Source organism: Pipistrellus kuhlii, unplaced genomic scaffold, assembly GCF_014108245.1.
Source record: "Pipistrellus kuhlii isolate mPipKuh1 unplaced genomic scaffold, mPipKuh1.p scaffold_m20_p_4, whole genome shotgun sequence".
Lineage (NCBI taxonomy): Eukaryota > Metazoa > Chordata > Mammalia > Chiroptera > Vespertilionidae > Pipistrellus > Pipistrellus kuhlii.
In genome coordinates, this window is record NW_023425540.1 from 2,962,309 (window position 1) to 3,105,807 (window position 143,499).

At 49.4% G+C, this 143,499-nt stretch overlaps 1 protein-coding gene across 2 annotated transcripts; it reads left to right on the top strand.

Moving 5' to 3' along the window:
- The first annotated feature begins 8,247 nt into the window (after positions 1-8,247).
- On the top strand, positions 8,248-66,633 carry NPR3 (natriuretic peptide receptor 3). 2 transcript variants are annotated; one of them, XM_036410548.2, is made up of 8 exons: positions 8,248-9,490; positions 18,522-18,644; positions 25,866-26,032; positions 50,370-50,505; positions 56,371-56,465; positions 58,261-58,396; positions 60,411-60,495; positions 61,461-66,633. In XM_036410548.2, exons 1-8 carry the CDS (start codon positions 8,743-8,745, stop codon positions 61,570-61,572), a joined length of 1,602 nt encoding a protein of 533 aa, XP_036266441.1. In that variant the 5' UTR covers positions 8,248-8,742; the 3' UTR covers positions 61,573-66,633. The 2 variants fall into 2 exon arrangements, with proteins under 2 accessions (XP_036266441.1, XP_036266440.1); XM_036410547.2 differs by having other exon boundaries at positions 8,249-9,490; positions 60,408-60,495.
- The last annotated feature ends 76,866 nt before the right edge of the window (positions 66,634-143,499 follow it).

Below are 143,499 nucleotides of genomic sequence, written 5' to 3' on the forward strand. Positions count from 1 at the left end.
AAAAACTAGGACGAGCATATGACCCAGCATCCCGGCCCTGGGTGTCTACCCAAAGGAAATGAAGTCAGAATCTCAGAAGAGATACCCGCGCTCCCGTGTGCACGACCACACCATTCACAACGGCAAGGACACGGAGCAGCCCCCGCGCCCTCCTGGCGAGTGGATCATGGAAACGGGGCACACACACACACACACACACACACACACACACACAATCGGGTATTGCAACGAATATACAACGGGACATTATTAAGCCACAGAAAGAAGGACATGCTGACATTTGGGACAACATGAGAGAAAATAAAGGGTATTGTGCAAAGTGAAAGAAGCCAGGCAGCGAAAGGCCAATATTGTACGGTATCACATGTGGGATTAAAAAGTAGCTGATTCCATATAAAATGGTGGTTGGCAGGCACTGGGCCGGGGGGGGGGGGGAGTGTGGGGAAGTAGGGAGATGTAAGTCAATAGTGTAAATTTTCACTTATAAGGAGTTCTGAGGGTCAATAATGCAGCACGGTGACTACAGTTAGTCATGTGGTATTGGCCGCTTGAAAAGTTGCTGAGAGTAGACTTTAGGCATGCTCACCACACACACACACACACACACACACACACACACACACACAGCTAACTATATGAGGTGATGTATGTGCTAATTGTCTTGGTCTTTGTAAATATCCCACAATGTGTATCACATAAGTTGTTCAATTATATTTGTCAATTATTCTACAAACAAGTTTGAAAAAAATATCACTAGTTCTAAAAACTAAACAAAACCAAAGTAATAATTTTTCACCTAATAGTTAAGATCTATCCATGTCACTCTCGGTAAAAATAGGAAATAGCATAATACTATTTCTATATTGAAATAGTGCATGCATGCACAAGAAATACTCTTTCAATAATATAGACCCCTCTGCAGCATATGTTAACAACAAAGGAGTCATATGGAGTAAAAGGAATGAAGACAGCAACCAAGAGAAGAAATTGAAATTGAAATAAGACAAGAACCTTGCAGGTTGATACAAAAAATTTTGTGCCTGAGGTTAAAAACAACACCACCAAAGTGATTCAGTAGCACAGGAATGATTTACAACTTGAGATGCTTTATACACGTACATACACTTGAATATAAGAAACTGCCCAAGTGGAAAGTCATTTCCATGTCGTACCTCAAGACTTCCAAGAGCCTATAAAATGACACATTTGAGTTAAAATAATATTTGTTACCCCCTCCCGCTGCTCCCCGCCACCCTAGCAGTGAGCACACGGAAAAAGAAATAAAGGCTGAAAAGAATATTTTTGTAGGAAGGATGAAGAGCGAAGAACATCTAAGGCCAAAGGAGTGACCAACAACTGGAAAATAACAATGTGGGGGACTGGGTGAAAAAGATGAGGGGATTAAGCAAAGAAAAAACCACTCACAGACTCACAGCAGTGTGGTGATTTCCTGAGGGAAATAGGGGTTGTGGAGAGGTACAAGGGGGATACAGGGTGATGAAAGAAGACTTGATTTGGGGTGATAAACACACAATATGGTATACATATGTATTATAGAATTGTACACCTGAAACCCATATAATTTTGTTAACAATGCCATTTTAAACATTAAAAAAAAGAGTAATGTTCATGGGTCTTCTTTAAGAATAGTAGTGAGAGGCTGGCCAGTGTTTCTCAGTGGTTGAGCATGGATCCATGCACCAAGAACTTGCCGGTCTCATTCTGGTCAAGGGGCGTGCAGTAGGCAGCAGATTGATGTTTTTGTTTCTCTCTCATCAATATTTCTCTCTCTCTCGCTTTCCCTTCCTCTCTCTCTAAAATCAACATATTTTAAAAAGAAGAAAAGACAAAATATATAAATAACAAAATGGCAGTAAACACATAGCTATTAAAAAAAGAAAAAAGAAAAGGAACAATGTTAGTCTGATGAAACTATTTTCTCCACTAATGTCAGAGTGAATTTAATGTCAACAACATGATCACCCCAAATGGAAGAAGACAAATGTTAAGAATTTTCCTGATCTTTTCCTCGTGGCATTCTATTCTATTTTAGTCTCAGGCATCAGCTAGCCAAGATCTAAGGCCTAGTGGAAAGTGCTTGCTGGAAAGAAAGAAAAAACGATATCTCCCAACATTGTACATGGTGGTAACAAAAATTTCCCTCATCACCTTTAATTTCTGTTCACAGCATTACAAAAAATAATGTTCTTATCTATTAATTTTTTTGGGGATCCGGCATTTTCTTTATTAGCAAAGAAACAATCAAGAATTAAGTGATGAGGTGTTGGTATAGCAATGTGTCAAGACCTCAAAGTTGGTATTTAAGATCTTTGGCTTCTTATATTCTTTGCATAATCAGAAATCCAACAGGATACTTGAATATTCTGAAAATTATTTAAAAAGTTTATCTGTATATGAATTTACATACACATGTAAATTTTCTCCTATATGTTAATCTATATGCTAATTTTTATTTTGGACTTATCATTGGTGAAATAAAATTTTAATTGCCTACTTCATATATCATTCTTGAAGGAGGGAATGCAGGATTAAAGGAAAAAAAAAAATCCTAGCCCTCATGGAGTTCATATTCTCATGGATTAATGATGGTTAATGTAGGGCATGCATTGTTCAATATGTTGATGTCATGACACCAGGAAATTATTTTTGTAAGATGTTTTTGAAATGGAATATATTTTTGTCCTGCTCAAGTTTCTATTAGACGTAGCCCATTTGGCTGTCATAGCACGATTGACTATCACAAAGAGTTAAGTCACGTCTCCAGGCAAAACGAATGTCCCATACAACTGGCTTCAGCTGGAACCCACAGCTCCTGACACACTGGGAATGTCTGAAAGGTTGGAATGAAACAAGGACGTTGAACCCCGGGCCTGACATCTTTGTAGCCTGTGTACTTAGGACACTATCACTATTAATAATACACGAGACCTAGAAATTAAATACATTCCTTCTAGTACAATCCTCTTTTGTGTCCATATATTCTGCTTATTCCTCCCCTCATCCTCCATGGCCTCACTCTTTGCACGCCACTTCTATATTTTCCTGTTTGTTTGTTTATTTATTTATTTATTTTTCCCGTAATCACTCTGATGTACCTCTGTCTCGTTGAGGGAGCTGAGCGCCTGCTGTCCTTGTGAACTATGGAGAGAGAGGAAAGAATATAGAACCAGCTCTTGTCTCAGGCTTACCAGCAAACATCTGAGTGTGGGAACCCAGGGCTAATCTCAAAGTAATTGCCAAGTGGTCCCCCCCAGTAGCCACCTTCAGCAAACCAGCATGATTAAATAAGATCTGTTGTGATTGGACAACGGCCGCTTCCAAACAAGTCACACGTAGCCAATCATTTTGGGTTTTGAGATTATTCCTTTATTTCATGGCGTTTACTGAACACCGACTTGGTGTAATACTCTTTACTGCCATTTAAGGGACTACAGGTCTGCCATGTGCTCATGTCCCTCTGTACTTGAAGGACTTGGCGTCCATCCCTTCTCCTCCTTCCTCCTGCCAGGCCGGGGCGATGACACGCCCTCCGGGTCAGACGGAAGAAGACTGAAGACAAGGAGGAAACTGAGGGTCAGAGAGCCTCGCTGATGGCCTCGGGATGTGTTTGCGAGGCTTCTGAACGCCTCCCGTCTCCATGGAGTACCGCTCCGAGCCTGGTCCACGAGACCCCTCCCAGAAAACGGAAAGAAAACAGGGTGTGACTGGGAACTCTGGAACTGGGATGGGGAGAAAACACTGCTGAGGCTCTGGAGTCTCAGTAAGGGCCCGAGGAACAGCGTGCATTTGGCCTGAGGGGAATTGTCTAGCATTTCTTTTTGTGTGTGTCTCCAAACCCTTTCTGGAATAACGCAGGGTACGACTGAATAAACCAACTACATGTTGTCAATATTGGTGTGCGTGAAGTTGAGGCCCCTCCCCTGCTTTTGTGGCTGTAATAACCTGCGTTAAATAATGTGCCCATCAGCCAGTGACGGGGGAATTCTTCATGCGGCTTGCAAATCCGAGAAAGCTCCCGGCGATGCTCAGGTTAAACCACAGCCCGGCTCTGTGAGTCCTTCTCATGTCACCTGGTCTCGGAACACCTCCAAGGAAGTGACAGCAAGACTGGCTGATGGAAAGTTACGAGGGTAGTGATACCCAAACAAATGGGACCCATCAGGGCCGTGTTTTCAAAAGCATCCTTCAAGGTTGCATTTGACTGCAGTTCCAGAGAAAACTGAATCATAAATTTAAGTAGAAAAAAAAACATGTGATCACTATTATTTTTAGTGCTGGCAAAAAAAAAAAAAAAAAAAAAAAAAAATCTGAGATTTGTATTAAAACCAAACCAAATGATGGGGTAATGACATAGTCCCTGCTGAGGAATGCTGAGACCTAGAGCCGAAGTTTTAATTTTTTTCATCCTGTTTCCTCCCACATCTTGAATGTTCCCTCAAAACCACCCACTGCCTGGGAAAAAGACGCCCTCAGCCCTCCCTACAGCACATGCAGGTTCTGGAATTCTGTGCAATATTGTTTCACCCGTTCCGCCTCTAGGGGGGAGTGTGTTTTCAACAATTGCGCTGCGGAAGGGCTTTCTGTGCGGGCTGCGGTGTGCCCGCAGGGGTGGCTGGCAGGAGGGAGAGCTCTGGGACCATCTGGAAGGGCTCCTGCCCACTTTGGAGGGTGCCTCCAGGATTTGGGGGACAAGGTCAGACGGACGACAATTGGTGAAGAAGACGCTCCGATGGCAATTCTAACAAAGACCCACCTGCTAAGGTCTCCCCTGGAACGCTGTCTGGCCGGCCAGCGGAGGAGTACAGACAGCGGTTATCCCAGAGTGAGAAACAAGCAGTGGGATATTGTACAGAAAACGTGCCACTGCGTTTTAGCAACGTAAAAGCTAAAAAACATGGTGTGTGGATATTGATGAAAACACCTCCAAAGCCTATAAAAAAGTGTTAGTGTCTGTCACATCAGGTGTAGGGCTAACATTGTTTTTAAGGGTTCCTTTTCTTTCTTTTTCTTTTTTAAAGAAGGAGTAATGTGTTTACTCACACGGTCCACAAACTAAATTTTATCAAACGTTAAAAATAATTTCTCTATCTGTAACTAAAATTAGCCCCTTTCAATACTGTGGGTTACAAATATTTCCCCAGGTGGTTGTTTTTTAAAATTTTTTTTTGGGGTGGGTAATTTTATTTTATTTTGCAGTGTTCCCCTGTAACTTTCTTTAGTTTTTATTCAACAATTGTAGCCTGAAAGAATTCATTCAGGGAACAGGTGAACAATTCTTAGAGAGTTAAAAAAGTGGTCTCCCCCCGCCTCCCATTTCAGTATTTTACAGATTGGAAAGGAACAATATTTAAAAATTGAGCCTAAGGGACAAGTTATTTAAGTATTTCCCCCTTCTTTCTGAGTTTGATTCATCTTCACGCTTACAATGTTGCAAAAAGCCCATTATAAAAATATTAGTAATCTTACTGTGCTGTATATTCTCAAAACGTCACTCAAAGTAAGTTTTTGATATAAAGGATGTTATCACTTAAAGTGGAAGTCAGCTCTGTTCCTCTGACCCGGTGCCTGAGGTGGGACACGCTTTATTTCTGACCCAGTTCCACATGGAACTGTTCTCGGGGGTGAGAGTTACTAAACAGGCCGTGGATATCCTTCAGGCCCCAGTTCTTCAGTGCGGGGAGTTCCAAAGGCTTTTCCAGCCTTAGGAGGGGAGGACTCCGGGACACTGTTCACACAGACGGTCCGCTGCGTGGGAAATGTCTAGTTTGGTGGGAAGTGAACAAGCTCATGAAATGAAACTGTGTACTTATACCACTTGGTGGGTATTCCTATGGCCTGTTTTCATTGGAACCCCCTCTCCCCCCTTTTTGGGGGAAAATCATCATTTCTGCTCTTTGGGTGCTTTGAGCACCCGGGAGAGCAGTGGCCCTGGCTCTGCTGGTTCTGCTGTCCAGGTGGGGGCTCTCCCCGGGCCTGGTGCCCTGGAGGGGCCAGCTGGAAGCTGAGGGCTCCAATCCCGAGGCCAGCAGGACGGCACTCACCCTGCCCACACTCCGTGCCCACACCCCCTGCCCTGCGCGTGACCTTGGGCGCAGGCAGCGCCTGGAAGAGGGGGGGAGAGGTTATGGGGGTGGAGGTAATGGGAGGGAGAGGCATGCACCCTCCCGGTGTCACTGAAACCCCAGGCTCCCAGCCTGCAGAGCCCTGTGGCCACTGGCCGCCTTCCCCAGACCCAGGGCACAGCGGGCGGTAACAGGACACCCTGGTTCCTGGCAACCAATTTGGGAATCCATAAAACCCCTTGGATGTAGCCATTGTTCTCCCTTCCTTCCTTCTTTCCTTCTCCATTTCCTTCCTCCCCCCCTCTCCTCCTGCCGGCCTCCCTGCCTCTCTCCCGGGAGCTCAGGGGGTTTGATCACCGCGGAGCTGTCTCCACGGCCATCCTGTGGGCATGACCGCGCTGTGGGCTTCAGTTTTGTGCAGACAGACGCCTCTTTTGCTCCCTCTTACCCGCCCTGCTGGAGTGAATGAGAGGTCGCTCAGGGGTCAGAGCCCCTCCGCCAGGGGTCACAGTGCAGACTCTGACGTGCACGTGGCCCAGAGGGGGAAAGTCACCCGCCCTTAGGTGTTCGGCCCGGGGAGGACCTGGAGGGAGGGGAGGGTGCTGCCAGCGGTGGCGCGCGCCGGTGCCCGAAGATGCCACATCTCTGGAAGCCCGGACTGGCCTTTCCAGGGCCCCAAGGGGGAGGGGGGCGATGGCTCTCTGGGGCCTGGATCTTTGCACAAAGGAACGCAAGCAAACCCACCCGCGATGCCGGATCCGGGCGGCGGAGCGCTAGCCGGCTCCCAGCTCCTGCCGGCAGGGGGCGCGCGCCGCGGGCGAATGCAGTCAGTGCAGCGGGACGCCGGCCGGCACCCCAAAGGCCGTTTTAAACGTTTCCCTTTGATTTTAATTCGCGGGGCTCGGGTGCCGGAATCCTCCCGCCTCAGGCCGCACGTCCACACGGCACGCACCTCAGCGTGTCCCCGCGCGGAGGGTCCGGGTCCCTCCGGAGCTGCCTGCGGCGCGCCGGCCTCCGGGCCACGGGCCGCTCCGCGCCGCTCCCAGCCCCGTCTCCGCGGCGAGACCCGCGGCGGACCGGGTCCGAGGCGGGCCGTGCCCGGAGCGGCAGGACCCGGAGCACAGAGTCTCAGAGTCCGGCGCGCTCGGGAGGCGATGCCGTTGGACCGCCCAGCGCTCGGGGCGGAGCGGAGCGGCGCGGGCGCCTGCACCGGGGACCGGCCGGGTAACGGTCCGGGTAACGGTCCGGGTAACGGTCGGGGACGGGCTCTGGGCGGTCACCTGGTCACACCCGCCCGGAGTTCGCCGTGCGGTCACCTGGCTAGCTCACCAGCCCGGAGGACGCCGCGAGGATGCTTCCCGGGCTCCTGGCCGCCCGAGAAGCCGGACCCTTCGCTCGCCGTTGGGAGCCACAAGTTTCGCTTTCCTGCTCGCGGGTGACGGCTGGCTGTCCTGCTCCACGCGAGGGTCTGTGCGCGGGGACGGGCATCCCGCCACGCGGCCACCCGGGGGACCGGCGCTGCCGGGGGAGGGGGCCGGGGTGCCGGGGGAGGGGGCAGGGATGCCGGGGGAGGGGGCCGGGGTGCCCGGGGAGGGGTCCTGGGCCCGGGGAGGGGGCGCGCTGAGCGCTCAGCCTAGCGGGGCGCCCGGGGATCCGCGGTCCAGCCGCCTGCTCAGGGTCCCAGGCCCCTGCTCCCCCGCCTTGGGCCCGGGGACAGGGAAGGGAGGGTGTCAGGGGGCGGGGGAGGGGGGAAAAGAGGCGAGAGCGAGTCCGACCCACGGCGTTTTGCACGGAAACTACCATTTTCGGGACGGCTCCTTCTCCAGCCTGTGTTTTTGCACGTGGAGGGCGTGCGGTGCCTGCGCGCATGCTGCACTTGGGAAGCGTTTCCCTTTGGAAAGCCGGGCGCTGGGGGGAGGGGGGGGGCGTGCGGGCCGGGGAGGCGGTGCGGGGTGGGCGCTGCGGTGCGGGCTCCCAGGGCGCGGACGTGGGCGGCTTCTAGGGAATGAGGGGAGGCCCCGGGCTCGCGGGGGAGCGGGGTGAGCGACGGCAGAGGTGGGAGAGGAGGGGTGCGGGGAGGAGCCCTGATGTCAGAATGCTAATGAGCGCTCCCCGGCCCGGCCCCCGCCCCCGCCCCCGCCCGCCGGCCGCACAGGCCCGGCCCCGCGCCCCGCGCCCGCCGCGGCCAGGCCGTTCGCTACTTAAACGCCGGCCATGGACCCGGGCGCCGGCGCGAATCAATGAGATCAAACGCGGGGGACATGCACCGTCCATTCCAAGCACTCGGACAAGTCGAACTTTCTTCTTCTTTTACAAATACGCTCTCAACAGCCACCTTAGCAACGCCCAAGTAGAAGCCACCTCTAAGCAACATAGTGTATATACAGGGAGGGCGACTATGGATATATGTTTATAATGAGTCTAATGTGTGAATAGTGACAGGCGTGCAGGTTTACACCCGGTGAACTTCTTCTTCTTTTTTTTTTTTAAACGAGTGACACTGCAAGAAGGACTGTTGTTCCTCTCTGTCTGTTGGCGAGGCAGCGAAGGGGCATCTTACCTGCGGACAGCGCCCGCCCGAGGGGCGCGGGGCCTGGGCGCGCGGAGAGGGGCGGGCCGCGGAGGGGCGCGGCGGCGGGCGGGCGCGGTCCGGGGCACCATGCCGTCCCTGCGGGCGCTGGCCCTCTCCGCGTGCGCCCTGCTCGGCTGGGCGGCGCTGGGCGGCGGCGCGGGCGGCGCGGGCGGCGGAGCGAGGCGCCGGGGGAGAGAGCCGCCGCCGCCGGCGCCGCAGACGATCGAGGTGCTGGTGCTGCTGCCGCGGGACGACTCGTACCCGTTCTCGCTGGCCCGCGTGCGGCCGGCCATCGAGTACGCGCTGCGCGGCCTGGAGGCCAACGGCACGGGCGCGCGGCTGCTGCCGCCGGGCTCGCGCTTCCAGGTGGCCTACGAGGACTCGGGCTGCGGCAACCGCGCGCTCTTCAGCCTCGTGGACCGCGTGGCGGCGGCGCGCGGCGCCCGGCCCGACCTGCTGCTGGGCCCGGTGTGCGAGTACGCGGCGGCGCCCGTGGCGCGGCTGGCGGCGCACTGGGACCTGCCCATGCTGTCCGCGGGCGCGCTGGCCGCCGGCTTCCAGCGCAAGGACGCCGAGTACTCGCACCTGACGCGCGTGGCGCCCGCCTACGCCAAGATGGGCGAGATGCTGCTCGCGCTGTTCCGCCACCACCAGTGGCGCCGCGCCGCGCTGCTCTACAGCGACGACCGGCTGGAGCGCAACTGCTTCTTCACCCTGGAGGGCGTCCACGAGGTGTTCCAGGAGCAGGGCCTGCACACGGCGGCCTACAGCTTCGACGAGGCCCACGACCTGGACCTGGAGGACATCGTGCGCTTCCTCCAGGCCAGCGAGCGAGGTGAGCGGGCACAGGGTGAGCGGAGGGCGCGAGGTGAGCGGGGCGCGGGGTGAGCGGAGGGTGTGGGGCGCGGGGTGAGCGGGGGGGCGCGAGGTGAGCGGGCGCGGGGCGCGGGGTAAGCGGGCCGCGGGGGCTCGGGGGCGCGGGGTGAGCGGAGGGTGTGGGGCGCGGGGTGAGCGGGGGGCGCGGGGGCCTCGGGGCGCGGGGTGCGGGGTGAGCGGGGGGCGCGGGGGCCGCGGGGCGGGGGGTGAGCCGCCCGCCCGGGCTCCCCCTGCGCATCCGTCCGCGCGCGTCTCGGCGGACCCCGCGCCCTCTCCCCCCGGCGGCGCCGAGGACCCGGTGGCGGGGGGCGCGTGCCGCGGGGTGCGGGGAGAGAGCCCCGCGGACGCGGTGGGGCTGGGGGAGGGGCGTCTGAGCCCGCAGCTCCGGCAGGTGTAAAACTCTGGGTTTTTCTCTTCTGCTCTCCCCTGGCCCGCACCTGGTTGGCGGTGAGGGGCGCACTCCGGGCGCCAGGCTCCGGTCGGGACACGAAAGCTTGTGAGGCCCCAGGACCTGCCCAGCACGTCCCCGATGCCGCCCCTCCCGCGGCGGGAGCCCCTCCTGGGGAGCGCGCGCCCCTCTCGGTTCCCAGCGTGGGTCTCGGGGGTCCCCAGGCGGCTCCCTCCGCAGACCCCCCCTTTCTCTTAGAGGCTCCTTTATCGCCCTTCTCGGTCCTCCCGCCGCCCCTCCAGCCTCTTATAAACGAGCGTCTGGGTTTCCACCAAAAATGCCCGCGGTGTCCGGCCCGGCGGCCGCTCCAGGCGCGCCGGCACCCGGTCTCCAGCGCCGGGAGGGCCGCTGGGAGGAGCGCGCGGAGGAGCGGGCTGGGGTGCCTCCCCATCTGCTCCCCACGTTCCCCGCGGTCTGGGGGCCGGGAGCGGGGGCTGAGGCACGGCCGCAGGGGCGGGAGGAGAAGCCGGTGGTCGCGGATCCGTAATCGCGACGGCGCCCGTGTGGCCCGTTAACCGCAGAGCGGGCGGCGGGGAACGGCGGGTCCAGAGGCAGCCGCGCGCAGTGCCCTCCCGCCGGTGGCAGGTTTGGGGTGCACAGAGCTGGAGGGATCCCGCCTCTGCCCCCCCCCCCCCTCGCGACCTGGATTGTAAGGGGGGTGCAACCCCAGCCCGGCTCCCCAGGACCTCCCGCCCAGAGGCCGGGGGACAGGCTGAGCCAGGTGCAGGGCGGCCTGGGCGCGGGCTGCGGAGCCCGAGGAACCGGCGGCCGGTGAGAGCGGGCGGGGCGCCTGGGAGGAGGCAGCGGCCCCGCCCTGCCCGAGGGGCCCGCTCCGCCCCGGGGGCGCCCGCTGCGGCGCGGGGAGCTGGGGGGGGGGGGCGCTGACGGTGACGGTGGGGGCGCTGACGGTGACGGTGGGGGCGCTGACGGTGGGGGCGCTGACGCTGACGGTGGGGGCGCTGACGGTGACGGTGGGGGCGCTGACGGTGGGGGTGCTGACGGTGACGGTGGGGGCGCTGACGGTGGGGGTGCTGACAGCCGCCAAGTCCTGAGCTTTGGAACTCCGGGCGGGTCTGTGCAGAATCCCTGCCAGGCGGGCGGGTGCCGGCTCCTCCGTGGTGAACAAGGTGCTTGTCTGCGGGCCGCATCTGCCCTCACCTCCAGGCTCAGGTGCTGCGGGCTCCTGAAGACCGGGCTGCTCTGGCCCCGGAGCCCGCGTCTCAGCCCGGGTGCTAGGACTTGGAGACGTCCCAGGGCCAGCTGGGGTGGGGGTGTGTGTCCCCCAACCCTCAAGATCTGCTCTGAAGGTCCCCAGCAAGTGGCCTGGAATTCGCGGCCCAGGGGACCTGTCATTTCAGATTAGGGCAGATCTTGGCCAGCCGCCCCCCCTCCCCCCCAGCCTCCCAAGGGGTGGTTGATTGAGCCCAGGGAGCAGGGAGGGCAACAGTGCTCTGGGGGGCGGGGGGCTTCAGACGGTTGGACGTCAGCCTTTTGCTGCTGATCAGCTTTTCAGTCCAGAAGCCTCGCCCACGCACCCAGTCCCTGCTCCTCTCCGTCTAGATCTGATGCGCGGTGGAAGTTGCGTGGCTGCCCTGTGCATTGCACAGGTGGCAGAGGGCACCGTTCCTGTCTAAAGTGTGTTTCCAACAGTGACCAGGCAGATGTCAGAACTATCGTTTCTCCCCCTCTCCCCGAAATTCCCCGCCCTCAGGAGGGAAAGGATCCTGATGGCAAAGCTCTCTCTGGGGACCTTTCCCCTCTGGCCATTACCTCCGGGCAAGCAGTTAATGGGTTAACTGGGCTCAGTGGGGTCTGATTGCCAGAGCCTTGTCCAGGCTCAGCATTCACTGGAAAGGAAGTTTGGGGTTGCTACTAAAGCTCAGGTTCCTCAGGCGCCCCCACCTTAGGGCTGCTGGGAGGATTAAACGAGCTAACCCAGGCGCCTTGCACAGTAAACGTGGAGTTTTATTCCAGCCGTTATTCGTTTGCGCACACAATGATAGTCACTTCCACTGGAAGACGAGCCTGGGGCGGAGCCCGGGGTGAGAAGCAGGTGCTCCGCTCCGCAGCGGCTGGGCCTGGGCGGTCACCTTCCTCTGTGAACCGGGGAGCTGGCCGGGAATCAGGCCCTCACAGGGCGGTGGGTGGTTCTGAGGCGTGCTCCCTCTGTGTAAAGATGTGGTGGGCTGTGTTTCTGTCTTTGGAAATTCTGCATTAAACATCACAGAGCTAGAGAGTCCCCCCTCCACCACCTTTGGAGATCACATTTTAGCACTTTTTTTGGACCTGAGTTCATCTTCAAAATCTGATACGAATATTTGAATCTTTTAAAAGGTAAAAATTGACAATGCCACTATCTCAAATACTAATACGACTAAAGTTTCATTTAGCTATATGCTGTACTGTAGAAAGTTTTTCTTTATATTTATCTAGTTTTTAAAAAATATTTATTTGGTTATTTTTTTATTATTATCTACAATGATAAAAGCATAATATGCTAATTAGACTGGACAGCTGAAGGACCTTCTGGATGTCATTCTGGATGAAGCCACCACAGTGGGGGTCAAGACAGAGGCAGTTAGGGGCAATCAGGCAGGCAGGCAAGTGGTTAGGAGCGATCAGGCAGGCGGGCAACAGGAGCTAGCAGTCCTGGACTTCGAGAGCGATGTCCGACTGCCACATGGGGATTGGGCCTAAACTGGCAGTCGGACATCCCCTGGGGGGTCTCGGATTTCGAGAGGGTGCAGGTTGGGCTGAGGGACCCCTCTCCCCCTGCCCCCCGTATAAATTTCATGCATCGAGCCTTTGATTAATAATGTGTCATTATGCTGGGACTGCAAGACCACTGTAGAGATAGCGTTTAATCAGTAGAGAGTCATTTATTTTTAGAATTAGGCTGGGGGAAATGACCAAGTGGTTGATCAGCAGAATTTTTAAGCAAAGAACCCATGATAAGGGAGATAACTGATCCACAGCAGGGGACAGAAGCACTGTAGGCTGCCCTGTGCAAATGCTGAAAGCCTTTGAGTAGAGGGAGCTTCGTGAACGACAAAAATAAAGGTGCAGCCTCTGTTTTGCAAATAGAACCCATTGCTGTGTAGTGTAGGCTCAGCCAGGGAGAAATCACTTTTCTTAAAAACACATGCTATTTTTATGAGAGTTATAGAGCTATTTGGTTAAAAAGTCAGAAAACTCCAGGTGTCATTAGCACCAGACTTCCCTGTCCCCTTCTCCCCATTTCTCACTGCCCAGAGGCCATCTTAGCACTTCTTTTGGACTTAAGTTCGTCTTCAAAATCAGATACAAATATCTGAATCTTTTGAAAGGTGAAAACTGACAATTCCACCATCTCAAGTACGAATATGACTAAGATTTCATTTGGCTATATGCTGTACTGCAGAAAGAAAAACTAAGATATATATCTATAATAAAATAGATATATATCTATATGTAAAGCATAATATGCTACTTAGAGCGGACAGCCATAAGCAGTTAATGGGTTGCCTGGGCTCAGTGGGGTTTGATTTGCAGGGCCTTTGTCCAGGCTTAGCATTCACTGGAGAGGGGGCTTGGGGTAGCTGTTTCTGTAGGTATTGGACCTCCTACCTCTGAATCCCCTATTACTTTTGATTTTTTCAGTTCTAGGCTTTAATCTCTTACCATCCCACTGCAAGATGCTGGCTTAGTTCTCTTCTGCTCCCTATTAACCACACACTCAGGTTTCCCTCCCAGTCTCCCTTCCAAGATGATTGCATTATAATTTTCGGTTAGCTCAGTAGTATTTTGTGTCGACATTATTATTATCACCTTCCGAAAGTTATTTATAGCCAAGCCATACAGGCTACCACGATGACATTTCCTTTCTTGCCCTGCTTGTTTTCCTCGGGGTTAGAAAAAAGTCTGTTTTCGTTTGTCTGCTTAGTTTCCTATGGAATTACTAAATCATCTACGGATTTTATACTTTTAGTCTCCTGAGCTGCTCCAGTTTAGTCATTTTCTAAACATGCTACACAGTTGTAACTCTGGGTTCTTTCTTCAACATCCTCCTGAAACTCCCCCCCCCCCCCCCGAGTTACCCCCCCTCTGCTTAGGTCCCTCTGTGTTCTTTTTTGGTTCATATTCTTGTTTTAGTGGAACACATCCTCAAGGAGCTTTCTCAGAAAGGATGAATGAGAGCTAGAGTTTGAGACATTTCATGACAGAAAATTTCTTCATCTTACCATCATATGTATTTACAGAATTCTAGATATGAAATTATTTCCCCTCAAAATTTGATGGATTGTCTTATAGATCCCAGCATTGCTATTAGGAAGCTGGGATTGATTCTGCTTCTTTATCAATAGAATGTTGTGTGTTTTTTGTTTTGTTTTTTGTCCAGGAATTTTTTTGGACTATTTTTGTTGCTCCCAATGTTTTTACATCCCATCATGGTAGGTTTTTACGCCAGTATTTTGCCTTATGCACTTGAGGGTATTGAAGGGTAGGCCTCTTCAATCCAGAAACTCATGTCTTTTAGTTCTGGGAAGATTTCTTCTTTAAAAAAAAAGTAAATATATTTTTATTGATTTCAGAGAGGAAGGGAGAGGGAGAGAGAGAGAGAAACACCAATGATGAGAACCATCCATCGGCTGCCTCTTGCACACCCCCTACTGGGGGTTGAGCCCACAACCCAGGCAGGTGTCCTGACTGGGAATCGAACCAGAACCTCCTGGGTTGTGGGTGGATGTTTAACTACTGAGCCACATGGCTGGGCAGAAACGGTTTTACCTGATCTCTACGCTGGCAGCTTACAGGATCGGCTGCTGCCTTTTCTCTGTAAACCTCATTGCCTGCTGCCGGTGAGCGCCGGCAGGGAGCCTGCGGGCCTCGAACGCTTGTCCGGAGACTTCCCGGGAGCTGTCCCCCCATCTGCTCGTGCCCGCTGTGCTTAGTAACTGGAGCATGTAGTTGGGTGAGTTATGCAAACTGATGAAACATGAGCAGGAGGAGAACGCCATTTTAATGAGAACTATTTTAATCTTCTGATAGACTCTATAAAGGCAGGCTACTAAAAATACCTGCTGTTGAACGAGGCTGGAATGAAACAACCCTACGGGATTAGGGCTCATCCTTCAAACCTAGACGGGTTCTCCGCTCTGCCAGCGTCTCAAAGTCCTTGCTCCAACGTAAACCGAGTCATCGTTTCTATGCAGGAAGAGTAATACCCTGCCCTGAACGTGGCAGCTCAGGCTCCCCGCTGAGAGCTAAGCCGCAGGGTCAACACACACGGGGGGGCCTAAAATAAAGGGTGCCCCTGAGGCCACTCCTGCTCCGTCCCCGGAGGCGCTGACATTTAAAGAAGGAACGTCTGCCCGAAGGAATGGGTCTGGATGACGATGGGGACGGAGAGCCGGATGGGCCAGGACCGTAAAAATAGACGAAGAAGCCGCGGGGAGGCCAGGGCCCGGCAGGTCCCAGGCAGGGCTTAGGGAGCTTCTGCGCTGGCCCGAGGACCCCGCCTTCGGTCCTGGGCCGGCAGATGTCTCTTAGACAGACACGTTCGGTCATCACGCCCCGATGCTGAATCATCCAGCGGAGTGACTGCTTCTGAGCTCATCCTCATGCACTCCCCAGTCAGCATGCCTGGGTGCCTGTCGACACACGCATGTTCATGTGCTTTGGTCCTCATGGAGCTTCAGCCGTCTGCCTGTCAGAGCATCTGAGAACGTCTGGGTTAGGTGACCAGGGCTCCCTCCGTCCTCCGCTATGTGCTTGCAGGAGGAGGTGCGTCCGGGAGGGAGAGGCGGACCGGGGGCTCAGTAATTACCGGAAAGCGATGCGGGCTGGGGCAGACCGCTGGCCGGAGCCCCCTGGGCCCTCCCGGGGTGCCCCCTCTGGGAGGCCGAGCTCCTCACACGTGTCCGCCTTCAGCCCCTTCCTGGCTGTTTTGTGGGGCGCCTTCGCTCTCCTTTAATTTCGGGGGCTAGAAGGAATCGGTGCTGAGACAAAGCTCTGAAGCATACTGAGCGACGAGGTGTTTCCTCAAACACCCCCGTCGGAGGCCCCCGGAAATCTGTATGTTCCCTGAGCGTGTCAGTGTGTTCCCCTGGAAATCTGTATGTTCCCTAAGCGTGTCAGCGTGTTCCCCCGGGAATCTGTATGTTCCCTGAGCGTGTCAGCGTGTTCCCCCGGGAATCTGTATGTTCCCTGAGCGTGTCAGCGTGTTCCCCCGGGAATCTGTATGTTCCCTGAGCGTGTCAGCGTGTTCCCCTGGGAATCTGTATGTTCCCTGAGCGTGTCAGCGTGTTCCCCCGGGAATCTGTATGTTCCCTGAGCGTGTCAGCGTGTTCCCCTGGGAATCTGTATGTTCCCTGAGCGTGTCAGCGTGTTCCCCCGGGAATCTGTATGTTCCCTGAGCGTGTCAGTGTGTTCCCCTGGAAATCTATATGTTCCCTAAGCGTGTCAGCGTGTTCCCCCGGGAATCTGTATGTTCCCTAAGCGTGTCAGCGTGTTCCCCCGGGAATCTGTATGTTCCCTGAGCGTGTCAGCGTGTTCCCCTGGGAATCTGTATGTTCCCTGAGCGTGTCAGCGTGTTCCCCCGGGAATCTGTATGTTCCCTGAGCGTGTCAGTGTGTTCCCCTGGAAATCTATATGTTCCCTAAGCGTGTCAGCGTGTTCCCCCGGGAATCTGTATGTTCCCTAAGCGTGTCAGCGTGTTCCTGGCACAGACAGCTCCTCCACGCACAGAGGCAGCACTCTCCGAGCTCCGTGTTGTCCAGAGACACGGTCCCCGGAGCTGGCAGGCGCACACGGAATGTCAGAGTCATGGCCTCCCACGCAGTGAAGGTCACAGGACACGGAACACCCACAGGCCCGCCTCGCGGGGGCCAAGGCCGGCCGGCTGGGCCTGGACGTGTGTGAGGTCTCCCCGCTCCCAGGCCTTCGCAAAGAGCGCCCCCTGCTGGGAGCTGGAGCGCGGGGGGGGGGGGGGGGGGGCCTCTCCCAGCCTCTCCCCTCCTCCAGGTGCGCCCCACACAGCGGTCCGGTCATGGGGACAAGGGCCAGCGATAAGGACTGTTTGCTGGGTAATGGCCATGGGTGCTCTTATGAGCAGGCAGCGGTGTCCCGGAGCTGCCTGAGGCCCCTCCGTCTGACCGTCTGACCGTCTGACCATGTGGCTCTGAATGAGGGAGCGGGGCGGGACCTGGGCTCTGGCACCTGCCCCTCCGGGTGCGGGCACAGCCGGGCGGGCGGTTTCAGAGTCCAGGCGGCAGGAAGCCGGCCCCTCGCTCGCCCTCTGATTTGCCACATGAAGAGGCCCCCCAAACCATGAAGTTTGCTTTTCCGGGAAAAGCTGTTTACCAGGCGGTTAAGTGGAGAAAGCAGTTGGCACTCCTCGCCGTCTTCTGTTGGGCAAATCTGGCGGCTCATTGGAAACATTTTGTAAAACTTTATTTTGAAATAACTACGCGTTGGGAGAAGATGTGAGAAATGAATAAAAAACCATCTCTGCTATAGACCTCACCCAGGTTTTTGGCAATTGTTAACATTCTGCCGCTTTCACTTCGTCATTCTAAACCTCCTCCTCCTCCCCTCCCCCACCTTTCCCCCTCATACATGTACACATGTACCCCACATGGAGACATTACTTGTGAGGAACTAGTTGGGAGTAAGTACAAACCATCATGCTTGCTGACGCCTAAATACTCAGTGTGTCTCCTCGGGAAAAGGACCTTCCCTGCGAGTCCACAGCGGCTGCGAGCAGACAAGCCCTCCCGCACAGCGGCAGTGCTGTTAGCTGGCTTTCCTGCCTTCCTCAGCTTTCTCCCCTTGTCCCAGCAAAGCCCTTTATAGCAAAGTTTATTATTACCTCTTAAAGGGCCAGAATCCACTCCAGGGGCTCACATGGCCCTGAGCATTCTGCTCCTCTGGGTCTTTTCGACTAGGCCTGTGGTCGGCAAACTGCGGCTCGTGAGCCACAGGCGGCTCTTTGGCCCCTTGAGTGTGGCTCTTCCACAAAACACCGCGGCCTGGGCGAGTCTATGTTGAAGAAGTGGCGTTAGAAGAAGTTTAGGTTTAAAAAATGTGGCTCTCCAGAGACATGTCCATCGTTGTGCTGTTGGTATTTGGCTCTGTGGACCGATGAGTTTGCCGACCACGGGACTAGGCATCCCCCGAGCCTGTCTTTGTTTGTCACGAACTTGACCATTTCAAAGTGCACAGGCCAGCTCTTCTACAGCCGGTCCCCACTCTGGCTGCTCCCCCATTGGGTTCAGGTCCCCCACTTTGTCGGTGTTGGTCCGGGGTGGGCTCTATCGGAGGCTCAGGGGTCTCTTCCTGGGGTTGGGACGTTGGCTTCCATCCTGTTACGGTGACATCCTCTGCATGTCTCCACAGTCATGTCACTGCTATTCCCCTCGGTTCCCCTCGGTAACCTATATGTGTTTGTGAGGACACCGGAGGGCATGTGCCTGCCCCGCTGCTTGCCGGCCGCCCCCGTGGGTCTCGGGTCCTCGCTGTGTCCGGACAGGGGTCTCATGCGTGTTGTTGTTCCTCCTCCCAGTGGTGATCATGTGTGCGAGCAGCGACACCATCCGGGGCATCATGCTGGCGGCGCACAGGCACGGGATGACCAGCGGGGACTACGCCTTCTTCAACATCGAGCTCTTCAACAGCTCCTCCTACGGTAACGGTCCCCTCGCCGGCTGGGGGCGGGGCCGGGAGGGCCAATAACGGAGTTCCACCAGCAGGTTTCACAGCTGGGGGTTTAGGAGTTGGGGATCCTGAGCAGGTTATGACTTCTCAGTTCTTAAGCTGTGCTGCTCTGGGAACTCAGCAAAGACGATCCCGCACGCCCTGATGCCAAGGCACTGCCTCCAGGTGGTCTCACCCAGGGCACCTGTCCAAGTGGTCTTACCCAGGGCACCCATCTCCAGGTGGTCTCACCCAGGGCACCTGTCCAAGTGGTCTTACCCAGGGCACCCGCCTCCAGGTGGTCTCACCCAGGGCACCTGTCCAAGTGGTCTTACCCAGGGCACCTCTCCATGTGGTCTTACCCAGGGCACCCATCTCCAGGTGGTCTCACCCAGGGCACCCATCTCCAGGTGGTCTCACCCAGGGCACCCATCTCCAGGTGCTCTCAGCCAGGGCACCCATCTCCAGGTGGTCTCAGCCAGGGCACCCATCTCCAGGTGGTCTCACCCAGGGCACCCGCCCAGGTGGTCTCACCCAGGGCACCCTCCCAGGTGGTCTCACCCAGGGCACCCGCCTCCAGGTGGTCTCACCCAGGGCACCCGCCTCCAGATGGTCTTATCCAGGCCCTGCACACCCTCCCTCGTGCACTTCCACTGCAGGCTGCCTCCGGGATGGGCTGTGGGGATAATTTTTAGTGGGATGAAATAAACTAGAAATATCCATGTACTGGAATAGGACACGTCAAAGTGGGTCACATGTAGCTATATTGTTTCATAAAACTTTTATATAAGTGCTATGTTCATGTGTATACACTGAGTGGCCAGGATATTATGATCTCTGAACGCATACTAATCTGGCCACTCAGTGTGTGTGTGTGTGTGTGTGTGTGTGTGTGTGTGTATGCAAATTGCACAAATTCATGCACAAACTCACGTGCATGAATTCGTGCATGGGTGGGGTGCGGCCAGCCTGGCCAGGGGGAGGGGACATGGGTGGTTGGTCAGGCTGCCTGCTGGTCGAACTCCTGGTCGAGGGAACAATTTGTATATTAGCCTTTTATTATATAGGGTATACACTGAGTGGCCAGATTATTATGCATCCAGAGATCATAATAATCTGGCCACTCAGTGTATGTTTATGCATGTTCACGGCATGTTTGTAATGGGCCACAGTGTGAAAAAAGAAGACAACCATTACTGTAATCTGAGGTGCAACATTCTGACAGGCTCTGCTCCCAGCTCCCCTTCATTTCAGATTCCTTATTACTCTTTAGGTAAACTCTCATGTAGAAGCTCAGGAGCCATCAATAAAAGTGATGGAAAGCGTTTACTTTCTTTCTTTAAAATTTTTTTTATTGATTTCAGAGAGGAAGAGAGAGATAGAGACATCAATGTTGAGAGAGAATCAATAATTGGCTGCCTCCTGCAAGCCCCTCCCCCCTGGGGACTGAACCCGCAACCTGGGCATGTGCCATTGGCAAGAATCGAACTCAGGACCTTTCAGTCCACAGGCAACGCTCTATCCACTGAGCCAAACCAGTCAGGGCTTTACAAAAATGTTTCTAATAAAATGATCACTCTAGTAGGGGTACACGGTATTATTCATTGTTTCTATTTCTTTCTTAAAGATTAAGAATGCATTGAAAATATAAAACAAATATATAAAATTTAATGCATTATTTACCCAGTATTTTATAATGCCAACCTGTCATCTTTACTTTTTCTGTTTTTAAATATCTGTGTTGCTCGCAGAATGAGGCTAATCGAGTGTGCATGCCTGTACATCTGCACACAGGCACACATTTATTCTGTAAGATAAATTTCTAGAAGAATTTCTGGGTCAAAGGTAATATGCATTTAAGTTTTGATAGAAATTGCCAAGTTATCCTCTGGAGAGTTTACCAGTTTACACTTTGCAACAGTGTATGAGAGTGTCTATTCCTACATCTTTGTCATCTCCCTGTTAAATTATTTTACTTATTTTAACTTCTTTTCATGTCCATAAGCAAAGACGTGCATTTTTTCTCCATTTGAATTCTGCCACATCCAGTGCCCCTCGCTCCACCCGCCTGCCCCCTGATGCGTCGGTCTGGTCCACTCTTTAAGTCTCTGGATCTGTTTTGCTCATCGGGTTATTCTGTTCATTGGATGCCACAAGCTCCTCTGACTTTCCGCTTCCTCGGTCTTGGTGAATTGCCTCCAGCCTCAGTGACCCAGCGGACAGCGCGGGCTCCAGGGGTCGTGTCTAAATCCCAGGCAGGACACAGAGGGGACGATGGAGGCCACTGACTCATTCTGCTGGAAGAGCTCTCTGAAGCCCCGCGCTAACCCCTGCTCACACATCACTGTCCACCCTGCTTGTGAGCGGCGTCACAAAATGTGCTTTTAGCTGAACTCACCGCGACCCCAAATCAGCGCGGGGATCAGTGAGGAAGAAGGGACCGTGGCTGTAGCTAGAGAGGCCGCTGTCCCTGTTTGTCCCGGACCCCGGAGCTCCTTTCCCCCGGAGAGCAGAGTCTGTGAACAGAGCCTGTGGCAGGCAGAGGGGCCAGAGCAGGGCCTGGTGCCATGGCCAGGGAGGGCCTTCTCCTAAGGCCCAGCGGCACGTTTCTGCAGAGCTCCAGCAGGAGTCCTCCCCCCGTGCTCCCTCCCCCGGACCCCTCACACCCATTCCACAGAAAGGTCCGATTTCAGTTAGTCCTCGATACTGGATTTGCTCTTTCTTTTTTTTAAATTTAAATTTTTATTGTTGCAAGTATTACACGTCTCCTTTTCCCCCAGTGACCTCTCCCTGTCCGCCCCCGCCCCCCAACACATGCCCTCACCCCCTGCTGCTGCCTGTGTCCACTGGTTGATCTCTTACCTCCCCCGCTCTCCTCTCCCTTGCCTTGATATTGGATTTTTAAAAACGTTTGACGGTGTGTTCATATGGACTGATTACAGGCTGTTTGGGCCTGATGAGCTCTCACATCGGCCTGAGTTCTGTGATGACAGGAGCACAGCACATACTGTGGGGGAATTGAAATGACAAAACATTGCCTGAAAGGGTGGATTTACAAAGTCTCGAGAGAAGAGGACAGCCGTGGTCCCCTGGGTTTTGTTAGTGCCAGGGCGGCGTCTCTGCCGTCGGGCGGGAGGGAGGCTGTTGGGGCAACCCCGCCGGGACTGTGTGGGACGTCCCGTCTTCTGAGGACCCGGAGGGCACTGGCTGTGGCCAGTGCGATGGAAAAACAAAGTTTCAAATTTCATTTAATTTTAATTAATTTCCGCTGGGTTAGTCACCCGCGTGGCTGGTGACAGCTGAGCGCAGTCAGCATCGTTCCCCCGTTTCTTCCCAGACTTTCCGCTTTCTGCGTGCTGATGGCACAGCCCCTTCTGGTTCTCTGTGAGCTCCCGTCTCCTCCTCCTCCTTCTGCCCCCAAAACAGCCTCCCCCAGTGCTGGTGCCAGCCCCCTCCCCGCTCCCTGCACTCTCTCAGCCAGCCCAGCCAGCCTGCCCCCCCAGCCTGTGGAGTGACACCCACATTCCTCCAGCCTTTGCCCCTCTTTCTGTCCAGGCTGCCGGTCCCTCCCGGCCGGGAGCCCTCCCCGGGCATTCTGCAGTCAGTCACCTGAGGGTGACGGTGACCCTGACTGACACCCCACGATGTCCACATCCGCCTCCTCCCTCTGGCCCGGCTCTTCCCTCTGACGGCAGCTCCTTCTCCTCCCCTCTTCGCATCGCTGGTGCCGCGCCTGTCCTGTTGTCCCTCACTCCCTCTCTAGCTGTTGTCCTTCCTTCCCTCCCTCAGTGGAGTCTTGAGATTCCTCTTGCGTCCTCTGCTGCATTCCCAGGACCCTCCCTGTCTTCATGATTAAAAAAAGCAGTACATAATTATGACTGAACATTTCCGAGATCCAGATAAAGAGACGCCAGAAGAAAGAAAGGGAGAGACAAGGGAAGAAAGAGACAAACTGGCCATGATTCTCGCCGCCCGGACACGCGGTTAATTGGTGGTATGGCTTCCCACCTGGGACCCCTCACCTGGTGGCTGGGGCTGTGAGCCCCCCTTGTCCCCCACCCTAACCCATCGCTATTTCCCAGGCATGGTTCTGATCACGCCATCTCCCGTGCCACCCATAAACCCCCAGAGGCACCCGCTGTCCGTGGGATCATGTCCCACCCGCCAGGCCACCTCTGCTCCCTGGGGCCCAGCAGCCCCGTGGGAGGTGTCCCTGGCACATCCAGTGAGAACCCCACAGCGGGGCGTCCTGGTGTCAGCATGTTTGCCACTAGACGCCTATTGGTTTGGCTTAAACTTATTAAGCACCATTGTCTCCATTCTTTATTTTTAGAAAACAAAACTTCAAAATCATTGTCTTTTATTTTTAAATATATTTTTTATTGATGTCAGAGATGAAGGGGGAGAGAGAGAGAGAGAGAGAGAGAGAGAGAGAGAGAGAGAGAGAGAGAGAGAGAGAAATCAATGAGGAGAGAAAATCACGGATCGGCTGCTTCCTGCACACCCTCTACAACCGAAATGTGAGAGGCCACAGAGCTTTGCTCTCTCTCACATTTCGTGAGAGAAATCTTGACAGATTGAGCTCACAACCCAGGCCTGTGCCCTGACCAGGAATCAAACCGTGACCTCCTGGTTCCTAGGTTGATGCTCAACTACTGAGCCACCGGCAGGGTTTATTTTTAGACGATGGCAGACACATTTATCGTACTGGATTTCATGTCTTTCAGAATAAAAGCTGTTTTCTCCATTGTAGGAGCTGAGAGGGTTACTGTCTCCAGGGCCCTGTCCTTTTCTAGCTGCACAGCTCAGCACAGCTCAGCGCCAGGGGGTTATCCCGGGAGAGGGCTCTTCCCCCAGCTGAGCAATCCTCACCCTCTCTGCCTAAGACTCACCACTCTTGCTGAGTCTTGACACTGCAAATCAATGGACAGTGGATCAATAAGTATTGATCGCATGCCCCTGAGAAACAGCTTCCCTCATGGCCAGGCTCTGGGGCCGACCCGCAGCTCCCTCTGAGCAGGGCCATCACCGCTGCTCCTCGCCGAGGCCTCCCGGTGTGCGGGAGACTCCCGGGGGAGGAGGAGGATGGGGGAGAGGAGGATGTGGTCAGGTCCTGCTGGGTGGCCTGACATTTAACCTCGTGCTCACTGAGCACAGATCTGGCCCTTAATGAATTTCGTCCTTGGCTCTGTCTTATTTACCTTCGAGCAGCTGCCACCCGCCACCTCTGCCCCTGAGCCTGGGCCTTCTGCTCAGCCAGCCAGCCTTCCTCCTCCTCGCCGCCTGTCCTTGGAGCTGGCTGCCTCTCCCTCTGCACGCTGCTCTGTCCCCCCTCCTGCTCCCCAGGGAGCTGCCACCCATAATACCTTCAGCTGTGACCCCCCCGTCTCTGAATCCTTCTCTTTGGGGTGGGGGAGACTGTTTAAGACACTTATGACGTCCACAGTGGTGGCTCCCTCAGACTCTGACCAGGATCAGGGAACCCACGTTTGTCTGGCTCCCGCTGCGATGGACATCCCCAGGCCACAGCTCCTTTTCCGTGAGCGTGGAGAGGGGCCACAGAGCCCGGCCTCACACTCGGGAACCACCCTCACGCTCGGCTGCTGGGCCGCCGGCGTCACCAGGGGCCCGGGACTCAGCGCGAACAAATGGCTTAGGAGTTGGAGTCCAGGGGTTGAGTTCCCGTTGTGTTCCCGGATCTCAGGGGATCACAGGGATGGTTCTCAGAAACACCAGCTTATCTGCCCACCCTAGAGGGCCACCTTTTCTTTGGGGCCCTGCAGGCCATGTATTTTCTAAAGAAATGAGATTGTAGAGAGTGCTGGTTTTTACCCGCGTCATTTGCCTTGGCTTTTGTGAAGGGAGAGCTGGGAGGCAGTGGGGCACCCAGCTTCCTGTGCCTCGGTTTCCTCATCTGTGAAATCGAGATGATCATTGTACCCACACCCTGGGTCTTGTGAGGATGCAGTGAGTTTCTAACTATAAAGTGCTCAATAATGAGAGATTATTATTATAAATGAGAGGCCCAGTGCACGAAATTCGTGCACTTGGGGGGTGGTTCCCCAGCCTGGCCTGTGCCCTCTAACAGTGTGGGAGCCCCAAGATCGATCTCCTCAAAGAGGTAGGTCCCGCCCACCCATCTGGGGCTCCTCAACAGATTGCCCCAAAGAGGTAGGCCGGAGCCAGGGCCCCCACCCCTGGCATCGCTGCACAAAGCCGCCAGTCCTCGGCGAGCACACAGCTACAGGTCCCCGCCCACCCTCGTGTGCCCGCTGAGCACACAGCTTCCTGGTGGTGGGTTGTGAGGGCGTGAGGGCATCACAGTGTGAGGGCCTGACGACCACATAGGCTTGTAATAGTACAGATCTGTACATGTTAGCAGCTTTCATTTCCCGGCGAACACTGTCCCAGAAATAATGTGATGATGTTGCCAGTGCTAGAGATGCAAGCTCTCACACTCACCTAAACGACCTCTCACTCTGAAGAGGTTCCAAAAATACTTCGAGAACGATTGGTGATCTGAAACTTTTCCGTCGTAGCAGTGCCACCGCTCCCACCCTTTGCACCCGTCGTCACATGGAGCCATTCCTGCCACCCCCTCTGCCTCACGCCAGGCTGACTGCACCCAAGCAGCAGCTTGGCTGACCTCCCCAGTTGATTGTAGCGATTAAAAGCTGAGTGGGAATGAGGAGTGAAACTTACTGCTCTTAAAAAAATGTGTTTTTTATTGATGTCAGAGAGGAAGGGAGAGGGCGTGTGAGAGAAAGAGAAACGTCAATGATGAGAGAGAATCACCTATGGGCTGCCTCCTGCACACCCCACACTGGGGATGGAGCCGGCAACCTGGGCCTGTGGTCTGACCGGGAGTCGAACCCTGACCTCCTGGTTCATAGGTGGATGCTCAATCCCTGAGCCACGCCGGCCGGGTGAATCTTCCTTCTTACACCTCCCGTCTTGCAATTCTTGGAGACTAAAATATACGATTTCCTGGTGACGATAAAGTAGTTGAGGCCACAGAGCTTTGCTCTCTCTCACGTTTCAAAGGAGCACACGTTCTTCCGAAGGGCCTCCTTCTCTGAGGATCCTGACGCTCCTTGTCAGGTGCTGCCCAAGAGCAACACCAGGACCGTGCCTCCTGCGCCTGCAGCCAGAAAGGGAGAGGGCCTCGATGGCGACCGGCTGGGGAGGATAAACATTTCCGTTCCCCCCGCAGGAGACGGCTCGTGGAAGAGAGGGGACAAGCACGACTTTGAAGCTAAGCAGGCGTACTCGTCCCTCCAGACGGTCACTCTGCTGAGGACGGTGAAGCCCGAGTTTGAGAAGTTCTCCATGGAGGTGAAGAGCTCTGTGGAGAAACAAGGCCTCAACGAGGAGGATTACGTAAGTGCCCCACGGCGAGCTGAGCCGCTCGGCATTCTGGGGACAGGCCCCTGCTCACAGCAGAGGTGGCACAGGGTCCCGTCGGAGCTGCTCAGAGACGCCCAGGTCCATGTCTGCATGCCACTGTGCTTTCTCTGTGTGTGTTTCTTTTCTGGCCAGCTCTCCCAGCACCCCGAGCCTCCTGAGCACCCCGCCCTGCACTTACATTCCAGCTGCTGCAGAAAGGCAGTTGCTTTTCGTGGGCACTCGTGGCGGGCGAGCAGATGTGTGTAGACTCCCATCAGTTGGTCGGGAGGAGCGTGCTGGGGAGGAGGGGGACGAAGGTGCCGGAGCTTGCATGCCTGATTCTTCCCAAGCTCGGTGGCAGGGGGTATTTCGGGGTTGCGAGACTGCCTGTTGGCAGTGGGTCTTGGCTCTCTGGCGAGCCTCTTCTCTCTGTGGCCCCTTTGGCTGTAGGCTGCGTCCTCCCCAGGGTCCCAGAGCTTCCCACCCATTAGTGCTGTTGTGACTGAGGCATTTCCCAAGAGTGGACAGGGTCAGGAGGTGAGGCTGGGCTAGGGGTACACAGGAGGCTTGTCTCCTGGGTGGTGCCCCCTCACCTGGCGCCATTGCCCTGCTGTCTCGGGTGGGCTTTGCTGGGCACCCCTCCTGTCCCAGAGCCACTCCTGGGCGGAGCAGGGTGAGCAGCTGGCCCCAGGCAGATTCGGGAGGCGTGCTGTGTTTCAAACTGTCCACTCCACGAGTCCAGAGCAGAATAGAGCACCTTCTTAATTGTTAAAAAATTGGTCTAAATTTTCAATTACAGGCTGCAAAGTAATATTACAGAATTACTTTGTATTGGTCTCCAGTGTACAGCAGAGTGGTTAGATAATCGTATACTTTACAAACTGGCCCCCTGATATTTTCAGTATGCACCCAGTACCATACAGAGTTACCACAATATCATTGGCTGTATTCCCTATGGTGTACGTTACACCCTGATTATTCTGTGTCTATGAGTCTGCTTCTATTTTGTTTGTTTGTTTATTATGTTCATTAGATTTCATACGTAAGTGAAATCATACGGTATTGGTCTTTCTCTGACTGGCTTCTCTCACTTAGCATCATAATCCCTGTGACTATTTTGTAACCAATTTGTACTTCTCAATTTCTTCCCCTCTTTCACCGAGTCCCCTGGCCCCCTTCCCTCCAGTGATCACCAGCCTGGTCTCAGGAGCACCTCCTTAATGACCGATGTATGGCTTGGGTGGTCCCTGCCCAGGTGGATAGCAACCACTTCACAAGGGAAGGTCACTTCCAAGCAGGCCTCTCCCCGTTTCTCTCCTTGAGTACCACGGGGCTCAGGCCTTGGCCTTAGATAGACCTCCATCAGAGCCTGGCTCTAGCACTTCCTGTGTGAGCTGGGACAAACTACTTAGTCTCTCTGGTCCGAATTATTCCTCCCTGTTGGGAGGATTATAGATAATCTACTGGAAGCACTTAGCAGTATCCCTGCCAAAAGTTGGAGCTCAGTAAAAGATGCCTCTTTTATATTATTATTATAGTATTAGACCTGCCTCCCTAGGACTTGACCATCCAACAACACACAAAGGGTCTTATGACCATATTGACAAATGTTTTTCAAGCATGTCAAACTCATGGCCGGCGGGCCTCATGCCTCGTTCATTTAAACGACATCCTTGTGTAAGATGTTGCATATTATACATTCACTAGAGGCCTGGTGCATGGATTCATGCACATTGAATGGAAATTAATTAGAAGGAGCCAGTGGGGTGGGACTGGGTGAGTTGGGCGGACACACCCTGGAGCTAATCTCCCACAGTCCCACCCTGGCCGGCCACACCTGTGGTAGTGCTGGGGCTTGAAGGGCATCTTGGGGAGTGAGTGGGATCCCTCTGGCAGGTGAGGTCCCTTGGCCTGGCCTGTGGGATTTAGACCAAAACTGGGAGTCTGACATCCCCTGAGGGGTCCCAGAGTGTTAGAGGAAACTGAAAAGTTGCTATCACTCGGAAGTTCCTGCATTGAGCATCTGCCCCCTGGTGGTCATTGCACATCATAGCTAACGGCTGGTAGGCCAGTCACTTAGGCATACACACACACACACACACACACACACACACACACAATTTAAAATACCGTTTGTCTCTAAATCAGCACTGTCCAGGGAATATGCAACGTGAGCTGCCAGTGAGCCACATACGTAATTTAAAAGTTCCTAGTAGCCACGGTTAAAAGAATGAAAATAACCAGGTGAAATTAAATTTTTTAAAGTATTTTATTGATTTTTCACAGAGAGGAAAAGAGAGGGATAGAGTTAGAAACATTGATAAGAGAGACACATCAATCAGCTGCCTCCTGCACAGTAGTGTAGGTGCCTGCATCCAAGACATACCCTGGACTGGAATCGAATCTGGGACCCTTAAGTTCGCAGGCCCATACTCTAGCCACTGAACCAAACCGGTCAGGGCTGAAATTAATTTTAATAAGACATTTTACTTGGCTCATAAAAAAGATTATGTCAACAGTAATCAATGTAAAAATTATGAAGGAGATTGTATATATTTTTTTTAAAGGTTTTTTTTGTTTGTTTGTTTTTAAAATATATTTTATTGATATTTTACAGAGAGGAGGAAGGGAGAAAGATAGAGAGTTAGAAAACATCAATGAGAGAGAAACATCGACCAGCTGCCTCTTGCACACCCCCTATTGGGGATGTGCCCACAACCAATGTACATGCCCTTGACTGGAATCGAACCTGGGACCTTTCAGTCCCCAGACCGACGCTCTACCACTGAGCCAAACCAGTTTCGGCCGATTGTATATTGTTTTTAGCGTACAAAGTCTTTGAAGTCTGGTGTGTATCTCGCCCTTACGGCATACCTGCAGGTCAAGGGCTCGGGAAACACGAGGCTGGTGGCTGCCACACTGGACAGTGCTTTGGGAATTATGATGGAAACAGACCGGGAGGACTAGAGCTCACGTGTAAGGAACCCTATGGCAGTGTCATCACCCAGTCATTTGCCCCAAGAATGAGAGGGAACAGAGAGGGCTCCGAGCTTCCTTCAGCAGGCTGTCTACAGGGGCTGGGCATCTTTCACACCTGCCACTGGGTTACTTTCCTTTACCAGGTTTATATTAACCTTATAAATGGTGTCCTTTTTTTTTTTTTTTTTAATATATAGTTTATTGATTTTTTACAGAGAGAAAGAGAGAGGGATAGAGAGTTAGAAACATCGATGAGAGAATCATCGATCAGCTGCCTCTTGCACACCCCCTACTGGGGATGTGCCTGCAACCAAGGTACATGCCCCTGACGGGAATTGAACCCAGGACCTTTCAGTCCACAGGCCGAGGCTCTATCCACTGAGCCAAACCGGTTTCGGCAAATGGTGTTCTTTTTGCCTTCCTGAGGTTGTTGAAGTTCAAGTATTTCAGTATAGACTGACCGACATACTGATACTCATTGGGCAAAAAGTGGCCTTCCATCACATTACTGGGTCATCCTTTTTTGTTATTAATCTATATTCAGACAACTAAGTCTTATTTTAAGGGCAGTGCAAGAAAACTTTTCATTGGGAAGGTATTCCCACTACGAAGATCCATGATACATTCCAAACCAAGGGCATGAGGGATTGTTGGTAGTTGTAGATGACAGTACTGCTTCTCTCTCATGGTGGGATCATCTAAAATTGACTTTATAGATACAGAGAATGGTCATGTTAGGTGGGAATTGGAGCTCACTGCAATTACGTATTGCAGTGCCGACGGTGGGTGCGTCTGTCTGTCAGATCCATGCCTGATTCCTCAGGCTCCTGACATGCCAGCTGCAGACGTATGTCAGGTGAGTGTCCATGGTGATTGTGGTGTCCACAGTGGGAGCGGGAGACCAGGGCGCCCAAAAACTGGGACCCACGGGCCACACCTGGTCACGCACGCAGATGCCAAACAAGAGCAGCGAGACGTGGTGGTCTTCATTCCAAGGCTCAGCTCCTTTCTGGGCCTGTCTGCCTCTGATTTGTGCTCCTCTGCTTCTTAGAACTTTGGTTTGGGACACTCACCATGGGCTCCTCAGCTCCTGCTCTGGATCCTACACCCAGAAACGTCCATAGACTCTCCAGTTAGTTTCCCAATTTACCACACAGTTTCTAAACCATCAGTTGGCCTGTGAGGAAGGACACATTTGTGTGTGTGTATGTGTTTTAATATATTTTATTGATTTTTTACAGAGAGGAAGAGAGAGGGATAGAGAGTTAGAAACATCGAGGAGAGAGAATCATTGATCAGCTGCCTCTTGCACACCCCACGCTGGGGATGTGCCCGCAATCAAGGTACATGCCCTTGACTGGAATCGAACCTGGGACCTTTCAGTCTGCAGGCTGACGCTCTATCCACTGAGCCAAACCGGTTTCGGCGTGTGTGTGTGTGTGTGTGTGTGTGTGTGTGTGTGTGTGCGCGCGTGCGCGCGCGTATTAAATTCTTCTAAGTATGCTTAATTAAGAGGTTACATAAGTATATTACATGAACTGAAGTATTATAATAACAGCTTACTTTTATTGGCTGCTTCCCACGAGCTGTGCAGGCAGGCCGGGAACACAGAATAAACTCGGACGGGCCTGGCGGGGATCCCGAGGTAGCACTGACTGTTAGCAGTGAGGTGGGCATCCTCGCACCGTTCTCAGATTTCCCTTGAAGGGCTTCACAGATCTCACACCTGTTCGTCTCTCCACGGAAGCTCGATGCTTCCTGAGGGGTTTGGGGAGAACCTTTATAAGGTTAGGGAAGTTCCCTTTGATTCCTTGTTGGTGAGATTCTGTTTAGTCAGAATGACACCATTTTTTAGGATAAATAAAAGCAAAACACAACAAACACCACAATTTTTATAAAGTAGGTTGAGGGAAGACGTTGAACACAGGACTTTATTGCAGGTTATACATTAAATTCTAACCCTGACTCTGTCATACATGTTAGTATCACAGTCGTCATATTAGCATGTTGGTGGCGTGTGATCTCCTCAAAATGCAAAAATTTAACATTTTTTATAAGGCTCTATTGAAACATTGGAAAGATGGAGTGGCTATGATTTTTAAAATGAATTATTATTCTATGTTTTAAACTTACTAAATTTTGATGCTTAACAAAATATTGTTTCCAGAAAGTTGATTTCCTCTCCTATCCCTTGCTTCCTCTCTCCTCATTCTATATCCACCTCTTGCCCTTTTCAGTATCGACTTTTTATTTGAGCCAATTGGATATTTACATGCAGTTTTAAGATGCAATACAGCGATCACTTGTATACATGCCCAGTTTCCCCCGATGGTAACGTTTTGGAAAATTACACATAAAATCACAGATGGATATTGACACTGATACAATGCACTGATTTTAGATTTCCTCAGTTTCATTTGTACGTGTGTGTGTGTGTGTGTGTGTGTCCGTGTGTTAAGGTCTATGCAATTTTATCATCTGTGTAGGATGGGGTATTTGAATTTTATCAAATACCTTTTCTATATCTATTGAGATAATCAAATGCTTTTTTCTTTATTCTGTTAGAGCATAACTGGTTGTATTACTAGGTTCCCCCTACCCCAGTTTTATTGAGGTATAATTGACATATAACATTGTGTAAGTTTAAGGTGTATAACATAATACTTTATGTGAAGTGATTGCTACAATTACTTCAGTGAACATCCATCACCTCATTTGGCCACAAACATTTTTTTCTTGTGACGGAACATCTAAGATCTTTCCTCTCAGCAGCTTTCCAGTGTCTGCTTCCGTGCTCTCCGTGGCCACATGCTGTAGATTTTGCCCCCAGAACTTGTTCATCTCCTAGATGTAAGTCTGTGCCTTCTGGTCACCGGCATTGCTAGGTATTTCTAGTTTTAACACTCGCTGCACTCCTGGAATGACTCTGGTCTCGCTGTGCCTCAGGGCAGCGAATGTCTCTGTTTCCCGGGCCGCCCGTTGGAGGACACAGTCATGGCTGAACCTACCCACGCTGGCCTGGGCGGCGTCTCGCAGGCCGGGCTGTCTCAGAGGCTGGTGCTGCCACTTCAGCGTCTCTGGGCCAGACATTCACACCGGGGTCACTCACCTCTGGGGCTGTGGGCGTTGGTACCCCGTCATGGTCTAGGTTTGGGACTTGTGTCTCCTGACCATTGCTCCCCCATTTCCCTGGGGATTTGATAACATTTCAGAAGCACCTCTGTCCTCCCGCCAGCAAACTGGGGGTGAGGGTGGGGGGAGGGCACCGGTTCCGTTCTGACACGTTGTGTTTTAGCAGGCCCCGTGGGCACCTCTGGAGGCAGCAGAGCCCAGTGGTTAAGCATGCAGGCCTGGGCTTCATCCCCGGCTCTGCCTCTTTCTATCCTTATCTGGGGCACATTTCCGAAATTTCGTGCCCTGACCATAAAATGGGTGATAGTGGTTACACTGAGAAGGCTGTTGAGAACACGAGAACTGTGTACACAGATAGTATCTAACACAACGCCAGGCTCCCAGGAAGCATCCCACAGAGGGTAGTGAGGATCCTTTACTTTTGTTGCTTACGTTCAGATCAGGGGACTAGTAGCTGGTGCATGAAGATCCTCTGGGCCAGTGTCAGCAAACTCATTGGTCAGCAGAGCCAAATACCAACAGCACAACGATTGACATTTCTTTGGAGAGTCACATTTTTTAAACTTAAACTTCTTCTAACGCCACTTCTTCAACATAGACTCACCCAGGCTGTGGTATTTTGTGGAAGAGCCACACTCCAGGGGCCAAAGAGCCGCAGTTTGCCGACTACGGCTCTGGGGCACCGTCAGAAAGCTGAAGTTGGAATCCAAGATCCCCCGGCGCCCTGGGTTGCTCAGGGTGTCTCTGACGGTGTTTGCTGAGCGCCTGGCCGGCGTCTCTGTGTTGGGTGGCCCGCGGGTGCAGTGGCTGTCCCTCAGGGTGTCTCCGGGGAGGCGACTGGCCCTGCCCAGCTGGCGGCTCCAGTGCTAGGCACGCTGTTTGGTTTTAGAATGCACAGCGGGGCGGCCAAGCTGGGATTAGGTGCACCCCCGACTCCTGGCTCGGAGACACTTTTTCCACTCCATCAGCCTGGCCCTCTAAGAATGGTGTGCCCGACGTGGGGGTGCACCCATGACCCGGAGATCGAGTGTCTCGGGCCCCGCAGTGAGCCTGGCGGCGCCAGGGCTGAGGGATGTCCTCCCTCTCTCTGTGCCCCGCCTGCCAGAGGGCACACGCGGGACCAGGGCTGCGAGGACGCTGTCTCCTCTGCGTCCCCTCCTGACGGTCACCTCTCGTGTCCTCGCCCGGCAGAGGCTGCCACGGAGTGCTCCCGGGAGCGCGGCTGTGTGCTTGACCCTGGACCCCACGGTGGCTGGGAGCCTCATGGGCTGGGAGCCTCATGACCTTAGATACGTAAGCAGGCGCGTGAATGCCCACGGCCGGGAGCTCCAGGCCCGTGGATCCCTCCAGCAGAGACACAGCCGTCACGCTGGCACTCCCAGAGGTCTGGGCCGGGGCCCTCGTGGCCGACCAGCTGTGGCGTGTGCGTGGAAATATCCCCGACCCCAGAGCAATGACAGTAAACACGGGGAGTGGCTCACTGCAGTAGGAAGCCACTTCCAAATTCACCCAGGTTTCCATGACCTCTTTCAGCGGATGAGGCTTCTTTAAAAAAAAAAAATATTTTTTATTGTTGATGTCACTACAGATGTCTCCCATTTCCCCTCGTTTACCTCCCTCCTCCCGCCCCTGCCCGCCTCTCCTGGGTCTTCACCACCCTCTCGCCCGTGTCCGTGGGCTCTGCATACGAGTTCTTTGGTTTCTCTCCTCTCGTCCCCCAAACCCCACATCAGGGTACGTCAGTACGTCCCATCCTCCCTGCGTTGGGTCTTACTGTGCTGGTCAGGAGGGTTTCTTGGCTAGGTGCAGGAATTCTTCGGAACAGTGCCCACCGTGCTGTGCGTGAGGGCTCCTGTGTCTGTCTCTGGAGAGAGGAGCCACAGCCTCTTCTGATTCCGTGTCCGGAGAGGAATGAATCCACGTGCCGTCTGCTCAGACGTGCTCTCCAGCCCGGTTTGTTCACATGGATAGGCTACACCCGTGATCGGCAAACTCATCAGTCCACAGAGCCAAACATCAACAGCCGCATGTGGTTCGATAGCCGCAGTTTGCCGATCACAGGATTTGTGCATGCAAGTCTGCACCTGAAGATCAGGTTTATATTTTGTTGATGGCGTAGCTGGGTATAAAAGTTTTAGTGTGACGGTGATGCTCCCTCAGGATTGCGATGTTACTGCTGCATTGTTTGCAGCGGTTGGTGTTGCCATCCTGACTAGTCATGTCTCCTGTGCTGCTTTCTTTTTGTCTGTCTCTATAAGCCTTCGGTGTTTCCTCTGCATTGCCGAAGGTAGCGGGCAGGAACGAAGAGTGTACACCAGGCAATTCAGCAGAAGGAATTTACAAGGAGAGACTAACTTTAAGGTGTAGGAAGAGTTGAAATGCCAAATAGGAGAGGAGGGCGAGCCAGAGATTAGCACAAAGCGACGACCCCCTCCCTCCCCCCCGAAGCTAGAAGGACCAGGGAAGAGAGCGTTTCCCCAGCATCCGAGAGGGAGAGCTCTCACGGCAGCTGAAGCACCGAGGAAAGAGCCTCAGCCAACAGCATCGCTGCAGAGGCAAAGGCAGTCCGGGAGGCGCTGTGGGGAGAGGCGAGGAAGGCAGAGCTCCCGGCGCTGGGCCTGGCCATCACAGGGGACATGGGCTGAGAATGCTGGGCTGGGTCCCTCTGCTCGTAGCGCTTCCTCTGTTGTAAAACCCAAGATCTGGGCCGCCACCTCCAGCGGCTTTCACATCCCCAGGTTTCTGTTACTGGCTGAAAGGATCTTTCTAACTTTCTTTAGTCTTTTTTCTTTCTAAATATATCTTTATTGATGTCAGAGAGAAAGGGAGAGGGAGAGAGAGAAACATCGGTGATGAGAGAATTGTTGATCGGCTGCTTCTTGCATAACCCCACTGGGATCCAGCCCACAACCCAGGCCCGTGCCCTGACCAGGAATCCAACTGTGACCTCCTGGTTCCTAGGTTGACGCTCAGCCACTGAGCCGCACTGGCCGGGCTCTAACTTCAGTCTTCACTTAGAGGCTGCGTTTCCTGGTCACTGTCTGGGTAAGGGTTTTGCTTCTCACAAGGAAACAATCATCACCTCCTCCCTCCTCTCCGCCCTCTTCATTTTAGGGCAGTTTTATTCCAGAAAGGCAGTCTGCTGCTGGTGACATTTCACCAGAACACTCGCTTGGACATTTTCATGACTCCAGCACCCTAAAAGACAAAGGACGGCCTTTGCTTCAGCCCCGAACCGCCGCCCCCCATGGCGTGCGGCTGTCTGCGGGTGCGAGCTCCCCTCGGGGCGGCCCAGTCAGGAGTCCCGTGTTTCCTGTCCCGTGTGCATGGCGAGGTTACAGCTGCAGACACAGAGTTAGAGCCAGTTCTTGGGAGTGGGTCCCAAGTGTTTTCCGTTTCTATTTAGTATTTTTCCCATTAACCCCAGAGGCGGCCTTTTGTTGTTCTTGTTGTCCGAGGAAGGTGTTTTCATCACAAAGAGTGTGCAGAGCCCGTTTTTTAAAACGAAATAATGCGCATCCTGAAAGCTCTCGCTTCCCCATGGGGCTTCGTGCTTCTTAATGCGACCTCTGTTCCGGGCGGGGCAGGACCTGCCAGGCTGTTTTCGTTTCTGACCAGGTATTCTGAGCCGGCGGCGATTTTATAGCCTTGGCTGTTTGCTCGCCTGAGGTTAGCCGGCCACCCATAGCTTGTTTGTTCTCCTTATTTAAAAGCTGAGAATTGAACCAATTAAACACATATCCCAGCGGCGTTGGAGCACAGGAGCATTGTTGGGGAGGCGGGATGTCCGAGGGGGCCGCCCTCCTGCCCAGGTCTCAGTCTGTCTGCCCTGGGTGCGAGCCGGGAGCCCCGGGGCCAGCGCTGCCGGAGGCCAAGGCCAAGGTGTTTGCACAGAGCCGGGGCTTAATAAATCATTGTTTAGATAGGCCAGACATTACACTCTGGAAAGTCCGAGGCCTTGCAAAACAACGCTCTCATTTCCTGCGACGAGGGGCGGCTGTCTGCACCGGCCGGCCGTGTTTGCCGCCGCGGCCTCACAGAAGCCGGGCGGGAGGTGCCATCGGATCATCAATAACATCTGGGCCAGACGCGTCACGCCCCTCTTGTCTTACCTAATATCATGTCACCGGAGCTGTGTGCTCTTTCCGAACTTTTGAAACGTTAGCCATTCACCAAAGCCAAGGAAAGGGGAGGATTGCAGTCCACAAAGGCCCGGTCTGCCCCGCCCCTGTGAGGCCGTGCACAGGCGGGCTTTGTGTCCGCGCAGCGCCCTCTGAATAGGAGACCCCCTCCTCGGCCACCCCCCTCCTCTGCGCTCACCCCCTTTCTTTAAGCCAGCCAGAGGGTAATTTGTCCAAATGAAAAGGCCCTTTCAGGCACGGGAGGGCTTTGCTAATTGTATCTGAAAGAATAAAAGCAAACCGCACGTTGGCGCTGAACACCAGGAGAATGGCGCGTTCCCATGCCAACGGATTAATCCGATTAGCTTTATGAGGAGCAGGCCGTCCGGTAGCCGTCGGGTAGTCCGCACTGCCCGAGGGTGACTCATTAGGAGCCAGGCCTTTGGCCTCGCCGAGGAGCCGTCCCGGGGCTTTCAGGAGGCACGGATATGAGGATGTGCTGAAACCTGAGCAAAGCACACCCCTTCCTCTTCCCGAAGCGAAAGAGAAAGCTGCTCTCAGGCTGCTCGCTCCCGTGACGCTGGAACGCGGAGCGGACCGGGCATCCCCGAGGAGAGCTTCTCCGTTGGGATGTACCGTATTTTTCGGACCATAAGACGCACTTTTTTCCCCCCAGAAGTGGGGGGAAAAAGTCCCTGCGTCTTATGGTCCAAATATAGCCTACACATATACTTTAAAAAAAAAGTTTTTTTACTTGCCCGGCTCTGTGTGGTCTCTGTGTGCTTGCCCGGCTCTAAAATGGTTCTAAATGCTGCTGTTTACTTTACAGGGTTGATTACATGTGTTTATGACTGTGATGTTGGGTTTTAATGCACATAAAATATTTTAGGACACTATTTGTTTCAGAATCTTTTTTTTCTTCATTTCCCTTCTCAAAAAACTGGTGCGTCTTATGGTCCGGAGCGTCTTATGGTCTGAAAAATACGGTACATCTGCTTCCATTTGCACGTGACCGTGACCTCCACCCCACGGCCGGCGTGGATGGATTCGCTGCAGGAACACGTGGGCCTGGCCGTGACCTGGAAGTGCTCCAGGGAGAGCCAGGAGCCTGGGAACAAGGACCCTTCCCAACCATAGGCTCCGCTCTGCCCCTTTGACAGACAGTCCTGTGCTTCCCCCCCCCCCCCCCCCCCCCGTGTTTGGGGACGTGATCGCAGCCAGTGGTACTGTACTCAGATGAGCAGCGGGGGAATGCACTTCACCGTGGAAAGGCTAAGTGCACCCCCCGCAGCACCCCCGCCCCCCGAGTGGAAGGGCATTTCAGCACCCTCAGCCATGGAAACACAGGCGAACTCCTTAGGACAGACGGGTCACCGCACACACGGGCTGCAGGCCCATCGGCAGGTGCGGCTGCGGAAGGAGCACGCGTGTACTCACAGGCGTGAGTGGAGAAGCTGGAGGCACGGCTCTGGAGGGCGAGCTCCCAGATTCCTCTTGTGTTTCCTGCCTTTCCCCCTCGCCCAGGCCTCTGTGCTCCTGGGCCGCGGGGGCCCAGCACCCCCCTTCTCCTCGGGGAGGCATTCGTGCACACAGAGCTGTGGGCTCCGCAGGCTGGCTTCGCCTCACAGTGCGTTTCCAGGAGGAGCCTGGACCAGAAAGGCTGAAGGTAAACAGATCTAAAGGAGCCGTTCTTCTGTTGGGGGAGGAGACAGAGTGTCTCAAACGCCAGGATTTACCTTCTTTTAATATTTTAACATTTTCCTTGGTTTCAGAGTGGAAGGGAGAGGGGGAGAGAGAGAGAGAGAGAAACATTGACGACCAGAGAGAATCATTGATCGGCTGCCTCCCGCATGCCCCACTCTGGGGATCAAGCCCGCCACCCGGGTCTGGGCCCGGACCGGGAATCGAACCTCAGGCTGATGCTCCACCGCTGAGCCAGGCCTGCGGGCAGGGTGTGTGCTTCCCCAGGCGGGCTCTGCCCGGAACGGTTCCGGTTCCGTAGGCCGCCCCCGGGCTGGAGCAGCGTGGCGCTCCCAGAACAGAGCTCCCTGACGTGAAGGCCTGCATTTCACCACCAGAAGGACGCTGCCTTGCACAGAATTCAACAGGCCCCAGCGGGGGCGCCCGTGTGTGCGCGGCCTTCCAGCTGGGAAGAGGGGAGGCCAGCCGGCCCTTGCCAGCTCGCCAGCCACCGCACTCACAGAGGGCCCCGGTGTGTGATGATGACAGCAGCCAGAGGGTTAAAAAAAAAAAAAAAAAAAAAAAAAAAAAAAAAATATATATATATATATATATATATATATATATATATATAAATAATTGATTTTTTACAGAGAGGAAGAGAGAGGGATAGAGAGTTAGAAACATTAATGAGAGAGAAACATCGACCAGCTGCCTCCTGCACAACCCCCCCCCCCCCCCCCCCCACACACACAACCAAGGTACATGCCCTTGACCAGAATTGAACCCGGGGCCCTTGAGACGCTCTATCCACCAAACCTGTTTTGGCAGCCACAGGAGTTTCGCGTCCCAGGGCAGAGTGCTGGTTCCTGAGGCCTGGCCGCGAAGGCTGCTGTCCGTGTGGGTGGACGTGGTGAGGTGCCCGAGGCAGCCGTTCAATAAATAGTAACGGATGGGCATTAAGACGGTCGGCGACCCCGGGGCTTGCCAGCGTCTGTGAAACGGAGAAAACCGCACCGCGCTGCTCTCGGAGGCCATGAGAAAGGACTGTAACGGGGTTTATAAGCGCGCGCTGGGAGCGGCCGTGTCCAAGGAAAACAGTGGCCCCCAGCGGAGCGGAGCGCCCCGGGCTGCCCCAGGCACAGCAGCGGCGCTCAGCGGCGTCCCTGCCGGGCTCCGGGCGGTGGGCACAGGAGAGAGCGGGCACAGTGTGCTGCTGGGGACTCGGCCCCCGTCCCAGGAAGCAAATCTGAAAGTAGCTCAGGCCGTGGGGAGTTATTTTGGGTTAGTCTTTGTCTTCTGCTCTTTCCCCACTCCTCGAGTGAAATTGGCTTCATTTTGCAAAGTTCTAAAAAGCTCCCGCCCACAGGCTATGATACAAAGGCAGGGAGGAGGTGAGCAGAGGATTTTTTAAAAAATTCATTATAAACCTAAAATTTCCTTTGCCCAGTTACCTTATGTGGGATGACGACCAGGTCCCCGGAATCAGCCGTGTTTCTACCCTATCCTGTGGATCGTGAAGAGCTTGAATCCATTAGGAAGCAAACAGCCTTGCATGGGATTGCACCCAAATTTGCCCACGGCTGCCCTACAAATTGCATCCATTTTGATTTCAGGCCATTTTTTCTTTTCTGCGCTCAGCAGCGACGTATTGTATATTTACGGTAACCACATGTCCAGGGATTTCTTGGGTGGAAAGACAGCAGACAAGTCCCGTACCCACTAAGTGCATGCGGGTCTGTGTTGACTCCTTGACCCCGAGGGTTGCCATGCAGATGGCAAAGCCCGCAGATGGCTGTGGGTCAGAGCTGTACCATGCCTCCCTGCATCCACCGGGTCCCTCCTCTGGGCCAGGCGTGGTGCCAGGCCCTGCGAGGAGCATTCACACCCGGCGGGTGTCTCTAGAAGGCTGGGTAAGAAGAGACGGGTACAGAAGAGCCTCCTACATAAGAGGGAAGGCAAGCTTGGCTGAAGGGCTGCATGAGGCCCGTTCAGGACTAGTGGAACTGCCTAGCTTGAAGGCGGTGTGTGTGTGTGTGTATAAATAGTTGGGTGTGTGTGTGTAGATGAATAGTTGGGTGTGTGTGTGTAGATGAATAGTTGGGGGTATGTGAGTGTTTGTGTGTGTGTGTGTAGATGAGTAATTGGGTGTGTGTGTGTGTGTGTGTGTGTATGAATAGTTGGGTGTGTGTGTGTGTGTGTGTAGATGAATAGTTGGGTGTGTGTGTGTGTGTGTGTGTGTGTGTGTGTAGATGAGTAATTGGGTGTGTGTGTGTGTGTGTAGATGAATAGTTGGGGGTGTGTGTGTGTGTAGATGAATAGTTGGATTGTGTGTGTGTGTGTGTGTGTGTGTGTAGATGAGTAGTTGGGAAAGGTCCCCCTCTTTTTGGCAATCTGCGTCTCCAAGCTCTCTGCCTACACTGCTCGTCTTCCCGTGCGACTCCTCTCCTCCACGTGCTTGGCAAACATTAGTGTTTCCCAAGCTTCTTCCCTTGGCCCTCTTCTCTCCAAACATGTTTCTGGGCAGCATGTCCACCGGCCTGGGTGGGATTTTCATCCCTGTGCGGGTTACACTTACACCTGTATCTCTGACTCCAAGCTCTCTGAGGGGCAGGCCCCCGCTCCCAAGTCCTGCTGGCCTCTCTGCCAGAATAATGCCGTGCCTACCCCGTCTCACCTGCCCGCTGACCTGCTCCGTTCTGAGCTCTCGGGAGCAGAGAGAGGAATCAGGAGGATGGAAGTCTGAGCTCAGAGGACTTGCTCTGCACACGGACGTGGGAAGTAGGAGATGGGCGTCCAACGGTTTTCAAGGGATGTGACAGGAGAGCAGCTTCCGTGCTGATAAGGTCAAGGGTCTCATTGCTCAGAGGTTGGTCTGCGGACCAGAGGAACCTTGGTGCTCCACACCTACTGAGGCAGACTCTGCATTTGAATGAGTTTCCAGGTGAGTGTATGGTCCAGGGCAGTGGAGCGCGGACCACTGGTGGTCCTTGAGGTCTGAAAGATTGGTGACCGCTGGTCTAGGGCAGTGGTCGGCAAACTCATTAGTCCACAGAGCCAAATACCAACAGTACAACGATTGAAATTTCTTTTGGGAGCCAAAATTTTTAAACTTCTTCTAATACTACTTCTTCAAAATAGACTTGCCTAGGCCGTGATATTTTGTAGAAGAGCCACATTTGAGGGGCCAAAGAGCCGCATGTGGCTCTCGAGCTGCAGTTTGCTGACCATGGGTCTAGAGAATGTGTAGGAGAGGGTGAGTTGATGAAACGGAGTGGAGATGAAGTTTATCAAACAGCGGTGGTCAGAGAACTAGAGGCTGTGGTGCCGAATGAACGGACGGGGACATTGGACGGACAGGGACGTGGGAATGGCCCGGTGTGGATGCAATAATGAGGCTGGAGGGGAAAAATGTGAGTGACTGCCAACCTCCTTAATGCCTTCTCTGTGCCCTGGGGGCGAGGGAGGGCCGGTGCAGGAGACGACAGTGATATTTGACAGGATTTTTGACGTCTTAGCTCCGTGAGAACAGAGTTTCTGACTAGGATTTTTCCATATTTCAGCTTTTAAAAAAATATAGCAGGTTTTCAAATAGTGACACTATGAGAGGTAGGCTCCAGGAGATTAACCTGCCCCTTCCTTTTCCCTCCTCCGTCCTCCCTTCCCCCGATTTTACGTCAATTTACAATGAAAAATAAACAACATCCCTGGAGCTGACTTGAACAACCTGGTATCCAATACCCTCTTTTTCTTTCCTCCGATCCTATTTTCCTGACAGTCAGTTAGCACTGTGTTTGCCAGGGCAGGCTCTCTCATCCTTTCCTTCCTCCTGATAGGCAGATAGCATCTTGGCCGTCAGGCATGGCAGAGATGTCTTATTAAGTCTGGAAATAGGAGGCTGTTCATCTCCGTTCACTAACCCTGGGTGAGTTTGGTCTTCAGGGAGTTGCCGGGCTTGAGGATCACAGGAACGCTGTGGGCGCGTCCGCTGGCAGCTCTGTCTTCGCTCTCAGTGCGCTGAATGGGCCAGATGAGTGTGTGGCTCCGCTCTCCCGCTCACACAACACGCTGGCCGGCCTGTATGAGCTCCAGATTCCCTTCACATCGTAAATTGTTGCGTTTCTGCCATTCTTCGGGGCTATTTCGAAATGCTTAGGAGGTTAAAAGAATGCATCTCCCTAAGACATGTACCCCTGGTCTCTCTTGTGCTGTGGCAAGTACATTTATTAAGCTCAGTGTTATTCAACCTTTAAAATATTGGGACTAAGCCAAAACCCGTGTGGCTCAGTGGATAGAGCGCCGGCCTGCGGACTGAAGGGTCCCAGGTTCGATTCCGGTCAAGGGCATGTGCCTTGATTGTGGGCACATCCCCAGTGGGGGGTGTGCAGTAGGCAGCTGATGAATGTTTCTCTCTCATCGATGTTTCTAACTCTCTATCCCTCTCTCTTCCTCTCTGTAAAAAATCAATAAAATATATTAAAAAAATAAAATATTGGGACCAACTCCACTATAGTCCTGCTACATCTGCATCTAGAACACTCTGCCTGGTTTTGGTAATGTTCTTAAGAGAAACCAGTCTCCTCACATTAGTAGAGGACGTTAGCCCTAAACATTAAAGAAAGAAAGAAAAAAAAGAGAAAGAAATGTAGTTCCTTTCAATTGCCCAAGGGGATGAAACAATTTTCTTGTGAAATAGACTTAAAAAGATCAGTCTCTTCAAAAATGTCTAAGATGTGGCATGATCCAACCTGTGAAGACCAGGGGGCTTTTCTTGCGATGTGAAGACTTAACTGAATGCTCAGGCCGTCGAACTGAGGGGACACCGTCAGGATAATTACAAGGAATGCCCGTATTCCCGGCAGTTAGCGGGCATGTGAAACTCATTACTTGCACATACGTGGGCTCCAGGATGATTGAGATCAGCTCATCGCGACGGGGCCCACATGGGATGAGGATTGTGTTGATCACTTGTTGTGTTGCCTTATTCTTTGAGGTTGATATCTTTTAATGTCTTTTTCTAAAAAGTCTTTTTAAAGAATAATTATTGGTTTGAAAAGAAAAAAATGATAGAAAACACAAAACTGGACAAAACATGAATGCTGAGCCTATGTATTTTCATATCTTCCAATAGCACCAACTGTGGAAAGGTTCCCAGAATTTTTCCAGGTTTTGCTTATTCATGTAGGGAATTGATTAATAAAGAAAACATTTTATTATGGGAATTTAAAAAAATATACAAAACTAGTGAGTGCAATGTACTGTACCTCCATGTCCCCATCACTCAGCTTCAACCATTTTCAGCTCAGTCTGACCTTATCTAAACCTTTTCACCACCATTCCCCACCCCGATAATTCTGAAGCAAACCTCAGGCACCCCCATTTCCTCTGTAAATATTGTAATATGTATCTAACAGGTAAGGCTCTTTATTATTTTATTAAAGTAAAGTTTATGTGTCTCGACTAACATGAGTAATGCTGCAGTGAACATCGGGTGCAGATATTTCCTTGAGATTCTGATTTCATTTAAAAAATATATTTTATTGATTTTTTACAGGCAGGAAGGGAGAGGGATAGAGAGCTAGAAACACAAGTTTTCATTTTTCTCTACATTTTCACCAACACTTGTCACCTCTTTAAAAAAATAATGTGCATTGATATCTCATTATGGTTTTGACTTACATTTTGCTGATGATTAGTGACATTGAACAGTGTTTTCAGGCATCTGTTTATCATCTGGTTCTTTGCTAATTTTGTTAATCAGATTGTTTTTACGTTTGCTATTAAGTTGCATGAGTTTCTTCTATATTTTAGATATTAAACCCCTTATCAGATACAAGGTTTGCAAATATTTTCTCCCATTCCATAGATTGCTTCTCATTTTGTTGGTGGGTGCCTTGCTGTGCAGAAGCTTTTTAGTTTGATATAGTCTCTCGCTTATTTTTGCTTTCATTGCTTGTGCTATTGGTGCCATTTCCAAAAAATCTATTGCCACGAGCAATATCAAGGGCCTTTCCCCCTGTCTCCCCCCTCAATAGTTTTCTGGTTTCTTACATTTCTCTAAGTGTTTAATCCATTTTGAGTTAATTTTTGTGAGTGGTATAAGATAGGTGTTCAGTTTCATTCTTTTGCATGGGGCTACCCAGTTTTCCCAGTACCATTTGTTTAAGAGACTATCCTTTCTCCATTGCGTATTTTTTGGTTTCCTTGTAAAAAATTAGGTGACCATATCTGTGTGGGCTTATTTCTTGGCTCTTGATTCTGTTCTATTGATCTACTTACCTGTTTCTATGCCAGCATCATACTGTTTTGATTACTATAGCTTCGTAATCTAGTTTGAAATCTGGAAGTGTGATGCCTTCAACTTTGTTTTTCTTTCTCAGTATTGTTTTGGCTATTCAGGGTCTTTCGTGGTCCCATACAAATCTTAGATTGTTTTCCTTGTTTTCTTTCTGTGAATAAGACCACTGGAATTTTGATAGGAATTGCATTGAATCTCTGGATTGTTTGAGGTAGTATTAGTATCGTAACAATATTAATTCTCCTAATCCAAGAACATGTGATTTTAAAAAATTTATTTGTGTCTTCAATTTCTCTCATCAATGCCTTATCATATTCAGTGTACACCTCTTTTGTTAAATTTATTCCTAAGTATTTTATTGTTTTTGATGTAACCACTCCTTATCACTGTTATTATATTTGCTTTACTCATTTTTGAATTCATTCTTGAGTGGAATCATGCAGTATTGCGTCTGGCTTCTTTCACTCCATGTACTGCTTTTGTGATTTTGCATGGTATTTCATGTATTAATACTTATTTTCCTCTCTTTTTAAGTTGCTGAGTAATATTTTATTGTATAAACATAAGTATAATTTGCTTACTTATTCTGTATCGATGGACTTCTTCCTCCCCAGTTTGGGACTATTATGACTACAGCTGCAATAAGCATTCTGGCCTAAGTCTTAGAGTGGACATGTATTTTCATTTTTCTCGTTTGCATGAATACCTAGGAGTAGCATCGCGGGACATAGCACAGATGTGTGCTTTAGAAGAAATTGCCAACGCAGTATTGCTTCACATTCCCACCAGCAGTGTTTGTTGTGGATGATATTTTGTAGAGATTGTATTTAGTTCTGTTCCTCTGAAGAGGAAATTTTGTGCTAGCAGGCAGTTTGACTGATTAACCACTTTGAAGTTTGGGAAGCGTGCTTTGTTTTGTTTTTTAAAGAAGAAAGTGGTCCTGTTTTGGTTTGTTTTTAGCCTTCGTCTTTGGACAAAGTGTTTACTTCAAAGGTGTAGCCCCTAGAGAGTCTTACTGGGAAGCCTGAGCTATTTCCCATGTTCCTCCAACCTGGTGGCACTCAAGCTCCTCAGCTCCTGCAGCCTCCAGCTGCTGCTTCTCCCAGGCGCCTTGGTGTCGGCCTTGTGCCAACAGAAGTTTTTCCCTTAGCATCGCCCCTGAACCCATTTGTTTGGCGATCTCACTTTGTGGGCCCCGGTCAGGAGCAGAGGAGAGTGTGAGAAAGGGTGTGGCGCCGTGACAACGGGCAGATGCTCTGTTAGCTTTGTCACAGGGGCTCTGTCAAACCCGCACTCAGAACCACTGCCCCACTTCAAGTACAGCTGTAACACACTCCATGGTTTCCTCCCCCAGCTTACAGGACATTAAAGAGAGCAAGATGGCCTGCTGGAGGCAGTGGGAGGAGCAGGGAGTGACAGGTGACAGCCCCCTGGGTGCCATCTTCCTGTAGCAGAGGCAGGAGCGGTCCCAGGGGCACTCACAGGCCTCCCGCCAGGCTGGCACATCAGGGAGCTTGTGGAGTGAGGTGGTTCAGGGAAGGCTCAATCCCCAGGGAGGGGCATGCAGGAGGCAGCCAATCAATGATTCCCTCTCATCACTGATGTTTCTATCACTCTCTCCCTCTTCCTTTCTCTCTGAAATCAACAAAGGTATATTTAAAAAAGACAAAAGACTCTTGAGATATGCTGCCCAACTCTCCACTTTCCTTATTTGCTTCGGGAACCATTAGTTTATGGGAAGGAAGGCAGAGCCATCCTGTGACATGCTTGAGTCCATTGAGTACCACAGGCAAGACCTGCGGGCAGCCTCGCCTTGCACTGAGCTTAGGTAGCTTTCTGCTGGGACGCTCTGGGGGAGCATTGCAGGCTGTCTCCAATACCCAGGCGGCCTGGGCGGTGGATTACTTCTGTGTTCTTCACTATAACTGCACAGAACCGCTGAGACAGGCAGTGTCTTGGCTTACTTGCTTGGAACACAAACATTGAGGAATTCCTCTACAAGCTTGCCTCCCCAAGGAGAAATGAGAAGGATGGCACTCCTGTCACCGATGGGAGCCATGTCATGAATGGTCACTCTTTATGCTCAGTTAAAAAAAAAAAATAGCAGGATTTCTATTCGACTTTCCCCACGAGAGGTGAAAAACACGCACTAATAAATAGGCATGGCTGACAAGTGCAATCAGAGAGACAGGCCGGTGGCAAAGATGGCATTCTTCCATTTGGCATACCTGCCACTGGCCAGCTCCAGGGGGAAAATCAAGAGAACGGAGGTGAAATGATGGGGGAGGTAATGCCAGCATGCAGCCCTGTCCTGGCACAGTTCCCGGGATGAGTGGGAGATGGGGCGTGATTTCCATCTTGTTGGAATGATGCACAGCACGATAGGGATCGCCCTGGGGCTTGTCCCCCATGGTGGTCCGCTTTCCCACCGCCTTGGGCAGACCCCCTCTGCGTGTCCATGTCCATATGGATCTGTGACCTGTGTGTGTCCGTGTGGAGCTGTGACCCTGTGTGTGTCCGTGTGGAGCTGTGACCCTGTGTGTGTCCGTGTAGAGCTGTGACCCTGGTTGTGTCCATGTGGAGCTGTGACCTGTGTGTGTCCGTGTGGAGCTGTGACCCTGTGTGTGTCCGTGTAGAGCTGTGACCCTGGTTGTGTCCATGTGGAACTGTGACCCTGGTTGTGTCCACGTGGAGCTGTGACCCTGTGTGTGTCCGTATGAGCTATGACACCGTTTGGTCGAGACCCTAAGTTCCCAGGGCTCTTGAATTGCATTGTTCTCTCTGTTTGTTCAACACCTAGCAGGGCTGGCCGCATTTAGGACTGTAATGAAGGCTTACGGCTAATGACAGTCAGGAGGGGCTTTCTGGCTAAAAGGATGCTAACTACTGGAGAGGTCGTGCAGTCTGCCCGTCAGGACTCTGAGGTCCAGGTGCTGTTCTGACAGAGGCGGGGTGTGGGCAGACCAGATGACCTACTTCCTTTTAGCCTGGAGGTCCAGTGGAAACTGTTCCAAAGGCAACTGAAGACTGCACTTTTTTCCTCCCTTATTTTTAAAAAATTTGCACTTCGGATTTGCAGCGTCTATAACGTGCTAATGGGCTTTCCTCCTACTTAAGAACACATATGGATGTGAGAATGTTCTCCTGCAGAAAAGCAGGTCTCCAGGGCTTTGCTTCTGGCTGGAGGGCCTCTGAGGTAGGTGTTGTGAACTCCTCCGCAGCAGGTTGGGGTGCCAGTGAACCTCGGTGGGGTCAGCAGCTCCCCTGATGATTTTGGCAGCAGAGGGAGACACTCTGCTACTTTAAAAGAAAGGAAGTACAACTTTCAGTCTGTTTGAAAATCAGGATAGAACGGGTTTTCAGACCTGGACATGGGTTTAGAACCAATCTATTATCTTCTACCGTTAAGCCTGGAAAGAAAAATTAACACAGTTTCATGTTTCTCAGCTAGACGATCGTTCTTTCCACCCTGCGCTGTGGAGGGGGCAGCACAGAGGGCCTATCAAGAAAGAGGAGGCCCAGCTGGCAGGGCTCAGTGGTTGAGCGTTGACCTGTGAACCAGGAGGTCAGAGTTCGATTCCCAGTCAGGGCACAGGCCCGGGTTGCAGGCTTAATCCCCAGTGTGGGGTGTGCAGGAGGCAGCTGTCTGATGATTCTCTCTCATTATTGATGTTTCTATCTCTCTCTCTGAAATCAATAAAGATCTATTTAAAAAAAGAAGGAAGGAAGGGGAAGAGTCATATGAGGGTGGTGCTGGGGGCATGGCCAATGTTTAAGGTGGCCAACAGTAGGTGGGTGTTATGATGGCTTTGGGTGAGGATTTTGGGAAGGTGTCAGAGGAGGAAGAAGAGTGATGGAGGTACTTGACAGTTGAAATGGGGTTGCCTTGGCTCCCCAGGAACAAGGAGAATGAAGGGAACAGCCCTCAGGACGGTTGAGGGTGAGGGACGATGCCCTTTTGGTCTCCACAGTCAGGAGAGGACCAGCCCAGAGTTTTTCCGAGCACCTTGCGTCTTCCATGTTCCACGACGCTGTGCCTTCCCTCTGCAGCAGGCTGGGGTGCGTCTAATTATCAAAGAGGAGAAAGAGCTTTTGAAAAAATATGTTTGGTGGCCTGAGAACGAAGCTACACAGCCAAAGTTCACTTATTAAAGCTCATTAACTCATCAGTGTGCGTACTTTCTCAAGCCACAGTGACTTCATGGTCTAAGTGAAAATTTCATATTCCTTTGGAAAATTTAATTAGCATAGCCGAATCAGCAGAAAATTATCTTTGACTGCTAGATGTTATTTCTACACATTCTGCTTTGCCTAAGAAAATAATGACTCTGAGACTTCAGCGTGGCGGCTCAGAGCAAGAGCCATTGTCTGCTATTTGCTTTCATGGTCCCAGGAATTGTGTTAGAGGTCTTACATGCCCTCATTCATTTATTCCCCAGAAGAGCTCTACGAGATGAATAGGTGCTAAACCCCATTAATGAGGAAACTGAAGATCAGAGACATGAAATAATGAGTCGGGGTTAGGATTAGATTTCGGGTCCAGCTGCTGATTCAGAGCTCTCCGGTGAGCCAGCACTCTTTCCCATCCTCCACCCACCCCCGGGGCTCAGTGCCATTGACCAGCTTGGGCTGCGTCCATCGTACTTGGACAGAGTCAAGGACCGGACATTGAGGAAGGAAGAGAACTAGTTGGGGTGTCAAAGCATGAAGGAAGAGCCTTAGTTTCCGTTAAGTATGAAATGAGTCAATAAGATATGTTATACCAATAAGTTAATTAATACCACTACTAGCTATTAGAAGCTAACCAGGACCCCTCGCTTTATAATTCTCTATCTCTGGACAACAATGACAAACACTAACAGTGAATACTGACTTTTTACACCTGTGGATTTGTTTACACACAACGGCACCCTCCCTAAGATCGGTATGACTAGCTCCCCATCCTCCAGATGGAGAAACTGGGGGGGATAGTGGAGAAACACAGCTAGGAAGCGGCGAAGCCAGGCTCCCTACGATTATTCCACCCTGCCTCTCAGCAGTAGGCTCGGTCACATCTCAAATACTTGCTTCTGGGAGACAAACACGACTGTATCGGCCCTTTGGGGGGGAGGAAGCCCAGTAGAGCTGGATGTTGCACTGTGTGCTCCGTGGATGTTTTTGTATTTCACTGGGGGCGGGGCAGGGAACAGCCTCCAGAGCCTCAGCGGGGTCCTCCGTCCACAGGATGCCCTGAGCGTTCTGCTGCACGGTCTTCCGTCCTGACGCTGTCTCCCGGAATAAGGCTCGGCTTTTCTTTGTACGTTTGTAAAAAGAAGGTTTGTGAGCTACTCCGTGTTCCAGGATCGTATGTGCTCGTTTCATGTTTATTGAATGCCACAGTGGGCTTACGGGCGGTATGAGGACGTAAAAAACGCTGCTTGTAGAAGGGAATAGGCTCCAGGGGTTTCAGCGAATTCCCCGCATTCCCAGGGAGCTCTGAGTGTCCTGGGGGCTAGGGCTTCCTTCCCGGAGCCAGGCCTCTCCTTCCTGTCCTTGGGGCTCGGCAGGGAGTGGGGCTGGGGGTCCCGAGATGCACTGAAACCACTCAACACAAACCAGAGAGAGAAGCGAAGATGTCACTGCTGCTAGAACAGAGAACGTAAGTGGCGGCAGGTAGGAAGGACACAGCAGTTCCTCTTGGCATCCTGAGCACTCGGGTAGGCATTCAGTGGTATTTGAATATGTGTGCATGGGCCCCTGCCATTCTTTCAGTTCCGTTCCAAATTCGGAGCCTGGGGAGAGCAGCGGGGCTGGGAAGGCGGAGAGAATCTCCAGGGGGAGGGGGGCTGGAGGCAGAGGGCAAGGTGGGGGAGGAGGGCACCTGTGTGGAGGGAACCAGGGCGAAGGCTGACGCACCTGGGATGTGACACCTAGCCAACCAACAGGCACAGGTTTTCCAAATTCCGTCCTATCTGGCCTGCTTTCCACATTCCTAAACCGGGGAGAGGTTTTCCTCCCTGAGCCAGGGCCAGGAAAACCATGCCACCATTCTCCTCCGCTGCGCCTCTGCCATGCTCGCAGGCCTGGTTCCTCGACGTGAGTCACTCGGCGTTCGGTCTCACTCGCCCGGGTTTCCTTCCAGGTGAACATGTTCGTGGAAGGGTTCCATGACGCCATCCTGCTCTACGCGCTGGCTCTGCACGAGGTGCTCCGGGCCGGCTTCAGCAAGAAGGACGGCGGCAAGATCATCCAGCAGACCTGGAACAGGACCTTCGAAGGTGAGGAATCAGTGTTTCTGTCGATGGCGCTGCGAAGCTCCCGGAGCTGCTTCTCTGCTGGTTCTGTTTCGCTCCCACAGCCATGGGACCTTGCTTTCCTCAGCTGTGCAGGAAGGATGGTGAGTCCAAATCAGGCCGGCCCACAGGCTGGCTGTGAAAGTTCAATGAGGTGAAGCATGTGCAAGTGCTTTGAAAGAGTCCCACCGAAATGGCAAGTGGCTTATCTGCTTCTGATTGTTGGGCAACAACTCCATGTTTCTTAAAATCAAATTCATCGCAAGCCTCATTCACAACAAACCACCAGTCTGCAAAGAGTTTTGTAGTCAGTTTGAAAATGAAAGATCCCAGATACACATTTCTCTGTTCAAACCTGAGTGGTTCGGGATGATGAGCAGGTCTGGTAAGCCCTCACTTTTATTTTATTTTTTTTAAAAATGATGACTATTAGCTGTGGCTTTCTTAACAACCAAAAAAATGGCCCATTCTCTCATCACTCAAGCAACTTCTGTTGACATTTAAAAATTGTACAGGAATGAGACTATTCTTGGCTGGAGAATTCAAACAGTCCAAGAAGGCACAAAATGAAAAGTGAAAGTTTTCCTCCCCGCCCTGTGATCACTATTAACAATTCCCTGTGATTCGGCTTAAAAATATTTTGTCTCCTGCCAGCAGATATGCATTTGAATTATATTTGAAAAATTTATACAAAAGGGTCATGCCATGAATACCATTCCTTATCATAGCTTTTTTATCTTGCATGTCAGAAATGTCCCATATGAGTACTCACAGATTCAGCACATTTTTCAATGATAGTTCCATCATTTTCCACCATACGGCTGTACAAAAACTTCTTTAACCAACTCCTGTTGATGGACACTCCAGCTGTTTATAGTTTTTGCTGTTATGCATCTTACTTGTCTTAAGACATACTCATTTCTGTGAGTATGTCCAACAGGGAATATTTCTAGTTGTGGGATATTTATAGATATGAAATTCTAATATGCAAATAGACCGAACGGTGGAACAACTAAACAACTGGCTGCTATGATGTGTGCTCAACACCAGGGGGTGCGCACAGAACATGGTGGGCATTGGCGGCAGGCAGCAAAGCGAGGAACATGGTGGGCATCTGCCATGGTGGGATGGTGGAGCAGGCGAGCAGGGGGCCCAGGTGGGGGCTCAGATGATAGGCCAGACCTAACCCTGTGCCCACCATAGCCTCACGGCCCACAGTTACTTTCAAGATGCACGAATTCGTGCACTGGCACCTAGTCAATAGATATTGACAAATGTCTTCTGGAAAGGTCTGCTAGCCTATATTCTTGCCAACGGTGTATAGAGTGCTGGCTTCCTCTGGCCTCACCAGCACACAGAGAAAATCAACACGAGACCCAACACGATCCCTGCAGTTATCAACTTCATAGTCACTCACTCATTCACTCATCAAATGTTCTTGAGCACTTTCTGTGTGCCAGGCCCTCTTCAAGGTGCTGAGGATTTAGCAATGAGCTAAAGACATTCCCTGCAACAATATGGGCTTCCATGGTAGTGGGGTTAACCGGTGAGAAACAAATAGACACGCCATTTCAGGGACTATGAAATAAAGCAGGACAGAGAGCTAGAACGTGTCATGTGGGGCTATTAATTTAAATAGAGTGATTAGGGGAGGTCTCTCTGGTAAGTGGCAGGTGAGTAGAGTCCTGAAGGAAAGGAAAGAAATCAAGCACATGAGAGAACATTCCAGAGGGAGCAGCAAATGCAGAGACCGTGAGTGTATCTGTGGGACAGTTCTGAGTGCCCCCAGGCAGGCAAGGAGGCTGAAACAGCATGTGAGAGGCAGTGTAACAGGAGCCAAAGTCAGGGAGGGAGCCGGGGCTCGATCCCACGGACCTGGAAGCTGCACTAAGGGCTTTGGGTTCCACCCTGAGTGAGATGGAAAGCCACCGGAGTGGTTTGAAGAATATGATCTGTCTTGAGTGTTTAAAAGAGCTCCTATGGGGCCTGTGTGGAAAATAAACCATAGTACGCTAATGGGTACCATGTGAGAACCACTACCATACAGTACAGATCGCTGGGCCAGAAAACCTGCATCCTAGTCATGGACTCCACCCTCAGGCCCTTGGACTTCTCCATCACCTAAACCTTGGGGGTTGGACTGGTTGATGACTGAGAAGAATCCTTTTAGTTTTGCATCATGCTAACTCTTTCTTTGAGTCCTTGAATGCATCGGGGCTAGGCCTGTATGTATTTGCAATCTAACTAAGGACATTTTCAATGATGGGAACAAGTACTTCCAAGCCTAGATTAGAAGCACACACTTTTTTTTTTTTTTTTTTTTTTTTTTCAGTTGGGACTCATATCCACTCCACTGTCTCATTCTGTTCTCAGTTATTAGGAGGGTGGGAGCAGTGCAAAGGGGTCATGTTCCATCTACCATTGTCCTGGCCTTAGCTATGGTGACAAGTGGTAGGTTTCATTGCTCCTTGGTGGCCTTCGTGAATGCCACATCTTACTCAAAACTGGAGTGACATCTGATTGTCTTTTGGCAGATTGTGGGACGTGAACAAATAGGCCTCCAGGATTGTCTTGCTCAACCTTAGACTGCCTTAGCTGGGAGCTGGAACTAAGTAGGATCATTCAGGGGGCATATTAGGACAGAGTCAAATTTTCCAGAAGTTGTGCCCAACACACTGAGAAACTGGTGTGTGTGTGTGTGTGGACACAATCTTGGTAGGCCACATCCCGGTCTTAGCTATTCCTCACTATGTGGTGTGGCCGTTTGTTCTCGGTCTTCTGAGGGAGGTTGCTAAGGGAATGGCTGGGATTCAGTTTTATTCAGAGGGCATGAACTGAATTTTCCCATAGGCTATCTTGATCTTCCATTCTAGGGCCAGGTCTACACAGGCAATAGGAAATGCGTTCTAGAACAGTCAGCTGTATAGTTCTGCTCAGACGCAGAATCTCACTTTTCCAAACGCAGAGGCAATGGAAGCCAAGGTAAGTTTCCATTCTCTTTGCGAAGCAGCGACTGAGCTGAGGGGAGCCCCCAAAAGACCTCTAAGAACAACTTTAACCTTTCTAAATTTAAAACTAATTTTCATTTTAATGGTCACCGTAAGTGACCATTAAGTTCTTAAGGGAAAAGTACTCTGGATGTTACTTGACAAATTTAGATTTTATTACCGAGAAACCTAGGACCAACTCTTAACCGTGGCCTGGGAAGAAGCTAAATTGCTCTCTGTGTGAGAGGTCAGAGTGACAAGGTAAATAGGACTGTGGCTCTGACCTTGAGCTCCACTACAGGCCCATGGGAATGAGGAGGGGATGTCTCAGGAATTCTACAGGAAAGTTCTGCCTCGGCCTGACCCTCTCACCTCAGGTACCACACTCTCAGGTGAGGCCTCACTTGCTAATCGGCTGCCTTGAGGGCTCTCCTCCTTCCTTGGCAGAATTGTAATCGCTTCAAGCGTAATGAGGTGCTGGGATCCCGGGGCCACCTGGTCTCAGAGGACACTCTGCAAAAACACTTAGAGAACACACTATCACACACCCCTCCGAAAAAAATAGAGGAAGGTTCTGGATCACCAATATGTTTGGAAGGTTCTGGATAACCAATATGTTTAAAAAAAAATTTATCTATCTATCTATCTATCTATATATATATATATATATATATATATATATATATATATATATATATAAATTTTTTTTTAAATGGCGTTACTTAAAAGTTATAGTCTGTCAAGGATAAACAAGTTCGAGGTGGGTGTACCCTTTGTAACCAGTCTATATTAAGAAGACAAAACATTCAGATGAATGGTAACTCCATTCTGTTTCTGGCAAAGTAGACCAAAGTCTGGAAAAAGCGGCAGGCCTTCAAACCACAACCCGAGGACAGTAAACCCAAACACTTGTCCTCTCCAAACCGCACTTGAGGATGGAACTTTCCCCTGGGGTCCCTTTGCCCAGACACTCACTTCGCTTCCGGAGGGAACCAGATCAATGGAAACACCAATTAGGAATTACACTGAACTCTGCCACAGTCTGAAATAAAGGAAAATAAATAGCCTTAGTGACTTAGCCTGTAGCTGATAGATATATGCACTCTATTATTTAGTGAAGGAAAATTACAAATAGACCTTTAGTATTAACTAATGAGACATACTGGCTTGGATTGATTGTGGCCATAAGCCACCGTTGCTTGCCAAAGTGAATTCAGTCTCTCCTGTGGGCACTCGGGGCTCTCCGTACTCCGGGCACTCTGTTCCAGCCTTTCTCTCTGTGCCCTTCCATGCACACGGGCCCTCTCCCAGAAACCTCACGGCCACTCTGCCTCCTTCCAACGTCGGCGCCTCTGTAAATGCTGACAAGGCCAGCTTTTCTGCTCAGACACCCCCGCCCTCTCTGATGGCTGCTTGCCCCAATCCTGGGCTTCCCCCACGGCGATTCCCCTGGGCCTCCTCCTCCGGGTGGTGCGGGCACTGCCAGGGGTCCTCTCCCAGGTCCGGGCCCGGCAATGGTGGCGATGACAACAGAGGAAAGCAGCCAACTTCTCTTCAACCTGCGCGGAAAGGGCTTTGCCTGCGTCATCTCGTCACCAGCCTGTGGCCGGGAGGCACTGAGGACTCTCCTGGTCCTAGAGACGGAGTCTCACGGCAAAGGCCTTGCTCACGGTCTCGGGGCTTGTAAGCATGAGAGCTGGGGTCCGAGTGCACACCTCTGGGTCCCTCAGGCTGAATCCCTCCTCGGGCCGCCCCTCTTGGGTGGAGAATGTGTCCCATCCACCTTTGCCTCCGCAGCAGCATGACAGCCAACGCCCGGCCGTCACGGGGAAAACGTGGGCAACAGTGAATGGCGTGTTGTGTCTCTGTGGGACAGTGCAGAGTGGCCGATCCTTTCACAGTACATGTGAGCCTGCGCTTTACAAAGCTCACACAGTGATGAGTGTCAGTTACATCTTGATAAATCCGGAAGACACTCGCCCAGACAGACAGAAGAGCGAAGGAAGACGGTGGGAGAAAGACGAACTCCTCCTTCACTCTCAGCTCCCAGGACTGGGCCAGGTGCTCCCGGCCCGCACGCCAGGTGTTCCTGGCCCCGCACACCAGGTGCTCCCGGCCCGCACCAGGTGCTCCCAGCCCGCACACCAGGTGCTCCCGGCCCGCACACCAGGTGTTCCTGGCCCCGCACACCAGGTGCTCCCGGCCCGCACCAGGTGCTCCCGGCCCGCACACCAGGTGCTCCTAGGGCCCACACCAGGTGTTCCTGGCCCGCACCAGGTTCTCCCGGCCCGCACACCAGGTGCTTCCCGCCCACACCAGCTGCTCCCGGCCCGCACCAGGTGCTCCCGGCCCATACCAGCTGCTCCCGGCCCGCACACCAGGTGCTCCCAGCCCGCACACCAGGTGCTCCCGACCCGCACACCAGCGTGGTCGGGACGGAGCACGTGGAATAGGGTTTCTCTGATGACGCGTGTCCAGTGATAACACGAACCCGTGACAAGTCCAGAAACCGGCCACACCTCCACGTCTCCTGCCTGGCAGTTGGCTTTCGTTTTACTTTAATAGAAAACTCTGGGGTAAGCATGCTGCTTTCAGGACTAGCCTCAGTCTTCTTGAAGAACACACACACATATTTCTCAAAGAAGGTCATTTATTTCCTTTCCTTTTCGTTTTCGAAGGGAGAAATGCGAGGAATTTAGGAATGCAGACGCGATGGAGTTACAATGTCTCCCGCGGCCAGCACAAACCCGCGTCTGCCGAGGCCCCCGGCGCCGGAGGCCGCTGCCCCAGCCCCTCCGCCAGGCCTCGCAGTGGCTGGCTCAGGGCTCTCAGTAACCAGCCCGGCTCCTCTGTGTCCCCCCAGGCATCGCCGGGCAGGTGTCCATAGACACGAACGGGGACCGGTACGGGGACTTCTCGGTGATCGCCATGACGGACGCAGAGGCGGGCACCCAGGAGGTAAGCAGGGAGGCTGCGGCCTGCTCTCCTGCCCGTTAGGGTCCCAAGGAATGTGTTCCTCCCGGAGTCTGAATAGCTGCCCCCACGCAGCCCCCGAATGAGAATGAGCCCCACACTCGGGGTTTCCAAGGGGGGCTCACGTCGGTGGAGAGATCAGGGAAGCTTCCAGAAACAGTCCCCCGCTTACCGCAAGTGGGGACGTCGTTCCTTCTAAGCGGCCATCAAGCCCAGCTCAGTCCTGTGATGCGGGAGGGATATGGAGGAGAGAGGTGAAGGGCGGCAGTGTATTCCTCCTCCTTTACAACTGGAATTAGTTTGGGTGGGAAAAGGGGCCTACAAACTGGACAATGGTTAACATGTCCAGACGGTGGTGTCTCTGGACAGCATCTTGGAGCGGAAAGAGCACCCTGGATGCCAAGATGGGGCTCTGACCCTCGCTGGGAGGGAGCTCTCTGCCTCAGTTTCCTGGGCTGTCACCTAGAAATCAGATCTTCCTTGCTCTGTCATGATTATGAGCCCCGAATGATATGAGACCTAGAAAAGTACCACACAACTTTAGATGGTCTATAGAAATAAAAGTTAATATGCAAATTGACCCAATGGCTGAACAGCAGAACGACTGTCCAGATGACCACACTATGACACGCACGGGCGCCAGGCCAGCCAAGGCGGGCACGATGAGACTGGTCGGGGGAGGGGGGAGGGGCTGCCATCGCCCCATGATCGCCCTGCAGAGGGAGGTCCAGCCACAGGCTGGGAGGCGATCAATGGTGGTGGGGGGGTGCTTTGTGGAACTGGGAGCTGGGGGTGTGCGGCGGTGGATTCGGGCAATGCCAGGCCGAGGCGGTGTGAGCAGGGGGCAGGGCTGAGGGCCGTGAGGCAGCTGGGGTGGCAAGGGTCCCAGCAGCAGGGGCTGCGAAGGCAGCCAGGGCTGGGAGGTCCTACCCTGCACGAATTTCACGTGCTGGGCCTCTAGTAAGTGTATAAATAAGGATTATACAGACATGCAGCATTCCTGGTGGGATCTGCTGCGTGGCCTGGTCTGGGTCTGGCAGTATTCGTAAGGGAGGGTCATCATGTGGGGATGCAGGTGACAGTGTGTGAGGTGCTTTGTAGGGTCTCAGGGCCCATCGTGAACAGCCTGGGGAGCCGGCTGCACCCCTCAAAAGGGACAGCCACTCGGCGGAGTGGGCTGGTGACAGGAGAGAGAAGTCCCGGGAGGGAGGTGCCTCTGGATCAGGGCCCAGGAGCCGAGGAGAGTCACTGAAACCTGACACGGAGAGAGACCCTGGGAGAAAAGAACAGTGATTTTCTGGGAGCCAGAGGGGTTAGTCAAAGAAGCTTTCCTCCTGGAAACAAGGTGCAAACAGGGTAGCTCCTCAGCCAGGAGAATGCCGTCCCCACCTCAGGGGGGTGTGCGGCCCGCTGAGCGGTGTGGGGCCTGGGCAGACCTGGCCTCCCAGCCCCAAGAGCGCGGGCCTTCGGAGGGGCCGGCCACGGGGCTGCTGGGGGGGGGGGGGGGAGGACAGCAGCCTGGGGTCAGCAAGGGAAAAGCCGGGAATCGGAGATGGCTGCTCCCTGTGTAACCGGCCGCCTTGCCTCGGGAGCCACAGTCCCCCTTCAGGGACGCTCAGCTGCAGGGCACCCGGGCGGCTATAAATCTGACTCAAAGTCCGCAGACACTGTCAAGCGAAACGGGGGGGGGGGGGGGGGGGGGGCACCTGGCCCTGCGCCTCCTGGGAGACAGTGACTTTGACCTCTCAGCTGATGCACTTGTGTTCTGGCCCTGGAGCAGGTGATCGGCGATTACTTCGGGAAGGAAGGTCGCTTTGAGATGCGGCCCAACGTCAAGTATCCGTGGGGCCCCCTGAAGCTGCGGCTGGAGGAGCCCGGGCTGGCGGGGCACAGCGGCGGCGCCCCCTGCAAGGCGTGTAAGTCCAGGGGCAGGACCCCTGCTCCTCAGTGCCGGTGTGCGTGATGCAACGCGGGGTTAGATGTGTGATCCGGAGCCCGGCTTCTGAAAGCTCAGAGTTCTCTTCTGAGGCGGTCAGACCCACAGAAACAGCTCACAAACCGGCGCCCCACCTTCCCCAGAAGCTTCTAGGTCTTTCTTCTCTTCTGTCCGTTTCCAAAACTGGCAGAAGCCTTCTCCCTGCTTGCCCGACTCTCACTGTAATCTCACTCTGAAAATCAGAAGGAGGCTTGCTGTGAGAGATGAAGAAGGAAATGGCATTGGGTACGAGAGTTCCTATTTTAGAGAAAATCAAGACACCAAATAATAGACGCCGTCCACTTCCTCATCCCGCGTAGCAAGTCTCATGCTGACTTTCAAAGTTGGCTGTTTCCTCCGACCCCTCAGAGCCAAACAGATGAGGTTCCTTCCACACCCTCGGATTACAAACTGGGGACCGAGGGTCGAAGCTGCTATTGATGAATGGCCTGTCATACACACAAGCCAGAGAAGCTTCTCATAAGGAGCTCACAGGCAGGACCAGCGTTGGAAGTCACTGCTTTAGAAGACCTCTCCCCTTTCTTTTATAGGCCAGGGAGGGAGAACTGAGTTAGCAGCCGTCCTGGAGGCCACTCGGTCCCTGGTGCTAACGGAGGCATGCACACTGTGTTTGGGGAGCAGCCTTCAGTCTGTGGGGTGTTCATGCGGAGGCGGTAATTCCGGGGAGTGAGGCAGGAGTGAGTAGGAACGCGGTCTCTGAGTTATGGGGCCTGGATCTGAAGTCTCACCCTTGTCACTTACTGGTTTCGTGGCCTAAAAGGGCATTCCTGAGTTTCTTCAAGCCTCAGTTTTCCCAAATGGAAAATGAAGGGCATCTGCCCCACTCTTAAGGCTGAATTAAACAAGATGATGGACTGAAGGCTGTACCCTGAACTCTTTGTAGACAAGCTAGCTCTTTGTCATTCTTGTATAATAGCTGGGACACCCCTGTACTCGATTGTTTCTGCTGTACTCATGTTTTCACAGAGCCAGGTAGGGCATTTGGACAGGAAACTCTGGCTTTGGCGAGGGAACCTCTGAAAACAGAAAGTTAGCCCAGTGATTTTTTTTTTTTAGAGTTTTATTTTTTAAATTAATTTTTTATTTTATCATTAAAAAAATTCTTTATTGATTAAGGTATCACATATTTGTCCTCTTCCCACCATTCCCATCCCAACCCCCTTCCCATGTATGCCCCCACACCCCTGTTGTCCATGACCACTGGTTAGGCTCATATGCATGCACACAGTCCTTTGGTTAATTTCTCTGCCTTATCCCCACCCTCCCCTGCCTTCCCTCTGAGGTTTGACAGTCTGATCCATGCTTCCTTGTCTCCTGGTCTGTTCTTGTTCATCATGCTATGTTGTTCATCATTTCCCCTAGATGAGTGAGATCATGTGATATTAGAAATACACTTATAAGAATCGAAAATGAGACAAGCAATAATTAGCCCAGTGGATTTTTCACCAAAGCTTCCAGGCGTTGGCGTGTCTCCACGCACCTGGGGAGGGTGCGTGGGTCAGCTCCATGGGCTCTGCAGTTGCCTGTCTGACTGTGAACTCACACAATGCAGCTGGATCTGAAACTGAGCCGGCCTTCTTCCCACTGGCCTGTAGCAGCTAGCGTGCTCTCCAGTGCTTCTTAGGAAACGTGCAGGATCCCCTGGGAATCTTTCTTAAAAAGAAAGGAACATGTTCTCAAGCGGGAAATCAAGAAACACTGTCCAGAGAACCAAGCTTTTCCATGAATGGAAGGATGGACGAAATCAGGGTTTGAATGACATCTCTTATGGAAATGTACTGAGACATCCTTTATGGTCTAGAATGTGATGAATATTTGCCAATATTCTGTATGTGATGGGGAAGATAAATATGTGCTCTTACCATTCAAAAAAAGAAAGGTTAGGATGAGACTTTTCTCCCTGAACTCTGACACTCTATTTCTCTCTCAAGCAGGTGGCCTAGAAGAGTCAGCAGTCACAGGAATTGTGGTGGGGGCCTTACTAGGAGCTGGTCTGCTAATGGCTTTCTACTTTTTCAGGTCAGGACCTTGCAATAAGGTTTAAAAATTCACTCTATTATTGCCTTTGTCACTTGCCTTTGCATGATGAGCCCAAAAGCATGGCGGTGGGAAGAACCCCTCGGGTGGGTGAGGGCGGTTTGGTGATCAGCCGGCTAGCATGCCAGGGAGAGGCGCAGGGGGTCCTGCTGCATTGCCCTGTGGGCCGCAGAGGCTGCTCTCCTCCGATGACAGACACTCTGACCCGAATCCCTTCCCCGCACCCGCACTCAGTGTGTCCGTGGAGAGGGAATCTGGGCAGAGGGACATAGATGGCTCGTTCTCAGGCTTCACCTTCTGAAGAGGAGGAGGTGGCAGCTCCGAGTGGTCCGTGCTCTCAGGCTGGTGGGCGCTGAGTATTTGGAGACCCAGCGTCCTTGGTTACCACTGTGGTTAGGCCCCCCGGCTTGTAAAAGTGTATTATTTCTCTGTGTCCAAGATACCGACAGTTTCACACCATAAGGGCACCCTGTTCCTTTGTAATCTTTGGTGGTTGAGTTGGTGGCTTATTCTTAAAGCCATGAGACCACAATTTCTTCATTTCTGCTTGGAAATGGAGCTCAGGGTGTGTGTGGCTCTGTGTGGGAACAATTGTATTCCTGTTCCCTTGGCTCAGGGCATGTAACCCGATCTTTATCTGGGGCCGTCCTGGGAGTCGGGAGCGCTTCTGTGGCCCCACAGACAAGCCGAGCCCACCAGGCGCCCAGGGAAGAAGGGGAGGGCTTGTTCTGTGGCATTTCGGAAAGCGGGCCAACTTCCCTCCCTGAATGAGGGCAGGGCGCCTCGGGGCGCTCTGCTTTAATCTCTGACCCGGGTTTCATACTCTGTCACTTCTCATTTATCAACCCCAACTCAGATGTCCCCCGGGGGCATGCTTTGTGAGAGGAACCATAGTATTGTGTGGCCAAAGGAGGTTTTATTACTGCATTCCCTTTCCCTTTCCCCAGGAAGAAATACAGAATAACCATTGAGAGACGAAGCCAGCCGGAAGAAAGTAATGTCGGGAAACACCGGGAGCTTCGGGAAGATTCCATCAGATCCCACTTTTCGGTGGCTTAAAAGGGAAGCCTTTTCTCTCGGCCCGAGATTCTTGGGGGAGATTGATGGGATGAAAGACCTGAATGGAACGGAGGAGTGCTCTTGAAGAACTCATTCTTTTCAGCATTTAGCCATTTCGTTGTAAGATTTCTTTAGAAGCTCAGGAACTGTTATCTGCCATCAGATGCCTCAGGGCCTTTCATCTAAGGACAAGAAAATGCCAGAATATAATGTCACCTGTTAGCCGGGCCCACTGACTGGCTTTATGGTTTGAGAACCTGGTGTCTCCCAGTCTTGATGGCTTTTGGGGCATTTCACACAAAGGCTATAAAAATGGGGTTTTCTCAAGTGAAACGTTTTGTGGCTAGAATAAAATCATTTTTACAAGTAGAATATTCCTAGGAAGAATGGAACACCCAAGAAAAGGAACATGGAACGAAAAATCTCAAGGTGGGAAGTAACGCTCGCACCTCTCTCTAGCGCTGTCCAATGTATACATTCAGGTGCCGACTTCCTCTCTTGAGAAAGGATTTCCTCCTGTCTCCTTCAGTGTCTCCTAAAAGCTGCTCTGGACAGTTGTAACTATTACTGAGATAAGAGGCTTTATACAAGAAAAGCAAATCTGAAATGTTTCATTTTTTTAAAAATGTAAAAAAAGCAAAGCCCTATTTCGCACTAACATCTTATTTTTAAGTATTTTGATCTTATATTTTGCTATTAGATAATGTGTCTATTTTTTCATTTTGAAGATTAAATTTCACTTATATTTGAAAAGCATGGGTACAACAGTGATGAAAGATGCTTCTCTCCCCCCCCCCCCCCCCCCCCCCCCCCGCCCCCCGTCCTTTTTCCCCTGGCCAGGCCCAAATGCAAACTGCTGCTTTAATCACAGAGCCCTGTCTTCTGATTGCACTCTGCAGGAGCACATTCATTTGCTTGTTTTAAATGCAAGTTATTTTAGGGATATAGATCCCTTCCAATGCCGGCTAGATGATGAGTTTCAGGATCAAGAGGGAAATGTACTAGAATTTAGTAGGATTTCATAAGGGGAGGCAGCTCTTTTTCCTCAAGAAGAACTTGATAAGAGAGTTAGAACTTGAAAGTAAACACAGAAATGATAAATACAAGGCATCTTACCAAAATTTACAGTGATGATTGGGGTTAAAAGAGGGAATCTAACTAGCGACTCTATTCCTTCTCAGTTAATCCCACAGGGTTTTGTAGTCATCCACCAGTAGTCTGATAACGGTGGTTGTGGGTGTGGATATAAGGAATTTGGACAAAGTTGAATAAGTATTTACTGAATTGCTTCATTGCACCCAGGTTTAAATTCAGGCCGTCATTTTATGATTTGTGGGGACAATGGACGGTGAGGACAGAATGGGACATTGCTGGGTTAGCTAGCATACCGCCTTGTAATCAGGTCACTCTGTCCTTGATAACATTTGGAGCATCCGGAAAATAGGTTTAGACATCATCTTAATGTCTGTGAAAGACCATGTGCAGGGAGGCCGATAGTGGAGTCTGAGCAGTTCCTCAGAAGTGGCGGCGGTCGTAGCTCGAACAGGTGAGGGCGGAGGCAGATGCGTGGAAGCGTGTCTTGGCAGTTGGTCCTACCTGGCTTCCTGGAGGAGCTGGCCCCTGTCACTCCTCCTCCCGAAGGTCAAAGGGCACGGATTCTTCCTGGGGGAGGCACATGTCCCCTTTATGGCTTACAAATGCGATGCAGGCAGCTGGAGAACGTGATCAGAGAAATAAGGATGATCAACTGGAGCAACGGCGTTGTCGTTCTCCATGTTGGATGCAGAGAAAAAAGCACTAAGTTAAAAAAGGATGGAAAAAGAAAGCAAGCGAGGCAAGCTCCAGAAAGCCCAGCGCAGGAAGAGAGCCGGGGAAGTGAAAGCCAGAGAAGCGAAGCGAGGAACAGCTCAGGCCTCCGCACAGCAAAGGCTTGATCCCACTTTGTTTTTATGAACGGAGAACTGACTTCTCTCTGGTTCTTATTTTTCAGTGGTGTTCGTCATGTCTCTTAGAGATGCTCATCTTCTTTTATCGTGTGTTTGTAAAGAGACATTGGGCTCTGAGCCCATGTGCTTATTTGGAGGGGGTGAGGGGGAACACTCTACCTGGTTGCAGTCTTTGGGTCTAAACATTTCTAACCGTTCCATAATCGACAGAGGGTCCCATTAACTCACACTGCTAAAGCGACTACCTTTTATCTCTACTTTAGGTAGAGGAGTAGTTCTGAAGTTAATATTATCATGTCCCCAGGTAAGATTGTAAAAATGAGTGAGAATTGCAGTCTTTTAAAAACGGCAGAGGAAATCATGAGGTTCCTCATCTGTGGATGCCATTCTCTTCCATCTTAAAGCAGACCGAGGGCTCTTAAGATGGACTGCTGATGTCTGCCGTCCACCCGTTCTGCCTTGAACTCTCGTAGGTTTTGGAAAACTCCATTCGGTTGGAAACCTTTGCAGAAAGTGTCGGTGTTTGGCCCACGATGACCCTGGGCCCAGAGCTGTGGAGATTGAAGTTTGGGAGTTAAGTTCCTAACTGCTAAGCAACATCTTTGACAGCTAGTCACTTATCCTCTGCCAGGAGCCACCTATCGCGCAGTCAGGCGAACGGGGCTTTGGTTCTTAAACCGTTCTATATGAGCACAGTTTCCCCCGAAGCCCAGGGCGTTCAGTTTAGAAAGAGGGCAGTGCCCGCTGGCTCAGTGTCGGCCTGCGTGGATGCCGGTCAAGGTCTAGCCTTTCCGCGTGCGCTCACGGTGTTGGGAGCCAGTGTAGCTTTTACGGCTCATCATTGCCACCTTCTCGGGTGGTTTGCCTGGACTCAGAGGACCGCTTCCATCCAGAAAACACTCTCCGTACGGAGGGCGCGCCCTCCCCCACCCCGACCGCAGGTTCCGCGAGGAATCCCCTGTAAACATCGTGTTTCTTGGAAACACCGTCAGCGTGCCCCTTCCTGAGCCGCAGACACGGCCCCGCTGGCTTTGAAGGCAGCTCTCCGCCTGTCAGGAGCAGCATCGCACGGAGGGAGGGGAGAATCGTATGGGGATGAATTCCTGAAATGCTGAGACTCCATGTGCAGACACTGCTCCCTTATTCCCAGGCTGCCGGGGTCATGGCCTTCTTCCAGGCCCCCGTGCCCTCTTTGCCCCCAATTTCCCACTTTCCTCCTGTCCGGCGCTGGGTTCCGGAGGGCGAGACAGGCCGTTGGCAGTGAGACGGAGGCCGTTGTGTGGGTCTCACGCAGGGACTGGAATTCAGGAGGGGGGTCCCCGTGGCGCCCCCTCGGGAGGACACGGTGGCTGTTGGTGGAAGTCTCCGTAGGAAACCACATAGGATACGAGGCCGTGCATGAAGGGAGTGTTTCTGAAAGGAAAGGCCCGCATACCTGTTTCCTGGGGCACAAAGGACTTGGCCGCTGCCTGGATGTGGGCAGGAAGCCAAGTGCCAGACTGTGTGCCGGGGGCGGTTGGGTGATGCGCTGGGCCCAGGGCCTCCTGAGGAAGCTGATGGTGGACTGGCCTTCCTCAGGGAAAGCGAGGTTCTCTGAGCCCAGGGCGTGTGTCTGAGGGCAGGGTGGCCACAGAGGGAAGGAGGAGGCGTGTGCCTTGTTGGGGTGTCTCTGGAAGTGCGGACAAGCCGGGGATTCTGTCCTCTTCGAGGGCCAGGCTCAGCCAGGAGCGCAGGCCACACCCGGCACAAGACTCGGGAGCGGGATTCCTTGAAAGGAGCAGAAGGTACAATCACAAACCGCCTCGTCTTCCCGCTCCTTCCTCCCGCAGCGGCCGCAGAGGGACCCCACACCTCCCCGGGGAGCCGGTGCCCAGGCTGGCTCTGAGCACGCAGAGCGAGTCCCCCGCGGGCTGGCAGCCGGAGCCCTACGTTAACTTGCCCACAGGCGCGGGGCCTTCTAGGCTGGGAAGAGCTTACAGGCCAACAAGCCCGGCTCCGTTTCCAGGGGCCGGTCTCCCACACACCCAGGCGCCTCCCCAGGCGCACCCCGCAGCAAGACTCCGGGATTGAAACAGCTTTCCGAGGTGCCGGGAGGAGCGGGCCCAGATTTCTCTTTAACCACTAACGCTCATTCCTGCCCGAGGCAGAGCAGTGCCGCGCCGGCTGGTGCTGTCCGCCTTCCTGTCTTAGCTGCTTCAGACCTGGGGCAGGGCTCCGTGGGAGCGGGCCTCCGGAGTGAAAACCCACACGACATCCTCGCCGTCCTCGCCGTCCTCGCCGTCCAACGGGCCGGCCGCAGCGTGCCTCCGGAGGGAGAGACTCGAACACGCAGAATTAAGATTTAGCAAAAAGTGCTGCATTGCTCTGACTCGGGAGTGAAGACCCACATTTCCCCGCAGCAGTCACCCAGGGGAGGCCGCGGCGGAGCCCACGGCCGGCTTCTCACGGGGACGTGGAGCCGCTGTCACAGCGCAGGGCCAGGGGGCAGAGGCAGGGAACGCTGGGTTTGGAAGCAGGGTGTCCTCTGCACCATTCAGTTCCCAAGCTGAGCGCGTTCAAGGTGGCGGGCCTTCCTGGCCAGGTGGCCACGCGGTGCCCGAGGTGGCCAGGAGAGGCGGCGAGTGTGCAGACGGTTGTGCTGGGGCCTGGGAATCTGAGCTCTGTCCCCCGTGCCTGGCGGGTAGTGACACAGAGCGGGCACGGTCCGGACACGGGGGAGGGTCCCTTATCTTCCGGGCCGTGTTGTTCTCCGTTAACGTAAACACAGGACCACCAAACAGTACGGCCCTCCCCACGAGTCCAGTAGCCAGTCAGAGCAACAGTGGCACACGCTACATACGGTTTCTGATTCTTATGTAAGTAGGACTATCTGCATATAATGTGATTTAATTTATTGTTGTGTTGTGTAGAAAATGAGAATTAACGACTGTGGATATAACCCCTGTTTTGTACAATGTATTTTATTTCTGGCACAAACTGGCCCTTTCACGTACCTGCTTCACTCGGTGTTTGGATATACATGTGTACGTGTTCTTGTAAATGTTTTCACTCAGCAGGAATGCCACATGCTCACGGCATAACAACGCGTTCTCATTAAAAACACATCCCTCAGCAAGCCTTTCCTGTTTGTAACTCAACCGCCCACCCTGCCAGGCCCTCTCCCCAGGGCCCTCTGAGCTCCCCGGGGAGGTGAAGTGGAAGATGGATCAGTGGAAGGGACGGGTTTTATGGTGTGCCTGGTGCCTTGCACCGACTCAAGAATTTTCCGCCCAGCCAAGGGAGATTTGCAGAAATAGGAAAATGTTATGCTAATGAGGGGCCTACCTTGAATTGGCCGGGGAGGGAAGAAAGCTGAGTAATATGATCTCGAGTGTCTACAGCAAGCATGTCAAACTCAAAGGCTGACACGGGACAAATGAACAAGGTTGAAGTTTATGTGGACTGCAGAAAAGCAAAAGTTTCCATTTTCATGGGACCGTAGGTTTATTCGAAAAGTATAGTTTGAAAAACACCCCAGAGCAACGATAAAATCAGTGTTTTCTTCCTCTCTTCTTGCTACTCTCTTTCCTACTCGGAGGGAAATCCTGTTCGCAGTGATTACTTTCAAAACTGCCCCAAGGTGAATGAATGTAGGTGATTCTGGATCTGACAGGAGACTTATTTCCTTTCATAATTGTAAATAACTGCCCACGCCGTTATATTGGCTGGGCTGCGGGAATATTCATCGTGGGCCCCATGTGGCCCTCGGGCCTCGACTTTGACATGCTTGGTCTAGGCCTGAGAACACTACACTGTACACTATGGGCCTCATGGACCTAGGATGTCCCTGACCCTTTGGACGAGGCCCTAAGCTGGTTTGGTCATTCTCAGGAGCACCCCACGAAGCAGACTGGCCGCTCAGGCCTCCCCAGTGGCCTCCCAGCTGTAACACGTTGCTTCACTCTCTGGGAAGTTACTGCTGGTTTATTTTAAGCCCCAGAAACCCTTGGATTCTCATGGCTGGAGCAATGATCCCTAGGTCCTGCTGCCACCACCGCCACCACCACGAGGACCTCCTGAGACCACAGCAGCCCCCACCTGGGTGCAGGGCTTGGGCGACCCTGCAGCAGGAGGCTGACTCGCAGTGAGTGGCAGTGGGGGCAGGGCGAGGGGCCCTGGAGGAATGAAGGGGGCCCGGGAAGCGTCCAGGAAACACAGGACGTCTCATCTGCTTGTGTTGTTACAACCAAATGCCACCGACCAGGCGCTGAGACAGCAGACACTCACTTCTCAGGCCTCTGGCGGCTCTGGTCCTGGTGAGGGCGGCTTCCTTCTCGCCATGTCTTCACATGGCCCGTGTGTGTGTGTGTGTGTGTGTGTGTGTGTGTGTGTGTGTGTGTATGTGTGTGTGTGTAGGGTCCAGGGAGAAGGAGAGGAGATCTCTTGAGTTCCTTCTTTTAGTTGTTAATCCTCACCCAAGGATACTTTTCCATTGATCTTTAGAGAGAGTGGAAGGGAGGGGGAGAGACAGAGAGAGAAGCATTGATGTGAGACACATCTATTGGTTGCCTCCTACTTGGGCCCTGACCAGGGCCAGGATGGAGCCTGCAACCGAGGTGCATGCCCTTGACCAGAATCGAACATGGGCCCCTTCGGTCCGGGGCTGATGCTCTGTCCACTGAGCCAAACCCACCGGGGCTTGAATCTCTTCTTTTAAGAACACTAATCGGACCAGATTAGGGCCCGATGTTTGTGTCCTCGTTTAACCTGGACTGCTTCCTCAGAAGTCCCATCTCCCGATGCAGACGCCCTGGGAGGTTAGGCTCCAGCCTGTGAGTTTTAGGGCACACAGACATTCAGCCCGTCACCCAGGGTGTCCCTGCTCCTCTCCCACCTCGCCCGGGGACCCGGGCTTCCTTGGATTTTCCCCCCCGAGGCCTCACCTCCCTGGCCCTCCTGGCCTTCCCCACACACCCCGGCACCCCTCGCTGCACCCCAGAGGCCTCCGGGCTGGGGCCAGGGGGGCGTGTGTCCCTGCGAGGAGCTCGAGGGAGCACCCAGCACCATGGATGGAGGGCCCCACTCAAACCCCAAACCGTGGGCTGCTGGGGCAGACTTAAATAGCAACGGCTATTGGATTGGGAGAGGCTCCAGGGCCTGTGTGTCTTTAAAAAAATAGCCATTTAACGAACCGTCTATTAGCACCGAGCGAGGACCAAGGAAAATAACTCCTCTGCGGGCTTTGTGCAGCCTCGGCTGCCCCGGGCTGGAGGCTCTGTCGTCCGTGTCCCAGAGGACGGTGCAGACAGGGTGCAAAGGGGAGCAGTCAGGGCCCAACCCCCCGGGGCTGCCTCGGGCACCTCACACCTGGCTCCTCGGAGCAGCTACAGGAGGACAGTTACCCTCTCCCGGGTCCTGAGAGGGAGACACACTTGCAGGTGGCCATTTCCAAGGCCTTTAGAGATGGTGTGGCCATTTGGAGGACGAGATGAGCGGCAGCGAGGCGGCGGGGGTCCCGCTTCCATACCCTGTCCCCGGGGCACAGGCCCAGGCAAGGGCCAGGAGGGGACGGTGGTGGCCACACCGCCCCTACTGCTCAGGGGGCCAGTGTGTCACTCACACCTGCTGTCTCTGTGGAGGGGGGGGTGTGCCATGACTGGACCAGTGGTCACACCAGCCACCCCCCCTCTGCCCCTGGCCGGGAGGGCCACCCCAGATGCCATCGCTGGGAAAACGGAGTCCAGAGATGGATGTGATCTGTCAGATCAGCACTTGCTCCTGCTCAGACCCTCCCTGTCCGTCCTCCCCAGGGGCTGCCCTCCCTGCCCGCCTCCTGTGCCAGTGCGGAGGCAGCGCTCTGAGGTGGCTGTGGGTGGGGGCACCTCCCGGAGCAGACAGAGGTGGTTCTTATACCTCTGCCCCTCCTGGGCCCATGAGAGACCAGCAGTCACGCAGGGCGGCGGGAACACCTGCGGCCAAGCCACACAGCCCCTGGCGCAGGGCGGCCTCCTCCGGCCCAGATGCCCGGGACCAGCCAGACCAAACCACTCCCCGGCCCGACAGGCAGATTGGAGAGGCACAGCCCAAGCCCCCCCCCCCCCCCCCCCCCCCCCGCTAGCTGTTGGGGCAGGGGCCGGTGCTGGCACCGCTGGAGATGGGGGGGTGGCACCACGGGGGTGGGCAGCTCCATGGGTGCTGGAGAAAAGCCAGCTGAGCGTGAAGGCCAGGCTACCCTGCAGGGCGTCCTGGGCGGTGGCAAAGGCATTTTGTGTTTTCAGGCAAAAACCCAGCAAGAGACTGGTTTCTTTTTTTTTCCTTTTTTTAAAAAAAATATATATTTTATTGATTTTTTACAGAGAGGAAGGGAGAGGGATAGAGAGAAACATCAATGAGAGAGAAACATCGACCAGCTGCCTCCTGCACACCTCACACTGGGGATGTGCCTGCAACCAAGGTACATGCCCTTGACCGGAATCAAACCTGGGACCCTTCAGTCTGCAGGCCGAAGCTCTATCCACTGAGCCACACCGCTTTCGGCGACCTGGCTTCTCCACTGCGTCCGGTTATGACTCTCAGCGTTCCACGGGGAAGGAAGAGGAGGGAGGAGCGGGAGCACACGCCTTCCCAGCTCGCAGTGGCGGCTGGTTAAGGAGCACGTGCTCTGCCGGCGCAGCTGGCTTTGCACCGGCGCTCACTGGTGAACCTGTACCATCACCATCCACCTGTCGCCTCATGGAGAAGGGCCCTGGCCAGGTTCCTCACTTATGAGGTGTGTGACGGAGGCACAGAGAGGGTGAGCAACCTCCCCAAGGGGCCCAGCTCCGAGGTGGCAGGGCGGGGGTGCAGCCAGGCTGCTGGCTCCAGGCAGCGACGATGCCCGAGAGCTGGGCCCAGCAGCGGGCGGTCCTCTCCCGGAGGCCAGGCTCCTCCCTTCACCGTCCCCACAACGCCATGCCGCTCCTGTGATGTCAACCCCATCACGTACATGTCTGTTGTGCCATTTTCTTAGAACTCAGACGTTCTTACATGGCCCTTGTAAGAAGGATTCTGGTGCTTAAATGCTGAGTTTTCCATTGGCCAGTGTGCGCCCTCAGGAGCCCCAGCCTTGCCGAACCTCAGTTTCCTCTTGTACAGCCAGGACAACAACAACAACAACAACAACAACGCTTGTGGGTCCACGCAGCCCTGCCCGCAGCAGCCAGGGAGCGGAGCCGCACAGCTCCCAGGAGGTGGCCCTCCGCACTCACAGGGCCAGGCTCCTGCTGGGCGGGCACTGAAGCATGAGGCCAGGCCCGTCTCTGCCAGCCTTCCCTTGCCCAGCCTTCCCACCTCCCAGCCTTCCCTTGTCCAGCCTCTCTGCCGCCCAGCCTTCCTACTGCCCAGCCTTCCCACTGCTCATGGCCAGCGGCTGGTACTGCTCACTGTCCTCCTAGAGATCCTTGCATTCTGATTGTCAGGTGACCAGCAAGTCAGTTGTAGCCAAACTGCAGGCCATGTAAGCAGCACAGCCCTGCTCTCCCCACTGGGGCCCTCCCTGCTCCTCCAGGGCCCTCCCTGCTCCTCCAGGGCCCTCTCTGCTCCTCCAGGGCTATCACTGCTCCTCCAGAGCCCTCTCTGCTCCTCCATGGCCCTCGCTGCTCCTCCATGGCCCTCGCTGCCCCTCCAAGGCCTGCAGGGGGGCACTTCGGCTGCATCACAGCCGCTCCCATGGTGACAGGCCACGGCTCACCAGCTTAGAATAACAGCAATAATGACAGCGCAAATACTGCCACGGATGTCAGAGACTTCTGCTCAGAGTACCCTCTGAAGCGAATACACGAAAATTGTTCAATTTTACTCCCAACTTAGTTGCTTTGACTGAGAGAAGAGAAGTAAAGGCCTTGACGCCCGAGCCTGTCAGTGTGGACACTTCTCTGCACTTTGCTCTCATTCCCACCCAAGATCCCGCATCTTCTCGTCCCAGCAAGGCTGGGCCCGAAGCCTTCCTTAGGAAGGAACCGCCCTGGCCAGGGAGCTCAGCTGGTTAGTGCAGCACCGCAGTACGCCAGGGTTCCAGGTTTGATCCCCAGTCGGCACAAGCAAGAACCAAGCAGTGAATGCATCAGTAAGTGAGACGACACACGGATGTTCCTCCTGCTCAGTAAATGAGAAAACTAATTGCTGTTTTCTGGCTCATTTCTGTCATCTGAGAGAAACCACGGGGGATGGGCTACAGCTGGCTCCGACTAGCTTGTGAGAACAATTTACTCAATTTTCAGAAGCTCTGAGCTGGTTGGTAAACAGAGTCATTCTTTAAAAAAAAAAAAAAAAAAAAAAAAAAAATATATATATATATATATATATATATATATATATTATTGATTGTTTACAGAGAGGAAGAGAGAGGGATAGAGAGTTAGAAACATCGATGAGAGAGAAACATTGATAAGCTGCCTCCTGTACACCCCCCTACTGGGGATGTGCCCGCAACCAAGGTACATGCCCTTGGCCAGAATCGAACCTGGGATCCTTGAGTCCTCAGGCCAACGCGCTATCCGCTGAGCCAAACTGGTTAGGGAGAGAGTCATTCTTAAAAGCGACATTCTATAAACCTACAATTAAATGCATTTCATTAGAAGCAAAGGTAATAAATGCTCAAAACACCATCTAACTATCCCACTATGTGCGGCTGTCACCTGTGTGTTTGAGGTCATTTATACCCTCTGTCTCTGTAAGGTCTCCACACAGAAGTTCAGAATAAGGTGTCACCACGCCTCTCTTCCTCCACATTTATGGCTTCACACTGGCAGCTGGAAAGCAGCCGTTGTCCGGGCATTTACACCCGGAAATCACAGAAGCTACAGACCGTGGCCTGCTCCCTTCGGAGACCTGGTTGCTACGGCTTCCCCGCACACCACTGTCTGCCCTCCCCTTCACCAGGTGAGCCCAGACCTCGGCCGTCAGGGATCCCTCTCTCCCTGAGAAGCAAGTGGATGTGCTGGGGAACTAAATGGCGTGTTCGGAGTCGCACGGTGGACAGCCAGGGAGCTCAGGACGAGAGCTGCAGGCTTAGCGCCGTTAGGCCACAGAACGCAGGGCTTGACTGTCGGGGGAACTGCCAAGAGAGCAAAGGTTCTTGTTTCTGTCACAGAAATCCGTAAAAATCCAAAAGTGCTTTCCTGGCCTCCGCTAGTATTCCCACATGACCTCCCAGGACACCCTCAGAGCTTCGGGGAGGTTTGGGTACTCATGGTGAGTTGGGTGATGGGAAGGGGGAGGGGGCGCAACGGGATGAGGATCGCAGAGTCTGACAATTGGGAGCTTTGCTGTTGAAGTTTCTAGACCCTCCCTCCTGCTAAATTGACAGCCATCACTCCACATACCACGTATTGGAAACATGATAAAAACATAGAAGTAAACATTCAATGAGAAACAACTGATATATCATAGGCCTTCCAGTGAGACTTCATTCCATATCCTTTTGCACAATGCTACCTTTTGTGACGTCTTTATCGTGGAGAACCAATCTCAGCACACTCATAGCAAAGCACAGAAATTTCACAGGCTTCCTCAAGAGTCACGGGTATAATTTCCTCAAGAGTCATGGATGAAGAATCTCCAGACGGCTTCCATTTGGGGAAAAATTTGTGCTGACTCTGTAAGCTCGAGAGAACCACCACCACCTTTTACAATCTCTTATGGAGTAAACAGTGTTTTTAATGCACTTCATTTTATTCTATAACATTAATAAAAGAAATGTAGTAACTGATAATAAATTAATAGCTTGCCTCAACTTTTCAGGATGTGATCTGTTTGGTCCAGTTACTGCCCGCAAAGGCCTGAAGCTTCTTTCTTCCCTCCTTGCTGAGCATGCTCAGTGCCTCCATAGGCCTGGCATGTATACTTCTATAAATGGTCTTTCTGACTTAGTATTTGACTCTTAATTTCACCCCCAGCCTCCCATTACCGAAACTTTATCTTTTTTTTTCTTTTTTTCTTTTCTTTTTTTTTTTTTTTTTTTCTGTCTTAGGAACTCAGGTACATTGTAAATGTTCCCTTGATAATATACTAGAGGCCGGGAGCATAAATCTGTGCACCAGAGGGGTCTCTCGGCATGGCCTGTGGGGATCGGTCCAAAATCGGCAGTGCAGCACCACCTGCTGCTCCTGCTCAGCCCAGCCCTGCTGCACCTGACTGGGCTCGCTCCAGTCAGTCCTGATTGGGAGAGGCTCATGTTGCTGCAGTGGTGCTCACCAGCCACGAGCCCTACCTCTGACACCTGTTGGTCAGCTGAGCGGTGCTCCCCCTATGGGAGCACACTGACCACCAGGGGGCAGCTCCTGCATTGAGCATCTGCCCCCTGGTGGTCAGTGCGTGTCATAGTGACTGGTTGACCAGTTTTTCCGGTCATTTAGTCATATAGTTGCTTAGGGTTTTATATATATAGATGGTGTTAATAATAGAGTTTGTCTACATGCAATGTTATGCTACTTAAAAGTGGGCAGGGAATGTTCTCCATGCTAAGCAATAGACTTGGGCATTCAGATTGCTATAATCCTGTATTTTTAAGTATGAGCATGCTTTTTTATAACTAAATGAAGGACTGTGACTAGGCAAGAAACGGAGACACTGCATCCAGTGGCCTCACGTTTAGTTAGGGTTCATGTAGATGTTCACACAATTCTTGTCTTCACTATTATTATATCCAAGCACAGTACTACGTGTAGAAAGCTTACACTGTTTGGTGAAGCAAGGAACTTTCCATGAAGAGAGAGAAGAGCTGGCTGAGCAATATTGGTAGATTTTCCGTTGCGGTGCTCCTATGTTGTGTAAGATGGAGTCCATGCACACCCTGTCTCAGTTAGAGCCACTCTCTGATTCCCTCACTATGTTTGGTGAGGAGGATTCCTGATGTGTCTCAGTCTTTTCACCCTTTGCTTGAGAGGCCTATGGCAACTCTGCTGAACTGGTCGGTACCCAAGGGCTTCATTCCTTAAATCCCTTTTGAACATGCACAGGAGACATGCCTGCAGCCTACTTAGGAAACTATTTCTTGAGGAACAGTCATCACATTTCTGAAAAATTATGGTGGCAGCTGATCCAAAATCTTGGCCTTGAACTCCAGCCAATGTTTTCTTGACTCCAATGTGTCCTGCCAAAACAAAGTAATTGCACAGCTGACAGGACCTCTCTTGTTACCTCTTAGGAATGACCATAATTTACATCCCACAATGCCAACGGGGGTCTCCCAGGGATCACAGTTGCTCTGGGTGCATGTCAATGAGTCATCTCAGGGCTAATGACCTTCTCACAGTTACCGTCTCAGGAAAACACGGATCCTTGTTGGAGGAGAGTGAACATCACGATAAGGAGCTGTTTCCACTGTAACTGTGTGTTCCTTTCACCCTTCCTGGTGTCTACTGGTTCCCTAACAGGGCCCTTTGGTGTCCTAACCAGAGACTTCCAATTCTTCTCCCAGGTGCTGGCTTTAGACTCAAGGTGGCCATGACCAAAGCTGCCACAATGGAGACTTGTTAAAGGAAGACATCATATTTGGCTTTAAAAACAGGCAAGCCCTCTCCTTCTAAAAGGTGTATGTGTTTAATTTTCCTGAAATATCATTCTAGGCTTCACTGTTCATTTTAAGGCAAAATAGGTTAAGGATCATTTGGGCTGTAGATTCTAGAATCTAGAAGCCTTGCAATGGGGCAGTTTAGGGAGCTGCATCCTTAAACTCTGTGAACCTGGGTGAGGAGATGAGGAACGGGAGGCTCCTGAGTGACTAAATGCTGCCAATGCTAGAGGACCTGAGGGTCTTCAGGGTTTGTTATTGTACCTAAGAGGCTTCCCTGTCCTCTGCTTTCTGAGATAAATGTATCTGGAAGAAGCACTGAAGAAAGTTCATTACATCCATGGGAAGAAAGATCTGGGGCTGGTTCTGACCAGGAAGCTAGAAGTCACTCAAGGTAACCCAAGAGAGATACATGATTAGTTACCAACAGAGATACAAAATTTAGCAAATTTTCTCTAAAATATTTTTTTCCATTCCTGCATGGCTGTTAAAACCCATGTCCTGGTTTCTGTAAACTGGCAAACTCCCCACCCGCTTTGTACCCTGCTCTGACTGCTCTGATATTCATTCAGTTCCTTCTGTATTTGGGCCCCTGGAGCTTCCCTTGAGTTTTGGTGCCCTCAGCTAGGCATTAACAGGAATGCTTGTTGTCTGTGTCCTGCTGAAGACTGCTCTGACAGCTCAGGTAGCATGGGTTCTCAGGAGGAGAGACTGGGTGGGCCTGTGCCATCCAAAGATCTGGATCTAGCAAGCCACATTCAGAGCTGAGGAGACCTGCAGTGAGCAGAAGGGAGGTCTTGCATGAACTTTTTCAATCCCTTTTGTATTCCGAGGTTGTTACCTCAGCTCTGTCTTCATTTGCACTCTACAGTCTCAATATTCCCCACTCCAGACCTCTTATAACGCTTCTGTGTTCTTTCCCCCATCCTTCTTCCTGTTATCTGTCTCTCACCCAATCTCTCCGGAATTTAAGGGCTAATGAGGGAATTGGCAATGTCTTTTTTTTTTTTTTAATTGTGGTTAAAAACTACACAACGTAAAAATTGCCATCTGAGAGATATTTAAGTGTAGAGCTCAGGAGTGTTAAGTGTATTGGATCTCAGGAACTTTCCTATCTTGTATATCTAAAACTCTATATCCACTAGGCAACAACTCCATTTCCCCCCTCCCCTAGCCCCTGACTACTCTGTTCCTCATGTACATGAAATCATACGGTATTTGTTTTTTTGTTTTTTTTTTGTTTTTTTGTGGCTGGCTAATTCCACTTAGCATAATGTTTCAAGGAGCATCCATGTTGTAGCATGTGACAAGATTTCCTTCCTTTTTAAGGTCAAATAATATTCTACAGCATGTAGACACCATATTTTGTCTTCACATTCATCTGTTAATGGGCATTTGGGTTGCTTCTGTCTCTTGGCTATGGTCAATAGTGCTGCTGTGAACATGGGTGTGCAAATATCTCTTTAAGACTCTGCTTTAAATTGTTTTGGGTATATACCCAGAGGTGGGAGTGCTGGCTCATATGGTGGTTCTATTTTCAATTTCTTGAGGAACTCCATACTCTTTCCCGCAGCACCTCCACCATTTTACAGTCCCACCAACTTGGCACAAGGGTTCCAGTTTCTCCACAGGCTTCCCAACACTTGTTGTTTTCTGTTTTTCTTTTCTTTCTTTCTTTTTTTAATTTTAAAAATATATTCTATTGATTTTTCACAGAGAGGAAGGGAGAAGGATAGAAAGCCAGAAACATCAATGAGAGAGAAACATCGATTAGCTGCCTCCTGCGCGCGTCCCCGTCCCCCCCCCCCCCCCCCCCCCCCCCCGCCTGCCCCCGGGGATGTGCCTGCAACCAATGTACATGCCCTTGACCGGAATCGAACCTGGGACACTTCAGTCCACAAGCCGACGCTCTATCCACTGAGCCAAACTGGTTCAGCTGTTTTTCTTTATAGTGTCTGTCCTAATGGGTATGAGGTGGGAATATATTTCTTTCATTTCTTTACAAGATCCCTGGAATTACGGATGTCTTGAAAATACCGAATCAGCCAACCCTTGGATACTCAGCTAACTTTCAATGTCAGATGGGGATTCAAATGATCTTTCAAATTCAAAGAAGTGGTAACAAGTGAAGAGTTTCTGATCAAGAGTGGGAAACATTCAGATTCTTCATAGTTTCTTTCCATTCAAAATTATCACTCGATTAATGTTCACCACCAAATCTCGCCGGTTTCATTACGCAGACTTTATAGAGCTCCCCTTACGAGCCTGCGGTGTGTTTTCCCAGTCATGGAAAGCCCGTTTCAGCTTGGCTGCTGCTTCTCTTCTGTGAGCTCATGGTGCAGTCACTGTGCTGCCTCTTTTACAAGCTTGGACCAGACTAGAAATACAACGGTCATTCCCTTTTGAGCCTACGTCTCATCTCTCCTTAAGCTGGGGTGGTTGGCTTCTTTTGGAGGTCAGAAAAGTCACCTTGGCTTTGAGTAATGACTACCAACGACATATCGTTTTCACTGCAAATGACTTTCTTGTTTATCACATTTTACTTGCAGTTGATACTGGATCAGAACCTGGTGTATTTAGCTTGGCAGCCCGTGCTCCTGTCAGCACCATGCCATTCCCAAAGAGCGTATCTTATAGTGCCTTTCAGCCTGGTGTGCCTCTCTTCTCACTCATGGCTCTGAAATAAGAAATCCTAATTCTTACATTCCCTTTTATTTCCTTATCGTGCCTTGAGTTAAAGCCCTGCTACCATTAAACACAACAAAGTACATGGCAAAGGGAGAATGGACAACTCACAAATGATGGATATTCTTTATCTTATTGGGAAGTAGCTTGAAGGAAACAGGTACCAACCTATGCTTGACTAAACACTGGTAAACATTTCATCCAATACAACTGAATGCTTCTGACTTTGAAATTCGTTGGCTACTGCTGTTTACAGAGAAGTTGGTTTGGGACCATAGTACTTATTGGTTGTGTGATAAGGGTGGTAGTTATCAAAATTGTGTCCTGGTGAGGCAGCAGTACTGGTAGGTGCCCCTTCCTATGCACACTTGAAAATATCTTGAGGATTACGAGGTACATCTTGGACATATTGAATGTAAATTGCCTTTAAGTTTTCCTAGCAGAGATGCCAAGTGGACAGAGAACGATATGGAATGTAGAAATAAGATCTTGTCCAGAGAGATAAATTTAGGAGTCACTGATATATATAGCTACTGAAGTCATGTATATGGATGGGTGAGCCTGGGATGAATCCTTGAGGAACTTCAATATTTAATGACAGGATAGAAGAGGGTGAGCCTCTGCAGGGGGCAGAATGAGAGGCAACGTGGAGGGTCTGAACTCCCTAAAATCAGGGCATGGATTTCCATTTAAAAATCCACGGGAGAGTCTGAAAAAAAATTAAAAATAGAACTACCATACAATCCAGCAATTCCACTTCTGGGTACTTCCTTGAAGAAGATGAAAAGAATAATTTTATTAATATATTTTATTGATTTTTTTACAGAGAGGAAGGGAAAGAGATAGAAAGCTAGGAACATCAATGAGAGAGACATCGACCAGCCGCCTCTTGCACACCCCCTACCAGGGATGTGCCCGCAACCGATGTACATGCCCTTGACCAGAATAGAACCTGAGACCCTTCAGGCCGCAGACCGATGCTCTACTACTGAGCCAAATCGGTTTTGGCGAAAAGAATAATTTTAAAAGATACATGCATCCCCATGCTCACTGCAGCATTGTTTACAATAACCAAGATATCGAAGCAACTTAGTTGTCCACTGGTAGATGATAAAGAAAATGTTGTTTACATAGACAAGGGAATACTTCCTATTTGCAACCACACAGGTGGACCTAGAGAATATTATGCTAAGTAAAATAAGCCAGGCAGAGAAAAACAAATCTTGTATAATTTCACTTATATGTGGAATCAAAAAGCAAACTAACAAACAAAATGAAACAGAAACAAACTCTTAGACACAGAGAATAAACTGACAGTTGCCAGAGGCGAGGGAGGAGGGGGCTGGGTAGAAAAGGAAAAGGGAGCTAAGAAGTACAAACTTCCAGTTATAAAATAAGTCACAGGATGTTATGTACAGCATAGGGGACATAGTCAATGACAGCATAATAGCTATGTAGAGTGAGAGATGGTTACTAGACTTACTACGACTACTTCCTAAGGTATATTAATGTTGAATCACTTTGTTGTACATCTAAGACTAATATAATATTGTACGTCTTCTATAACTAAAATCAAATTGATACAAACCATAGGATAAAGGATTGGACTTCTTAGAATTCTACTACTTCTGAGATCCTCGATTCTAAGATAATTCTGATTGTTCCATATTGTGGCATCAATGATGACACTGTTGGATCTTTTTTGAATCCTGCCAAATCTCAAATAACCTCTTGCCTTTGAACTCACAATGCATATTATCTGTACTCATCTTACAACACATCCTACCTTGTATTGTGTTTGTTTGCGACAACATCTCATTTCTCTCACTAAGACTAGTTTTGTCTTAATAGCTAGCAATTCTTTCTTTTTTTTCTCCTCCCTCCCTTTCTTCCTTTCTTCTCTCCCTCCCTCCCTCCCTCCTTCCCTCCCTCCCTCCCTCCCTCCTTCCTTCCCTCCCTCCCTCCCTCCTTCCTTCCCTCCCTCCCTCCCTCCCTCCTTTCTTCCTTCCTTCCATTTAAAAAAAAACTGATTTCAGTGAGAGGAAGAGAGAGGAGGAGAGAGATAGAAATATCAATGATGAGAATCATTGATTGTCTGCCTTCCACATGCCCCCTACTGCAACCTGGGCATGTGCCCTTGACCGGAATCAAACCCAGGACCCTAAGTCCACAGTCTGATGCTCTATCCATGGAGGCAAACCAGGTAGGGCTCTTATTTCTTTATCTCTGTTCCCAAACTGTTCTTCCGAATTAGCAAGGTGTTTTGAATATAGTTGAACACCAATACTTTCTTTGACGAATGAGCATTTGGTAATTAAAAATACAGAGTGGAATTGCTAAAATTTAAATTGAATTCTCAAGCTTGAACTAGAAAGTCTGATGAGCTCAAAGGTAAATAAAATACCCATCCTCTAGGGACCTAAGGATGATGGAACATTCCCCCGAAGTCTTCCACCTGAAGAGCATCCAGGTTTCTGTTTAAGGTCATACTACCACGCCAATCACTGGCTTACAGATTTCTGGTTCAGCCTAATGATCAACACACAGAAGGTGAAGAAATCCTTTCTCAGACTGGCCAGGCTGTCTTATGCCTAAGTTGATCATTTTATTATTTCATACTATAGTATGTGTAAGTGGGATTCTTCAATAGTTGAGGAAGAAAGGAATGTTATTTGGCCAAAGCAGACTTCAGAAATGGATTTAGCTTCAGAAATTGTATAAGCTAGTGATAGTCAATATTGTCAGCTTAGTCTTTCTCTAGTCCAGTTTTGTGACTGTGTTTTTGACTGATGTTCATCCAAAACAACACATTTAAAATTTGGCGTTGTTTAAAAAAAAACCCACAACACAACACAACACAACACAACAAAACAAACAACAAATAAATAAACAAAAAAGTTCCATTACTATGGAGCAGTTGAATAAAGCACAGAATGAATGAAAGATAAAATGAAGCTCACCTTTATCAGTATTTCCTATTTGCTGGAATATTTAACATTGTTATTTCATTTGAGAAGAGGCATAAAGGCATATGTACATTTGTTTTCTGGTTTGACCAATATGTTTTAAGTATCAATAATTAAGAAATTTTAATGTTATTAGATCATTTATAATTATAAATTTAAAATAAAAATGGTTTCAAGACCCAGGTTTTTAAGAAGCCTGCTTTTAATTATCTAACAATCACTCAAAAATTGCCTTTCTGAAGGTAGTACCCATTAAGTTACTCTTAAGCCCAAACTAAATACCAGTTAACACAGTGGACAAAAAGCCAGATAGATCTGGTTTGAGTATCAGTAGTGTCTTTGTTGTGGAAAGATATCAGTTTTCAAATTTTTATCACACTGTACAGACCTGTGTGTCTCAGGCAAGTATACAGCTCAAACCCCACTCCTGGGGGACGTATAGCAACTTGTAAATCCATGAGGAATTTTTCAGCAAAGTTCTATTTCTTGGTTTATTCATGGATTAGACTTCTAAGAGCAGATTCATGCTAAGGCTCTGATGAGCGGGTTTTTGTTTTTTTTTCCCCACTGAAAAGGACATTTTCTTCTTTCCCCCCCATCATTCAGCTTATGATGGTTTTAGAATTTATGTTCTCAGTTATATACCCCATTGCCTTTGAAATCTTAGAAAATATTCACTGTGGTTCTTCCCAGCCCAGCACTGTCCAAAGCCTTTCTTTATGACAGGAAGACCCACAAACTGCTTCACATGCATCTGTTGCTCTGGTTTACTTCTAAGAACTTTGGCTCTGCTCTTCCGACTGACCAGAGTCATGACAGCGGCCTAGTAACTGAGCGACGTCTGTTATTAGGGGCGGAGAACACGCAGAAAAATTCCACGCTAAGAGCCTTAGCGCTGGGCTGCAGGTCAGTTCTTTCTTCTTTCACTGGACAAGATCTGAGCTGGATTTTAAAAAGCAAACCACTAGATGTCTTCAGAATGAAATCTGTAAACCCAGGTGGCAGATACTAACTATCGCAGCGCTCAGCTGGCTGGATGTGCAAGCATCATGTCTGTAAATGGTCTGAGTCATTTCATTTCATTGAGTTACAGCGGGCTATCAGTGTACCGGCTTCTAAAAGAATATTTTTATTGATTCCAGAGAAGAAGGGAGAGAGAGAGGGAAAGGGAAACATCAATGATGAGAGAGAATCATTGATAGGCTGCCTATTACACCCCCCACATTGGGAATCAAGCCCACACCTGGACATGATTCCCTGACCAGGAATCCAATTGTGACCACCTAGTTCACAGGCCAACACTCAACCATTGAGCCATGCTGGCTGAACTGGGCTTTTTAAACTTTCTAGTTAGAGCTGAATTTTCTTTTAGTTTTCAATACTTGCTCATTTCTGTTTCCTTATTTCCAAATTCTTTTCCAACTTCTTTCTGCTTCACCTCAGTTCAAATGCATTTCAAGGATATCTATCTTCCTTTTGGGCAACAGGAGATAAAATATTTGAGCCTAAGGGTTCTTTAGAATTCACTCACTAAGATGTCCTCCTTTTACAGCTGAGAAAAATGGGGAACAGTGAAGGGAAGGGAATTGCTGGTCATAATTTAATGGGATTTCCTCAGTCTTAGCTATTCCAAGTAGTGACTCAGTTACCTGCTTAGAGAGACAATATAATCGGAAGCAGGGATCAGTACCAGGGCACTTGTCCTAACAGTATGTCTCCCCACAGTATGACCCTATATTAGTTTTCTATGCTTTGTAACAAACTGCCACCAACATAGTGTCTTAAAATAATATGCACTTACTCTTTCATTGTCATATCATATAATAAAAGCCTAGGGTGCATCATGTCCTGACAAGATGGCTGCCCTTACATCATCACAAGATGACCATCAGAAGAAGACCACCAGGAGATGGATGCCACAAGATGGCCCCCACAAGATGGCTGGCAAGGGAGGGCAGTTGTGGGTGACCAGGCCTGCAGGGGAGGGTAGTTGGGGGTGATCAGGCTGGCAGGGGAGCAGATAGGTGTCAATCAGGCTGGCAGTGGAGAGGTTAGGAGGTGATCAGGTTGGCATGCAGGTGAGAAATTAGGCACCAGTGGTCCCAGATTGTGAGGGGGATGTCTGACTGCTAAGTTTAAACTGCCAGCAGTTGGACATCCCCCAAGGGATCCCAGATTGCAGAGGGTGCATGCCAGGAAGAGGGACCCCCACTCCTATATATACTAAAGGTCCAGTGCACAAAATTCATGCATGGGGGTGGTGTTCCTCAGCCTGGCCTGAACCCTTTCCAATCTGGGACCCCTCAAAGGATGTCCTACTGCTAGTTTACAGATATTGGGCCCAAGCCAGCAGTTGAACATCCCTCTTGCAATCTGAGACTGCTGGCTCATAACCTCTTACCTGCCTGCCTTCCTGCCAGATTGCCCCTAATCACTCTGCCTGCTGGCCTGCTTGCCCCCAACTTCCCCCTGACGTGGGCCTGCTCACCACCAAACACCCCCCTGCATCAGTCTGATCACCCCCAATTGCCCCCTGTGCCAGTGTGCTCACCCCCAACTGCCCCCCCCCCCCTTGCTGGCCTACTCACTCCAAACTGCCACCTCTCCCCCTGCTGTCCTTATCACCTCCAACTGACCCCACTGACTGGGTGAAGGGCTGAGGGCTGTTTTCAGGCTGGCCATGCTCCCCGGTGATCCAGGCTCCCAGCCGCTTCTTTTTTTTCTTTAATTTCTTTTTTTTCAGCGTCTCCTTGAGTGGAGGCCAGGGCAGGCTGGAAGCAGCTATCTGGGATTTATTTATCTTCTATAATTGAAACTTTGTAACCTTGAACAGAGGCCAGGGCCAGCCAGGGTCAGCAGGAAGCCTGGCTTCCTCCATTGCTGGGGGAAACCCAAGCCTCCTGCTCCCTCCAGCTCCATGGATGCTGCCATCTTAGTTGGGCTAATTTGTATACTTGCTCCTGATTGGCTGTGGGTGTAGCAGAGTGATGGTCAATTTGCATGCTTCTCTTTTATTAGTGTAGATATATATTATACTATATATTCTATACTATATATCTTACTATTTCTGAAGGTCATGAATCTGATTAAGGCTTAGCTAGATTCTCTATATTCAGGCTGCAATAAGCAAAATATCAGCAAGGCTGTGTTCTCATCTGGAGACCCAACTGGGGAAGTGTCCTCTTCCAAGCTCTCTCAGGTTGTTGGCAGAGTTTATTTCCCTGCACTGTGGGCTGGAGGCTATCCTCACTTCCTAGAGACTATCCTCATTCCCTTGTGGGCCTCCAGACATGGCCATTTACTTTTTCAAAACCAGCAAGTGAGAAAGTCTCTAACAAGACAGCTTCATTTAGCTTAACAGAACCGAGGAGAGACATTGCATCACTGCTGCCATATTCTATTGGTTAGAAACAACTCACAAGGAGCACCCAAACAAGGGCATGAGGACCAGAAGATGAGGGCCACAGGATGCTCACCTTAGGGTCTGCCCACTACAATCCCAAACAAGTGATTTCCCTGGATTAACACAGCAGAACATTCCAGGCAAACAGTATTTTCCCTGTGGGTCACTGTCAAATTGCAAACAAGTTTCTAGTTGAATTTCTTCAAGCTCTATTTTCTATGTCACCCAGTAATTTTACCCTTTTTATTTTATTTTTATTATTATTTTAAAATATATTTTTATTGATTTCAGAGAGAAAGGGAAAGGGAGAGATAGAAACATCAATGATGAGAGAGAATCATTGATTGGCTGCCTTTTGCACACCCCCTACTGGGGATCAAGCCCACAACCCAGGCACATGCCCTTGATCGGAATTGCAGTCCAACACTCTATCCACTGAGCCAAACCAGCCAGAGCAATTTTATCCTTTTAACAATGTCTTCATGAAGGGACAAAAGGTAAGGTTTTCAAATTTATGAGTGCATGAGATCAGAGTGTTAGCAAATAATTTGGATGACACAATCAGGTTCCATTGTTATTTCCATGTTATTTAATGGGGAATAATACATTTGATTCATATTAAAATGATTTTCGTATTTGAATTTCCTTTGTGCAACCTTTTCTTTTGCCAGAGGCATCCATCAGCCTTGGGGAAAATTAGCTTTTTTTTTTTTCCTCCCCCAGAAAGAATGTAAAGAAGGGCACAGGCAATTTATAATATAAATTCCAAAATGGAAGTTTTGAGTTCAAGACAGTTTGAAAGACAGGCTTTGGTGAGAGAAAACAGAGTCCCTCAGCTTTTTTAGCTTCCAGTAACATTGGAACATTTTTGATGACTGAGTTTTAACAAAAATAAGAGGGCGGAGGCACTTAGGTCTGATGGCACAGACACCTCTGACAGTAAGGAAGCGAGGAAAATGACCCTGGTAATTTCAGAGGCTGGGGGAGGAGAAAGCAGCCAGAGGGGGCACGGAGGTCAGATGGTAAGCCCTGAGGGCACTTGTGCCAGGCCCCCAGTTCCAGGGCTGCAGAAACCCCCGTAAAGGGGGTTCAGGCATTGGGAGGATTGGTCGGTTTCCTTAGCTGTGGCTGCGGAAAGCTGGAAACTCTGGAATTAGCCTCACAGTGAGCTGGGCAGTGGTAATTTTCGTGTGGTGTCCCGGACAGAGGGCAGCTGACCACTGTCCATGTCTTTAGCCTCCCAAGTCTTTGTGTCATTCCCGGAGCCTGGACATTCTCACATACAGAGCCCGAGAACGCCCTCCTCCAGCCGGGCCACGTGTGGAGAAGAGCAGTGTCCCACGCACCGACGATGTCCCAAAAGGACCGAGTCCGTTTCTTCCGGCTTCAAAGTCTTGTTTGAAGGAGACACTGTTTCCTGGGAAGCGATTGCCTATTGCATCTCATGAGGATGACTGGCTCTGTTACCAAAACTTACAAAAGCCACCTTTTCTTTCTTTGTTTCTTTAAATATATTTTGATTTTTTACAGAGAGAAAGAGAGAGGGAGAGCTAGAAACATCAACGAGAGAGAAATATCGATCAGCTGCCTCCTGCATACCCCCCACTGGGGATGTACTTGCAACCAAGATACATGCCCTTGATCTGAATCGAACCCGGGACCTTTCAGTCCACAGTCTGACGCTCTACCCACTGAGCCAAACCCATTTCGGCAAGCCTCCTTTTCTCAGCACAGCTGACAGCCGTGTGTGCCACGTGTGCCTAGCCTCCCAGGATCATGGATCACATATAAGGCCATGTCCACGGCGGCAGAGGGGAGGCCAGCCCCGGAGTGAGAGACAGGCCGGCACAGGATGCCACTGTTTGGGTTAGCCAGCAGGGCAGCGCTCAGGAAGAAAAAATGAGGGCTTGTATTAGTCAGGAATTTTTTGGTTGCAACTTGCAGAGACCCAACTGGAATTCGGCAAAAGGGCCAGAAGGGAATTTATTGGCTCCTGGAATCCAAGAACAACCAGCCAGCGGGAGGAGGGGAGACTGCGGGTGTCAGGAGGGGGGAGTGGGGCAAGGGGCACGCAGCCCGGCTCTCCCCATTCCCGCCTCCTGGGCCGCTCTGGGTGGACTCTGCTGGGGTTTTCTCCTCTCACTGCCCACAACCCCGCACCAGGGCGGGAGGCCCTTCCACGCTGTGAGTCCCCCTTCTGGGCCTTTTGCTCCTGGACTGGACAGAGGCTCTGAGAGAGTCTTGGGGGAATTCTGATGGGAAACCCCGTAAGGGCTCCTCTGTAGCCACCGAGACGGAATCCTGTGGAAAGGGACAGGTCTCTAAACAGACATTGAAATGAGCTTAAGGGTGCTCTGGTTCTGTTCCTCCCATGTCTACATGGCACTTCTGGCTCCTGCCAGTGACATGTGCAGGAGTGGGGGGCGGGGGAGCCAGGGACTCGGGGTATGTTGAGGGGACTTCAGCCTAGGTCTGTCCCCCTTCTTAGGGGGAGAGGCCACAGGCCGAAGACCCCCAGGGCGCCCTGACCTCCTTACTGCACCCAGCCCTTCCTTGGAGCACTTGTGTTCTCACTCCCCCACCCCCCCCACCTCCTTCTCTCCTGTGATGGGATGGGATATGATGGATGGAGGTGATTAATGGGATATGTGCTCAGTATCACAAAGGTGTGAATGATGGACCAAGTTTCATCTCTTACTCATTCAGAGTTCATTTACATTTTAATAAGAGAGACCATTTTTAGCCAAGGCAATGGCATCCTCAATGGGAAATCTTGAGTATCTCTAATAAAAGTGGGATGATGTATGGCCAGGATTCATTACTTTATTCTCACCTTTAATAGTTTCTTCCCACTGTGGGTGGTGGATTGAGAAATGGATGTTGTGGGTCACAGCTGGCATTTTAAGAAGAATGGCAGAGGATAGAACAGGATAAAATGGCAGAGGTGGAAAAAAAATCAGAGTTCACAGCATGCATTAGGACAAGTTATGTTTCACAAAACACATTTCAGGTATATAGATGTGTGCACAAATGATATAAAATATGTTTGCTATGAGCTGTAGTAGAAACAAAAGTTTGGAAAATGCTGCCTGGAATTTACCTTCCAGAAAGTACAATTTCATTTTGCCTGAATGACTGGGCTTTATCTTAGAATGGGGAGGCTGTTGGCTAGCTCAGTTTGCCTTCTGGTGTCTTCTAAGCAGAATATTTTGATTTTTTTTTCTGTGTCTTCTATCAGAGGGCGGGAAGTTTCCCGGTTTTTGTAAGTCCCCTCAGGAAATGAAACAAAATGAAATACTAACAATTGTTTCCTGCCTTCCTTGGCCGAGGATTTCTGCCTGATGTTCCCTCAGGAGCCGTTAGAAGAGACGAACTGCTGATTCAGGTCTCTAATGGCCTTTGAGACTCAGAGTCATCAATGATGCCTATCTGTCACCTGCAAGAGCCAACGCCAATTTCCGACTAAATTTCCTGTTGGCTGCGGGCAGGAGAACCAGCGTGGCTTGTTGAAAAATGGTCTCTCTGCCACTGTTTAAATAACTCATCGTGAGGAAGAAAAGCCAGGCCCACCCCTGGATTGCAAAGTATCCCCCGTCCCCAAAGGCAGCCGGGCACCAGGTGATGGGAGCGGAAGGACTCACGAGTGTTGTTTTTTTAAAAAAATATATCTTATTGAATTTTCAGAGAGGAAGAGAGAGGGATAGAGAGTCAGAAACATGGATGAGAGAGAAACATTGACCAGCTGCCTTTCGCACGTCCCGCACTTGGGATGTGCCAGCAACCAAGGCACATGCCTTTGACCGGAATCGAACCCGGGACCCCTAAGTTCCCAGGCGACACTCTATCCACTGAGCCAAACAGGTTTCTGCTCACAGGAGTGTTTTTTCATGATGATCCCAGTTTAGGGGGAATGTAAGGGAAAGGACAGTCTATAGAACTAGACTGAACATGCCAAACCTGTTTGGTTTAAGGTGAGAGAGAGCGCACCGGACCTTCACCGGGACACACCGGGGAGCGCCTGCCCCTGGGGAACCACCCAGAATCAGACACCGGCTGCTGATGGGATGAGATTTGCTCGGAGCCTGTGCCACCCAGATGGAGAAAAAACAAACGCACAGCGTTGGCCAGATTGATAATGAGCGATGATTAACAAAGGCTGTTTGTGTTGGCGGGGCTCCCAGAGAGAGGCTTTCTCTCTCGGCGGCGGGAGGAGAAGCTGGCTCTGGTGCCCCTGTCCCAGGAGCAGCGAGGGCAGCTCTGAGGCCCCTCCGACAGGTGACGTTCCCGGCTCCGGGGGCCTTGGTGGGCCGGGCTGCCTCCTAAGTACATCCTGGTCACGTTAGAAGGGGAACTCGAGGAGGCAGCGGGCCAGTCCAAACTCCCAGGCCCGTGGAGGTCAGAGGTCACCCTCATTAGGTCATCGATGCAGAGCTTCCCAACCCAGCCTGCTCCTCCCTGTCACCCACGTCACCTTCGCCCGCTGAACGCAGTCCGCTGGGAGGAGTCGCCTCCACGCCTTCTCTGTTACAGGTTTTAAAAATATATATATATTTTATTAATTTTTTACAGAGAGGAATAGAGAGTTAGAAACGTCGATGAGAGAGAGACATCGGTCAGCTGCCTCCTGCATACCTCTCACTGGGGATGTGCCCGCAACCAAGGTTCATGCCCTTGACCGGAATCGAACTGGGCACCCTTCAGTCTGCAGATCGACGTTCTATCCACTGAGCCACACCGGTTTCGGCTCTGTTATAGGTTTTAGTATGAAAGCTTTTACCTAAGAGGAATAGGTGGGGGAAGGCCCGGAGCAGAAATGCTCAGACTTGTCCACAGTTTGAGAAATAAAGTGTCTATAAAAAAGCAATGAATTAGAAGTGGCACTCCGGGAAGGGAAATGAAAGAGAAGGAAAAAGAAAGGATATCAGGATGAGAAGTGGAAGGAAGGGGGAGAGAGAAAGGGAAAGAGAAGCAAGTCTTACTGGAGCCAGGAGAGCAGGGTGCGGGTAGAGACAGAGGCAGGCCTCCTTTATCCTGCTGGCAGGCCGGGACTGATGTCTGCTCCTTGTCCCGGGCGCAGGCAGGCTCTGTCTCTCTGCATCTAGGATAGGACCAGGGATGAGATTCTAGAATAGGGGTGTCGAACTCAATCAGAGAAGGGGCCAAAATTTAAAATCCAGCCTAAATCGCGGGCCGAATGGTTTACTGAACAGTCATAAACTGTCATTGTGATGGAAACGCAGCGGAGTGCAGTGATGACAGCGCGGTGCGGGCCACATTGCAAGGCCTGGCAGGACGGATTTGGCCCGCGGGCCTTGTGTTTGACACATGTGTATAAGCAGCACACACCAGGCCCCATAGCAGGCCCCGGACAGGTTAAGTGGATCTTAGAGATGAAAGAGAAAAGGGGGAGAGAAAGAAGGACCGGGAAGACATTACATGGGACAAGAGGAGGCGAGTGAGTCCGTTTCAGACGCACAGCAATGCCTCCCAGTTGTGCAAACTCATAGCAGATACCGGAAGGTGGTCTTGGCACAGGGGAGGTGCTCAGTAGATAGTCCGGGCTTGGGGTGGGCAGAAAAGTAGGTGCTAAAAGACGTGAGGAAATAAATATTTGGAAGTATTTATATTTCGAATTGATGTGCCAGTTCATTCTCTCTCTCTCCCCCGCCTCCACCTTTTGGTGAAGCGGGTCTTCTAAGGATCTTGTGGGCAACATACTTTTGGTTCCCTGTGGTCAGCCAGCGGACCACTTCCTCATTCCAGACGCCCAGGTATTTTCCTCCTGAGAATTGTAGGCCGGGCTTATCTCCCTTCGGGCATCCCTGCTTCCCCGAGGGACCCCTTTTTCCTCCCCCCTTCTCCTCACTCCCCATTTCCAACCCCACCGTCCCTCAGCCAGAGCTGGGACCCCCGTGCCCAATGCTGCTGCTTGCTAGGGATCCCTGAAGACACAGACTCCCCCAGCACCCCGCTTCTGCTTCCTGGGAGCCCCTCTCAGCGTGGGGAGCTCTGCAGACGACCATGACTGGGGCACGAGGACTGAGGGGGAGTCCCCGCAGCCACCCCCCGAAGCCCTGCATTGGAACTCGGCATGTTTTAATTCCGAAAGCAGAGTGGAAGGCGGCGGTGCGATTTCACGGTAGTATTAGTGTAGTGCTGGGTTTCAGGCGCAGAACCAGTTAAGGCAGCATCTGGGGGTTGGCTCAGGATCCAACCACAATGTTTCTATGGCAAATTGGCTATTAATTTGCCAATAATCAACTTAGAAACGACTATGGAAATCAAGACATCGTCTCTGAGAACTCATGAAATGGAATACGCCTGACCGTTCCGTAGTCTGCACGGCCCTCGGCGGGAGCGAGCACGGCTGAATGAGGGCCTCACATAAAGCAGATTGAATGCATCCTCTCCTGGCAGCCCGGCCCTCATTACAGCCGATGTGCCCACAGGGAGAGAGGCAATAAAGTCTGATGCTCTGGTGGTACTCACACCTCCTGGATGTTTATAGAAGGAGCCACCTTGGGCCAGGCGAGGAGGAGAGAGGAAGCTCCCGAACCACTTGCAAAGGGCCGAGGCCGGAGCAGATGGCTCCGCGCTGCCCAGACGGCGGCCACATGGCCCGGTGGCGCTGCCGCAGCCGAAACCCCAAGCCTGCAGCTCAGGGTGGTCTGGAAGTGAGGATTGTTTTCCCGAGAGCGGTTTCAAGAATGTAGCTCCTCACCTAATAAAAGGAATGTGCAATGATTAACCGGGTCTAATATTAGCGTCTGCAAAATAAAGAGCGGCTGGGCCGGCTATGAAAGGGAACCGGCCTCGCTCGCGCCCGCTGCCAGGTGAAATCGGTTCCCTTTCCGCCGTAAATCTTGCTTGGACGCCGGAGAAAAACTCCACTTCCCTCCGGAACCTGGGTGGAGTGGAGAGAAGGAACACGCTGTTTAGGAGACAAAGGCATCTGGCGTTTAAAGCTCCGGGTGTCTTTTCTGCCTGCGTGGCTGGCTTCCTCCGATGGTGCCCTTGGCGTGGCCTCGCCCTGCGCTGTTTTTTGTGGGGGAGCCACGGTGGGGAGAGGTTGGCATGGGCCATTTGCTTCACGCTTTGGCTTCAGTCACAGAAAACCAGCTTTGGACATTGAACCCCACTCCTCTCCAGGGTGGACCCCTGGTTAAGCTTCCTTGAACATCACCCCTTCATGATTGCGAAGAATACGTCCACAGACTGCAGGGTGTTCCCAAACTCAGGAACACCGCCGACTGAGACGCACAGGTTAAACTGACGTGTTGACTGAACAAGGCCGCCGTTCCTGCTGAAGCAGAGCGCTAAGCGGGTATCAGCCACCTGACTGTATTTGTCTGCGAGAAACCCAGTGATGCAGGGCAGCGATTCTCTAGCGTCACCTGAGACCTGGCTGGAAAGGTACGTCCCGAGGCCCCAGCGCAGACTCCCTGGGCAGCAATCTGTGCCGTAGCAAACCCTCCAGTGCTTCGGCTACACCCTGAAGTCTGGGAACCTCTGATGTAGTCAACACGGTCACAATGGAAACGGTTATACGCCCTCTCTCTCTCTCTCTCTCTCTCTCTCTCTCTCTCTCTCTCTCTCTCTTTTAAATTATCTTTATTGTTGAAAGTATTATAGATGTGAAGTCTCTTCTAGCTAAAACTTTCAATGTTAGATTCTAGATTTCCCAGGATCTTCAGCAGCGTGCATGCAGTAAGCAGTGAATAAATGCTCTCGATAGATGCTGGGTTTCTGAGCTACTAGTCAACTTTTACCTCCCTCCCTCCCTTTTTTCTTTCTTCATTCCCCATCCTTTCCTCTTGTGTCCACCCTGCATCACGTTAGAAAACACCCTCTTCCCCTTTACACGTATGTATTTAGACGGGGCTGCCAATCAAGCAGATCCCATCTCACTGGCCACGTGGCAGGCACTTAACCGATGCTAGCCAATCAGAGTGCTCTACTCCCTGGCCATGTGATCGGTCCCATGCTCCTGGCAGGGCCACTGAGAACGTTGGCGTTGAACTCTAGGAAAAAGAGGCTCCTTATTCCTGACTCTGTGAGCACCAAGAAACCAGATGAACTTGGAACTTCTGGGAGGAACATTGTCTCCCCGTGGGGACAGTGTGCCTGGGAACGAAGCCGACTCAGAGGAAAGCAAAGCCACGTCCGGACGGGGCACAGGGCAGGGAGCTGATGTCATCTTCTGAACCTACAGAGCCACCGTACCTTGAAGCCAGAGTCCACTCTCTCCTTGGATTTCATACTTAAAGTCAACATTCCTTGTGAATACCTTAACCTCGCATCCTGGGAACATTCCTCTGAGTGATTCTGTCCCTTATTGCCAAAGTAAGAAGTACACATACAAAACGTTTGAATCAAATAGAGATGTGACATGTGGGAAGTTAAATTCCCTTGTGAGTACCATCACCTCCTTGAAAATCACTGTCTTTGGTTTTGTGCACATTCCTTTAGATTTTTCTTTCAACATATTAATAAAACGGGATGCCAACTGAGAATTTTCTTGATGTCTCAATTTTCTAGGGGCCCACTAAGTCAAGAATAACACCTACATTCTAGAGTGAGGTTTCAGAATATGCAGGGTTTGCACAGAAAGCAATCGAGGTCTGCCATTATTAGCTCAGGTAAGAGGTTATATTTTAAAAAGGCTGTGAGTGAAGAGGAAGATTGACAAGGCCAGGGGAGCTCCTCTCCGGAGAACACTTTAGGACGGTGGGGATAACCCCCATCTGAGGGTGGGGGCAGGGGACACTCCCCTTTCGCTATAAGTCAAATTGGGAAAGAAGACTTCAGGAAAACCACTCAGATGATCTTAGATGCATATCCCGAAATCTGGGGAATGCAGTGCCTGATGCCTCATTCATCCCATCTTCTTACCCTCAAGGCAGCAGAGGGAAGAGACTGAACTCGTAATTTGATTTTATTTGACTCGATTTCCTCCCTGAGTGCCTGCCAATTGTCTTCAATTTGGAACTGTTACAACATGTGAGATCACTGAGGCAGAATGCATCCATCTGGTTTGGTTGACTCTTAGGACACCTTCCTCTATCACATCCAATCATGGACTTTTCCTCCAAATGCATGACCTTTCCTTTATATTCTCCTGAGTCGTTGCTCCCATCCTGGGTTGTCTGTAGTACTTAGTGTGTGAAGTGATTTTATAGGACCAACTGCACATACAATGACTTCAGCTATGAGTGCATAGACAAGAATATCTCTAAAATAATTTCCAGGTCTATGTCCCAGTTAACAGCAGAGTTTCTGAAACTATAATTCTTATTAAAAATACATTTTATTGATTTCAGAGAGAAAGCGAGAGGGAGCAAGATAGAAACATCAAAGATGAAAGAGAATCATTGATTGGCTACCTCCTGCATCAGGATCGAGCCTGCAACCCAGGCATGTGCCCAGATTGGGAATCGAACCGTGATAAGTTGATGCTCAACCACTGAGCCATGCCGGCTGGCTGGAGCTATAGTCCTTTTTCTGGACTCTAAATCCACCTTTCCACCTCACTTCCTCTTCCTGCGCTGAAATAAACTCTCCATTCTGCCTAATTCATCTCCCCTCATGGAATCCATCTACCCTTTAGGTTTTACCCCCTTCCAAATGTCCTAAGAGCATTGTTTATAACAACCACTTATTAACCTCAAATAGTGCATTCCTTGGCCACATTATCTCATTTCCTCCTCACACCATCCCTGTGAGGTATTATGGTTTCAGCTTTGAGGATGGGGATACGGAGGCTCAGATGGGGTTGAGTAATATGCAGTGTCATGCAGCAAGTTAGCAGTGGAGCCAGGACAAGAAGTCAGATGTTCCTGCCTTGGAAGGTCTGCATTCTGTTAACAACCCAGCCCTTCAGCTGCCTCAGGATCATATGCAGGCCCACCAGCAGCCACTCATTCTGTCTGCTCTAGAGCCCCATCAATTCCCTTCAGACTCATTTCTTCAAACGCTTTCAGAAATATCTGCAGTGGAGTTAGGTTTCAATTACGTTGACTCTGACCAGACGGAGGGCTGCCCACATACCAAGGAACTTGGGGGACTACGTTGCATTGGCCAACTTGAATATTTGAGTCCTCTGTTCGATAAACCTTTCTTCAGAAGTGTTTTCTTTTTCTTAAACAAATGCTTCCTCTGAACAAAAGAAGAGTCTAAATTCCCACTTGCCGGAGTAGAGGAGATTTTTTTTTTTTTTTTTTTTTTTTTTTTTTTTAAGAAAAAAGAAAAGATTTCTACAAAAACAAGCACTGAGCCAATATCTGAAAAATGCTGGTAAATTAAAATATTTGCTCATCAACATTGTTTGCTTATCCCCCTGTATCTATATCCACATTTACCTTTCCTCTCACTTAATGCTCTTGGCTACTGGCAGTTTTTATGTAACCTTTGTTCTATGTAACTGTTTTTGTAACTTTTCAGTTAAAAAGAGGAAAAAGGATGATCTTAATCATATTACTTGCTTTTGATACCACAGCACTTAAAAACAGTTGACATTATGTAAATAAATTAATGCCTACACCATGTATAAGGGGCTATTTTTTTGGTACATAACGGCCTAACCAGATGCTAAATGATTTTTACTGCTGATTTCACAATTTAAATCTTTTTTTTTTTTTTAAAAAAACACTTTCAAGTATATTAGTTTTTATCTTAATTTGTTTAAACATTAGGCTTCCTGGTTTATATATTCACTGAAAGTGGTTTGAGTTAACAGCATTCATTCTTGGTTCCTGGGAAAAAACATAACATAACTTCCTAATTTCATATGTCCAAAAACACGCATCCCCAAACAGCATTTACAGTAAATGTTTGCATACATGACCTAACCTGACCTTCCAAACAACCCAGTGCAATATTATCATTGCGTACAATGTGCGAAGTCTGGAGTCAGAAGGCCCTCCCTCTGTAAATAGTGACGAAAGGTTACAGGCCTTGGAAGGGAGGGGTTCGGTGGGGCCACGTGACGCAATCGGAAAGCCTTAGAGCCGTGATTCTCAACCTTCCTACGGCTGCGACCCTTTAATGCAGCTCCTCATGTTGTGGTGACCCCAACCATTAAATTATTTTTGTTGCTAATTCATAACTGTAGTTTTGCCTATGGTCTTAGGCAACCCTGCTAGGTTGAGAACCACTGCTGTAGAGCCTAAGACCATCGGAAAACACAGATATTTACATTACGATTCATAACAGTAGCAAAATTACAGTTTTGAAGTAGCAACAAAAATAATTTTATGGCTAGGGGTCACCACAACATGAGGAACTGTATTAAAGAGTCTTGGCCTTAGGAAGGGTAAGGACCACTGCCTTAGGGCGATGTTTGTTTTGATGTTCGGTGTTTAGTGTTTGACTCAGTGTTTGAGCATCGATCCATGAACCAGGGGGTCACAGTTCGATTCCCGGTCAGGGCACATGCCCGGGTGGCCGGCTCGATCCTCAGGAGTGGCGTGCGTTTCTGATCATTGATGTTTCTGTCTCTCTCCCTCTCCCTTCCTCTCTCTGTAATCAATAAAAGCATATTAAAATAATAAAAGCAGCAAAAGATAAAGAACTTGTGATGGACACTGATAACATATGGGGACTAGATGTTTTTTGTCCCATACAATGACAAGTGATGGATCCAACTGCCACATTTCACAGTGATAGCTTTCAGGAAAGACACATTTTCATTGTGGTTTAATTTTCTCTTTCATTTACCCCTCTTCTCCTCCCCTCTCCTCTCCTTTTCCGCTAGACACAGATCTGCCCATTAAGACACACATAAAGGTAGCATTTCAGTGTCAGTTGCATGACAGCACTAAGCAGAATGCTTAGGTTTAAAAAAAATTTAAGTTTTGATGATTTAAAAAAAATTGCAAAATATTTCAGACACACAAAAAACTACATAAAGAACATTTAACTCGAATAAAAATGCAATTAAGCTCTTTTCAGATATTAAATGAACAAAACTGTTTATCAGCACATGTGCCCCCTTCCCCGGCTCTCCCTGGGATGCCTAACCCTCTATGGCAGAGGTTGGCAAACTCATCCGTCCACAGAGCCAAATACCAACAGGACAACAACTGAAATCTCTTTGGAGAGCTACATTTTTTAAACTTAAACTTTTTCCAACGCCATTTCTTCAAAATAGACTCGCCCAGGCCGTGGTGTTTTGTGGAAGAGCCACACTCATGGGGCCAAAGAGCCACATGTGGCTCGCGAGCCACAGTTTGCCAGACCACGGGTCTACAGTCAACCTGCCCTGGGTCTTGTGGGAGCCGCCTCGCCCTTCGGCAAAGCTCTCTGTCAGTGCGCCTCAGCAATGTTTATGCCTCTGCTGCTAACCGTGCATCTGAGCAGCCAGCCCAAGAAAATACAGGTAAGAGCCAGTCACACACACCAAGGCAAGTGTGCAGTTTCCTTTGTTTATCTGAAGCTACATGTTTGGGGAAACTCTTGCCATGTTTACATTCACATCCGTATTTCCTGCACGAGACGCAAACAGGCCTGGCTTCGTAAGTGGGGGGCCCGGGAAGCTGCTTAGGGTCCCCCCGGGAGAAGCGGGTTGGGGCCTGGGGTTTGATGCTCGGTGGGCGTCATCGTGACGTTCTTACTGACTGTACCTTGTCGCTGTGAGTGTGCCTCTAAGTGCAGCCCAATGGGACGGCCACGCGGGCCAGAGGGTGGGGGGCGGGTTTCTTTGTGCTCTGCCTCCCACACCTCTGTGTTCTCCGCCTCCCACTCCCCGAGACGGCCCAGTCATTGCTGGTCGACGGTCCCTGGTGGAGGCGGAGGAAAGGGAGGAAACGGGGTCGGGGTCACGCATGAACACCCCACCTGGCAGGGTGCGGCCTGGACACCGGTGAAGGTCTCCCCGTGCGCTGAGCTCCCTGCAGCACGCAGGGGGCGCACCATCCACTAGCAGAGGGGCTGAGAGGCAACACAGAGAGAAAAACTCCTTTCCCGAGCCTGCGTGTTGCAGAGCGCCCATCACCCACGTGGCCGGCCCTGGGAGAAAGAAGCTGGCATGTGAAATTCAGAGGCTCGGGGTCCTGATGCAGCTCTACCAAGAAGCTTCTAGATAACACGGGGCGAAGGCAAGCTTCAGACCCAGGCTGCAGATCCAGCTGGGAGGGAGAGCATGAGCATGGCCCTGGCATTCCCATGGGCACAGAGATGGCTTTCCCCACGCGGACAGGAAAACCACTTCAACGTGTGGCCCTGAGAATTATTCCCCCGGGATGAGTGTGTGTGTGTGTGTGTGTGTGTGTGTGTGTGTGTAAGAGAGAGAGAGTCCGTGAGAGAGAGTGTATGTGTGTGTGTGTGTGTGAGTGTGTGTATGAGAGAGTGTGTGTGTGAGTGTGTGTGTATGTGTGTGTATGATGTGTGTGAGAGTGTGTGAGTGTGAGTATGTGTGTGTGTGTGTGTATGTGTGTGTGTATGTGTATGTGTCTGTGTGTGTGTGTGTGAGTGTGTGTATGAGAGAGAGTGTGTGTTAGTGTGTGTGTATGATGTGTGTGAGAGTGTGTGAGTGTGAGTATGTGTGTGTGAGTGTGTGTGTGTGTGTGTGTGTGTGTGTGTGTGTGTGTGTAAATTTGTGTATCCTGAGTCACCATCTGCAATATTTCTGCGGCTTTCCTCTTTGCCTCCTTTTCCTTCCATCTGAAGAAACCATCCCATTATTTGAGACAAGATTTGTCCCAGAGCTCAGTTCTTGTGTGTGAGATTTTTTTTTTGAAGAGAAGAAAGAATGAGGGCAGGTGGAGCACGCCAGGCAGGCCCATCCATCTTGTCTGTAATTGGGCTGCCATTGGTGAGGAGCTGCCTGGGAGGAAAGTGCTCACCCCTGTGGGGGAACGACCCGTTTCAGGGCTCGGGGCCTCCAGTGAGGGCCGCACGATGGCCTCCTGCCACGGAGCTGTGGGCTCTGACCACGAGCAGCCTGTTCTCTGGCCCCCAGGTAAGCGTCTGTTTGCTCTCCCCCTTCCGGGTCCAGCAGGGCCGTGGTCCCTCTAGAGAGGACTGACATTTCAATGCACAAGGGCTTTTGGTGGTGGGAACAGGCATGTAAACTCGCCAACAGTCCCTTTGTTTGACGGAGGAGAGAGACAGCAATAGGAGTGCATGACGTCAAGGTGAAAGCTGATGAGGCCATTCCTGCTTCCAGTCGATTAATCACTGGGCCATTGAAAGGCAACTGTTTATAAAAACATGCCAGCTCCATTGGCACTTGCTCCATAATTGTTCTCACAAACTGGCATTACCTTTGCTTTCCTTCTAGAGGCCTGGTGTATAGATTCGGTGGTGTCCCTCAGCCTGGTCTGCATCCTCTCACAATCTGGGACCTCTTGGGGGATATCAGAGAGCCCCTTTTTGGCCCGATCCCCACAGGCCAGGCCAAGGGACCCTACTGGTTCATAAATCCATGTACCTGGCCTCTAGTGTGCATATAAGATCTTTGGTTAATCTCTTCCCGCTCTCTCCCTCCTCCTTTCCCTCTGAGATTCAATGCCTGTGCTTTGAGCGTCTGCCCCCTGGTGGTCATTGTGCATCATAGCTACCGGTCGGACAGTGGAACAGTGAACAAATGGTCACTTAGGTTTTATAGATATAGATAACATATTGCAAATCACATCTTGTTGCAAGAGCCATCAAGTGAAATAGTTACCTATCCAGGTGAACAATGTCAGATCACCTCTTTCGTCCAATAGAGGTGCTGGAGATAAGTACCCGGGAAAGGAAGTGGAATCCCTGTGTTTATGCTTTCAGACGATTTAACTGAAGAACATTTAGCTGCCACTCTTTCCTGTTTTGAAAGAGCCCTCTGCTTCAGAGGCCAATGGGTGAATTCACATCAATATTCTGCCTAAAATTCATCAAGAGGAAGGCCTCTCTTCATGAGTGGATTCCGTAGCACAAAAGCCTATGTGTGTCTTTACCTACTATTTGGAATGGCCCGGTACCTCAGAGTCCAAATCCCCCAATGACCTTGATGACACGGGGTTTATAATAGAATAATGAATTCATAGCTTTGTATAAAACATACCTGAATTTTGTGGGCCCACCCTTTAGAAAGCACAGGGGATAATGCTCTCTCTGGATAGGACTGAGCTAAAGGAGAGAATTTTATATTTGAAGCACAGTAAGAGTCTAAGAAGGCAAAATCCCAATTTAGTTGGGGACAAGACTGTTGGGAAAATTTCCCAACATGCTTTGATCTAAATCTCTGCAACAATAACCTTAGATTGTGGTTTTGTGTTGACTGCTTGAGCTATTCCTCTTGCCTCAGTCTTCTGAACCTGGAATCTGGCACCAACATACTCCCTGAAGGGTTGGTTTCTGCCGGGTGTGAGCTATAGAATCAGGAGGAGCAGGCAGGCTGTGGTGACACCCAGAGCAGAGCGACTGATGTGTGTTTAAGGCCTTGACCTCAAGCAGGCCGAGATGAAAACACTCAGGGGAAATGCTCCCTGAAGGGAAGAAGGTGTTGCAAACAGCCAACGTGTCTTAAGCAACATCGAACAACGTACAGCTCTTGACAGATGGGCTAGGAATTCGGAGCATATATGCCCCCGGGAACCCAGCCAAAAACACCGCCTGGTTTCGTCTTGTATGCCTATAGCGACGGCGTGGACACACTGCAGTTGCTCTCCACTCTGACCCGCGCAGGGCTCCTCCCTGGCCGAGCTGCTTTCCTTCCCCCTGGTGCTCTCATCTTACTCCCTGGAAGCGAGCAGAGTGTTCTGCCTGGAATTGTAGCTTTATGTTTCAGGAGCGGCGAGAGGAGCCCAGGGCACGTCTCAGGGAGCGGGCAGAGCCCAGGGGTGCAGCCCGCTCTTTCTCACAGCGTCCCATGCTAGCACTCCCTGTCTGCATCAGACACTCCGAGCTGGGAGCCTCTGTTGAGGGAAAAAAAAATCATGTTTGCCAATGAATCCAATACAGCTCAACTAAAACCAAGCCTGTTACCCGGTGTTAAAGACCATCCGTCTACCTATTGCCAAACTGTCCCCTAAACGGAATCGTGAGAAGTCACCGTTAGAATAATGCTCTTCCGCAGGCCAACATGACCCCACTGGTACGCGTACAGGGGAGCAAAGGTGACGTCAGGTGTGGGCATGCTAGACCACTTCCATTGCTCTGATGTAAGTGGTCGCCACAGGCCCATGCCTGAGAGTTTGACTTTTGTGTGTCCCTTAGCAAAGGGGACTGTGGAATGTGTGCTCTTAATGCAGTTTTATTCCTTCCCTCCCTCCTTCCCTCCCTTCCTCCCTCCCTCCGTCTCTCCCTTCCTCCCTCCCTCCCTCCCTCCGTCTCTCCCTTCCTCCCTGCATAAATGCATGCACACATACATCCATTTAGTACATATTTGTGAATGTACTAAAGCTCTTTTAGGCAGTAGGGATACAGAGATGAACAAACTGAGAAGTGCTGCTTACATTCTTGTTGTGGGGGGAGTTAGACAGTAAACAGGATAGAGAAATAAAAGGTATAGTATGTTAGATGCCGGCAATTGCTTGGGAGAAAAATAAACTAAGAGAGAGAAATGGGAGAGTAGGACTGTTGTTTTTCAGAGTGATCGAGGAATGTCCACATATAAACATATGGCCCTCAACCAGCGTGAGATGAAATTCTACTCTCGATTACAAATATGCAGTTTTGGCTCTGACTGCTTTCACAGAGACTCAGGGTGATGCTCTGAGGCTGTCTGAGCCACGTCTCTCACCTGTGAAGGACAGAGATTGAGTGGGGCAGAGGGAGAATGCTGTAATCCCAGTGAAGTGGTCCAGTGAAGTGTGCGGACATAATACTCACAGCCATCCTTTTGTAATTTACTTTTCAATTACAGTTGGCCCTGTGTATTATTATGTGTTAGTTTCAGTGTACAGCATAGCGGTTAGATAATCACATACTTTATAAAGTGATCCCCTTGAGAGTCCTGGTATTCAGCTGGCACCACACATAGTCATTATGATATTATTGACTATATTGCCTATGCCGTATTTCATATCCCTGTGACTATCTTGGAATGATCAATTAACTTCTTGATTCCCTTACCTTTTCCACCCGGTACTCCCTCCCCTTTGGCAACCATTGGTCTGTTCTCTGTATCAATGAGTCTGTTTTGTTTTTTAATTTATATTTTCTTTTTTAAAAAAAATATATTTTATTGATTTTTTTTACAGAGAGAAAGAGAGAGGGATAGAGAGTTAAAACATCAATGAGAGAGAAACATCGATCAGTTGCCTACTGCACACCCCCTATTGGAGATGCGCCCGCAACCACGATACATGCCCTTGACCGGAATCGAACCTGGGACCCTTCAGTCCGCAGGCCGACGCTCTATCCATTGAGCCAAATTGGTTTCAGCCATTTATATTTTCTTTAGACTCCTCATCTAAGTGAAATCATATGGTATTTATCTTTCTCTAACGGATTTATTTAATTGAGCATAATATCCTCCAGGTCCATCCATGCTGCCACAAATGATAAGATTTCATTCCCTTTTTATGGCTGAATAGTACTATGCCATTGCAATATGTGCACACTTCTTTAATCCACTGGTATTGATGAGCACTTGGGCCGTTTCCATATCCTGGTAATTGTAAATAACCCTGCAATGAACACAGGGGTACATGTCATCTTTCCAATTGGTGCTTCATAATAATTCTTGATTCCTCCCTTTCTTCCACAGCCTGCCAGCGAATTCTCTTGGCTCTGCTGGCAGCCCATATCCACACGCAGAGCACTGCACCTGCTCCCCCTGCCACTGTCTTGGCCGGAACCACCGTCATGTCTTGTCTGGCTGATTGCAACACACACCTCCTGTCCCCCCAGCCTCAAATTCTACCCACATCGGCAAGCGTGAGCTTCGGAAAGCCAGATCTTGCCACTCCTTTGTTCAAACCCCACATTGGCTCCAAATCCACCCTGACTAACCTCCCACGTTCTATGGTGGCCTTTGAGGCCCACTCTGACCTTTTCCAGAGCACCCGCCCTCACTCACCCCGCTGCCCCCTGGCATCTTCATTCTTTCTTGAATGTCAAGAATTTTCTGCCTCGTAGGATTTTGCTTTCTCTTCCTTCTGTCTGGAATGCTTCCCCGACTCATCCACTTCACTGCCTCCCCCCATCTTTGCCCAGTTCTCTCCTCCAGTTAACCTTCTCCCCCTCCCCCTCACCATTTCCACCTCGGATCCCATCTCCTGCCCACTGTCTCGTTGCCATAGCACTCCTCACTCTTACACATCAAGTAACATTTATTCAATGATCGACTGGTTACGTTTATGTGTATTTCCACCTGATAGAATCAACTCCAGAGGGCAGCCCTGGAATAGTGCTTGGTGCAGAGCAGGTGCTCTGCAAGTATTTGTTCAGAAATAATGAATGTGGTACACACACACACACACACATACACACACACACACCTCCCCACTGTCTCATGTCCTTGTTTTGAACCACCTCCCCTGCACTTTTTGGTCATATCCACTGTAGGGGCTGAATGTCTGTATCTCCTGCCACATTCACATGTTGCCTGGCATTGGAGATGGGGCCTCTGAGAAGTAATTGAGGTTAAATGAGGTCTTGAGGGTGAGGCCCTGATCTCCTAGGACTGGTCCTTATACACAGAGGCACCAGAGAGCTCTCTCTCTCTCTTTCTAGCCTCACCCAGGCACTGAGGAAAGGCCGGGCTCACCAGGAACTGGACCGCCTGGTACCTTGGTCTTAGCCTTCTAGCTCCCAGATCTAGAGAAATAAGTTCCCGTTGTTTCAGCCACCCAAGCTCTGGTGTCTGGATGGCAGCTCAGCGGACTAATACACCTACCCGTGCACTTATGATCCCCGTCCATGTCTCCTTCATTGAGCCATGGCCAGGTATGTTAGTCTGTAGGGACATCCACTTTCTGATGTTCAATAGCACTTTTCAATACATGCGAAGTTGTAGAGTTTGATTATACTGTGGTTTGCATGGACTTGCTCGCTGCTTTTTGAGTGTGCATCTATTCTCCCTACATGAAGTGTAAGCCATCCATGAGGGCAGAGTCTGAGACAAATACAAGTCCGCTGTGCCAGGGTCCTTCGAACAAAAGCCTCTTGGTCAGTGGTCGGCAAACTGTGGCTTGCGAGCCACATGCAGCTCTTTGGCCCCTTGAGTGTGGTTCTTTCACAAAATACCACACGTAGGCGGGTACATACAGTGCGATTGAAACTTTGTGGCCCATACGCAGAAGTCGGTTTTCGGTTCTCAAAAGAAATGTCAATCGTTGTACTGTTGATAGTTGGCTCTGTTGACTAATGAGTTTGCCGGCCACTGCTCTTGGTCATAGAGGATTGTAGAATTATTTAATTGCCCGAGGTCACACAAATGGTCTTGCAGCAGAATCAGGTCCATTCTCATAAATCCTAGGCCAGGACTCTATGTTGGAGCAAGTTCCATTTCTGGGCACTACAAAGGTGCCCACAAGCTAGAGGCTGAACACCCCTAACGACCCCCCACAATGGCCCTCTAGCACTACTTCACATGTATTATAGAACAAGCCGGGCAGAATGAACGGGGATAATAAGAGAGGACTCTTCATCAGGAAGCTGAGCAAGAGGAAGCAAAGAGAAAGGGGTCACAGCACGCATGACTAAATGTCTTAAAGGGAGAGGGAGCAAAGGTGTGTCAGAGGAAGGAGGGGCTGGGTGTGCGGATGGAAGGAGGGGTGCTTTGAGATCCCACCTGACCTGGATTTACATTTTGGAAAAATTGTGATTCTGAATAAATTACTCCCTTAACTCCCCAGCCTTAATTTTCTCATTGGTAAATCGAGGACAGCCTTGCCTCATAAGCCCGATGTGGGAATGAAGTGAGAGCACGGAGCTGAGGCTGAGGGTAGGGATGCATGAATGAATCATAAAAGGTGCTGAGGGCAGGCGTGCGGGGTGGAGTTCACAAAGGCCGCAGGGCCAGAGCATCCTTGGTTGACGTCTGGAATGTATTGAAGCAGGAAGTAGGAGGGGGGGGCATTGGAGGGGAGGAGGGATGACGAAGGAGGAGAGCATGCATGCCTTAAGGCTGCTCCTGAAGTGCGTGCTCAGGCCACAGTGCAGGGAATACCTGGCATACTTTGTGCTGTGCTCTGTGCCGCAGGGCACCTTAGCGCAGCCCCACGTCTTTTCACTGGGGAAGTAGCATCGTGTCTCTGAGTGTGTATCTGCAAGCCCTGTTGGGTTGGCCATGAATGTTATAAAGAAACTAGAGGCCTGGTGCATGAAATTTGTGCATGGGGGGTGTGTATGTGTGGTCCCTCAGCCCAGCCTGCACCCTTTCCAATCTGGGACTCCTAGAGGGATGTCCGAGTGCCCATTTAGGCCCGATCCCATCCTTTCACAATTGAGGACTGCTGGCTCCCAACAGCTCACCTCCTGCCTGCCTGATTGACCCTAACCGCTTCTGCCTGCCAGCCTGATTGATGCCTAACTGCTCTCATCCAGGCCCAATTGTCCCTAACTGGCCCCCCCCCCCATCCCTGCAGGCCTGGTCTCCCCAGCCCTCCTCTGCAGGCCTGGTCTCCCCAGCCCTCCCCTGAAGGCCTGATCACCCACAACTGCCCTCCCCTGCCAGCCAACTTGTGGTGGCCATCTTGTGTCCACATGGGAGCAGCCATCTTTGACCACGTGGGAGAGGCCATCTTGTGTGATGGAGTGATGGTTAATTTGCATATTACCTCTTTATTATACGGGATGAGGGTTACAGCCCTGGGGCACCCTCTCGGGGGCCTATGCTCTAGGGGGACAATAGGGCATTGCTCTGGGGAGCAGTGGGCCTGGATCCCATCTCCCCAGGGACCAAGAAATTGCTACCAGGCTCAGCGAGGTGCAGTGAACAGCAAGGGCCTTTCGAAGCTTCCCCGGGAGCAGGCACTCTTCTCTGAGCCCAGCCTGGCCAGCCCGCAGCCTGCTCCCCCAGGAGGCTGCTTCCTCTCTCGGCGCTGCCACGGGGATGCTCAGATGGGCTTTAGGGGGCCGTGGGGTGGGGCGGGGGAGGAGAGGGTATTAGAAACAGCAGAGAAGCTTTTCCGAAGGCACAGGCCAGCAGCCCCTGGTGGGGTGGGCTTCGCTGACCGGTCCCCTGCCCAGAGGAATGGTGGATCACAACCAGGCCCAGCCTTTCCGTCCACAACCTGCAGTCACATCTCTGAACAGCTGGCTGTTTCCTCAGACCCGGAACCGTGGAAGCATCTCATGGCAGGCCTCATCGCCTCTCACCCATCCTTAACCCACACCGCCTATCACCGCAGGGCGCCGGTGCATTCAGGGAAGGATGGGCTGGAGGTCAGCTACTTCTCTTTTGCAGAGACAGCTGTATGCAACTTTGCAGCACTCTGAAAGCTTCATTGCAAACCAGACTGCAGACTCGCCATGTGAGCAGAGTCTGCCTTCCAGTTTCCTGCGGAGGCTGACATTCGTGGAGGAGGATGCAGAGGGAGCTGTGACTGGGCGGTGTGATGGGCACTCTTCTCGAGGAAGCGAAAAGGAAGCCCTGGCCGAGGACCCACCAGGCCCAGGAAACGCTGCCTACCCGCGGCCTGAAGTCATGACAATCTTCCCACTCACTTTCCCCCCACGCCCCACAGGCCAAGGAATGGTCTAGTTATATTTCCAAGGCAAGGAAAACCCACTGGGGCACTGAACAGAATATTTGAAAAATTTTAAAAATCAACAGCTCTGCTGCTGGGCCCTGAGGAATGCGCTCTCCCAGGGGTGCCTGGTGGCTGTGGAATGCGCACCAGCAGCGGCCTTACCTCTTCCTCCCTGCTCCTGCTCCTGCTCCTGCTCCTGCTCCTGCTCCTGCTCCTGCTCCTGCGTCTGCGTCTGCGTCTGCACTCCGGGCGGAACTGTGGGATGGACCAGACGTGCCTTCTGCTCATCCAGCTGGTCCTCCAGTGCCACTTTCCACCCCACGCTGCCCCCTGGCTGCTCAGAGCTCGCTTTGGGGGAGGCAGTTATAAAAGTGTGCACAGCAGTGGAGAGCCTGTGTACGGATGCTTTATCTCAAGAGTCTTTTTAAAATTTTTAATTAGCACTAGTTACTAACATTTGAAATCCAGGAGGCGAAAGTCTGGATTCTCGTGAAACAAATGCAACGTTCTCACCTTGCTAGAGTGCATTTCCGCATGTCACAGCCTATTCCCTTTCGATGAGTTTCCTACAGTCCTCACCCCTCACCCCTCTTCAGCCAAGCGGGCTTGTTTCCCTCAATTAAAAAACATCTGCAGGCCCACAGAGACTGTGGTCTGCTCCTCCGCCGCAGGCATAAGGCTAAGCAACACAGGCATTCATAGGACTTGAACCTCAGCCTGTGTGACTTAACTCGGGATGTCTTCTTTTTATCACCTGTGATTGAGGATAAAAACGCCTCAGAAGTTACCACGGAGATTATAGAAGTAATGGTGACCCAGCATGTAGAATGATGTCTGGCTGTAGAAAACTCCCCAAATGTGTCCCATGTACTACCCCTCTCCTAACCCCTTCCCTGGACTTTCCTCTCCCTCTTCTTGTTTCCAGTGCATGGAAACAAATAAAATGGTTTTCTGCCATTCATTCAACCAATATGGAATTGAATATCAGTGCTGGTCAGTGTGTTAGATACCAGGGGAAGGAAGGGGTAGGGGAGACACACTCCATGAAGAAGACGCAGTTCCATGTCTCAAGGAGTTCCCAGTATATGGTGGTGTTACAATGTGACCCGTGCTGCAATTGAGCTATAATTAGGCCCTGGCGACACCAAGGAGGGCACAGCAACGACAACAGTCCCTGGGGAAATATAGAAGTTTAGATTGCTATTCAAGTGATTTCCCTCTTTTTGCTCATTTTCATATAAAATCTAAATTTTGAACTTTAAGCTAGGTCACCACAATAGCTTATTTCCACTGGATGCACTCATTCGTTCAGTCACTCAGACCGTTAGCCAAGCAGTTAAGTTGTTATTTATCATGTGCCAGACACTGTTCTAGGCACTGAAGATACAACCGATAAAAAAAGGACGCCGCCTGGTGTAGCTTAGTTAAATGAAAGGCATCTCCGTATGCCAGTTAAATCAGAACAATATGGCGGAGCAGAGGCTATGCTAGGACAGACATGTGAAACATACCAGCGAGTTTCAGAGCTTCTTGGAATGACTTATGAAGAGGACTACACTTTTGAAATCACACAGAAAGAGGGTTTAGACTCAGTTATTGGTCACTCCTATGAGGGCTGTTTCTCCTGAGGGCACTTGGAAACATCCATTGCAGTTATCTCAGAATTAAAAAGTAAATATTTCCACCAATCCAGGTTGGCCTTTGATTTAAGGAAAGAGACTTCAGATGGCTTCACACTTGCGCCACGCTGGTCCAAACCTGTGACACTACCCCAACATCAAGGCATTTCACACGCTACAATTAAAATGTCCTCGCTCAATACATGAATGGTTGAGTGTTTAATACCAGGCCACGGGCATTTAAAAATGCATTATGAAGAAACCTGGAAAATCCTGTTAAAATTTAACTATCAGTTACATATCCTTTTTAAAACCTGTGACTTTACAATTATATTTGACTTGGAACTCCCAGGCTCCTGACTCACTCTTCTTAAAAGAAGATGAATGTCTTCACTCTGCTCTCTTCTGCTGGCCAAGGGCAGTGACAAAATACCACATAAAGAACCACTGGCTGTCAAAAAGCGAGGCGATACCCATTGTGGAACACTGAGACATAGAAATGGAGCAACGATGGAGAATTCCAATACTTCATCCCTCCCCCAACCTTAGTTTGCATGAAGTATAGAAATTCTTTACATTGAAAATTGGACAGAGAAATGGAGATGTGGACTGCCACATGAAAGCAAAGACCGTTACACAATTCCCCTTAAACACGACCATCCTTTTCTTCACATACGTGTGTTGAAAATAAATCTGTGTCGTATCTAGGCAGGGCAAAGTCAGAAACTTCAGGACCGTGTCCCTCATGCCTTTAACCTCCTGTGGCAGCCACATCAATCTGAATCTCCAAGATGCCCTCACTGGGTTTAAGAGACATCACCACACTGCAAAGGTGGACTCTGTTGTAACCGCTTATTAAAAACAAACCAAGCCAAACTTGTGGTTTAAAAATTGGGTCCAGATGATGCTTAATAAGCATGAAATGCTTTCAGTGTTACAAACGAGAACCAGGTGTGGAGAAACGCAGCTTGGAGCTGAGCACGGCCACCTACAGGCTCGGCTCATCTTTCTCCCGGAGGGGAGAGTCAGTCACCAGCGACAGCCTGGCCTCGTCTCCTTCAGGGAGGTGTCCAACTGCAGAGGAAAAAACGGAGCACTCCGCCCTGCAGGAGAACGTGCAGGCTGTCTCTTTGAAGATGTGTGTGTGTTTTGAAATCAAACCACCTAAAAGCAGACAGGGAGGAACTGAATGCTCAATGGCTCTGCAATTAACGGGGCTTCTAGAGAGGGTGGCTGCTTTCCTAAGTGTCTAGCCATGAAGGGCACCCAACCCCGAGCCAGGTGAGCCTGACTTTTACCTAAATGAAGCTCCTCTTTCAGCGCATGCCAGGAGCAATACTGGGTGACCTCTGGCCAGTCCGTTCATCTCTGTGGGCCCTGATTCTTCTCATGTGTAGAATGTGGGAGTGGGGTTACTCAGCAGAATGACTCCATGGTGTTTCTTCGTCATGTGTGTGTGTGAGGGAGCAATTAGAAGAAGGCCTCTCTATTTCACTCGAATGTCAAGTTGTGGCCTTCTACCTTATTGGCTGTGGCTTCAAAGGAGCAGGATAAACAAATCTATTGCCCAAGAGAAAATCCTTTCTGCTGTTTTCCCCTTGATTCATACAAGCTCATTAAACTGAAGTCCTCCAAGCCCAAGTATCTCTCAGTTGTCTTTCAATGGGTCTGTATAAAATATCCCTTCTACAATTGGTAGAAGGGAGAGGGTAGGAGGAGACAGGTTCTCAAGGGTCTGGCAATGCCACACTCCACTGGTTGCCAGCTTTCAGCATACCCTAGAATCACCTGAAGGGCTTGTTAAAACCTGAGAACGGGGTCTCACCTTTAGGATTTCTTATTCAGTAGGTCTGGGGGAGGGGCAAAGATTTTGCATTTCATCATGTGCTCAGGTGCTGCCGGCCCAGGGCTCAGACTTCTAGAAGCATTGCCATCCTGATCATAAAGATGTCAGTATTCTCAGTGAACAAATGTGACATGATTGTCTCAGTGCCATGGTTGTTTCTAAAGGATATGAGTGTATCTCAGAATCTCAATAAAAGGGATGGGCCTTAAGACATAGCATTGAGTTAGGCGCCATGGAATAGGAATTACCTCAAATACGGAGATACCTTTTAAACGATGTCCCTACCTACTGTTTCTCTGCGTTTGAGGAGACACATGGAGGAGGAGCCCATTGGCAAACTCCAGGTGTTCACATTGAGTTATATTGGCTTCATCCCCAGGCTGTCCTCAGGACAGCCTATGTCATTGGTAAGTCTTTAAAAAATTATTAAGAATTTCAAGATGGTAACAGCAGAGCGTTAAAGCAAGCACAGGGCCCTTGTGAGTACAGGGCCCGTGTGACTGCACAGGTCACATACCCGTGAAGCTGGTCCTCCCTCTTCTTGTCTCCAAAACCAGGAACTCTAAGAACCAGCTGTGGAGAGCGGTAGAGAAGGCAGGATGAGCCCTGCTTCCCCAGGGAGGTAACTGAGAACATCTGCCATAAATGAAAAAATGGTATCATAGAAACAGTTAAGACTCAGCTCCTTACTGATAGGGATTTATAATCTGTTGGGGAAACAGAATTTAGAGGCAAATATATTTTAAGTCCCATGAGCGCAAGGGAATATTAGGTATATTTACCACTGGATGCCTACAACCTAACATGGCACTTCAACAAAGTAGGTGTCCATTACATAATAAGTGAAGGAGAGAATTTATCTCCATTGGCTGTCTTCTGTCTATGGGCAGGGTCTCCAGTCAAAGAATGAGAATTCTCAATAATTAAAATAAAAATGTTTAATGACACCGGGAGAACAGTGAGTTCTTTAACCTATTCAGTACTCAATAAATATTTGCTGAATGAAATTGGATTGAGTTGCAGAAGACAGAAAAAACCAGTAAAGGAAGAACTCATCATTAAGAAAAACAAAACAAAACTTGAAGTCATAAGACTTGGGTTTGAGTGCCAGTACTGTCAAACACCATTTGTGAGAATTAACACCACCGGCTACTTTTCTGGGACCTTACCGTTAACCTTCCTTACTTGAAGAAATGAGACAAGCGAGAGAGTGCAGTTCTGCTCTATCCTCATTTCCAGGAGATCTGTGCCAATTCTCCTGTGATACAGAAATACAAATAGAGGAGGGAAAGGCAATTTCAGGCTGTGGGATTTGGTGAATTCTTCCAGGTGAAGGAGGGCGGGTCCACCATTGCTTCCCATCCATTTTTTTACACGAAATCTCCCAATTTTAAAATACCGGTAACTAAGTTAAAATTGGAAAAACATTATGATGTTGGGCAAAAGCAATAATGGGCAACAGAGAGCCTCTGGGCTGCCAGTTTATTGTCTCTGGCTTAGAAGGAGTCGCTCACTTGCACTATTTGGGTTGAGGTAAACGTAGGCTGGGATCAGCAGGGAGAAGTCAGAATGCAGGAGCTTGGGTGGCAAGCCCTGCTGGGCAACGGAGAGCCCACTAGCTTTATTTGATCAAAGACAATATCGGACACATATTCTACACATATATTTATTGTTTCATTGGACAAATATTTAAGAATTCCTAGGATGCATCAGGTACTCATGGGACAATGGGATGTATGATGAATGTCTTAGTCATCTTGGGCTGCTATAAAAAACATATGTAGGCAGGAGGGTTTGAATAACAGATCAATTTTCTCATGGTTCTGGAGGCTGGAAGTCCAAGATCAGGCGCCAACATGACTGTGTTCTAGTAAGAGCTCTTTTCCCGGCCTGCAGAAGGCTGCTTTCTTGTGTGCGCTCACCCGACTTCTTCTTACTTCATGTACATTCATAGTGAATAAAAGAGAATGAAGACAAGAGAAAGATGGGGCAGAGAGACCAGAAGGAACCATGATGGTGCAGGGTTTAGATGCATAAGGGAGAAGGGGAAGGTGATCAGTGGTCTGGTGCTCCCAGGACATTTAGGAGATGGAGGACTGAGAAGTGGCCACAAGGTTTGGCAATTAGGAAGTCAGTGGTGACTTCGGAGTGGATTCTCAGCAGAGCCTAAGTGGCAATGTTTCCCCTAAGTCACAGGGATATGCTGCTTTAACCACCTCCCATCCACATGCATTCACATAACCAACCCCATGCACACGCATGACATATTCAGCATCAGGGTACCAGGTAGACAGGTAGCTATAAACGTTTTACACAATTTTTCTTCTGGTCATGGGTGAGGGGGGCACTGGGTTCGTGACTTCTAGAGACTGAATGCTGGCATTTATAGCTGTAAGCAATAAGCACTGGGGAATTCTTCTCATTCCATTCCAACTCGTAAGATCACACGTCTGCGAGTGTCCCGCTCCGGGCAGAAGCTGCTCTGTGAGCAGGACACTGAGGCCGGACAATCACTCAGTGAGTGGCCTCTTCCCTGTGAGCCCTCTGGCAGCCAAACGTGTTTATGACCTTCTGCAAGAGAGCTGCGAAGGCCGAGGGCATGCCGCGGTCGTGTATCTGCCCCGTCATGCCAGCATGGAGCTCTCGTCCCGACCTCTGCTGCTAGGGGACAGGAAGGTCCCAGCCAATGACAGCTGCGAACACCAACAATTGCTGGGCTTCTCTGCACGAGGCGCTGAGTCCAAACACTGCTCCGAGTGTTCGTGTCCCGCGGGCTGCCAAAGGCAGCCTCTGACGGGGCGGAATCTGGGCCAGAAGAGAGGGCTTGGCCGGCCCTTTATTTATTTGGTGATTACACAGCAATGGGGATTTTATGCATTTTTAGAAATGGAGAGTGGGGTGGAGAGAGAAAGGCAGGCACTTAGTGCAGTGACAGCTCTGGTCGCGTGGCTTGGCCTCCCGGGCAGCTCAGCGGTCTTTCTGGGGGCAGCCTGTCCGGCCCTGGCCCTGGCTGGCACCGGGCAGGAGAAGAACTGAGAGGGCAACCTGGCATTTTCGTATTTGTTTATTTTAAGCTCTCGGGCCTGCTGAAAACAACTGGAATCTTCTGGGCTGCTGAGAGCACATAGGCTTCTTTGATGGAGCTCTTGGCCCTGCTGCCCTAAAGCCAAAGGGCTCATTGATTAAGTTGTCGGGTGAGCAGACCCTCTGTGAATTCAGGGCAGACCAGAGGCAATGGTTAATAGCTGGCAGGTCACTGTCCCCCAATGAAATCTTTACCATGGCCTTCAAAGCTCAACATGAAAGGGTGCTCCACTGAAATCCAGACTGCAAACTGGGAGATGTCCTGAGTCTGAGCATCGGCCTGCCTTACTAGCAAAGGAAATCCTGGGAAAGCACAGATAAAAGGTAGGAAGGAACGGTTAAGTACAGCTGGAGAGAAGCCACGGAGATAGCCAAGGACAAGGGTCAAAGGGAAGCCCAGGGCCTAGGCGGTTTTGTGAAGGATCAGGCTGGGGGGATGGGGGACTGTGAAGACTGGTTCACATCAAACTCCGGCTACTGATGGTCACCCTGGGGGTGGCCCCGGGAAGGGGCCTCTGTGCTTCTGCTTCATCCCAGAGGAAGGGCCTGGAGGGGGTGGGGTGTTGACTTGCAGGCTCCGTCATTCAGTCTGGCTTTGACTGAGTGTGAGGACCAAGCGAAAGCTCTCTGAGCAAGTCCGTATCCTTGCAGCTCCCCTGGAAGGATTCCTACGGAAGAGTTCATCAGACGCTTCACAAGTTCTCTCTAGAGTAGATCAGGCTTATTACTCTTGGGAAAACATACTGGCCTTGGATTTTGGGGAAATTGGAAAGTTCCCACTTCCAGAAGCATTGTTGGAAAGTGGATTTACCAATAATCAGCAGTGTGACCAGGCCAGGCCAGGCCAGACCAGACCAGACCAGACCAGGGGCTTGCCTTTCTCCACACCAAGGAGCTACTTTCTCCCAAGCGCCTGCTGCCTACAGGGCACTGCCCGGCTTTGTCACACTGCCAGTCTGAGGAAGGCCTCGGTCCCCCGCCAGGCCTCTATGTTACAGAAAAGGCTAATGGTGTGAATGTGAGACTGTTTCCCTCCTGTAAAATAAGGGGTTAGAGTAGAATGACTAAAACATATCTTACAACTCTAATATTTAGCTGGGTTTTAAGTTTTAGAAGAGTATCAGCAACTTACTTTCTGAAAGTTTAAAAGAATCAACTGGGGAGGGGGGCTGTGTGTGTGTGTGTGTGTGTGTGTGTGTGTGTAGAAACGAATCATCTAAATAACTCGAAACAGCCAACACCTTCATCCAGGACTTGAGCCTCCAGAACCATGAAAAAATGCATTTCTGATGTTGAACAAAAAAAGTAAAAATAAGTAACTTGAAACAATTTTCTGAAGGTACATAAAGTCTGCCCTGCTGTTCAAAGTAATTTCTATGCATCTTTAGTAACTGTTGTAACAGAGGGCTCTGACGCTGGAGTTTGCCAGGGCCACTGTAACACAATACCACAGACTGGTGGCTTGAACAACTAAAACTTACTTTCTCATAGTTCCAGAGGTTGGGGGTCAAGATCAAGGCTTCCCTCGAGGTCTGCCTCTTTCCTTGACTTATAGATGCTGCCTTCTCGTGGTCTCCCCACATGGTCTTCCCTCTGTGCATGCTCATCCCTGGTGTCTCCTGCCTGATCAGATTTCCTACTCCTTTTCAGAAAAACATGCCTAAATAGGTGACATTTTGCTGATAATTTCTGGAAGTCCATGGATCTTGCATTTGAAATTTGATTATGTTTTTCTTGACTTAGCAATAAATAAAATCTCTAGGACTAGAAAAAGGATAGTGTAGTGGACAGGCAAGGAACCCAGATTCCATCTCCAGTGCTACCAGTGTATTGTGTGTTCCCTGACATCTCGGGTTTCAGTGGTCTCATCCATAAAAGGAGAAAGGCCACAACAATGAAAGCTTGCATGCATCTAGATCAAATAGATCTCAAAGTTGAGCCTTGATATCGTTGTAGCAGGTGATTGAAGGGGGGAAAGACAACTACACTTCTGCTTTACTGCATGTTCTTAGAAGCGGGAGAAGATACTGATAATAACATGTGAAATCATGTATATCGCACCAGCAGGTATCGAGGCAGGGTAGACGGTGGCATGCACATAGATACAAATTCCTAGTGGAAAGCTTTGAATGCCAAGTGATAAACCCATCCCAGTCCCATTTGGACCCTGTGGCTTTCCCCTTGAGAATGCCTCAGGATATTCTCCCCTCTTTCTCAATAAGGGAGAGACAGCTTTGCTAATTCCAGCTGAGAGAAGACAGATCTCGGAAACCTAGATTTAGGACAAGTTAAATCCTGAGAGGACTGTGGCCCCTGGGCATACCATGTGTGAAGCTGAGACTGCTGAGGCCACTGAAGGACTTGTTGACCTTCCTTTCTTGAACCACGGGAAAGTCATCTTTTAAACAACACAGAAAACAGCCTCTGTGGTCCACTAAGCAAGTGTTCTCTATTGCGTCTGGGCAACTTGATTCAGCAAATTGATCCCCGCTGCTCTTCCAAAGCTACAAAACATGTCCTTCAGCTCTTGAGCCACAGAACCTGCCTCCTTCACTTCCCAGCAAACTTGGCCTCTGGATCCCCCTGAGTGAAGGAGGTTCTTCAGAGTCCCCCAGCTAGCCCAAGTCCCATAAATACTCCCCAAGTCAGAAGTGCTGAGTCATGCTGGGCTAGTTTGCCAAGTCATATCTGCTTAAGCTACTACCTCCATGATGTGGAAGTATATTTAATTGCCAAAATTAGAAATTTCTCAAAATAGTCATCGGCAATTAAAAATATATGTTTATGTCTGTATGTACACAGTAGATGCTCTGTGAACCAACTTCCACGTGTCGTCCCCCTGCACTGGCGTCTGCCTCGCTCCCTTCCCCTGGGAAGACATACTGTCTGAGGCCATTGCTGTCAATGCTCACGACTGGCAGACTGTACTCTGGTATTCACTCAACCCTTCTCACTGTCTGAGCTGGCGTCCACCACGCAGCCTTCTTAGGTCAGTTGTAAATATTATTGAAATTATGCAAGCTAAGTCTTCTATAAATTTGTGATTAGGAGGGTGAAAAGAGAGTCATTATATGGAATACTTTGGAAAAATCTGATGGAGAGGAGCTTGAAAGACAAATGCTATAACTCACTATGGGCAAGACAACTTGCAAAAGTTGGAAAAGATTATAAAAATATAGATGAAATCTGGACTCACATTTCCACTTTAAAGAAGCTAAAACTAGCAATAGTAGATGATGTACTAGGAGGATAATATATGCAGAACAACTATGTAGGATTCTAATTAGGAAATTCATACTTAATATATTCTGGAATTTGATCTTTTTTTTCAAATATATTACTTGTAAATATTTTTTTCTCATTCTGTGGGTTGTCTTTTTTACTTTCTTGATAGTGTCATTTGTTGCACAAAAGGTCTTAATTTTGAGGAAGTTTTATTTATCTATTTTTTCTTTCTTGTATTTTTATGAGAAACCATTGACAAATCCGTCATAACAATTTACTTCTATGTTTTCTTTCTTTCTTCTTCTTTTTTTTAATTGCCCCTGTAGGGAGCGGTTATAGGGTTAAGCCTCACACTGACCTGCTGGCAAAGTCACAAACAAGTCCCAGCTTAGAGGGCACAGATTTCTAAGCATAATTAAGCTTGATCTTGTTACTGTTCCCTAGATCTTTCCTGAGTAGCTGATGGGCTGTGGGAGGGGCAGCAAGTGCTGCCAAAATAAGTGAAACTTACAAGAACATTGTAAATTACCTTGTTTGCCTCTGGCTATAAATAAAGCATCAGCTTTGCTGTCTGGATAGGTTCTGTGGCCTCAGCCAGGCACAGAAGATCCACCTAGACCCAGTTTATTCTCTTGTCTGTCTTTTCTTCATCCTCCACCACCCTCCCTCAGGCTAGCCCACATGTGTCAAACACAAGGCCCTCGGGCCAAATCTGTCCCGCCAGGCCTTGCAATGTGGCCGGCACCAAGCTGTCATCACTGCACTCTGCTGCGTTTCCATCACAATGACAGTTTATGACTGTTCAGTAAACCATTCGGCCCGAGATTTAGGCTGGATTTTAGATTTTGGCCCCTTCTCTGATTGAGTTCGACACCCCTAGGCTAGCCGAACCCTTGGTTGTGCTGGCATGGCACATGCCCCTGATTGGGAATCAAAGCTGCAACCCTCCAGTCCTAACTGATCACATTGGATAATTCCATGACCACTGAGTAAACTAGCCAGGGCGATATGTTTTTCTTTTAAGAATTTTATAATTTTAGCACCTTTATTTAGGTCTTTGAAATTTGAGTTAATATTTGTATAGTCTGCTCAGGCTTCCATAAAAATAATATTATAGACTAAATCTATAGTCTGGAGTCTGAGAAGTCCTAGATCAACCTGAAAGCATTATTGGTTTCAGTTAAGAGTTATCTTTCTGGATTGCTGGTGGATTGCTGATTAATTGGTTCTCCATTAACCAATCAATCACCCTAACTGATCACATTGGATAATTCCATGATATATATTCAAATAATTTACATTTTCAAAATACATGTTCATAAATAGAGCAAATACATTCGTTAGAAATAGTATACTTGTTGCTATTGGCATGAGTTGACAATCAAAACTTAGTTGAGCACTCACAAGGTGAGTGTCTGGGAAAGAAGTCTTTACACTACATTGTTGCTTCAGTAGAGCAATGGAGCTGGTGGCTCTCTGCTCTACCTTCCCTTCTGGGATTCTCAGCCTCTGGATGGCAATAGCCTGTGAGCTCTCCACCTCACCAAACACAACTGATGAGCTCCACTCCCTTTGCTGAGCAAGAAAACCAAGTGTTATAAATGTTACTTTATTAGTTATTATCAAGCGGTGGTAACACCTTGTGCCTCCTAATGACAAAGGTGGGAGCTGACATAGGAAACTGTCCAGGGAAACCTCAGATCAGAAGGAATGATGAGTTAATTTACACTGAGTGGCTAGGAAAGAATGATTTGGGCTGACAGACAGCAATTGAGGTTATAAATTACTTTCCATTGGAGGACATTTCAGAGGCATCTTAATCGTACTTATCTAGGCTAGGTTCTGTGAACTAACAACTCCCAAATCTCTGTGGTTTAAGACACGCACAAAAGTTGTGTTTCTTACATCTCATATGTCGGTGTGGCTAAGCGGTGCTCTGCATCCCTTACACACTCAAGGTCACAGGCTAACAGAGGCCCCGCCATTCTACCACCTGGGACCTGGGGCATGTAACCTTCTCAGGTGCCACATCAGAGGAAGAGAGACTTGCCGCTTATTCATTAACAAATAAAGACTCTGGCCCAGAAGTGACACATTTATTTGTCTTATTTTCATGGTTTGTCTTTCTCCACTAGTATTTGATCCAAGAGATTAGGGACCTTGCTTGTCTTATTCAATACTGTATCCTTCGTACATAGTAGACACTGAACTGTGGCCCCATGGTCTTTGGCCCTGCAAAACTGTGGTAACCAGAGAGCTGTGTCAGAACTCATGTTAGGAGCCGTGCCAACAAAAGTGGCTTACTGAGTGAATTTTTCACTTTAGAACTGATTGGCTAACATGTAGGAAGTTCCTAAGTTCAAATTTGGAAGCTCAAAAACACAAGCTAGATTTTCGATCTGGGGAGGGGACCCCGGTTTCGTAGTTTTGTTTGTTTCTTTAGAAGTGTAGTGTGGAATGAGTTCTGCTGGCTTTAGCGGGACCTGCGATTATAGACCTGGTAATGGGCACACAGTGGGTCACTTTTAGGTGAACCGGAACCTCCAATGTCTTTCTTGAAGACCTTCCTCTCACTGCAACAGCTGACTTGTGTGTGTACAAAAAATGCCTGACTTCTGACCTTCCCTTGAACCGATCTGCCAGTTCATAGAATATTGTTCTGTTCCCACACTGCAAGGAACTGAAAGTGTATGTTCATCTGTTGGAAATTCTCTGAAGTTCTGGGCCTCATGCTCACCTTTGACTCTTTCCCCTCTGACCTGATACGCTTATCTAAGTGGATTTCTGGAAAACTTTTCCGATGTCAGTGTGAAGGAGGAGATTCTTTCGTCTCCACAGTTTTCATCAGGAGAATGCCATTCCTCCAGGACGTGCTGTTTTTCACTGTGCGCTCGAACACAGCTCGCTATTGAGTGGTTCAGCCTGCTGACCTCTGAGGCCATAGCATCAGGAAAAGGTCTTGCTTGCCTCCACTTGCATTTTTCAAGCCATGCCTTATATTCCTGCGGCATTTAATGAAACCATTCTTTCTGCACAGAAGCTTCTTTGACCTCTTTTGGGAACCTGCTCTGAGACTCTGTGGCTCTTGTTCATAAGAACATTCTTTTTCCTAATATCTAGTCTAAACTTTTCCTTCCTTGGCTGAAGGCTTTTTGTCTCCCATTTTTTGAAACTACAAGTGATTCCCTTTCCTCACTGAAGACTAAACTTTATACCTAATGGCTAGAATGTCAAACAAACATTAATCTTGTCTCTGACTCTTTACGGATGGAGGAATGCCCAAAAGCAATTTAGGTTTAGACAGCAGAAGTACTTGTGTAGTGTTATTTAACCTCTGATTCATCTTCTCAAATCATCTTGGATTAAGCTTTATTTCTCAAAGATGCCAACAGCGTAAGAATCTACCTTGAAACTTCATAATCATTCCCTACTTCTACATTTCATTTTAAATTGTGCCTCTCCCTTGTATAAGCTACCTACTGTAAAAAGGATACTCATACACTTGCAAAGGACCATTTATATGCCTCAGCCATACACGTATCAGGTTTGAAAATTTCTCTTCATAGATAGGGCTTACTCGGAGACCACTTAATATGCAAAAAATTCATACTTTCCAAAGGGCGATGTAAGGGGCAATTGTTCATATCCAGGCAAACCTCCCTACTTCCTCCCACTCCAAACACACATACACATGGGCCAGTCACGCTGAAATTCCACCTTTGGGAATGCAGCCCTTAGGGGTAACTAGCTCAAGATTTTAATGGAGACGGCCTGGGAGGACACTGGCATTCTCTCTCCACACTTTTATAACCAAACTAAGGGGGAAGGAATTTCATCATAAAGAGCTGGAAATAGGATGAACGAGTCCACTGAGGCAGCAGTTACTTATCCCTTTTAGCGTGAACTCGTTTGATCTACTGTTTACTCTTAAAATAGTTCATCAAAATCCTATTTTTGAGCTAATGGGGGTTTTAATGGGGGCGGGTGTAATGGTGGCGGGCTTGGCAGAGGGCGGTGGGCAAAAGACAACTGTCAAGTGAGTAAGAGGACTGCACACATTAATAAGGAGTTGGGACAGTTAGGAGGCAGAATTACATGGAAGGGCATCTGTTCCCCATCTCCAGTTCACGCTCCTTCACCCTCCTTTATTTGTCCACTCCTGCAATTGGAAAATTCTGAAAAGTATGTTACATTACTGCCATGGTTGTCTGCCACCCTAGAGACCTCCTTGGGATGGGGACCCGAAGGGCACAGGCGGATGCAGATGCTCGGGGGGTGGAATATGGGATGAGGTAGCCGGAGCTTAGAGGCCAGAAGGCGTAAAACTGTAAGTAACAATACCAGCTGTAAACAGTAAAGCTGAGTAAAAATTCAACAGAAATACCTCACTGGCCAAAAAGATTTTCAATAATGCTGACGGAGGCCTCTCAGAATGGGGAGGGTACTGCGTGAAGTTTATGCCTCTGCGAATGGGGTGGGAGGGCGTTGAGGAGAACCGCTTCAGATTGGCTTGCAAATCTCATAGGAGGAAAAAGGAGTTAAATGGTTCAGGGAAGATAAAATAAGTTCAGACACTCGATTGAAAGAGATGGTGATGATGAAGATGAAGAAGAAGAAACATTAGTAACTCGGCATGTCTCCATGAAGGCTAGTTTAATTTAACAAGAGTCGTCTGATAGGCAGACTAGTGCGGAATGATGGGGGGAAGAATCCCTATTGAGGAGAATCCATCAACTTTATGTAAATTTAGACTCTACACGCTGACCAGGTATTTGGACAAATCATTTCCTGGTTCTAGGTCTCAATACATGCATGAGACTATGATTAGAATTTAGGCCTAACATTCCAAAATAATGAAAACCAATCTGGGACCAGTTTAATATATGTAGACATCTTAAAAAAAAATTAGAAACTGTTTTGTGAATCACAAGAATACCTACTTGAAAAAAGAGTAAAAATCACTTGTGTCTCCTGATGCTAGTGGGGCTTATAAAATGGCACAAACTCAGTCGGAGACTTGAGATACTTTATGAAGGTCCCTTGAGACCAGCTTTGAAAGGCCGTCCAGCTCCTCATGCACACTGGATCCTTCTGCTTGTTAGACGCTTTCTCTTTTGGAAGGACATGTTGTGGCTCAGCTCAACTGGATTTTAAAAAGCAATACATAAAATGAGCAATGCTATTTTCGTAATTGGAAAAGCTGAGCTTCCGCATTTTAATTTATGAGGTCAGTGCAGTTGCCTGTGTATTTCAGAGTGTGACTTCTTTCATTCTCAGTTCTGTCCTTCACCTCTTGCAGTTCTCCAGGGACAATAATCTAAAGCCGCAGCCAAGAGCCTGACACAGCCCCAGCACAAACGGCTTGACTTTTTTCTTGACGATATTATCTATTCAATAATTTTCCTCTAAGGATAATGGGTGAATTTCAGATCAAATGCTTCCACTGGCCATAAAGTGAGAAGGCGCAGTGACCACCCCCCCGCTGCATCACCATCACCCCGTGGTCAGAGGCAGCCTGGTGGAGCGGATATGGGATCAGCAGAGCCAAGAGCTTGTAGGGAAAACGTGGTGTAATACTGGATATTTTACTCAAAATCGTAAATCACACTGAAAAATGCTTAAGAGTCAGAACATGAGAACAACTCCAAAGATATTCATCAGGAAGTGGTCATCTAAATGGTGAAAGGAATGCCAAGAGAGATGCAGTCACCATGAAAAATGAGGAAGTTTAAAGTTATAGCTGTGGTTATGTGAGAGAATGTTCATATTCTTAAAAATACACTGAAATATATAAGGGTAAAGGGTCAGGATGTATGCAACTTACTCTCAAATAGTTCAAAAATAATTCTATCTATCTATCTATCTATCTATCTATCTATCTATCTATCATCTATCTATCAGTCCTCTGACAGAGAGAGGAAGAAAGGAAGAAAGGAAGAAAAGCAGGAAGAGAAGCATGTAATTGATAAAATAAAGGGGAGGAATATGTTAACAAGAATAGGAGACATTCTTGCAGCGTTTTTGAATGTTTGAAATTATTTCCACATCCAAAGGTGAAACACACACACACACACACACACACACACACACACACACACAGTTGTGACTGTTGCTGCCTAAATACTACATAAAGTAGTATTTCTCCACTATCATTCTTCCGCAGGCCTAACTCGTCAAGAATTTCTTTGGAGTTTTACAAATGACCAAGCGCCTCATGCTTCCTCTGAGGCATCAAAGAATGCCAGTGTTCCTCTGTCACCCTCTGTCCCTTTCTCTGAGGCCATGACTTCTGTGGCTCCAGAAAAGGCAGATCTGAGGGCAGAGGCCACCCCCTGGGGCCACAGAGCTCAATGCTCCATGTGCTATTTGTCAGAGCTTCGCTGGGGCTAGGCCCTGTGTGCTCACATCCCACACTCCCCTGGGTCTTGCCGTGGGCTTTCCTTGCCTAGTGAGGTGTCTCTGATATAGATATGTCCCTTCTACATCCTTTCTCTTCGTCTTTTTATTTAAAAATATATTTTTATTGATTTCAGAGAGGGAGAGGGAGAGATAAAAATGTCAATGACGAGAGAGAATCATTGATCAGCTGCCTTCTGCATGCGCCACACTGGGGAGGAGATTGAGCCCACAACCTGGTAATTTTCCCTAACCAGGAATCGAACTGGAATCAAACCATGACCTTCTGGTTCCTAGGCTGATGCTCAACCATTGAGCCACACTGGCTGTGCTGCCTCCTCTCTTTAAGTACGTAGCAGCTTTGAATGCCAGGTTTCGGAGCAGGAAAAAATTTGTGTTATCTCAAGTTCTTAGAGGTTGGTTTCCCTGTACAAAAATGTTTAAGTTATATTTGTTAATTGGCTCATAAATTTGCTTTGGAAGAGCTAAGGAACTGTAAACGTATTTACAGAGAGTATAAGGTCACGTTGGAACATTGAACAATCCGATGCAATGAAGCAAGCGGTGCCATGAAGGCAGGTGGGAGAGGCTTTTTGGACTTTGAGGTTGTATGCTCTCTTGGTTGGGATGAATATTATTCAGTGTTCAACTCAAATCTGTCACAGATACAGAAAATTTCTCCTATAAACTGCACTCGCAGTACAGCTTGTATTAACTTAGTATAATATTACCCAAGACCAGTGACTATCTGGCCAAAAAAAAAGAGATCACTTTTGCTACTAAAGAAACATGTGCCATCATTTTCCCCTGTGAGTTCCAGTCACACTTACTTAAAATGGGTGGTAGGATAATTCCTGGAACTGACATTCATTCTTAGATTATTTACAGCCCTGTTTTCTCTTGTCTGTAACAACTGAGGGTTGACAATAGAGTTGTAGGTTACCATGGAAATGGTAAGTACTTAAACAAGACACACAGTTAAATATACTGGTCAAAGTTCAGGGTTACAAACTTCAGCTGTGTGTTACAGTGGCCTCAAAACACTCGGTGAGAAAAGCCACAGAGGGCGTCCAGGGCAGGCAGGCAAACCTACCAGGGGGGGGGGGGGGTCTTAAGAATAAATTATTTTGAAGAAGCAACTCTGGGTAGTTGTACTTTCAGGTGGAGGAACATTTGCTTGTAAAGAGACTATCAGGAAAATAATGATGGTTGGCTGAAGATAGATGAAATTTAAAGGTTAATCCAACTGAACTCAGCTTTACAGAGAAGAACATTGGGGAAGATTAAGAGAGAACATTAAGTGGCTTCCACAAGATGACCTGAGTCCAATAGAGACTAGGGGAGAGCTGGAAGCCAATATGTCTCCAAGACCAATGTTTGTATACACTTTATATACCCATTGGAATTCCTTTTCTCCTGAGCTTTAGTGAGGAATCACAAAGCAGGAGTATCTGGAATACTATTGTATTTACCTTAATTGTAGGTCACCACGAAATCCATTTCCTTGATAAATGAAATTAGTGACCATTCTTCTAGGGCCGCTTGAAAGCTTGAGATGGTCTCTTTGCTATTTATACCCATTTCTATGTTTGAGACTTGAATTTTAGAAACACATAGAAAAATGCTTACTTGCAAAGGACATATCCAAAAGCATCTAGGATATGGTAGAGAATTTCTTAGCTTAACCAAAACACTTCCAAGTCGTGCCGCTGTGTCTCTGTCACCTGCTGTCTTTCCCACCAGTAAAGGACACCAGAGAACTTTACTGGTGACTTGCTAGGTGACCTCGCCTAAGTTAGGAGATTTTATGCTTTTCTTCTTTCTGCCTATAAAACCAGGCACCAGATAGATAGAGTAACAGAATGGGGGCGGGGGGGGGGAGTGTTATATAGGTTTGAGGGCTATACAAGTTTTTTGAGAATGATAGAAACTGATGTAGTGTTTATCAATATAATCTGCTTAATTTTGGCTATAAATTAAGCAGATTATAATGGTCTAATCCAACCATCTTTAAGACTTAAAAAACGGAAGTATCTCCCCGGTCCATCTCTGAAAGCTCCATCCCATAGGCTACATTCCATGACAGTCCCAATTCCTTCTTTACTTTCACAGATGAGCACATCCTTGTTCAGGTAACGCATTGCAAAGGAATGATCCCTTCAGGAAGCGGAGTTTCAGCAGATCCAGCACTAGGTAGCCAGGTGTCTCTCATCTCTTCCAGCTCCCAGAGGGCCTCCTATTTTAGGGAGACAAGCTGAACGCTGCCCACGGGGTAAGGCAGAAAGAGCACCGCTGCCACCACCTGGATGCACGGAGAATGAGGCAGCACCTATAATAAAAAGGAAGGCCGCTCCATGTCCAAGAGTGAGCAAGCTATCTTGCTGACTTCTTTGTCCTTTTCATTTCCTTATTGTGCTTTCTTTGACTTTCTATTTCTCTTCACTTCTTTTCACCTCCCCTACACATAAATGTTAAGTTTTCTCAGTTTCACCTTCCATCCTGTGTTAGGAAAAGGACCTGTGAATGGTGAGGGGCCCACCGTAAGCTGGGAGGTGCAGGAGACAAGAATAAAGTCACTCTTCCTTTGCAGAACTCATCCCGCAGGCTCTCACCCTAACACAGGTTTCTCTGTTCTCTTGGGCGCAGGAAGAGCCTCTTTGTGAAGCTGCCCGAGGTTCTGTTAAGTGCCATCTGATCATTAGCCCTGAAAGCCAGGGGACAGGTCAGTGCTTTTCTCATTCTGTGAGGAAGAAAAATGACATATAGCTCAGTTCTTGTATGCCTAGTGACATGTGAGCTAGGTAATGCTCCATTAATAGGCTCCATGATATGGTTCTATAGGTTACTCTAACCAGGGACTTAGGGTAATTGTTATACATGTTCCTTAGAGTAAGAAACAGGCAGAAATACAACACATTCCCCAGGGGCCCTTCTTGGCCTCCTTTCAGACTTTAGGGTTCAAAAATCTCTAGGTTCTACAGATAACTATTCAAGTCCTTACAGACATCTACCAGGAGTCAGCACGGGTTTAGAAACAAAAGAGAAGGAACTTGATTTTCTAAATTAAGGTGAGTTTTTACTTAGGAGTGTAGATCATAATTTCTGATATGGAATATTTATTTTTAGTAATCCATTTGAGGCCTCCATTATCCATATCGTAGTATTCTGTCAAAAATGTAAACAGTTCTTCAGCATGAGTTGCTCTTAAGGAGCCATAGACAAGATTCACTGAGCTGGTGTATCGTCATACAAACAAAAGGGGAAGTCAGAATGCTGCTACATCAGTTCTGGTCAGTCCAGGGACCATGTAAGTTAATCGACTACCTTGCTGTTCTTTAAAAGGGGACCTTGAAATAAACAATCACTTCGGTCTTAGGATTCAGTAATTCTATGAATAGAGAATCTCTAGAACATCTGAATTTCTGTCCTAAAATGCCTTTATGATCTTCAAATAAGAACCAACTGATATAATAATATAAAGGGCTATCATAAAGCATGAAATTTCAAATTCTATTCAGTAATAAATAGTTACAAAGAAACTAGAAAATTTATGGCTAGAACATGTAAGAGCCTTAAGCAAAGTTTGTTGAGCAATGTCAATATATAGTCCATACTGGTGTTAAAAGGTGGCTAACAAATCCAGAACAGAAAATAATAGCCTAAAAGTTATTCTACCTTTACTGAGACTTCTCAGTACGTTTCATGTCACTTCCAGAAGGCAAGTCATAGGTACTGAGCGCTATTCACCTACTCTCAAATATTATCTAATGGTCTTAGTTCATTCATTCATTCAATCTATAAATGCCTTTTTCATTCTTATCATGTGTCGGTTCTGTGGAGAATCCAAAGATGGAGGCAATATTATCCTGGCCTTCAATTTGCTCACAAGCTGCTTATTATTTTGCATAAATGTTATCTAATTTTAACATGAAACTTGAAAAAATGTTGACAGACACTGACTTATTAATTGATGTAATAGGAAAATAGTTATCAAGTGAAAGTTGACAAAGTTATTTGACCAATCCAAAAATAAAGGAGAAATTATTACCAAGCATTATCCAGTATTAGAAAGTAGTTCTAATAGTATCAGAAAATTTAATGCTATAATGTTAGGTAATAAAAATGTGAAAAACAACTGAGTATGTAGCATGATCTCAACTATGGAACACAACAAAAGAAAAGTACATTTACATGTGAATAGCTGTTAACTCTGGGATTAAATTTATTTGCGCCAAAGGTATATATTCTATGTGATTAGAAAAAAAAAAAGTTTATTTAAAAAATATCAATAAGAAGGTCAGTGTAGCCTGGCCAGCATGGCTCAGTGTTTGAGCATCTACCTATGAACTGGGAGGTCACGGTTCAATTCCCAGTTAGGGCACATGACCTGGTTATGGGCTCGATCCCTGGTATGGGTTTGCAGGAGGCAGCTGACCAATGACACTCTCATCATTGATATTTCTATCTCTCTCTCCTTCTCCCTTCCTCTCTGAAATTAGTAAAAATATACTATTAATAAAAAAGGAAATTAGTGTAAACCTTACAAAAGCAGAGCAAAAATAAACAAAAAGAAACCCCCAAGTCTACTTACTTTACTAAAAATTAATCCTATTGAGTTAGAGCACAGAAGAGCAGAGCTGTAGCACCTAGAATTATAGTTTACTTAAAAAAAAAAATCAGCAGTAGAGAGGCTGGAGTGTCAGAGAATAGGAGGAAAGAAAAGGCCACCCTATGATTGGGAAAGAATTTTGCTGGGGGAAACAAACTTGCTAATTTTTCCAGCAATAATATTATTGTTTTCCCTGATAATCACGCTGTGCTTGCCAATGGTATTGTTCTCCAGTGTCAGTGAGATAGGGAAAGGAGACAGATACGTGACAGTCTTGTGGGGACACGTTTTCCCTTGCAACAGGAGGGACACGGAAGCTCACCTCTGCGTCTGGAGTCTTTCCTCGTGCCTCTGAAGAGTAATAGTTTTCATTTAATTTAATGTGGGTTTGATTAATCTTATTTATTTTATATTTTTATTTAGGTTTAATTGATACACAATGCCACTCACCTGTTCTTAGGTACTTGCTGTGATGAGTGTCGATGACTGTAATAAGATGCAGAACAAGAGTTCCCTTGGGCTCCTTTCTCCATCAGTTTCCCTGGCTCCCGTCTCAATCACCTTCTGATTCCTATCACCAATCACCTTCTGATTGCTGTCACCAGACAGGCAGGTTTTGGGTTTCTTAGAACTGGAATCAGACAGTGATACAGAATCACGGAGTCTGAACAGCAAAGTCTGTGCTGAAGTTTACAGCTCAGATCAGAGTTCCAGGATGTTACCAAGTTCTTCACATAAATAGGGAAGCACCTCACTACAACAGCAACAAAACGAGATTAAACTGCTTTTTGCCTTTTGCTCAGTTTTCCTTGTGGAAATGTCCGACCCTTGAGATACAACTTTTGGAATGGCGGAAACTGGCCATCAAAAGACCTGGGCTCCATTTCTATTAATTCTATTACCTAGCTTCATAACTTCACTCACAAGGTTTGCTTCACCTCTGTTCTCTTTGGTTTCTTACTCTGTGAGATGAATATAAAACTCCAGGAGACCTTTACACATAAACAGTGGGATCAAGATTTCTCCCAAGGCTTCTTTCCCTCTAATACATGGAAGAGTGCAGTGCCCATGTTAGGTCCAGGCACCCTCCTGTGCTGGCCCATGCCAACTTATCCATTGCCATGGCCATGTGACTCCTAATGGGGATCCCCCAGATCACTGTCCCACTTTCTGCTGGTCAATGACTGGCACCTCATATCCAGCTTCTTCAAGACATTGCTATGACCTTGTACCATTGTCCTCTAACCGTAGGCCCTGTCCTCTTTAATTCCTTCAAAGAATAGCCAGGAGAAGGTTGCAATATTCAGCTTGACTTCGTGGGCAAATAAAACATACCTCCAATAACTGCAGAATATGCATCCTTCCCAAGCACATAGAGAATATTTTCAAAAACTTTTTGACCATGGAATGGGCCAAAAATAACTTCAAAGGATCAAAATCATATAGAGTCTGTTCCTTGACACAAAACAAGAAACGAATCAGCGAAGAAATCTGTTATTGAGGTAACATTACAATGATGAAACGCTCCAAAGAAAATGAAGGCTTCGTTTTGACAGAAGCTAATAGGTTGCTTGCTGGATGGCTGACACTCAGCTGGTGGCCACCTGCTGTCTTTGCCTGAAGTCTGCTCTGCTTGTTCAGTGTGTCCTTCCTGATCACTCCGTGTCTGGGCCAGACCGGCTGCTAATATTCTGAACATGACCTCACCTCACAAGGGAGAAGTCCTCTGGGTGATGGTGAAAGGTTGGGTATACTTTACAAAACTCATGCTTAGAATAACCTTATTCTGTAAAATAAAGGAGTGCGTCTATTCCTAAAAATAATAGTTTACGTTTATTGAACTGTACAAAGTGGCGTCTTATTTAATATTTAAACTATCCCCAGGAGGTAGGCAATATCATTATTTCCATTTCACAGATGCGGAAACGGAGGCCTCGAGAGCTCCAAGGAAGGAAACAATGGAATTGGCAGTCCGGCTATCGGGCCTCCCACATGTTTATTAATTAGTTGTGATTGCTCGAAGGGCACATAGGAATGTGGACAGCATTTGGCACTGAGGCATAGGACTGGGGTGGCTGGGGGAGATGAGTTTAGGACAAGTACCGAGAAAATATTGTTCTAGTTTTTCTCTTTTCAATTACTTAAATTTATTGTTTAAGGAGTATGTTGTATTTGTTTGAAGAAAAACATTATCGACTACAGTGAGGGAGCGATAATTCAATCTAGTTCCAGCAGCCTGTCCAGGTGACAGCCTGTCCGGGTGACAGCTTGTCTGGTAAGAGCCTGTTCCGGTGACAGCCTGTCCGATGAGAGCCTTTCCGGTGACAGCCTGTCCAGGTGACAGCCTGTCCAGGTGACAGCTTGTCCGGTGAGAGCCTGTTCCGGTGACAGCCTGTCCAGGTGATAGCCTGTCCGGTGACAGCCTGTCCGGGTGACAGCCTATCCGGTGACAGCCTGTCCCGGTGAGAGCCTGTCTGGTGACAGCCTGTCCGGGTTAGAGCCTGTCTGGTGAGAGCCTGTCCGGGTGACAGCCTGTCCGGGTGACAGCCTGTCTGGTGACAGCCTGTCCGGGTGAGAGCCTGTCTGGTGAGAGCCTGTCCGGTGACAGCCTGTCCGGGTGAGAGCCTGTCCAGGTGAGAGCCTGTCTGGGTGAGAGCCTGTCTGGGTGAGAGCCTGTCCGGGTGACAGCCTGTCCGGGTGACAGCCTGTCTGGTGACAGCCTGTCCGGGTGAGAGCCTGTCTGGTGACAGCCTGTCCGGGTGAGAGCCTGTCCGGTGACAGCCTGTCCCAGTGAGAGCCTGTTCGGTGACAGCCTATCTGGTGAGAGCCTGTCCGGGTGAGAGCCTGTCTGGGTGAGAGCCTGTCCGGGTGACAGCCTGTCCGGGTGACAGCCTGTCTGGTGACAGCCTGTCCGGGTGACAGCCTGTCTGGTGACAGCCTGTCCGGTGACAGCCTGTCCCAGTGATAGCCTGTCTGGTGACAGCCTGTCCGGGTGACAGCCTGTCCGGGTGAGAGCCTGTTTGGTGATAGCCTATCCGGTGAGAGCCTGTCCGGGTGAGAGCCTGTCTGGGTGAGAGCCTGTCCCGGTGACAGCCTGTCCGGGTGACAGCCTGTCTGGTGACAGCCTGTCCGGTGACAGCCTGTCCCAGTGATAGCCTGTCCGGTGACAGCCTGTCCCAGTGATAGCCTGTCTGGGTGACAGCCTGTTCCGGTGACAGTCTCCAGGGGAGAAGAGGGCCAGGAAGGAAGGAGCTGTGCCCGGTGAGCTGTGGGTTCAGGACTGCTTGGGCTTCTTAGTGAAGAGAAAGGCCCACCCGTGTTAGAAACGCCTTGTCTTCAGCCCCTAATCTGAGTTATCCTCAGAGCACCCTGTGAGCTCCCGGTGTGGTGGTAGGGTGTGCCCGGAGCAGCGATAGCCCAGGATGAGCTCTCCCCCACGCTGAGGGAGGCAGGCCCTGGGGGGAGTCCCTTCAGCTCCCCCTGCCTCCAGCACCAGGACCTGGCGGCAGCAGCATCTCCATCCTCCTCCTCTCTGGCCCCCCCCCCCCCCCCCCCCCCCCCCCCCCGGGCCGTCTAATGAGTCTAACACTCTACAGTAGGGGTGTCGAACTCAATCAGAGAAGGGGCCAAAATCTAAAATCCAGCCTAAATCGCGGGCCGAATGGTTTACTGAACAGTCATAAACTGTCATTGTGATGGAAACGCAGCGGAGTGCAGTGATGACAGCGCGGTGCGGGCCACATTGCAAGGCCTGGCGGGACGGATTTGGCCCGCGGACCTTGTGTTTGACACATGTGCTCTACAGGCTTGCGCAGGCCTGATGCTGAGTGCTGAGGAGAGGACCCCGAGGAGGGAGGAGGCTGGGGGAGGCTCAGCCAGTCGCAGGAGGAGGCTCCGGCGGGACGGAGAACAGAATGGTCCCTGTCCCTGGGCCCAGCGCCTCCTGTAACCGCAGCAGACCACGCTCCCTGCCTCCAGTAATTAGAAATTACTTCGGCACATAAACAGGCACTTTATAATGTTTTCTTTTTACAGCAGGCAGCGCGCTGCTCCTGTCCGGGGGAGTGGGGAACCAGCTTTGGCTTCCCGCTGCCCCCACCTCCTTCCCAGCTCAGCCCCACGGTCACCCGCAGAGGCGGCAGCGGCCACATCTGCTCCCAGCGGCCCCAGGCGGGAGAACAGCCCCTTCAGCGTGCACCACGGCCCCTGGGCATGGCCCCGGGGCTGGCAGCCACAGTGCCCCTCTCTGCTCTTCCCTCTCCCACCAGGATGCTTAGGAGATCCCTTCCAGAAGCCCCCTTCCTGGCCTGGGCCTCATGCTTGTCAGGACACCCGCCTCACCAGCTCTCAGGCCTCCGGGAGATCGCACTGTTTGGGTTTCATTAGCTCCTGGTTGAGGGGCAGTTTGCGCTGAGGGCGTGGCTATTTAGCTGGGTACGCAGCTGACAGAAATATAGGGGCATTGATGTGGGTCCCCTGTGTGCGCCCGCTCCACGCTCTGGTCTGGAAGCTGCCCAGGCCCTCGTTACGCTGCCAGCGAGGCGGGCTGTTGGCAGCTTCAGGCTTGGCTTTTTATTCCCTAAAACCGGAGTGATAGAGCTGCTTCTCAGCCCCCAAATACCTGGCCTGGCCTATGCCCACACCCCTTATCGCTGGGCAGGCCTGGGGGGAGGGCAGCTGCTGCCGCCTCCGAGGCCAGGGAAGTGCAGCCTGGAGACCGCTCCCTGGCGGCTGGCAGCACGCCTTGACCCCAAGTGTCATCTGCTTATTTCCTGACTGTTTGTTTCTCTTATTTTTAAAGTCATGTCCCTCATAGGATCTATGTCATGACTTATATTCATGAAAATATCCAAAATAGAAGCATGATTATAAAGCAGGGGGTAATTTTTTAAGCAAACATTACAGAATGTCCTCATCTAAATGTGTGTTGTCCCCTTCAAAGTAATCACTGCTGAAAAGTTGTACACACATTCCCCAAATGGGCCCGTTATGGAATGTATTTGAGACATTCTTCTTGGGATTACCTGAGACAGACTATGTAAAAACGGAATGAAAGAAACATTCCTTAATTTAAAAGAAATACTACATATTCATACTGAAAACTTTCGATTTTGGAATTGTTTTCTGAATTTCTATTTATAATCCTAAAGCCTAGAGGTAAGCATGATTAACATATATTTCTTTCCAGTCTCTTTTGCTGAGTTGTGGTTGATTGAAGAGACTCAGAGGTAATGAATCTTCATCCTCTGACGGTAATTTTGAGCTAATTCCATGTCACTGAATTCAGCAAATATTTACTAAGTGTCTCTCCACGCAAGGAGCTAAGTGGCATAAAAAAATTAGCAAGATGTGTTCAGATTGACTTTTTACAGAGGCCATGAACTGGGTCCGAAGGCGTGCCAGACAGAATTACAGGAAGCATTTTGGACAATTACAACATCATTCGAGTAGGTGTTCCTCCCTGGAGGGCATCTCAAGGGACAGCACAGACAGCTGTGAGGGCCTGAAACACTACCACAGTGAACTCGACCCACATCGCGTGCGGATACAACTGCTCGGGGTAACCAGTAGCGGCCACCACACCTCCGAACTGGAGCCACCCCCATGCTAAGGTACAAATCAGGTACAGGGACTCTACACCCCATTCGCCTGGGAAGGCCCGGCTTCTGTCTGTTGTCTAGGTGTTATTAGTGCAGCGGCCCTGTCATAATCCTTTATGATAAGCAGAGCACTGGCTCAGAGGATAGATTAACGACCACCCCATAGACAGCGGCACTGGCTGTTGGCACCTTCCCCATCTCCCAGTCCCAAAGGGCAATGCTCCACTCAGTCAGTCAGTCAGGCCTACTGGTCTACCCTGAACAACAGTCCATTTACTGGTCCTTTATCCTTTATCTCCATCAGTGAAAACATACGCTTTAATCTCCTAAAGAAATATAAGGAGCTAATAAACAGTGAAATAATCTTTAATCACAACTTTTTATCAAGGAAAAGCCGATTAAAGCAAGACTTTACTAAAAGCCAGCAAGAATGCGTGAGACGGGGACTCTGCGAGAGTGAAAGTATTAAAACCTGAAAGGGAACTTGGTCCTAAGTCTCATATCATAGGGTGGCTACGATGATGGGATTTGGAGCCAGACTGCCTGGCAGTGAATCCCGGCTGCCCCCTTCCCCAGAGCACCCCCCTGGGGAGTTATCTACTCTCTCAGTGCCTCAGTGTTTTTCATTAGTGAAATGGAGACAATAATTATATTTCTCTCATGGAGTGTTTTTAGGGATTAAATGATGTCACATCCGTCATACACACCACATGAGCTCACCCCTGAGGAGCAGAATGATCTTTTACCAAAAATGTTCTGAAACATTGACAGTGGCCACTTTATCTACGGATTCAATCACCCAGCAAGTGGAGTGTAGAGACTGATCATAAACCGGGTGCTATTCTAGACTGGCGGACACCCACCGTGAAAAGGACAGACCGCTTCCCTGGCTCCTCCCGCCTGAAGGAGGCGGAAGCATTAGCTGATGCCGTTTGACGAAGAGCTGGTCGGGGACATGCACTAAGGAGGCCACTTAGTACAGGAGGTCAGGACAGTCCCCTGCGGCAGGGACACGTGGATCTTGAATGAGAAGGTGCGTGGAAAGCCCAGATGGATAGTGTTTATATCTTGTATATTCCAGTTGGGCTAAGTAAAGGCAGATGCTTTTGAAAATCCTTAACCTCGTATCTACACGCAGTCAAATCCTGCATAGAGGTGGGTGCTTTTCAAATTGGGCTGGTGCTTGAGTTAGACCCTGACGTGGCCCTTGTCTATCCGATACTTCAAGCTCCTGGGGTAGAAGCCCAGCCTCGTCTGATCTCTTCTGTCCTTTTTTCAGCAGTTAGATTGTGAGGAGTGAAGTTGAAGATAAATTATCTAAGGGAAAAGACATGGTCTTTCCACTTCCCTATGCACCCCAAATACTTCCCTCAGATTAGCTGCGTGTCCAGAGAATTTTAGAATTAGTCTTGACCCTTTATGATATTAATACATATTCATCTTATGCTCTGAGCATTTTATTGACAGTTACCATAAAAAATAGACAACTGAAATCTCCTTGTTAATTTTCTGTAGATATAATGAGTATTTGGTCCATAAATAACTCCTGATATCTTATGTAAAGGCCTCTGTATTGTTCTGTTTAGAATTTCATGCTAAAGATAGTTTTATCTCATTTTTAGACACTGGTTTACTTCTTCCTCTCTAATGACAACTATGGCCCTGGCTTCCGGGGTTTAGAATCACTTTTACCCTTACAGCTGGCTTACTTGAATTCCCCTTTTTCTTTTTCTACCTTAAATTTATAATATATTTTATTAAAAGACATTCCAACCCTTTATGATAAAAAGGGTGGGTCTAAGTGAACAATGCACAATGCATTATTATCATAAATCAATGCATACAAATAGACAAAGTATATTCTTGGATAGTTTTAGTTACCATTAGAAAACAACAACAACAACTATCAAGGCATACATCAATGGCTGAGAAAATGGAACTCAATAACTTTGGCATGGGTGAAGGAAAGGGGGTGTCAGAAGCTTGTGAAATCTTTCAGGTTGTGCCCCAAACCCAGGGGGCCCAACAGCAGATGTGACAGGTGTGCCCCACAGAAGATGCTCATCTCCACGCGTCTTGGGAACCTCGCTATCCTAGAAGGACATGGAAAAGGTCCCAAACCAAGGAAGTGGACAAGCAGTCCTCCTTTCCGTGTACAGTGTGTTCGCAGAGCTCACAGTTTAAAAAGAGCCCCGTGGAGGGCAGAACCCCACAGCATGCTGAGTCTTGACTCTGCATGTCTTGTGCCTGTCATCGGCTTAGACACCGGCAGGAATGAAACAAACAGCCTGCGGGGATGTGAAGCATAGAGCTCTTTGTTAGGCCTCGTTAAGAGAGCAGAGGCACAGTGAATTGAGTCGGGAGGATTTAGAACTCTTGGGATTTAGGATTATCTTGAGGATTGGCTAGGAATCTATTTACAAAAGGAAGAAGATCACACTTGTCAGACACTAACCATGTCCAGGCCCTACATATACCTTCCTTTTAATTATCCATAGCAGTCTTTAAGATAGGCAATGGGATTCACTTTCTTTCTCTTAAGAAATAGGACCTGCCTTCTCCCCCCTCCCCCGCAATACCATGTGCCTTGTTGGAAAATAATAGAAACTTGAATCACAAGTTTTAAGCACTGTGATTCTTAATCTAACTTCAATTAATATTTTAAGATGAAGTTAAGAAATGAACTCTTCTCAATGTTAATGGAGAGGCTCTTGTGGGAATAACACTGGTAATTTTGTTAGAAAACAATCCATCTTAGAGATATTGGCTGTATATTGGCCCTAGCCGACCAAATTCTAGGACCTGAGTGCCATTTGGAACATGTGAGAAATGCATCAGGGACAAGGACTGGATCCACTGGGCACCACCTTTCATTGGAGATGAAATCTTGCCATGGTCTGAAATGAGCAATCACATTAAGTCCATGATATTCATGCTGGTTACTCCTCCTTTTTCCTGGTCTCTCCATTTTAAAATCTGTCTCCTTTTATCTATCCATCCTTATTATGAAATAAGTTTTTCTCCTCATGAAATTTACTAGGTGGGAAGGCTCTAAACAAGATGAAAAGGAGTTTTTACCTCTCTCACTCACATTCCAAGGGCCTTTTTATAGTTGGCTGTTTTCAAAGATGTGAAAATTTGTTAATAGTTTGTGCCAGGCAAATAGACTTTGTACAGTGTGGAAACACAGGAATTACAAAGACCTTAGAAAAAGAAGGCAGCTTAGGTATATTCTTGCTCAAACTATTATTTTACAGGGAAAGAAATGGAAGCGAAGAAAGCAGAAGGGAATTACTAAAAGCAATAGCATGAGACTCCAGAGTTCCTTTTACCATATCACAGTCAAGACACTGTGTTGAGTGTCATTTTAGTACAAACCCTCCGCATACCAGTGCTTTCATTTATTTCCTGGGTGTGCAGGATCATGAAGCTTAAAATAATCCCAGAGATCATCTGAGTCCACGCCTTTCATTTTAGAGAGGAGGACACGGAGGCCTGGGGAGGTGAAGGCCCAAGTCACACAGCAGCTGAGCAGCTGGAACCGAACCCAGACTGTGTCCTCCTAGGCCAAGTCCCTTTCCATCCCACCAAGGGGTACACTGGCCCCATCACTTAGGGAGACCAATGTTAAGAGAAGGATTTAAAGGTATTACTTCAGCTGCATGGACATATCGCCGAGGCCCACAGCAACGAGGGATCAGCAGGGCTAATTTTACTTACTGCTTCTCAGCCCAGGATTAGCGGCTGGGATGTGCCGCAGCGAGCCTCCCGCTTTGTACCACAGCTTCCCTGGGGCAGCTAGACCACAGCTCAAATAGCCTGCCTCAAGGTTACACACGAAGTGCTCAGCTCACACAGGTCAGAACTCACAGTGCTCTTGGTCACGTCCATTCCTAGACAGAAGGTGTTTTCTTTCCAGCGCCTCCTCCTCTTCCCTCTGTGTCTTCTCCTTCCTTTCCATTTAGCTTAGTAGCCCCGGGAGTAGCAGAGTAGCTGGGACGTGGGCTTATGTCAGAAAGAAGAACACACGATGGAACTGGCTGTATGTAAAGACAGAAACCCAGGAGCCGGGGTCTAAGTCGGGTGTTGATATCAGGTCAGGAGGAAGAAGCCAAAACATATCCCAGAGTTCGGGCAGGTTTCAAACTCTGTGCCAGAAGCTCGCTAGGTGATGATGGAAAGCCTTGCTCTCTGATCTTTACAATGACAAACAATTAAACTGAGTGGCTCTTCTTGATGGTGCCCTTCAATCCATCCACTTAGATAGGCAAGTAGATGGGAAGGCATGGATTAAAAGATCCAGGGGCTACTAGGTGATTCCTGGTACGTTCCCCTCTATAGATCATCAGATCATAAGCATGATGTCACATAAAGAGAACAGGTGATGAACAGCTCGAAACAAGGATGGAAAGTCCTAAGCATTCGCTGTGATAAAATATATCCAAGGAAGGCAAAGCTTCCTGACTTTTATATCACTCCCTCTTCTGCATTGCTCAGGAAAGAGGAAAAGAGCTGTGCCAGCTGAGGTCTCCTCAGAAAAGCAGAAACCTCTTTGACTATCTAAAACAGGGAGCTCCGCACAGGGAAGTAGTTACACAAGTGATGGCGAAGGGAGAGGCAGATCCAGCCACATGAGCAGATCCAGATCCAGTCACACGAGCATCTTCGGTGAACGGGCTTGATGGCCATCAGCATCTCTTGTCTGGAAGGAGGTGGGTTAACCATGCCTAGGAGGTCGAGACCGCCTTCCCAGAGCCAGAATCATGGCGGGCCTGTCTGCTAGCAGGTGGCACCATACAGGAAGTGTGGCTGCTGCCAGAGAAACCCCCACAGGCAGGGGCCAGGGAGTGGAGCCCCTCTGTCTAATTTGCCCAGTGCTTGCCATGGGCTGAACCCAGCCAGGGGCCAATAGCCCGCAGGGGCCATCCTCCTCCTCCCCCCTGCCCCCGCCCAATCCAGACAGGAAGCTGGGAGAAGAGTGAGGAATAGATTTGAGGGCAGGTTGCTCAACACTGTTAGAATAGTTTCTTTTTTAAATGTTTTTATTTATTTATTTTTTGGTTAATCCTCACCCGAGAATATTTTCTCCCTGTTGATTTTTAGAGAGTGAGGAAGGCCAGGGGAGAGATACACACAGAGAGACACACATCAGTTGGTTGCCTCCCGCAGGCGCCCTGGCTGGGGCCAGGGATCGAGCCTGCACACCAGCGAGGCTAGGGCAACTCTGTCAGAATAGTTCTAAAAGGCACTTCCTGTTCTTAAGCTATGGGCCAAGAGCTGTGCTAATATCTCTCACACACATTCTCACTGAATCACAAAAGCTTCTCCGAAGGTAAAATGATTCTTACAACTTTAAAGGTGAGAAACGCAGGACTAGGGGGGGGTATGGGATTTGTTCCTGGTCAGACACTGCCTATGGCGAAGTCAGGGTGGAAACCCGCCGCTCAGTATTCACTTCTGCTCTTCCCACTGCACTCTGGGCCTCTCAGGAGCCTGGGAGGGTGGGGGAGGCCCCTCTCTCTCCCAGCTATTGGCTTTCCCTTCCCACCTTCCCCGTGGGACCCAGGGCACTGCTGAGGAACACAGGCAGGGTCTCTGTGCTCTATCCTAAGACTAGAGTTCACGGAAATAGAATATTTGATTCAAGCGGAGCGCCATTTCAGATAGAATTGTTGAGGCTGGAAACGCGGCTCTGTTGAAATCATCTCTCCTGGGTAATTTTAAACACTAAATGCTTTCCTTTTTTGTCCTGCAAAGGTGAGCATGGAGGGCCACGCCTGCTTTTTCAGAGGCCAGGACTGGTTTTGGGGTGGGGGTGTTGGTGTTGGCGCCAGGCAATGAGGTCAGTGGCTAAAAGAGGGAGGGTGAGTGAGGGTGGGGCTCCCTCCCCAATCTCAGGTGGAGCTTCGAGGTTGCCAGCGAGTCCTCCTTTCATTTATAAATGAGCCGTGTTTGCTCTGGAAGCAGCTGAGAGGATAAATATGGGATCCCACAGGAGCCACAATGTTATTTTTGCAGTGCCTTTTCTCATTATGCCTTCAGTCTAAGTCCTTCACGCACCCCCCCCCCCCCCCCAACTTATTTGTTTTTGGGGGAGGTTTGCTTCTTATGTCTGAATGCTTATGCATGAGTGAGTATGCATATGAATACACACACAGCTTGAAGTGTTCTAATTGAGAATTCTGACGTAAAGATGTTTACAGCATCACTTTTCCAAATCTTCCCCAGAGGTGCGATTACTTTGAACCGTGGTTCAAATGTGACCCAACTCCATCTTGGGAAAATATGGAAGTGTAAAGAATGGTCAAATGAAATAGTGACAATGTGATGCTAGGTAAATATACTCTTAATTCTTTTAAAAGACACTTGATAGCAAGTGTCATGCGTATGGAATATACTAATTTTTTTCCCCCTGAGAGATACCAGAATGTAATTAAGAGCTGGCTAAAAACAAAGTTCTTCAGTTTAAATCTAAGGCTCAATTCCACCTTTGCCACGTTTGAGGTATTCTTAGTGGGAGGGAGATAATGCACGCCCCTGCAATGTGCCTATACCCTCACCCAGTGGTCAGCAAACTGTGGCTTGTGAGCCACATGCAGTTCTCAAGCTTCTGTTTGCCGCTCTGCTGACTAATGAGTTTGCCGACCACTGACTTAGACTCTCGATTCCAATTATTACAGGCTGTTGTTGTTCCTTGTGATTAAGTCCCTATCCCAGTGGTCAGCAAACTCATTAGCCAACAGAGTGGCAAACCGTGGCTTGTGAGCCACAGGTGGCTCAGGAGCCGCAGTTTGCAGACCAAGGCCCTAACCCCTGCAACCTGTCAGTAATATGTGGGTTTACCCAGCAAGGGGGAAGTAGGGCTACAGATGGATGTAAGATTGCTAATCAACTGACCTTAAAATAAGGAGATTATCTTGGATTTTCTAGGCCATCTAGGCCGGCTATAAACACAAGGACCCTTATATATGCAAGACTCAGTGTCAGAATGAAAAGACTCTATTGGCTCTGGAAATGGGAGGGGCAATAAGCCAAGGAATGAGGGCCGTCTCTAGAAGCTGCAAAAGGCAAGAAAACAGATTCTCCCCTGGAGCCTCCAGAAAGAAACAGCTGTGCTGGCACCTTGATTTGAACCTAGCAAGACCCAGGTTCCAATTGCAAGACAATAAATGTGTGGTGTTTTAAGCCACAAGTTTGCAGTAATCTGTTACAGCATCCACGGAAAAGTACTGCACCTTCTCACTCAGACTATGCCTATGGAACATACACACACACACACACACACACACACACACACACACACACGCTTAAAAAATAACAATGGCGTATATTAGCTAGGGTAAGTGATATTAGCTAGGGTAAGCTGCTACAACAACAAAATTAGCAAAATCTCATGGCTTAATAGAGTTAAAATTCATTACTTGAACCATAGGATTCAGACAAATGTTCTGGCCTGTCACCTTCCATATAATCATTCAAGGCTTAGTTTTTCTCCATCTTGTGGCCTCCACTTCCTCTAAGACACAGCTCACTGAAGACACCACTTATGTGGCCTGGGTGACTCTCCACTTCTCCATCACCAGAGGAACTCCTTTTCTGCATCAGACCCCCTGTTTTAGATACTCAGAGTGGTTTCTGTTTTTCTGGGAGATCTCAGTGATATAGTTCCAGTCACTGGCATGTGTGGAAGGAGAATGTGTGTGGAGAACTGTGTGGAAAGACTGAATGAGCCTGACCTGGAAATGGCATGTCCCTTCCACCCACAATGCATCGCTGGGGCCCTGGTGAATGGGCAGACCTAACTACAAGGGAGGTCATGACATGTAGTCTGACTGTGTGTCCTTGAGGAGAAGGAAGTTTGGAATTTGAATAATGTATCAGTCTTAGCCACAAGTGGGCAAGTCCATCTTTTAATAAAACAAAAAGATATAGGGGCAAGGAAAAATAACTAACAAAGCCTAATGTGAGACACAGTCAATGAGACAATAAGGAAAGTATAATAAACAGCTATTAGATCTGGTTTTACACAGTTGCTACCTCGTGGAATCACTCAGATTTCGGTAAGTCATTGAATGTCTCTTGGTCTCAATTTTCTTCTCTTAAATACAGAAACAAAAATCTGTCCTGTCTCCAACTTTTTCTTTCTGTTTCAGCTTTCGCCAGTTTTCAGGTTTTCAGTGAAGAGTGAAAAGGCATTATACAAATTTGTTTGCATGTGCATGTCTAGGGAATTTACTTATTGAAATCTTATTAATTTACCCTAATTGACTAGCCTAGTTAAGAAGGATCAGTTTTTTTTAGGTTGAACCATATGAAATAGTCATTTTTGTAGCTTAAGTATGGCCAAATAATAGCAAATTCTCATAGCTCCACTTAATATGCTACATTAAAATACCATTTTGGGTCCTTTTATATAACCCAAAAATGAATTAGGAAGCTGTTTCTGATTACTCTAAGTTATTTTCCCTATTAGTGCCCATCATGGTATGTATTTATTCCCTTCCTTGCATTGTGCAATTTGTAATTTATATGTTTGCTTGTTTAATATCTATTTCTGGAAGACAGTAAAATTTATGAAGGCAGATAAAAGCATGTTCATTATCACTGTATATTCAAAGTCTAGTATAAGTACTGAATTTACAGACTCAATAACTATTTCTAAATATGAAAATGGAATTCCTTCAAATTCTACTCTGAGTCTAACTGAGGTGACAATGTCACATAGGTTTTAGATTTCAGTGTAAATAAATGTCTACCTATACTTAGGTAATATTTATCAGTTGTGTTACTTTACTTTTTATAAAATCCAGAATTGCTTCCAGCTAATTTTGAATGCCAACTGCAAATACCATGCCATTCGAGCATGAAAAGAGCTGTCTACTCGGCTGAGTGCTTCCCCCTGAATTACTTTTGATCGCTGAAGACCAAGGCCATGGTGCTCAGAATGATTCAGTATTATTCCTGAGTTGCATATTTGGGAAAGGAAATAGAGATTATTTAACTTCTCTTTACCAAACTCCCCCAAACCAGTGCAAATCTAACACCAGACTAGAAGATTCCTCACCCGGCTTTTGGAACCACTTCTAATGTATACCATACATCAGCCCTCACCGTCAGGACTGCCTGATTTCAACCTTTGTGTTTAGTTCTGTTTCTTTTTGTGAAGTGAAAATACCAAATATTTCTCATCTTTTGGGTGAGGATTCTTCAAAGTGCAGAAAACCATCTTTCAATCATCACCAGTCCTCATTGTCCCATGTTCGTGTGGTTTCGAGATGTTTTAAATTAATCTCTAAAAGTCCCCCATCTCCAGGCAAAACTAGCAAAACAGCAACCCTGATGTTGGTGTGCATGTTAAAACATGGCTCTGAGTCAGAGACCTGGAATGTAATTTACTATTGGGGATGAACTCTGTGAAAACACTTCCAGGATCAAAATACAAGATGAAAAAAGAGTATCTTTGGGCCTCAGGGAAAAGGAGATCTGATGATATCTGGTTCAACTTACTGGTATAAATGTGAACATTCCTCAGGCCAACATGGGGCCAGAACATAGCAGCTCAAAGAGAATTGTACTTGAAAAAAAACATCCTTGTTCCTTTGATGCAAATCCAGTGAAAAATACTAAAATGTTGAGCACTTTATTTATTTATTTATTTATTTATATCAAGCGCCTGCTTCTTTCTAAGGTTCATTTTGTTTTCTTCTTTCTTAATCCTCACCCAATAATGTTTTTCCATTGATTTTCAGGGACAGTGGAAGAGGGAGGGAAAGACATATTGAGTGAGAGAAATACAGCCATTGGGTACCGAATGCATGCTCCCCGAGGCCCGGGTGTGGGGGGAAGCCTGCAACCAAGGTACATGCCCTTGATCTGAAGCAAACCCAGGAGCCTTTGGTCCACAGGTTCTATCCACTGAGCCAAACTGGCTAGGGCCATTTTGTTTTCTTTTTAGCTTGTGTACTCTCTAGCTGCTGCTGCTCCAATGGATGCTGCTGCTTAGCATGCAGATGTCAAGAATTAACTAGCCAAAGTAAAGAGGAAGAAGAGGCCACGAAGTCTTAAATATCTATGATTCAGTAGGACTCCTGATAACACATTTACAAGAGAAGACTGACTGCCAAACTACTTTCAGAAAAGGTCTCGATCATGTTTTCTGCCACAGATACAGTGTCATGGAAGCATGGAGTGTTGGGTGGGAGGATAAATCCAGACCATGGAAGTGCCCGGGGGATAAGCTGCAGCGGCAGTGTGTGGAGCAGCCTGGTAATGAAGGAGGTAGAATAGTGCTGCATTTGTTCATGAAGAAGCAAGCTCTCTAGATGCATCTGCTCAAAAGACTCCTTTCCATCTTCTGTGATGCTACCTTCTTCTAGACTCTAGCTCTCACCCAAACTGCAGACCTATACAACTGCCAACCAGACTCTAGATTGAGACACGCTAGTACACTGTAATTGATTGCAAGGTTGAATGAATTTCTAAGGCATAAACCACTCCTCCCATCAATTAGAGGAGAACAAACAAAATATACTGGTAACCACCTCAGGGTAAGATGTTCACTATCTTTTGTAGAATCTGAATTTAAGCACAGTATTCTGTTTACAGAGAATCTACAATATAAGTTGTTGATATGCATTTACATGAATTAATATGAGCAAAGCTTTATATAACAGATGATAGGGGATAATTATTAATGTTGTTTACAAGTTATTTAAGGTCACTTGTCTTTAGTGTTCTTATCTCCAACTTAACAGGCTCAGTACTTGAACCTCATCCTTCAGGTGTAATTTTGCCACCATTTTAATATATATTTTTTTATTCTTTCCTAAGCTTCACTCATTTAAAACTAGACCTAGCTTTAGTTGAAATGCTACAAATTGTAGTTAATAAATAAAGAATTGATGTTGTTTCATCCTTCCCCATCTCATGGTAGCATTATTCTAGAGCACATGTGTCAAACACAAGGCCCGCGGGCCAAATCTTTCCCGCCAGGCCTTGCAATGTGGCCCGCACCGCGCTGTCATCACTGCACTCCGCTGCGTTTCCATCACAATGACAGTTTATGACTGTTCAGTAAACCATTCGGCCCGAGATTTAGGCTGGATTTTAGATTTTGGCCCCTTCTCTGATTGAGTTCAACACCCCTATTCTAGAGGGTCGGGCAAGATTTAGGAAGTGCATTGTGTCCATAAGCCAATGAGAATAACCAGCAAAAGCAGGGACTAAATTCACAATTGTGGTTTCATCTGTACTGTGTCAAATAAAATTAAGTATAGACAAGAGGGCTTTGAGTAGAAAGGGGTAGGGAAAAAGGCAGAGTTAGAAGAGGCTGAACTTTTATTTTTTTAAATTGTTTTAAAAATTATATTTTATTGATTTTTTACAGAGAGGAAGG

Excerpts from the sequence above, each read along its gene's own strand:
- NPR3 (XM_036410547.2), top strand. The coding sequence starts at position 8,743 with ATGCCGTCCCTGCGGGCGCTGGCCCTCTCCGCGTGCGCCCTGCTCGGC. Across the intron at positions 9,491-18,521 it reads CCTCCAGGCCAGCGAGCGAG|TGGTGATCATGTGTGCGAGC; the intron begins GTGAGCGGGCAC and ends TCCTCCTCCCAG. Across the intron at positions 58,397-60,407 it reads CGGCGCCCCCTGCAAGGCGT|CAGGTGGCCTAGAAGAGTCA; the intron begins GTAAGTCCAGGG and ends TTCTCTCTCAAG.